We start from the raw sequence: 144,179 nt of genomic DNA, 5'->3' as shown, positions 1-144,179 counted from the left end.
TCTTGAGCAGAGCTTGATTACAGGCAATCTCTCCCTGCAAACTGCTTAACAGGTGCAGAGGGGAAAAGTCAGCTGAAGTGGAGACACCACGTTCCCCAGATCGACAAAGAGTGGACGGATGTCATGTGCTTCTGAGCAGGACACCCCGAGAATGACACACCATTGTGCTGTTTCAGGTGGGGGATATGTGAGGGTGCATCGGATATGTCCAATGAGGAAACATTCTCTAAAATACCTCATGTACGTACTCCAAAATGTCAGCGTTAGGTCAGGAAGTGTTCCAGGTGGAAGAGGATCAAAGACACATGAGGGACAGGTGTGACGTGCTGTCCCGGCATCATCTCGCTGGGGAGAGACAGGCTATAGAGAATCATTGAAGGAAAACTGGAATATGGGCTCTAGGTCATTTAACATAATAAATGCACGATAAATTTCCTGAGTTTGAAGACTGAATTATGGTTTCGTAAGAAAACGTCCTTGTTTTTTTTTTTTTAAGATTTTGTTTATTTATTCATAAGAGACACAGAGAGAGAGCAAGAGGGGCAGAGAGAGAAGCAGGCTTCATGCAAGGATCCTGACGTGGGACTCCATCCTAGGAGTCCAGGATCATGCCCCGGACTGAAGGTAGCCGCTAAACCACTGAGCCACCCAGGGATCCCCAGAAAACATCCTTGTTTTAGAAAATGCACACTGGAGTATCAATGAGTTAAAGGGGCATAAAGAACACAAATGCTCTTATGTGTTTCAAACAATTTTCACCTGCAAAGACAGATAGAATAATAAAGCCGATGTGGCAAAAATGCTAACAAATATTAACAAAAATGTGAACAAAAAGCCTGCATGAAGGGAACATAAGATTTCTTTGTATTTTTATTGCAGCTTTTTAGTGAGTTTGAAATAGGTTCAAAATTCAAAAAAAAAGTCAAAGAATTATTTACTTATGTAAACTTTCCTCGGAAATAAAAGCATAAAAGCCAGGAGTGGACAGGTGTCATTGCCTCGAGTGGACGTCCGCGCGCGCGTTGCCTGGCGAGTGGTTCTGGTTGGAGCCTTTGCTGGGTGGAGGACATGCACCACATATCACACTCTCTGGGGGGAGCGCCAGGAGGAGAGAACAGGTGCATGATCCCAACATGGGTGGAGGGGGAAACAGAGCCCAAACTGCTCCATCGATTCAAAGTAAGGCAAGACGGGACATGAAGGGAGACCGAACAGGTGGGACACGGGCTCAGAACCGGCCATGTCAGTAAACTCCGCGATTATGAGGAGGCTGGATGCTTCCAAGCAATTGCTTCTACAAATACAAGCCAACGGCAGGCTGTTTCTGTCCTTCTTGTAAGGCTGAAAATGAGAAGATGCATATATTCCTGTTGGCTGCTTGGAAATGGATGGTATGTTCAAATTCGGAGATTTTTCTTTTTTTAAAAAGGCAGCTTTGATAAATTGTTGGTGTGGCGAGTGCGTCACAAGCACTTGGCTTTTTACAGGACTGGATGATGATCGGATATCTGAAACACGTGACTGACCCCGTTGACGTAATAAAGGAGGCGTTCCATATTATCCTTTATTTTATTTTATTTTTTAAAAGATTTTATTTATTTATTCATGAGAGAGAAGCAGAGACATAGGCAGAGGGAGAAACAGGCTCCATGCAAGGAGCCCGACATGGGACTCGATCCCGGGACTCCAGGATCACGCCCTGAAGGCGGCGCTACAGCGCTGAGCCACCTGGGCTGCCCCCATATTATCCTTTAAATCAATGCGGAAGACACTTGATAAAAATTCCACAGCTGTTTATGAGAAAACCCTTAGAAACTGGGAACACAGGAAAGCTTTCTTTTTTTTTTGACAGAAGAAATAAAATGTTCCAGCTACCATCATGGCCCAGGGGCAAAACGGGTCTAGTTCCCTTCGGCTCAGCACGCTTTGGGGGGTCCCAGCTGCCCTACAGCGACTCAGAGAAGTAGCAGGTGCATGGGTCAGAGACAAGGACACCGAGCAATCTTTATTCTAAGGTGAACATGATTGTGGATACAGAAGATCTAGAAGAGTTTTCAGTGAAATTATCAGAGTAAGTGAATTTAGTAATATTATATGTCACTGGATAAAAGGTCAATATAGAAAAATCAGTTGTAATTCCATGTACCAGCAACAAAAAAATTAAACTTTATTTATTTATTTATTTATTCATTCATTCATTCATTCATTAAATTAAACTTTAGAAAATGAAAATAACATAACAGCATAAAAACACCACTTTCCCAGGATCCAGTCTAATGAGTAATAGACAGATGTATCCCTGCACAGCAAGCTCTAAAATAGGATAGTACTAAAATAGGATCTAAAACAGGATCCACTAATGCATCCTGAGTAATGCAGGGAGGCACTACAGTCGTGCACTGGGAAATTTCGGATTATTGGAATAGTTTGAAGTTATCCACAAATGGGTAGGCACAGTCAATGCTCCGGGAGGTCTCTTGGGGTGGAGGGGAGAGAACGGCCTTTAAAAAGTTCAATTCCTTGGTATCCCCGTGGAATGAAAAAATAAAAATAAATTAAAAAAATAAAACCCAGTCATTGGCCGCCTATCAAAGGGAGCCGTCACGGACCTACATGTCCTATAAATAATCTCGAGACGTTATTTTTGTGCCATGCCCTTTTTTTTCTTTTAATTTTTTTTATTCCATGCTCTTTAATTATTACATCAAGTTATACTCTGGCTTGTCAACATGTTTTACACAAAACACATTTAAAAATTTTCTTTTAGGACCAAAGCTGTCGACTAAAATATAAGTGGAAACACGAACGTGTAAGAACAGTGAATTTCCTCCAAACAGCTTGAAATGCTGTTGAGAGCGTGATCTCGTTTTACAGGTGACTGCATGGGATTTCTGGGACGGACTTCGCGGCTCTCTGAGACCTTTGGCCCGGACGCCCTAGCACAGGCACGGACACACCAGGAAGGTCGTGGCTAGGGACAGGGGACGGGGTTCCCCAGGCATCCTCCGGCGCAAGCCTGACCCCACCTCCCTCATCGCTTGTGCTCTGCTCGGAGGACTCCTTTTGGGGCAGATCCGGGAGGCTCGGGGCCCATGTGGCTGTGTTGAGCAGTGTGTGCTTTGTGCACCGCGACTGGGGCCCGGTGGCACCTGCCGGCTTATTCTGGCTTCCTGAGCTTGGCCGCCCTCCCTGGATGGGACACAGGTGACCCGGGTGACGGGATGATGACGAGGGTGGGGGGTGGCCTCCCCCGGGGGCCCTGGGACCTCACTCCTGGGCCAGAGAGCTCGTGGTCCCATAGGGAAGAGCCAACGTCATTTTGCCAGAATGTAGTAACTTCACTAGGAAACGCACGAATATGTTCTAGAACATGTTCCACAAGTGCCAGGAGGAAAGCATCCAGCTCGGCTCCTTCCGATCCCCGGCTGCGAAGTGTTTGTCCCTGAGCTCACGGGCAGGAAGGAGAACAAAAGCCAAGTTGGACGTGTTGTCACCGGCGGACTTCTCTGGGGGCAACTGCTTATTTATTTATTTTTACTTTTTTTTTTTAAAGATTTTATTTATTTATTCATAAGAGATGCAGAGCCCCAGGGCACGAGCGGAGGTGTTTCTGCTCCCCTGCGGCTTGTCCTCAGCCTGTTCCTGCCCCGGGCAGCTTGGGGGCACGGGGATCGCAGCCGCAGGCCTCGGACGAGGCTGTCTGGGGCACAAGACGCACATCCAGGGCTCTGAGGATTGTGCCTTGCGGTAGGTGACGTCTGGCAATGTCACCAGGGCTCTCACAGGAAGGGCATTCAAACATACTTGGTCTTAAACAAAAATCAAATCAAAACGTCTCTCTCGGGGCGCCTGGGGGGCTCAGCGGTGGAGCATCTGCCTTCGGCCCGGGGCGTGACCCCGGGGTCCTGGGTTCGAGTCCCACGTCGGGCTCCGTGCATGGAGCCTGCTTCACCCTCTGCCTGGGTCCCTGCCTCTCTCTGGGTCTCATGAATAAATAAATCCAATATCTAAAAAAACGAACCAAAAATCTGGCTTGCAAAGCTTCCTGCAGCAAGAAGCTAGCGTGGACCTACTGTGAGGTCCCCCAGAACCTGCCAGAAGCGGGCTCCTCTGGTCTGGCCCTGGCGGCTCCTGGCACCCTGGGAACGCAGCGTGGGCCTCAGGCCTGCACCCCGGCATGTGGCCCGTCACCGTGCAGGGCACGGGCGCCCCTCCTGACTCCCAGTGGCCTCTGGATAATGATACAAATGCACCAAATTGTGGGAGTTTCGGTTTGTTCACCATCGCTGCCCTTCTTATGGGCAGGCTGTTTCCTCTTGCCACGAGGGCCGCCCCTGAGGTGTCACTGGAGCCCGTGTTACTGGGCGCCCCTGGGGGTGGGGGCCACAAAGTCACTTTTCCTGCTCCTCACGTTTCTAGTAGGGGAAGGTTCTCAGCACCCAATCTCTGACCCCAATCCAGGCCTTCCTATAACCCTGCTCAGTCCAAGACGGGGTTTGAGGGTATACGGGGGAGGAGTCTGCACATCCTGAGGTCGGGGGGCAGCTTGCTGCACTGAGACCCGGCTTTGGTCTGGAATTCCCTCCTCTGGGAATTCGGTAGCTCCCGGGTAGGCCTGCTGGGACGGGTGGGGGCAGGACCCCGGGGTGCGGGGGGGTGACTGGGGCGCCCTTGTCCCTGTTTGCACCTTGTCGCCCACTCAGCACGGGCTCAGACCTTGTCGGGCTTTCAGGGTCCCCTGACGTGAAGGGGCGGACCCGAGCCAGCGAGTGAAGACGCTGGGTTTCCCGCTGGAAGTCGGGGCCGTTGGCTCCCAGAGAGAGAACCGGGCAGAGAGCAGACGCGGGCCTGGGCGTCCGGAGGAGCTCCTGCGGCTCGACGCCGGGCCGGGATCGGCCGGGCAGGCCGTGCACACGCATGCGTGCAGCCCGGCCCCGGGAGCCCCAAGGGCCCACCCGTGTGACTCGGGAGCCAGTTCGTGAGCGCCCAGCGGGCCGCCCAGCGCATGGTCGCACGTGTCTCTGGGACGTCGGGGGCTGGGGCTGGGCGATGCTTCGGGGTGACCAAGCCGAGCGAGACGGTGGGCCGTGGCGTGATGGATGCGCAGCGTCGGAGGTGCTAGTCTCCTTCATTCTTCTGTACTTCAGCGATGGGAGGGGCGGAGGAGGTCAGGCCGCGTCCACGCCGGTGCCGAGCCGTCAGGGCTGCCCCTGTGCCCCCGAGATCCTGTGCCCCGACACTGGTTTCCCTCAAGGGAGTGTGCTGGTGCACAGCAGGGACGCCCTGATTGTGAGTGTCTCACACCTGGGCTGGGAGCACCTCAGGCGTGCAGACGCCGTGCACCGAGGACTGCACACAACACACACGGCCGTGCACGGGTGCCCATGTACACACACAGGCTCTCTCACACTTGCACACACAGGCCCACGTACACCACGCACTCACATGCTCCCCCCCCACAGGCACACACCCGCATGCTCACACGCTCACACGTGCACACATGCACATCTATCAATATGCTCACATGCTCCCACTCATGTGTCAGATACACACCTGCATGCTCATATGCTCACACGTGCACACAGGCCCATGTACACTGTATGCTCACGTGCTCCCACTCACACGTCAGATACACACCCGCATGCTCACATGCGCACACAAGCACTCAATAACATGTATCAATATGCTCACATGCTCCCACTCACACATCAGATACACACCTGCAAACACACACACTCAATATACTCACACGCACAGATGTATGGAATGCACACGCACTCACACACACCACACTCACACAAACTTAAACTCACACCAACACACGCATGCACACGTCCTCACCTGCACTCACACTTGGTACTCTCATGCACACACGTGCACGCCCGCAGGCCCTCGGCGGCCAGGCTGGCTCCAGGTGCGGGTGGCCACCCTCGTGACTTTCTCAACAACGTGTGCCGCTTTGTGCCATCAGCCCAGGGCCGTTTGAGGTCATCGTCAAGTGACAGCTTTTATCACCTGTTCCCGTTTAGACCACTGCTATTTCCAGGGAGCCCCCTGTCACGTGGGCCCAGGACACGTGGCTGGGGTCGTGGGGACTGGGCCCCAGGGGAGGCGGGACAGCAGAGATGCAGCAGACGTCCTCCGCGGAACATGCTGCTGTGGGTCGGGGACGAAGGAGACGGCAAGCGGGGGCTGCAGGCCAAGAGAAAATCTCTGTTTACCGCTCTAGACGTGTCCTGCCCCACGTTCCACTTGTCCTCAGACACATGCTGAATTCCTGTTTCTGAAACTTTTAGTAAAACGGTGGTCAGTCCCCTGTGGAGAGATGCCTGGGGCACACGGCAGCTTCGAAGGCCCGAGCGCTGACCAGCCAGGATCCCCTGCTTCCGGGCCTGCCGTCCTGACTGTACTGTCTCCTCCCGCACCAGCCCGAGGAATCCACGAGACGCGGATGCAAAACGCCCTTTCCCAGTCCCCAGGGTCACGGGGTCTCCAGGGCCACTCTGGGGGGTGAGGGTCTCCTGGGGGACTCCTCCGGGGAGCGTGGATGACATCATGTGTCTGCAGCAGGACTTGGGGCTGCAATCTGTCACTGGGACCAATGGCAAACAGGTGAGTATTTTTATTGCAAATGTTCGGTTTCTGGTATTTGTCAAGTGCTAGGACGTCAGACGTTGCACAAACAGGAACAGCGCCATCGGGGGTGGCGGTTAGCCCGTGGGCTCCCGGTGAAGGTGGGAAGGAAGGCTGCAGCCCCCGGGCCCTTGCTGCACCCCCAGGGGTTGCCTGGTGAAAGTGCCCGAGCGCCGGGGCCGGGCCAGGCCGGGCACACACAACTCACCCCGGCTCATCCCGCGAGCTCATGCTGCATGGGAGAGGGTGGTGGGCGCCCAGAAGGGATCCACGCACAGCCGCGCTGAGCCACCGCCAATCGTCGCATCCTCCAGGCATCTCTTGTGGCTTCCCCTCGGCCATCCTCGGCCGGCCGCTCCCTCCTGGGGCGGGCTGCAGACCTCATGCGATTCCCCCTCATTCTTTTCATTCATGTATTGACAGAAGCCGAAGCAACGCTCAGTCTTCGCTGTGTTTCGTTTAAAAGGGAAAGAATCGTTCGTTGTTTGCATTCGTAGAAAAATACCTCTTCGGAGACGCCTCCTCTTTTGTGCATCTGGGGACTAGAGCTGCAGCCTCTCCTGTGCCCTGGATGGTGACACCTGAGCACGGGTCGAGCCTGGGTGGCGGGTGCTGGCTGCAGCGCGGCCCCTGGGGTGCTCACCCGCATGGTCTCCGACCCCAAAGTAAACCGGGAGGTGAGAGCTCCGTGCTTCGCATCTGTCTCAGCAGCCCGGGCCCGCTGCGTGGAAACTTAGCAGCGCCTCCTCCTGCAGAGGGACGCGGCCACGGCTGTCCCCGTGTTCAGATCCCACCCTCCTCTGGGGGCTTGGAGCGTGCTGTGCACTCGGGGGAGCCGCTCCAGCCACTTGGCAGCCATGTGGCTGTGGACGCGGGTGTCTGGGGGGACGCGGCCCTCCTCCCTGCAAGGCTCTGAGGAGCCGTGGCTTCGCCCCCCACCAGCCTCGCCAGAGCTGTCCCCGTTCCTGCCACCCCAGACACAAGCCGTCTGCCGCCGTTGGGCACCGCGTTGGCTCGGCTCCCGGATCCCCTCGGGCCTGCTTGCTCTGAGCTCCCCGGCTGCGCGCTCAGGGCCTGGGCTGTGGCCCCCGTCGGCGACCCGGGGGCCCCACTGAATGACCCCATGCCTCTGGATCAGTGGAGCCTGCTGTGCAGGGTCAACGTGCTGCTCATCCAGCCCAACCCCTTCCGAGGCCCACGGCCGCACATGTCTGGCGAGGGGTGTTGGTAAGGGGGGTTATTCGTGCCTTCGGGAAGGCCTGGGTGCAGCCAGAGGGACAGGCAGGGAGGGTCCCCCCTGAACATTGTGTTGGAGTGAACGGAGGGAAGGCGGCCGCCCTTTCCGGGGACCTGTGGGAAGGGGCAGGACTTGTGGGGCAGGAAGGACTTGTGGGCTCTCTCTGCTCTTCTGTGTTTCCCGCTGTTTCCTCTGCCTCATGGCACTCACGGCCCTCCCTCTCCCAAGTGAGAGCCCCTGAATCCCCGCCTCTGACTATTGTCCAGCCTCCCCCCACCCCCGAACACGAGGGCCAGAGCTGCTTCTCCTGGGGATGGTGGCTTTACTCCCTCGCTTTGGCCTGGGCTGAGGCCCTTGCTGCTGTCCCTTGGTGACAGCACGCAGCCTGCGTAGCGGGGCCAGGGGCCTGCATCTGTGCATGCTGAGGCAACATCTGCTCACCCTCCCAGGTCCACCTGCTGCTCTGGGACACTCTGCCCCATTTTACATACAATTTTGTTCTTAGATTTAGGAACAGTGGCTGTGACCCTGTGCTTCATAGGAACACAACTGGCAGGAAGCTGTGAAAGCCACACAGCGCATACCCCGTACCCCGGGGCTGTCCCAGAGGCGGGCGGAGCTCCCAGGGGAGTCGGGACGCCCTGGTAGGAGTCAGGATCTGGGACCAGGGTTGGAGGGTCAATCTATTATATATTTACTGTATCTGTAAAGTCATAAATCTGTAAATCTTATATATTTACCGTACCTGTGAAGTCGTAATATTTCCATTACTTTGTAATATCAGTTTCCCCAAATTAGGTAAACTTTAAATGGACCTGGAACTGTATTTGTTGTATTAATACTGTGTCTAATGCACTGAGCCCATTTCCTGTAAGGGCAACTCAGTAAGATAGCATGAATGGATTCACGAATGGATGGGGGAATAATGTGGGAAAAAAAAGCTATACTGGGAAAAGAGATGTAAAATCATCCTGTAAATGTGTAGTTTTAGGTGCCTCAGAAAAAGTCAACCATATATTTGATGAATTTAGGAGGGTGAATAAATTTGTAAGGTCAGAGTTCAAGTCTTTAAATTTATGGACGTAGATAACTGAGTGGAGGAGATGGAAGAAGGGAACATAGACAAGAGGGAAAAATAAATGGCGTTGGCAAAATTTTATTTTATTTTTTTATTATTTATTTATTTATTTATTTATTTATTTATTTTTTGCATTAGCAAAATTTTAAAGAGAAACTTTTGAAAATGTCAATGCCATAAAAATGTACAATATTGTGAGATTTAAGAAACATTCAGGTACGGTGTCACCACTCACCATTTCTACGGTAGACTGAATGAAGTAGTTGATTATTTTACTCCTCGATCCCATAAGACAATGAGAAGTATTCAAACACATCAACTCCTAAAAAAAAAAATAAATAAATAAACACATCAACTCCTTAAGAGCGCTGGGTGTTATGCTCTACGTTGGCAAATTAAACTCCAATAAAAATTAAATAAAAAATAAAAAATAAAATAAAATAAAAAAAGATGACACTTCCTCTCTTTGGCCTGGGATGACTGTGCCGTGGAGGTGGCCGACGGGAGCGCGTGCAACACCGTCCGCCGCTGTAGATACATGAGCGCTCCTCCGGGGAACGGGCTCGCCGTGTCCCCAGTGCCCAACGGACGCCACGTCACGTGCCACGGGCCTGGGTCCCAATCAGGCCACCCCAGACGGCGCCCAGAGAAGCGGGTTCCTTTAAAAGCGAAGCGGGTAACTGCAAGACATCGCTCGTACTGACGGCCGGATACGGGGAGAGGTTAGGCGGTCAGAGGCATGAAGGTCGCAGCAGCAAAGGGGCCAAAAGAGGGCCCGGGGTGGCTCGGTCCGTGTAGCTGCCGACTCCTGACTTTGGCTCAGGTCGGGATGTCAGGGTCTCAGCTCGAGCCCCGGGTCTGCACGGAGTCTCCTTGGGAATCTCTCTCTCCCCCCGCCTGCCATGTGTGTGCTCGTGCTCTCTTAAATAAATAAGTAAATAAATAAATAAATAAATAAATAAATAAATAAAATAAAAATAAGAAAATAAGAAATGGTAATGTATTTGTATACGTGCTGTTTTCTATATATGTAAAAACAGGCCCAAAGAGTTAAGTTTGGACCAGTGCCCCGGAGACACGGCGATGTCAGTGCTGCGGGCCTGGGGCTGCGGACCCGCTCCTGGCCAAGGACTGTGACAGTTGGTGGCCTTTTCTAACCCCCACCCCCCGCCCCGAGGGGCCCAAGCTAACAGTACTTTTATTTTTTATTTTTTTGACTTTGGATTTTCAGCAGTGAGCCCCGCCCCTACCGGGGGGCACTTTTCTTCGAGGCCCCATAAATCTCAGTCCCTTGGAAGGCGGGACGGAGGGCACATGCGCTGCACCACCGGACATTAAGGCGACTTTCGGAGAGGTTGGGGCGGACGCCCCCAGGGCGCATCTGGGGGGCTCCACCCGAGAGCTAGCACATCACGTGTCTGGATGGTTCCAAAACATTCCCCTGACAGGTCTGATAACCTCACTTGAACCCACATGTGACCTGCCAGGGATGCCTATCGTCATCACTTAAATTTTTGTGTATCTGCACGTGGCGCGGGAGGGGAGCCACGCAGAGACCATGTCCCACCTCCCTGCACGCGGGGGTCCCGTCCGCAGCCGAGGACGCTGCCCGGCCTGTGGACACGGAGGCTCCGGAGTCTGGGACAGTCTGCCGCCCGCTCGCTCGGCTGGGGCTTGGCTGACGGCTCCGGACCGCTGGCTCACGGATGTGTTTGCCGACTGTCTCCTAGGAGCCCAGAAATGCTTGGCTTGGCTCCAGCCTCTGGCTTTTACTCTCCAGTCCTGCTCTATCGTCGATCTTAAAAAGTACCGGCCTGTCGTGATGAGGAGGGCGGAGGTGCGCTCCGACCCTCACCGGGGCCAGCCTCGTCGGCCGGTGACTTCCTCGTGGGTAGACAGGAGGAGCACCCGGAGCCGCAGTGTGCAAAACCGTGACTCGGAGCCATTTATTTTAAAGATCTGATTTATTTATTCATGAGAGACACAGAGAGAGAGGCAGGGACACAGGCAGAGGGAGAAGCAGGCTCCACGCAGGGAGCCCGATGCGGCGGGACTCGAACCCAGGACCCCGGGGTCACCATCTGAGCCAAAGGCAGCTGCTCAACCGCTGACCCTTCCCCCCAGGGATCCCAAGCACATTTATAATTTTATAAGACGTCTCTCCAGCTGCATACGCCAGCCCCCCAGGGCCACACTCGGGACTGAAATCGCTGCACCACGGGAGGCACTTCCCTCCCATGTGCCCCGGGGGCAGGTACTTCCCTAAGTTCTCCCCCTTTTCATCATCAAAAAAGGGCTAGTGAGAGCCCTTGCAGAGATCTGCAGCTCCCGCAGGGGAGGAGAGGCTCGCCGGGGCCCAGTCCCAGCCCTGGCCTCGACCCTGCAGCCCTACAGTCCCACCCACCTGCTCCTGGGAGGCCTCTCTCTCTCTCCTGGCAAAGGTGTAACGCGGTTTTTAGAAGAGTGCTTTTTCTTCTCCTTTTCCTGCAATGAAACTTTCAGAAGCGGGGGCTTGCCTGTCCGCACACGTTTCCCACGGGCCCGGGGTGGGGGCCCCGCCCCAGTGTCCGGGTGGCACCCGGTGGTGGTGGGCACAGCCCTGGGTGGGAGGCTCGCAGTGTCGCTGGGCTTCAGAGCCCCGTGCACAGGAGCAGAGACCCTCACGGGGACGCAGGCTGGGGCCAGGCTGAGGGAGAGCTAGTTCCCTGAGCCGCTCCCCGCCTGACGGGCCTCACCCTGGCCCTCGTCCCCACCCCTGCCCCCTGCCCCCTGCCCCTGCCTCCACCGCTGTGTTCCCGGCCGCCCCCCACGGGGTCTTGATCCAGTCCCTCCGCCTCTGCCTGCGCTGGGCACGTGGGAGGACAGGGGTCGGGGTGAGCGCTGGTTCTATTGTCCTGAGAGCCCAGGCAGGAATGCCAGTGTTTGTAGGGCCGGGGCCAGTTGTGTTTGTGGGATCTGGTGGCGGCACGGTGGCATGGGCGGGGTGAGCTGGCAAGAAGCTGGCGCCCTGGGCTCCCCGACGTGGTCAGTGAGTCCGGGCCGCTCATTCCCGCGTGCTGGGGCTTCCCCGTGTCTGCCTGGATGAGACGCGGGCTGTGCTCAGTGAACCCAGCAGGAGGAAGCACCGGCTCGGGGCCCGGGGATGTTCCCGTGTGGGTTCACAGTAGTCCCTTCACCTGGCAGCGCACACACAGGGTCGCATGCGGCCCTCCCCTCCTGCCCCGCTCTGTCCCCTGCTGCGACGTGGCCCATCTTGGACACGAGGCACGTGAGGCTCCCCACCCTCCCGTGCGGGGCCCCACCGTGAGTTTCGGGTTGGACTTTAATGGTGCCGGGCTCTCAGGCTGAACGTTGCCCGTGGTTTCAGGCATCCCGTCCCTGGGCGCTTTGGGCCTGGGCCTCAAGACTCCCGGTCCGACTGGGAGGAGGCCGGGAAGCCGCGGAGGAAGAGGCTCCAGGCCCGGCCCCGCCCGCAGGTCCTCCGGCCTCCAGGTCGTCAGCTCCGGCTCCAGACCAAACAGATTTAGAAGATTACCAGCAAAGCCGTCAGGTGCGCCCCGAAGCCCGGGGGGTCAGGCGGCACCAGCCGGGCGTCAGCCGCTCCAGGGTTTAGTTAGTTTTACAGCCCTGGTGTTGGCTGCACAGCACACAGGCCCCCGGACTTTCCCGGCCTCTCCCCCACCCCAGCCACGCTCCCCGGCTCGGCTCTGCGATGAGCCGGGTGGCAGCTTCCCTCCAAAACACCCCTGGGGGCCGGCGTGACACAGACTCACCCCCCCCCCCCCGGAAGGCCAGCTCTCGGCAGGTGCGGTCCCGACGTTTCTCACTTGGATCAGCCACGGAGACTCACCTGACGCCACCGCCACGCATGTCACTGACTTGGGTTTCATGGCTGTCGTCTCATGGCAGCTGGACACGCCACGAGCTGGGGAGCGGGAACCCCAGCCTGCAAGCCACAGGCAGACGTGACACCTGTGGGCAGCAACGCTCCAACGAGCGGAGCGCAAAGAGCTAGAGGAGGGAGACAAGTGGAGGAGGAGGATTTGCTAGCTGAGGCGTTGCACATGCAAAGGCCCTGGGGTCTGAGGCAGACAGGAGCAGGTGAAGTCATGGAAGATCTGGCTCCTGGTGCATGTGGAGCACCAGGCGCATTAGGGATGACTCACTGCTGGGAAGCATCATAAAGTATTAAATATCACGCCAGAGAACTGTACATCTATCTGGAGGGTAGTGGGGGGTTGAGCCGTAAAAACTGCAGAATTCAGGGGGGCCTGGGGGTGCTCAGTGGGCGAAGCATCTGCCTTTAGCTCAGACCATGAGCTCAGGGCCCTGGGATCGAGCCCCATGTTGGGCTCCCTGCTCAGGGGGGCGTCTGCTTCTCCCTCTGCCTCTGTGATCTTTCCTGTGCTCACTCTCTATCAAGTAAATAAAAATATAATCTTAAAAAAAAAAAAAAAAACCTCTGCAGAACTTGAACAGGCCAGCCCTCTGAGGACGGGTGTTTTGCGGAGGAGAGCCATGCCACCTGCAGTGCAGGTGAAGAAACAGGGCATGCCTGGGCAGGGGGACGGCGGACAGAGGGCGGGCCAGGGCTGCCCGCCGGGGGACACGGGCAGCGTCAAGCCCACCAACCCGAGGGAAGGCTGAGAGGCCGGTGGGCCTCCTGCTCTGCTTGGTCTCCGTGGACGGTCTTGGAGAGCAAGCTCACAGCGGGGCTTGCAGTGGGACTGGATGCAGGGATCGGGATATCCCAGCGCAGGGGCAGATGGAGGGTGGGGAGCGGTGAGGGGAAGCGGAGAAGGTCTGGGCACAGGAGGGACGGAGGTGCATCTGGCAGGGAGACGAGTGGGTTTGCGCTTCGGGGTCTAGAATGGGAGATCGCCACAGCGAGCTGGTGTTTGGGGGCCACCCCGGGCCGCGGCTACAGAGTAAGGGCTGAGCACAAAGGCTGAGGGATAGCGGGTCGGTTCCTTATAAGACAACAGGTCCCCGGCTTCCCAAGCGCTTGTGGAATTTGATGCACTGTCTGGAGCAGCTCCGAGATTGGGACCGGGCTGGGGAGCGGAGGCAGATAGGGTGGAGGCCGTGTCATCCCACGGGAGGACGTCCGTCTGCACAGCTCCCTGGAGAAGACGCGGCAGATGCCGAGGCTTGGCGGCAGGTGAGGCAGAGGGCTCGTGCACGGCTCTTCCGCCGAGGACAGAGTCCGATGGCTGGACGCTGACACCGGTCCACGGGGGTCCGACATTCTCAAAAGGTGGTTATTTTGAATGTGTGCCTATTCTGAGGGGAGGCGCCCGATGTGAGCACATGGCCTTAGCAGGTGGGGGCCTACGGGGTCCGAGGCCGGGTGGGGTCCCCGTCCCAAGGATGGGGCCTGTGAGAGCAGCAGCCTGGCCAGATGGAGGACGTCCGGTTGTCTGAGTGGGGACGCACCGGGGGAGGAAGCCTCTACGTCCCCATTACCTGATATCCTCTCCGCTGTAATTTTACCGTAAGGTTCAGGTAATGCCCCCAAGATCGAAAAAATAATTAAATAATTAATTTTTAAAAAACGATCCCGTTTAGGAGGAAAAAAGCAAAACAAAATGCCCTATAACCTGACACACACCAGGAACAGATATAAATCGGGAGGTAGGTAGCAATGAGACGGTGGGTAGACCAGACCTGAGGGACGTCCTAGCAGGCGAGAGCCTACGGAGAATTAGCAGCATGTGAGCAATTCAGGGTTAGGGTAGAGAAAGCATGAGCAGAGAAGAAAGAATATATATATGCAAGGTGGGTTGTTGTTTGTTGGTTGGTTTTGCTTTGTTTTCGCTTACACTGCTGAGTGGCTACCTACCACTGTCCCTGGAAGCTTGCACTAAGATCTGGAATATTCACCTCTTCTGTGTGGATGGGCGGCTGAACGAGATCGGGGTGTGCAGAGGAGGAGCCCTAGTCCCTTGTGAGATGAAAATACAATAAAAGCCGAGTTAAAAAAAGGAGACTGGAGCTCACAGGGCGAGGCACCGGGAAGCGAGGACGCCCTGCAGGACGCAGGGGACTCATGCCCGTGCAGTGTGGACCTGGTGGGACAACGTGATGTCTTTGGCGTCTGTGTTTCTAAGACACGCACGGGAAGCGTTGGTGGATGTGCCCCCTTCAGCAGTTCCTACCTGGAGGGGGGGAGCAGGTGACCCCAAACACACCCCAGCCCTCAGCTGGGGGGCGGTGGTGTTTCTCGTCCCTAACACGGGACAGCTGGTCTACCACCTTCATAAGAGCATGCTAAGGAATGGACCAGCACCGTGCTTCACCCCTAAGCCTCGCTCAGAGACCCCTGACCATGCTCCTATTGACGTTAGGTTTGGGGCCTCCCGGGTGGCTCAGTCGTTGAGCATCCAAATTTTGGTTTTGGCTCAGTGGGTGATCTCAGGGTCATGGGATTGACCCCTGCATCAGCCTCCGAACTCAGCAGGGAGTCTGCTTGCCCCTCTCCCTCTGCTCCTCACGCTCACTCTCTCTGTTTATATCCGTCTCTGTCTCTAAAATCAAAAACAAAATCAAAACCCATCAAGCCTAGTCCTGGGGACATAGCCCGGGCATCATCCAGCATCCAGAGGAACGCCCGGCACGGAGCAGGGAAGACAGAGTGCGCCGAGAATGCGCCGAATGAGTGACTGCGGGTAGCTCCTGCCATATATAAATCCTCAGTATCTTTGTTGAGTGACTAACCTCTACCATTCTAAACGTATAAATGTCAAATTCTACAAACGTTCTTTAAAAATCATCAAATCTGCTTGAACAAAGAAGCCCAAACCCTCTGCAGATACAGTCATGAGGGATAGAGACGGAGAGGATGCGCCAGGTCTCGCGAGTGAGCTGCGGGGTTCGGTCCTCGAGCTGGTTCTTCCTGCGCTCCGCCCCCAGGTCCCGGGAATGGCCCCTTGGAGCCCGGTGCCGTTGGGAAGCCGCGTCTACTCGGGGGAGACGCTGTCCCTTGACCGCAGACAGGACAGCTGTCTTTGCTGAACGTCACCTGGGGTCTGGGGTCCTGCGCGGCAGCCCCCTAAGCGGGCTGGGGACCCCGGGGAAGTGGCTGGGGTGCAGGGCATGGGGAAGTGGCCTGACACAAACCAGGCCTTTGGCCTTTTGTTATTTAGAGGTTCTTTCCATGGTCCAAATATTTGCTCTTCCTTCGGATGCCTTCCAAGAGTTTATCTTAAGCCGGAGGCGGCGGGGGCTCCAAGTTGCACGAAGGTCGGGGTCACACAGAGCCGCCCCGAGCTTTTCTCCAAGGCCGATTTTCAAGGAGTAGCTGCCATGTGATTGCAAGTGGCCTGACCACAGGGGACGGGAAGGGTGTATGGGCGAGGGTGGCCGCGGCGACCCTTGCCCGCGCGGGGCCTCCAGCCGTCCGGGACCTCAGGGAGGGCAAACCCTGTGCAGGCCTGGCAGCCACGGGGAAGGCCTCAGCCCGGCCCCCAGAGCCCTCCTGCGAAGTGGCTTCCTACGGTGTCACAGCGAGGAGAGGATTTCACAGTCCGTGCCGGGTGGCGTGTGCAAATCAGAGGGTCACATGGACCCGGAGATTCGGAAGCCACACCCAGGGGGGAAACGATCACGGAGAAATGACCCCGTCCTCTCGGATGCCATGTTTGGTGGAAGTGAAATGACCCCAAAATGCACGAGCTTCCAGGCTGCATCCCTTGGTGAGAGGCTCGGGACAGTGTCAGGGACACAGCAGCCCGGCCTCCCCTGTCGGCAAGCGAACTAGACCCGTGCCTCCCGACCGTCCTACGGGGACGTGCCAGCGGTGCCTCAACCCCACCAGGTGCCAGGCATTAAAATGCACCTGTCAGGGCTGCTCATTTCTCGGGGCGCCGGAGTCGTGCGCTCGGTTCAGCTTCTGACTCTTGGCTTCAGCTCGGGTCACGATCACGGGGCCATGAGATGGAGCCCGTGCCGGGCTCTGCGCTTTGCACCGAGTCTGCTGGAGATGGTTTCCGTCTCCTTCTGCGCTCCCTGCGTGCCCTCGTGTGCGCTCTCTCTGCCTCTCTAAAACACATAGATCTTTTTTTGAAAAAAAGACTATTTCTTTAATAGACCAAAAATAGGGCAGCCCGGGGGTGCTCAGAGGTTTAGCACCGCCTCCGGCTCAGGGTGTGACCCCGGGGTCCCGGGATCGAGTCCCGTGTCGGGCTCCCTGCATGGAGCCTGCGTCTCCCTCTGCCTGTGTCTCTGCCCCTCTCTCTCTCTCTCTCATGAATAAATAAATAAAATCTTTAAAAAGAATAAAATAAAATAAAAGACCAGAAATAAAGAATAGGTTCAGCCCAAAGCTTAGTGTCCTCCGTTTCACAGGAGGCCGGTGGAAGAGACCACCTGCGGGTGAAGCCCTCACATGTGGCTCCGCTCAGCAGGAGGAAGCACCACGAGGATGCCTCGCTCTGATTCAGCGTCTGAGGTCTTGGAGGGCTTCCCAGAGGTGGCAGCAGTCGCCTCCTGGCCCCGGAACGAGGAGCTAGGATGCAGAGGGCCTGGCACAGCCCCGGCAGCCTCTGGGGTCCTGGCCCTGCTGGGGCCACCCCGCCCCCTGCTACTCTCCTGCCAGCACCCAGGCCCGGCGCCTCGAGGCAGCGCCCGGGGACGGGGAGCCGGCTCTCTCGGCCCTACAGGCCTGGCAGCCGGCTCTCCCACCAGAGACCCCGATCGTTCTCAGGACACGGAGGGACTGGGGGTCCCCAGCAGTCCCAGAATGGAAAAAAAAAGTGAAGTTTCCATTTGCCTGTAACAGAGGGGACAGATCCCGCCACCTCCCCGCCTTCCCCGGACCCCCCTTTAGCAGTGCTGGTGGTGGAAGTCGGGGTGCAGGCACCAGCAGGGCTGGGTGCTGGGAGGGCCTCTGTGGGGACTGGGTGCCGGCGCCCTGTCTCCTCTGTTCATCGCCTGTCCCGAGGCCTCTCGGGTCTCAGCTTTGTGTTTCTCCTCTGGGATCCTGTCCCCAGGGGAAGGCGGTTTCATGGCCTCCAGTCCCGTGTTCGGGTTTGCAGTCTCGCAAACCCGCTCGCTGGGCGGTGGTGTCCCCGGGGAGACACGAGCATCCTCCGGCCCCGCCCCCCTGCATCCCCAAGGACCACCCCAGGCCTTCCGCGCTGGGAGCAGCTGCTTTGGAACGGGCCCGATCCTCGAGTGAGGCAGAGGCCCGCTTGCTCCCACGCTTGGTTTCCGCATCTACTCCTGACCATCGGTGTTTTTTTTTTTTTTTTTTAAGATTTTATTTATTTATTCATGAGAGACACACACAAAGAGAGGCAGAGACACAGGCAGAGGGAGAAGCAGGGAGCCCAATTCGGGACTCAATCCCAGGACCCCGGGGTCACGCCCTGGGCGAAGGCGGATGCCCCACCGCTGAGTGCCCGGGGCCCCACCGGTGGGGATTTCAGTTGCTGCCCCGCGGGACCAGTTGCACGGCTCCCCTCTCCTCCAGGTCCGCGTTCACCATCCTGGGACCCCAGAGATCGGTTTGCATGGCAAATAAATGTGGTCTTCAAAAATTATCGTTTTTACATATTTTGGAAGGCTGTTTATGGTTTTGTTGTTATTTTTTTTATTTTTCTGATTTTTTTATTTTATTTTGTGTTATTTTATTTTATTTATTTTATTTATTTCATTTTTATTTATTTTATTTATTTTATTTTATTTTATTTTATTTTATTTTATTTTATTTTATTTTATTTATTTTTTATTGGTGTTCAATTTGCCAACATATAGAATAACACCCAGGGCTCATCCCATCAAGTGTTGTTTTTTTTTACTACATGAATGAATTGCCGGCCTGGCCGCTGTGCTGCCAGAGCTCCGGGAGCCGCGGCCCCTCCTGGAAGCCCGTCTTACCCTTGCTTTCTTGTTCTCAGGGCCTGGGGATCAGCCATCGGCCACATAGGACCCCGAGGTGCCCTGAGCCCCGGGACTCCAGGAGCACGCGGGGCGCCTGGGAGCGGGGTGGCTGGCTGCAGAGGAAGCAGCCGGAGGCTCCCCACGCGGCCCGGCTCCCATGGAAGCGCTTAGCCCTCGCAGAGCCCGCGCCCGAGTTCCCCGGCACCGAGCCGGGCCCGCGGCCACGTGAATTCCTGTTCCTTCCAGCTCGTGAAAGGAAACGGTTCAAAGAGCAGCACATTCCTGAGCGGCCTCAGCTTCCTCCCAGCCGCCGGCCCCATACGGCTTCTCCCACGCGGCCTGAGCGTGGCTCCCAGCGGCCGCCAGCCCCGTTCCCGTGTGAACCGGCTGCTTCGGGCTGGGCCTGCGTCCGTGCTGCACCTGCGCCGTCTCGGCCTGAACGCCCGGTGGCCCGAGTCCCAGCTCTGTGGCTGGGAACCCACGTCGTCCTGTGAAGTCGGGTGCTCTGCTGCAGCTTCTGCTGGATTTCTTGCTCCTCGCCAGGCAGCCCGCGGAGGCGGGGCAGAGCTTGGGGTCTGCCGTGGGGCGCAGCGCTTGCCCATACTGATCACACAAGCCCCAGGCTGGGGGGGCCCTGCTTCCAGTTCTATCACGCCGGGGACCGCGGGGGACGGAGAGCAGCGGGGTTCTAGGGAGACCCAAGGCCCCCACGCGGCTTGAGCGGCCTGTCCCGACCCCGCGGGGGATGAATGCTAACACACACTCATTTAAGACCCACGCTAGGGAACTTGTGTTTTCCCCTTCGTGGAGATACACCTGAGACACAGAGAGTCGCGGGGACTTAGGGCCTTAGTGTGCATGTTTCGACGAGTTTGGACACAAGGGAACCCCTGACACGCCCTCGCCCCAGAGCAGAAACCTACCCGTCGCCTCACGGGGTTGCTGCTGAGAGTGTCCAGCGGGAGATCTGCACCCCGACACCTTCCAGTCTATGGCACTGGCTCGCCAACGACGGGTGCTCTGGTGCACACCCATCGGGGGCCTGCAACTTGCTGGCCGTTCCCGCCACTCGGCTTTTGGCCTCTACGGGTTTGCCAACTCTTAGGTTCCTCCGAGCGGAGTGGAGTGGTGCCGGCGTAGCTCACGCAGCAGGTGGCCTCCAGGCTCATCCATGTCGCTGCAAACAGCAGGGCGTCCTCCTTGCTCACAGCCGAGTCATATTCCACTGCACGTGCGCACAGATGCCTCGACCCTTTTGTGTCTCGGCGGGCCCTTGGCTATTGGGAGCACTGCAGCAGTGAGCGTGGGGTGCAGGTATCTCCTCCAGGTCTGGGGGGCGGGCAAAGGCCCAGCAGGGGAGTCCCGGGAGCCCCGGTGCAAAGAAGTTGCAGCCACACGCTCTGGGATCTGGTGTCTTGAGCCACGGGACCATGGGAGGGCCTGTGAGGTCTTCGGGCGCCCGCTTGTTTGTGGGATGCTCCGCGGGTCTTCGCGCGGTGCCCGTGATGGATGAAAGGAGCCTGACTCGCGGCGGGCTTGTTAAAATCGTGTGGCACGAAGCTGTGGTAGGCTCCGTTGATGATTGTGCGTGGCGGGAAGTCTTCGCGAGGGGCCCCTGGGGCAGGGCGATGCGGGGGTGCCATCCCGGGCTGTCACTCTGCCCCCCATGCTGACCCCGCACGCTGACGGGCATGTATCGCCTCGCTCCCAGGGACCCCTGCCGCGGACCCCACACACGCTGGAGCGGGCCACCGGCCGCGGGGTCTGGCTGCTGCACGCACCCGCCCCGTGACACGCAGCTCAGTCCCTGGGAATGTGAGCCAGCGTCCTTAGGAGGCCAGCCATCGCCACGCTCACCCACCAAACAAAACAACGGTGGCCCGGCGGTTCGGGGGGTTTCACAAAGCATAATAGTCTTGTTTCTTTCCGAGGCAGTTCCTGTAATTCTTGAGCATTCAAGAACTTTATGGGCCACTTCTTGTTATTTTGTGAGTTGTGTCCTGGATACGGTTTACAGGCGCAGTGTAAACCCCATTGTGCCCGTGGGTGGTTGCCGCGCCGTCGCAGGCCCGTCGGGAACGCGTTCAGACGCGGCGTCTGTAGACGGGGGGCCGGGGGCGCCGGGGCCTCTGCTCGGCCGCTTGGCTCGACTTCCAGTTAGTTATGTCTGGAGAGAAGAATTGGGCCTACTTGGGTTTTCTTGTTCCACACTCCAAAGAGACATTTAGCACCTGTTTTTTTTTTTTTTTCAAGTGTCTGATTTTGCGGCCTTTCTGCTACCTTGATTTCTTTTGAGATTCATTTATTCTGCAGGGACAATTCAAAAAATTCAGGATATTTCGCTTCTGGGTGAGCGTCCTAATATTTGAGGACCATTTCTCTTGCTTAACCGATTCTCATTCATTGGCCCCACTCCGGCGGCCACTGGGGGAAGGAGGGGGACAGAGGAGCAGGAGGCGGGAACGGCCGCCGCTGGTGACCACAAGCCGCCCGTGCCCTCGCCCGCCCTGCTGGCCAAGTGATGGGGCGCCCTGGGGCCTGTCCTCTCGCACGGTCCTGCTCTCGGGGGACGGAGACCCTTCCATCGCCACCATGGCCTGGTGGCTGGGATCTGAGTCTCAGATCAGTCCACAGGCGCCTTGGGATTGGGGCTCCTCGCTCATCCTGCCTCAGTTTCCCTGTCTGTGCAAGGGGCCCATCAAGCACCTTCCTATGGTGGGCACCCTGACACTCAGACATCACAGCTCTGGACCCTCATGGCTGCCTGGGGTGCGGCCCCCACGCGCGGAGAGCTCCCTCCGGCCAGCCGAGCATGCAGGGTGAGTTTGGACCCTCAGAAGACCCCTGCCGGGGCCTCGGGCTTGGAATCTGCTGGAAGGTATCTCTCATTTTGCAGAAAACCCTACATTTTGCTAGAATTTAACTTCCAGCAACAAAGGATCTTGAAGCACAGAATGTGGCACTTGTCACTACGGTCCACACCCAGTGCTAAGTCCTGAGCACAAGCGGGTAATTAGGACACACTTGGAACCCAGGGTCGCTCCTAGGGTGGCAGAAGGACAGGCTGCGGCGCACTGCTCTCCCTGGGAATGCTCCAGGAAAGGGTGCGTCAGAAAGCACTTAAAATCCTCCAGGAACCTTATTTTCTGAATTTTTATGTTTAATACAAACCTGATTTCAGTTTTAGCCTGAGGTTTTGTTTTGTCTTTTCTTCTCCTCCTCCTTCTTCTTCTTTTTCTTCTTCTCCTCCTCCTCCTCCTCCTTCTTCTTCTCCTCCTCTTCCTCCTTCTTCTTCTTCTCTTCCTCCTCCTCCTCCTCCTTTTCTTCTTCTCCTTCTCTTCCTCCTCCTCTTCCTCCTCCTTCTCTTCCTCCTCCTTCTCCTTCTTCTCCTCCTCCTCCTTCTTTTCCTTCTCCTTCTTCATCTTCTTTTTAAAATGCATACAAAAAGTGAAACGTCAGAATCACTTTTCTTATGTGTTTTCCCCAAAATGATCTTAAGAGAAGCATAAACCTGTTGAGTTTTTTCCTGTTTCTTGTGAGGCTTTTGTCTTCAGTAGAAGCTGTTTTTTTGCTGAAAATAATGAGACACCAAAAGTTTAGATCTCATTGAAGATCCCAGAATTAAAAATTGATAGGAGGAATGGAATTTTGCAAAATGTGTGTTTTTTTCATCTTTATTCCAAAGTAAAGGGGGCACATTGAGGAATGAGGGTGTCTCTTTGGAGGGCAGTCCGCCTGACAAGTCTGCTTGTCTTCAGGAAACTCTGTTTTAGGGGCTCCTGTGTTTCCTCTAACACTTGCTTAAAGGATGCCTCACCTTTGATTCTTACCATACTACTATTTTTCTTGTGAAAACTGGCTTAAAAGTCCTTTCCATTTTATTTTGTGATAGTTTTTAAATGTTCCCATTATTTACAAATAAATGTAGTTTACACTGGAGTCCAAAGCAATCTTTGCAATTACTCCCTTTATTTGTGGGTATGTTTTTTTGAAGATTTTATTTTTAAAGTAGCCTCTACCCCCAACGCGGGGCTTGAACTCACGACCCCGAGATCCAGAGTCCACACTCCAGCCCAACGCCCCTATTTGTGGCTGTCTTATATTTATTTATTTTAATGTCTTTTCTCTGTGGGTGCATAGGATCATTTAGTTGCTTCCAACCTCTGCGGGGCATGAACCCTCCAATGACCTCTCTTGTGTCCAGTCTCCATCCCAGATTTGTCGTTAGATGTGCTGCTGAATGTGTCAGAGAGCTGACTGATTCTAAACATTTCACTGATTTTCAGACATTTCAGTGATTTTACCCATTTTTAATTTTCGGTGAAGACTGGTTCCCCTGGCGCATCCTGGCTCCGTGTCATCGCCGTGGTCTGTATTTGTGGCTCCCTGACCGACCTCCAGAACGTTCTCACCGACCATTAGCAACAGCTCCCAATTGAATCCACATGTTCAGGTCCCCTGATCTGCCACGGATCCTTGGGTGGACCTGGTGAAATGTCTTCCCTAGATCCCAGGGTCCCCTCCTGGCTGGGTTGAACTTTTTTCTTAAGATTTTATTTATTTGAGAGAGAGAGAGTGAGACAGAGAGAGCAAGAGAGAGCACAAGTGGGGAGCAGAGGGAGAAGCAGGCTCCCCTCTGAGCAGGGACCCCCAAGGAGGGGCTTGATCCTGGGACCCCGGGATCATGACCTGAGCTGAAGGCCGGCGCTTCACCGACTGAGCCCCCCAGGCGCCCTGGGTGCAACTTCTGCCAAATAAAAATCAAATCTCACCTTAGTCAGGGGAGCAGCTCCGGTCCGGAGCTGGGCTGATGGGAGGGAACCGTGAGCAGGGGTTGGATGGTGGCCTCCTGAGGGTGGGGGGCAATCCCGAGCAGGAGGAGGGGTGCTGAGGTTGGGCCTGGGGCAGGAGCCGAGTCTGAGCTGGGGTGGATCAAGGAGAGTTGGTGGGCATTCTGTCCAGGTTGACCAAAGGGGACACGGGTGGGGGGGAGCCTGGATCCCTGTGCCCTGGCACCCAGAGTCTTGGCCTGGCCTGTAGAGAAGGCAGGTGTGCGGAGGCCACGCGGTCCTGACCCTCCTCTCCCAGGGCGAGGCCCAGGTGGAGGCACGCCGCTGGGTCCCTTTCCTGTGGCTTTAACCTCGGCCTCTTGCACAATGGCCACTTTCCTGGGTTATTTCGTGTCTTCCCGTCCCCGTGCCACCCTCAGGACCCCGCGGAAGTGGACGTGAGGCTCGGCCTCTCTGTCCTCTACCTCACTGCCCGCTGCTGAAGCCGGGATACTGGGACACGAGTGGGTTCCAGTCTCGGTGCCCGCTCCACTCACTCCCCACTGTGGGCTCCGTGAGGCCGGTCCCTCCCCGACCCCTGACGTCACACCAGGGTCCCCCTTCCGTCCCCCAGGCCCTCACACCACGCGAGCGTGTTCTGCACGCAGGACCCAGGAGATCCCACTCCACCACAGGGGATTTTCCTCACGGTATTGATCCTGTGTAACTTCTCTTGCTTTCGGGCAGCGTTCAGCGCAACAGACTTCATCCTTGCACGAACGCAAGGCAGCTGGTCTTCATTTTTTTCGAAGACCTTGAGCCTCTGGCATTTGGAGTAACGTTAATATTACTATTGACTGTGTCTGAAATAGTAAATGATGCCTGGACGGGTCAAATCACAGCATCAAATCAAACATTCCCTACCCAGGATCAACGTCTCCTGCTAGATCCGCTTCAGCTGCCCGCCTGCAATCCACGCCACGGGCTTTGGGGCCTACGGGAACATTCACATAAGGTTCACGGTCATGCTCAGGAGACAGAGAACACCAAGCTTCAGGAAGAAGCTATGACTTGCCCTTCGTGGCGTGGCTGTCAGGTGGCAGAGCAGGGACCAGACCCCAGACCCAGACCCAGACCCAGACGTCACCTCCTCGGGGTGTTCCTTCCTTCCCGCCGCGTCGCCCTCCCTGAAGCCCCAGGAGGCGGAGACAGTGCCCTTGGGCTGCTCGAGGGCTGAACCTAGAATTCCTGCCCGCACCGTCCTACCCCTGCTCTACGGCAGCTTTTTTTTCTTAAGGTTTTATTTACTTATTCATGAGACACACACACACACACACACACACACACACACACACACAGAGGCAGAGACACAGGCAGGGGGAGAAGCAGGCTCCATGTGGGGAGCCCGACGCTGGCCTCGATCTCGGAACCCTGGGGTCACGCCCTGGGCCGCAGGCAGGTGCTCAACCGCTGAGCCCCCCGGGAGCTCCTACAGCAGCTTCTTAAACGGCTTTCTTTTCATAAGAATAGCAGCCATGTCTCATCACCTACATACATTTCGTACTTGCTCACCGGCCGCTTCCCCCCAGCGTGAGCTCTGGCTGGCTCGACAGCCTGGTGGCCGCCAGACCCACGGCCGGCGCACAGCGGGGCCTCAGAAGATCCGGGCTGAGAGGACGGCCCGGGAGGTCTTGTCGGCTAAACACAGGGTCAGGGTGGGGGGCCTGGCCACAGCGGCCAGCCTGGCCCGGAAGGCCTTGTTCCTGTCCCCTGGGATGGGAGGCAGTGACAGCAGCTCTCAGGGCTTCCTGGGTGCGATCCAGCTGGAGAGCCTTGTTCCCCACGTTAGAATCTCCCAGCGGCCCCGCCAGGAAGCCCGGCTGCCCCTGAGGGACCGAGGGAGCCTCACAGGAACCGGGTACAGGGCGCACACCTCCAGGGCGCCGGCAGGCTCTGACGGCTGGACCGTCAGGGGCCACGGCCTGCACGGCGAGCCGGGAGCTGCTCACGGATGCACACAGCACCACCGACCACCAACGTGGAAGATTCCCTCAGGACCCCGAGTCCCCCGATGTCGCAGACAAATGTGCAGGATACAACTGGGAACCTCTGGCCGCCCCTATAGCCAGGTGATCGTCAGCTGACGGGAAAAGGCAGGTGATGGATGCCGGGACCAAGGTGAACCCAAAGCAGGTGTCGGCTGACAAGGGCTTTCAAGCTGCTGTCACGAAAACGTCCCAATGATCAGTAAAGCATCCCCTGCAAGGTCAAAAAGTGGGACGGTCTCAGCAGAGAAATAGGAATGATCAAGCGTGACAGCACGGAGATTCTGGAAATTAGAAAAAAATCAATATTAGAAAGGCAAACAATAAACTTGCTAGATGGGCTCTGTAGACGAAGATGAGGGAGTGTGAGGACGAGGAGTCTCTACAGGCCACACGCATAGGGCTCCATTCATACCGACTCCGGAGTGACGGGTTTTTACAAATGAGAGTGCATTTCGGGGTGAGCGTGTTACGGGGTACCATGGCGAGGGTTTGGGGCGGAGGGGACGGTGCCAAAGAGCCTCTCTGTTCCTGCTGTGATGAAACCATCCTGTTCCTGAAGGCGCGGAGACCACGTCAATCTCTGCATGCGGTGGAGTCGTGTCGCACCCGCACTCGCACACGCACACGCACACGAGTACGAGGCAAAGGGGGGGACTTCTGACTCAGGCTGGGGATCATCACAACGTCCATCCCGCGCTGGCATTTTGCACAATCTTAGCTGTTGGAGAAACCAGGTAAAGTCCATCGAAGACCGCTCTGTATTCTTGCTTCTAGAACCTCCTGTAAATCCACAGTTATCTTAATGGAACTTGCTATTAACAATTTATTTTCAACAGTTTGTGTTAGGAAGGGTCCGAGCGTGCTGCGCTCTACATGTTGTACAGGGAGCGCCCGGCTGGCTCCGTCGGCGAGCACGCAACTCTTGACCTCAGGGTTGTGAGTTTGAGCCCCACATTGGCGATAGAGGTGACGAGAATACGGTCTACGAAGATGAAATGTTTTATAGAGGAAGTAACTATAGGAATCTGCAGTGGGTTTTTGTTGTTGTTGTCAACTGTTTTTGCCAGATATAAAGTACACATTTTATTGTGTTTATTTTTAAAGATTTTATTTATTTTTGACAATTTTATTTATTTTTAATGGTTTTATTTATTTTTAACGATTTTATTTTTTAACGATTTTATTTATTTTTAACGATTTTATTTATTTTTAACAATTTTATTTATTTTTAATGATTTTATTTATTTTTGTACACATTTTATTTTATTTATTTTTAACGATTTTATTTTTAATGATTTTATTTTTAACGATTTTATTTATTTTTAACGATTTTATTTATTTTTGTACACATTTTATTTCTTTTTAATGATTTTATTTCTTTTTGTGCAGATTTTATTTCTTTTTAATGATTTTATTTCTTTTTTACACATTTTGTTCCTTTTTAACGATTTTATTTCTTTTTAACGATTTTATTTCTTTTTAACAATTTTATTTCTTTTTAACGATTTTATTTATTTATTTTTAACAATTTTATTTCTTTTTAACGATTTTATTTCTTTGTACATATTTTATTTTATTTCTTTTTAAAGATTTTATTTCTTTTTAACGATTTTTTTTGTACACATTTATTTATTTTTAACGATTTTATTTATTTTTAATGATCTTATTTATTTTTAATGATTTTATTTATTTATTTGACAGAGAGAAAGAGAGAGAGAGCAGGAGCACAAGTAGGGGGAGGAGGAGAGGCAGAGAGAGAAGCAGACTCCCGGCCGAGTGGGGACCCTGTGCGGGGCTCCATCCCAGGACCCTGAGATCATGACCTGAGCTGAAGGCCAGTGTTTAATCCACCGAGCCACCCAGGGACCCCAGAAGGGCGCACTCTAAAGCATGAGCACTCTGCAAGGTGTGGTGAAGAGCAAGGGCTTGGAAGCCTGGCTTCTTGGGTTCCACTGTAGTCCGTGTGGCTCTGGGACCTTGGGGCCCCTTAACCTACCTGCGTTTCCTCACCTGCAACACCACAGCAGCCCCTACCCGACGAACTGTTAGAGAATGAGCAGAGTTAATACACAGAAATACTCAGGCTGGTGCCTGGCGTTTCGTGAGCATCAAGTACGCACCAGGGGCCAAGGGTGCCCGTCTGGCTCTGAGCCCGCCAGGGCATTTCCATCTGCGGGTGTTGGCTCGGGATGTGGGAAGAAGCTCTATTATCTGTTTATTCCTGTTCCTGTGTTGTTCACTCCAGTGGACGCTGACTTAAGAGGTGAGTGTGTCTGCCAGGTTGCGAAGCCTGCAGGTGGGGCTTGCTCCGGCTCGGGCTGCAGGCTGAAGTTCACACACACCCCGAGCTCCCCTCCCTCACGAAGTCTCCGCCAGCCCCTGGCCCCAAGGAACTCGCCACTCACGAATCCAGCTCTGCCCCGAGCACCCCTCGCGCTGCCGCCCGCCACGGGGCTGTCCCACCCCACACCCAAACCTCTGAATTAACTTCACACACGCTTGGGGTTAGGGGAGGTAAGTTCTCACTGTCGGGCCACCTTTGCATGATTTAAGGTGACGCTATCTTTTCTGTGACCAAGGGCCCAGTAGGGGGTCCTTCTGGAGCTATGGGGTAGCTCTCTGGGCCCTGAGGAACCTGGGGGTCGGGCTCACCGTCAGCAAGATGGTAAATGAGGTGTGCCCAGGGGGTCCAGCCCACCAGGAAGGCGCAGGGTTTGTCCTGTGGAGGGGACACATCTCACAGCACCCCACGATAAAGTGTCTAAACCTCTCTTGTCCTACATGGTGGATGGCATGGGCGCATCGTGCAGCAGGCCTCCGGGGGAACACATGATGCTCATGAGCCCAGAGGTGGAGGTGCGGCTGAGAGTCCGGGGACGATGCCAACAGGACGACCGCGAGGGCTCTGGGCATCAGGGGCAGGAGGAGGGGGGCTGGTGACCAGGAAGCACATGAAGCGTTGGGTGGATGTTCACCAATGCAGCATTGCCCTGTCTCCTGGGCCTGGCGCTTGAGCAAGGGTGACCCCTGAGGGGCCCCTCAACCTCTGAGAGCACGTGCGTTCCCTTCACGATGGCAGCCCCATGTCATGATGACGGCGGCCACATCAAGACAGCAGCCTTCGCCTCGTGGGCTCCGAGGCCCCCGTAGCGCTCGGGGATCCGTGGCCGGACACTGCGAGCTGCCGTTGTGGGGCTGGCCATCTCCGCCGGCCCTTCTCCCTTCATCCAGTGGGGTTCCGACCCCAGGAAGCTGTGATGGGGGTCATGTGCACGAGAAGGTCACCTTGCAAATCTCACTGCTTCGCCTGGAGACAGTCGGACATCATGGGCCGGTCAGGGGCACGGAGTGTCTGCCACTGAGAGGGAAACCGGCCTTCCGCGGGCCCCGGCGCCGAGCGCAGTCTGCCTCGGGGTCGAGAGCCCAGTCTTGCCTAAGTGGGCTGACCGCCTCACGATGCCTCGAGAAATCCTCACGTGCTCTGCCTCCCAGAGCATGCTGTGTGCATCCCGGGTTCTGCCCCCGCAGGGTCCCCGTGCGGGATGAGCATCCCATCCACCCGTGGCCAACGGCTCCTACCAGTTCAGCCTTCGCTGCGCCGAGAATCTGCGGCCCTCTGGATGGGTGCGGGGACCCCGTTCAGGGAGCGGCGGGCGTGGGCAGCCTTGCTCGTCCCTGAGCGCGTTTTGGAACCCTGTTGCGTGTGCAAATTGCTTCCCGGGAGAGCGGCCCGTCCTGGTATTTTTTTGTAAAAGGGGCGCCGAGCGTTTCTCCAGGACCAGCCCCGCCCCAGGCACGTGTGGATGAGGAGGCTGCTGGGGGGCTCGTGGTGGCCCAGGCCAAATGCTCTGGAGCTCTTGCCCCTTGGGCCAGCTGCCCGGTCTTCCACGGACAGCTGCTGACCCCCGTCCCCCCGAACTCTCAGGGTATGTCCGCGCTGTGCGCTTCTGGGGGATTGTGAGCCGCCTGACGTGTCGGGCGCCACGCCTGCGAGGGTCTGGCGGGCCGCACCAACTCTGAGCACCAGTCCCCCCTCGTTCCACAGCCAGGCAACGACCTCTGTCTGTGAGCCAGTGCAAGGACTCCGAGTCGTCCCGATGGACAGTCAGGCAGCCGCATGCTGTGGGGCGCCCGGCCCTCTGCACACACTGGCCCGTGCGGCTGGCTTTCTCACGACGCCCTGCACTGTGCAGCCCACGAGCAGAGGCCGGGGCTGGTGGGTTTGTCTCGCGTTTCCCCCGCCCCACTTTTGCCTCCACGCCTGCACCTGACATCATACCTGCCCGAAGATGCGTCGATGTGTTTCCTGATTCCGAGAGGCGCTTGGGCGTCTATCCTATGGGCTCACCCTATGCTGGCCGAGCATCGAGTCTGCATCCTTCCCAGGCAGCCACGGTGGTGCCGTAAGACGACAAGTCACCGCGGAGTGCTACGGGGGCAGGCATGTCCTCCAGGTTGCCGTGGTTGTCCCCGCACAGCGAGGGTGAGGGACACACCGGATGGCTCTGGGAACCCAGTGCAGAGGTGGCACCCCGGATCCAAGCCTGGGGTGGGACGTGGGGGCAGAGCCCAGGGTGCTGCACCTGCCGGGCCTCTGTGGTGGCCAATGCCGCTCAGAGCCCCCGACCGTCCTGTGGGCGCTTGGAGGCCCGGGCCCTGCACCCTGCAGAGCCGCATCGACGGGATCCCGGGGGATGGTAGTCTCGGTGCGCTTGCCAGGTGCCGGGAGGCCTGACTGAAGGTACACGGCTCGGGGTTCTTGCTCATGGAGATTGGAGGGAAGGAGCCAGAACTAAAGTGCTTTTAGGGATGAGAGCTGGGTGTTACGCTATATGTTGGCAAATTGAACTCCAATTAAAAAAATATGTAAAAAAAATTAAAATTAAATAAATGAATAAATAAAATGCTTTTAGGCAACAGGGCCTGCCTTCCTGTCGCCCCTCCCGGTGGCCTGGGGGAGCACAGAAGCCTGGGGAAATGGCCATGTTTATTTTCTCCTACGCTCCGCTCCGACCTTCAGTATTTGCCTCTGCCTCTGGGACCGGGGTCTGGTCAAGGGAGCCCCAGGTCCCATGTCAAAGGGCCGAGGCTTTGGGACGTGGGCCCGGTCACTAATTACACGCGGGCACCCTGCCCAGCTGCAGGCGTGTCGCCTCTTATTTTCTCAGGGAAATGGGGAGTTGGTGATAAAGCGGACTTCATGCTATCCTATGTTTTGTTCTAAATATTTATTTTGTATGGTGATATGTTATTCCAGAGGCTTTGTTTCTGTGATTGCTTATAAAAATAGCTGACAAGGGAGTTGACGCATAAATATCCCAAATATGCTGATTAATTAAATATGCATAATCGGGTTGTTGCTCAGAATCTTTGCCCCCTTCAAAATCGTGCGACTTTTCCCTCCCGGCCACGGGAGGCCCCAAGCTCAGATCACTTTCCTCAGTCATGCCCCTGTGTGTTTGGTGTTGTTTTCATGTTTTTATTTTTTTAAAAAATTTTTTTGTTTTTTTTGTTTTTGTTTGTTTTCATGTTTTTAATCTTAGACTTGTTCTGACAACAGGTTAGTTGAAAAGAACTGAAGGCAAACTATAGAATAAACCATACATGTGTGTGCATGGGTGTACATATGTGTGCACACACGTATGTGTGCATGTGTACATGTGTGCACGCACATTTGCATGCAAGCATATATATGTACGCACGCGTCCATATGTGCAGGCGCACACGTGTTTGTATGTGTGCAGCCACATGTAGGCATATATGGGTACTTGTGAACACGTGTGCCTATGTGCATATGGATGCATGGATGTGCATGCGTGTGCACGTGAGCACGTGCTTATATGTGAGCAGGCATGCGTGTGCACGTGTGCAGGCTTGTGTTTTGTGTGTCTCTGTATGTGTGTGTGCATGCATGGGTGTACGTTTGCATCTCTGTGTGCATGCGTGCATCTCTGTGTGCACAGATATGGACATATAATGTCACATGCATGGATGTGCTTGTCTGTGTTTGCCTGGATGATCCATGCTGTGAGTCCCCCCCCAGCTGCGTGCCCTCCACCCCCCTCGTCATCCCACATCTGTGTCTATGGCACATTCCGGGCAGATGCTCAGAGGTTGGTGCCCACCAGAGAGAAGGCCGTCTTATTTGGAGGCACTGTGGCATTTTGTAACTCATGTTTCCGCCACTGCTCATAAGAGATCCTGTATCCTCGGCTCTTTCTCCTCCTATTTGTAAAGGCCACCCCCATGCACCTCCGAGACGTTCATCTCTGCAGACCGGCTGGTGTTCAAGGGTTCAAGACCTTCCTGGCTCTCTGTGCACAAGGAAGGGGCACGAGACTGGCTGCCCAGCCGTGTGTCCGCTCCTTCTGTTGACAGGGACCCATGGGGACATCAGCGGCCGAGCACAGGACGGAGCAGGCCTGGCGGGGTGGGTTCAGGAGCGCCACGCACCCACGGACAGGGCACGCAGGCCTGCAGCTTAAACGTCCCAATTCTGGGAAGGCAAGTGGCTCCGGCGTCCCTCGCGAGTGTCCCTGCGGCAGCAGCAGCCCCTGTGCCCCCGCGTGCACGCCCTCCTGGGGGCCGCACAACCTCCCGGTCCTGCTGGTGCGCACGGACTTGATGTGCTTCCCGCGCCCCCAGGCCTGTCTCCGGGGGCGCTTTGGGAACTCTGGAGGCCGTGGTGTCACGAATTTGATAACGTCTGTAAACATGGTGCTCGGCAGGACCTTCCTGCTTTCTAGGGAATGTGTCATTGAGCCCAGCTGTGTTTGGGCAGTGGCGACACGGTGGCCAAGCACAGCAGCGACCGCAGCTTGCTCTGGGAAGAAGCAACTGGAAACAAGCATTTCGGTTATCAGTCCAGCCCTTCTTATCGGGCCACATTTCTCCTCTTGGGGAATTTGTGCTTTTCCTGGGGTGTCTGAGGTGACCCTGGACTCCTCCCCATTGCTGGCGTCCTCCCAGAGCCGCATCTGCTCCCCCACTGACTGGCTCCCCGTTGGAGAACTTCCTCTTTTTCTTTGGGATGATGCCTGTTCCCTTCTTGTCTGGCCAACAGGGGTGTCCCATTTGGGGGCCTGGGGCTGCTGGAGGCGCTTCTCACCAGGTGGCCCGTCAGCTCCATGCAGCTGTGGCTGTGTCCGTGGACCAGCTCCGGGGCCGCCCACTGCCCACTTCATCCGAACACTGCCCTGTCCTCATGCTGGGACCCGGCGGGGCTCGAGGCCCACCCGGCTCCGACCTGCATCTCCGGCCCCCCTCCCCACCCCCTTCCCCGCCCCCCTCAGCAGCAATCAGCTGCAACTTCTCTGTTTTTCCCTCCACATTCTCAGATGGCGACACGTGTCAAGGCGGGTCCTGTGGCTGCTGTCCTGCAGCCAGCTGCCCGATGTGTCTCCCATGGCCCCCCGCCCCGCTCCCAGAGCCGAGGCAGGAAGCCCCCTCAACTTCCCAGGGCCTCCCCGCCACTCCCAGGCTTACCCTGAATCCACAGGGCCCCTGCGGCAGAGCCCGCACCTCCACTGGGGTGTTCGGGTCCCTCCACCTCCTGGCTTCCCGCTGACCCCCAACCTGCTTGTTAGGCGCTGCTCCCCGAGAAAGTCTCTGCAGGCGGCTGCTCTCCCTGTCACACCCTCCGGTCTTTGGAAACCCAGCGTCAGAGTCTCGACTCTTCGGAGCCTTATTCCCTGATGCTGTGAACCTGCAGAGGCTGTGAAGCCTTTACTGGCGGGTGCAGGCTCTTCGCTGTGGCTCCTTGCACGAAGGATACGTGCACGGATCAGAGCGAGGTCTGCACGGGGCAGGGTGACGTGAGCCTTTCCTGGTTGCTTAGCTCTGCTGTGATCAGCCTCCAACCCTACTGGATGTACATTATTAGTAGTTTAAATATAAAAACGTATTTAACTGAAGGTTGTAGGGACACAGGGAAACAACGTAAATGTACTGGTGAGAATTATTATTTTTTTGTTTATTTATTTATTTATTTATTTTTTAATTTTATTATTATAATTTTTTACTGGTGGGAAGTATTAACCACATGATACCAGAAACAATAAAATAAGCAGCAAAGTGAGATCTCTTATGACATATCGTGAGTCCCCCCCAAGAATCCATGCTCCCCCATTCAACAGTTCGTGCCCCAGAGAGACGTCCACCAGGGAGAAACAAGAAGTCTTTGTGCAGAAGATGTCATTTTTGCACTCTTTATGCAAACACAGGAGAAGCACCTCCAACTGCAGCCGTAGGAAGAGCGTCGTCCAAATACCCACCATTTGCTTCAACTTGGAGGGACCTGGAGGAATGATGCTGAGTGAAATAAGTTAATCGGAGAAGGACAAACATTAGATGGTCTCATTCATTCGGGGAGTATAAAAAATAGTGAAAGGGAATAAAGGGGAAAGGAGAGAAAATGAGTGGGAAATATCAGGGAGGGAGACAGAACATGGAAGACTCCTAACTCTGGGAAACGAACTAGGGGTGGTGGAAGGGGAGGTGGGTGGAGGGTGGAGGTGACTGGGTGACAGGCACTGAGGGGGCATTTGACGGGATGAGCACTGGGTGTTATGCTATATGTGGGCAAATTGAACTCCAATAAAAAATAAATTAAAAAAAAAAAAAAAGGAAGAGCGTCGTCGCCAGCCTCTGACATGCCGTTCGGTGCCGTGGTTTGCTGCGACGGGTGTTACGGTGATAACGGAGCAGCGCTGTAAGGGACAAAGTGATACTTGTGATGCTTCTGCTGCGATATCAGGCTTGTGAAAGCAGATTGGCCGACACAGGTCCAAGTGCTTCTGTACGTGTCTCCAGATATCGAGTCATCTACATCATGCACGGTTGTGTGGGGGGCACATACATCACACCGAGCACACACGCATGTGCAGGGCACCCGGGGGCTCAGCGGCTGAGCGTCTGTCTGCCTTTGGCCCAGGGCGTGACCCTGGGATCCCGGGATCGAGTCCCGTGTCAGGCTCCCTGCATGGAGCCTGCTTCTCCCTCTGCCTGTGTCCCTGCCTCTCTCTGTGTCTCTCATGAATAAATAAATAAAATCTTAAAAAATATATATATATGCATGTGCACATCCCCAGTTACATATCTTCAGGCACATTTCTAATGCATGTGTGGCTGTACGTCCAATCTGCCCATGTACGTATCTGCCTACAAGCCTGGATTTTAAAAACTCACCAAAACGTACAAAGGGGTCATGTTCAGGAAAAGGCCTCCGTAGGATTCATTTTTTCTTTTACCCTTTTGGTCTCCAAAATCTGCTCTTACACACACCGGTAACTCTTTAAGGTCAAAACGATGTCTTTTCCTTTTTTTCCAAGAGTGCTTTACCCACCGCTTCACATTCCCAGCCTTCAAGGTTTTTGCTAAAAGTTGGGCAGTGGTTTAAATGAAAACAGCCAGAGTGGGGACAATGGGCATTTCCCCCTCCGGCAGCGCACAATAAGGGCGCGTTTGACACGCAGCCCAGAACATTCCGAGTGAGCTAACAGCAGGAAACACACTCAGGCTGAGATCATTTCAATGTCCTTGACGACAGTTTGTCCTAAGTTCCGAAAGCCAGCACAGCAAGTAGGGTTTGACCCCATGGAGAGAATATTAAAAATCCCTGCGGCCTAGCGCTTCCTCGCCGTTGTCTGCACGAGGCCCGAGCGTCGGTCCTGCGGGCCACGGCCTACAGGGCGGTGCCTCCCGCTACAGGAAGCCCGCAGCCCCTGCCTCAGCGCCCCACGCGGGATTTTTACACAGCATTTCTCAGTGCAGCAATCCTCCCGCCACATGGGTGTTTTTTTTTTTTATCATTTCTCTTTATATATATATATATATTTTTTTTTTTTTTTTTTTTACTGCAGTTCAATTTGCAAACACACAGCATAGCCCCCAGTGCTCCTCCCATAGTGTGTCCCCCAGCGCCCGTCCCCCCCTTCCCCTGTCACCCTGCCCACCTCCCCATCCACCGCCCCCTGTTCCCAGAGTTAGGGCTCACTCGGGGTCTGTCGCCCCCTCTGATATCTCCCACCCGGTCCCCTCTTCTCCCCCGTGATCCCTTCCCCTACTCCTAGGCCCCAAATGAGTGAGACCATGTGATGTGATGACTGCCCTTGGGCGTTTTTCTTTTATAGATGAAAAACCGGAGGCAGGTGTGTAAAGTAAGCCCCAGAGGTTTGCGGTGACGGATGAAAGGTGACGCAGGTCAAGGGCCCCGCTCGGTGCCTGGCGCTGGGAGCAGCTCGGGAAGGTTGCCTGGTGCGGGTCACAATGCCCCTCCTGCTGTGTCTGGCCTGGAAGGGACTTTCCGAGGTGGTGGTGAGACCCAAAGGCCACCTCTGTGGCCGGAGATCCCCGAGCCCACGCACTGATCCCCTGGGACCAGCGGCCACGTGACTCGGGACGGGCTTGTACCTGCTTGTCCTGCGGTCCGTCGAAGGGAAGGACCCGAGAGAACCCTTGACAGAGGGGTAGACGCCGCACCAGGGGAGGAGCGGCTGTAGGCAGAGGGCGGAAGCCGTCCTCACCCGGAGCCAGAAGAGCAGAGGCGGCCGTGGAAGGAGGAGGGTCCGGGCTGCAGACCCCATGGGGCAGCTGCTCCCTCCGGGGGCCTCATGCCCGCTGCTGGGCCCCCATGAGGTCCGGCGCCTCCGCCCCTGCTCCTGCTTCATCTCCACTGCCTCCTGGGCTCACCCACGTCTCAGCCACTCTGCGGTCAGTGTAGGAAAGAATTAGAAGAGACTCCGACAGTCTCGTGGAATCCATGTCTGTCGTTAATGTTCTTTCCAGAATGTTCCCCATTGTGATCCAACTGTAAATCGTAATGAATAGGTGGCGTATGTCCATCTTCCTCAACTCTTGACCTGGATTTTGGAGAAAAGCACCCCAGGGATTCTTGCCGCCTGCCGGAGGCCCCCCAGCTCCTCCGCACTTCTTCCTTGAGTGAATTATAAAAAAATATAATTACTTCCCTCTGGCAAGCACGTAACTGCAAACAAATGGTGCCTCTTCCTCAAGGCAGACCCAGCCCGGCCCTGGCAGGCAAGCTTGGATTCAGCTCGTACTCTCCTCTTTGGCTGGGCACTTGGTACTGTAACAGTGCACAACCTGTACAACTATACACGTTGACCCTAGATGATGGAGACTTAATTTATGGAGGAAGCGGGATGAATTTAGAATGGTATTTTTGAAAGGAGGGGAGGGAAGGCATACCTGGATATATCAGGGCACGTGGGACACAGTGTGCCTTTTGTAGCTCAACATGTTGCCGAGCAAGAAACATACCTTGAGGGGTATGGACCTCTCGTTAATTCATCTACCCCTCAACATTTATTGGGTGCCTACTCCCAGCCAGGTGGTGCTGGTGCTGAGGATTCAGGATTCACGTGGCCACGGCCGTCCTTGTGTAGCACCAGTTTTACTATGGTCCGTGGACCTGGTGTGCAAGAGTCGAGGAACATGCACATGCGTGTGTGCATTTTCTGAGAGGGGCAGATTTCTCGAGGTTTTAAAGGGTTTCAGGCAAGAAGAGATTTCGAGGCAGGTCAGTTAGACGTGGTCTGAGCACAGTGTCCAGGTCAGCCCTGGAGCGGGGAGAGAACAGGTGGAAACAAGTGAGCACACAACATTTTCTGTCCACTCCACCTGTGGCACTTCGCTTTCCTTCCAGGGTAGAAGGAAGATAGAGAAAGAGACAGAAGAAGCAGAAATGTTGATAAAGCCGTCTGTAGTAGGGGAAAGGCAGGTCCCTGGAGACTTGGAAAAGCACAAAGGCAGGGTGGGAGAAATTTCATGCAGGAAAAGGCATTTGGCACATCCTTCTTGCTTAGTGCACACACTCACCTGCAGGGAAGGTTCCGTAGTCATAGATTTAGGAGAGCTGGTTATACGGGGGAATAGGTTCATTTTAGTTAAATATATTGATTAGTGAACATATGTCCTCACGATGCTCTTTCTCTGGTCCTTTACATGTTGAAACAAAGTACTGTGTTCTAACAGAAAGACCGAATATGCTGTTTCTCGAGTTTTTGACCACGAGACAGATTTTCTTTAAAAAATTTTAGAACATCTCATGAGACTAGTATTTTGCAGGAGACTTTTGAGGGCAGTGGGCTACACATGATGAGACCAACTGGCTGTGTAGATTCAAAGGAATGTCATGCTTGTGCCGTAGCATGGTCAGCCTGCCTTCAACCGTCCTCGTCATGCCTGGAGGGGCAGACGCCGGATTCTCAGGGGTCTGGGGGCAAAGTGTTGAGAAGAGGTGAGGAGAAGTGGATATGACAAGACAGAAGTGTGCAGGTGATGTGTGTGGATGACGGTGATGACGATGGTGATGACGGTGATGCTGGTGACCACGGTGGTGATGGTGGTGATGGTGATGACAGTGATGCTGGTGATGATGCTGGTGATGATGGTGAGTGTGATGATGATGATGGTGATGATGGTGACCATGGTGGTAATGTTGATGACAGTGATGCTGGTGATGAGGATGGTGATGATGGTGATGATGATGACCATGGTGGTGATGGTGGTGACAGTGGTGACGGTGATGCTGGTGATGAGGATGGTGATGACGGTGAGTGTGATGATGATGATGGTGATGATGGTGACCACGGTGGTAACGGTGATGACAGTGATGCTGGTGATGAGGATGGTGATGATGGTGACCATGGTGACCATGGTGGTGATGGTGATGATGGTGTCTGTGATAATGATTATGTGATGATGGTGAAGATGGTGATGATAATGGTGATGATGGTGATGATGGTGACCATGGTGGTGATGGTGGTGATAATGATGATGATGGTGACTGTGATGGTGATGATGGTTGACTATGGTGGTGATGGTGATGACGGTGATGCTGGTGATGATGATGATGATGATGATGATGATGATGATGATGGTGATCATGGTGATGATGGTGATACTGGTGATGATGATGATACTGGTGATGATGATGACCATGGTGGTGATGGTGGTGATGGTGATGACGGTGATGCTGGTGATGAGGATGGTGATGATGGTGAGTGTGATGATGATGATGGTGATGATGGTGACCATGGTGACCATGGTGGTGATGGTGATGATGGTGACTGTGATAACGATGATGTGATGATGGTGAAGACGGTGATGATGATGGTGAAGATGGTGATGATGATGGTGACCATGGTGGTGATGACATTGGTGATGATGATGATGGGGATGATGCAGATGTGATGACAATGACAATGACGACAGCAGCAATTAGTGCCTCCAAGAGTTAACATTACCGAGCACAGACCAGGAGAATGCGGACTGAGCTATTGCATAGAGGATGACCTATATGAAGAAGGACTGTGGGCCGTGCAGCTTCCACTCACGTGTCTCCTGAGTGCGAAGGGTCTGGTACACACGGATGTAGTGGTCCCAGTGTACAGTCCTGAGATAAGGGTGACCATCTCCCATCTCCCTTTTATTTAATACGTGTGGAACCTGAAGCTCAGAGGGTTTAACAGCCACACGGACAGTTTGAACGACTGTGCTCTGCCCTCAGAGGCTAAGTGCTTGGTCACTTATGTCTGGAGCCGTTGCTTTATGTGACACTGTGCTGGGTGGTCATAAACATCAATTCTCACCACAGCCCTTGGAGAAGCCTCTGGCTTTTCCTAGTTTGCAGGGGAGAAGCCGAGGTCGATATCGTCAAGCCCGATCTCATCTAGCTGCTAAGAGGGAGAGCCCCACAGGGTCACAGCTGCCCTGCTCGTGAAGAGGGCCATGCCTGCATCTGTATGTTTGATCCAAGCTCGGAGGCATTTCTTTTGTTTAAAAGATTTAATTAATTAATTAATTAATTTATTTATTCATTTGTTTATTTATTTATTTAGAGGTGGTGGGGAGGGGTAGAAGGAGAGAGAGAGAGAATCCCAAGCAGACTCTGTGCTGAACTTGGAGTCCACTGCAGCACTCAATCCCACGGCCCTGAGGTCTTGACCCGAGCTGAAGCCAAGAGTCAGGTGCTAACCGGCTGAGCCACCCAGGTGTGTGAGGCACGTTGTTAAGTCAGAGCCCGGCAGGGACCCATGGGACAGCAGACCAGGGGGCTGGACAGGTGCTCTCGTGGTCTGCACGGGGAAGCCGGAAGCCAAACCAACCCTCTGTGAGCTGGATCTCTGAGAGCCTGACCTCTGAATCATTCCCTTTTGCCTTTAATTATTTCCTGTGCAATGTGAGGGGAGGACAATCCAGGTCCAGGAAAGAGTGTGTGCAAAGACTCGGGGTGAAGGGTTAATCGGGGCTTAGGGACGGATAGGAGATTGGACCCAAGGGCTGCGTGGCCAGGAGAAAAGCAGGGCCCATGAGTGGTGGGACTGGGCCCCATGTTCCAGCTGGGGAACGACCAGCCCCCCCTGCACCCCAAACCACACAGCAGCCGTCAGAGGTTCTGCTTGTCAGGGGATGTGGTTTGGTTTGTGTCAGGCTCGGGAGGGGCTTGGTCTGGCTTGTTTCCTAGGAAGGCATTCCTGGAGGTGTGCAGGAGGGACGTTTCCTGGGCTATCAGCGGGAGTGGAGGACATTCGAGATGCAGGAGACACAAAAAGACGGGGACCCATGAAACACGAAGGGTGGGCTGTCTCCATGGCCCCTGCCAGCTTCGGCGAATCCAGAGCTCTGGGGACAGGGTCGAGGTCGTGGCAGATTTTCCAACAGGAAATTGCCAGTTTCCTCTGATCCAGAGAATGGACATTTTGTAATGACTTGGCTATAAAACGCAACAGGAAACACACCTTTCAAAAGCCTCCGTTGTGCCACCTCATATCGTAGGTAGGGTATGGCGGCCAGTCGTGGCCTCTTCAGCAAGAGGAGATGTGGGAGCTTGTTTCGTTCCTGTTTTCCCTGGGAGTGGAGATGCTAGAACAACGTCGCCCAGGTGCTTCCACCAGCACAACGCATGGAGCGCGGCCGGTCGCGGCCTGGGCTGGACCGCACCGAGGCGCACACACCTGTGTGAGGCCTCCGTCCCCTGGGAACTCGTGCATCTCGGCAAGGCAAGTCCTTGAGTGAGAAAAGGACATTCACTTCCCCAAAGCACCATGGAGGAGGCCAGCTGTCCAGATGCACCCCTCTTAGATGGCTGCAAGGTGACAGGTGAAGTCCTAGATTAGAATGATCTGGAACCAGACTTGGATTCTCCAGCTAAGTAGCTCTGGGACCTTGAGCTTTTTCCTTAGTTTCTCTGAGGCTCTCATTTGCTCTCCTATAAAAATGGAGGGAAAAAAGGAATACTCTGGCTAACAAAGCTGTTCTGAGCTTAAATGAATTTAGCAGATGTGCCTCCTTGGCACAAAAGGGCTGCTGAATCAACGCGGATTGAACGCACCCAGTGGCCACTTTACTTGAGGCCCTTCCACAAGGGGCATCCTACATGCTCTTCCGAAGTTTTGTGTTTTGTGTGCGACTTTGGGGCCTGGCAGGTGGTTTGCATACACAAGTGTGGGAATTCTCTTGTAGGAGCCGCACTTGCTGGGGATCAACAGGAAACACCTGAACCCTGCTAGTGTGGCATTCGCATGAGCGCCGGGTGACGTCAGGGCAGAGCGGGGTTGGGGACTGTGGCCTCCAGGCCGGGACACATGGGGCTGTCGCGGGACGTGCCTGGGGGCTGGTGTGCTGGTGGCAGCGGGGAAAGCAGGGCGACACTGCCCAGAGCTGCCGGCAGCGCGTGGGAGCGGCCAAGCCCTGGGACTCTCTCCGGCCGCTGGGTTTCCTCATCCGAGAAGAGGATCTGCTGTTTGCCCACCTCTCAGGCGGTGACAAGGTCACGCTCAACACACACACTAAGCATCTTGTGCCTTGTGATGCTCAGGAGACGCTGCTGCCGGGAAGGCCCGTGGCCCATCCACATAGGTTCCTTTCTTTGCTCTCAGTGGCGTCGTTCTGTGTTTTCTATGAAGGAACCGACCCCCTTCAGTGGCTTATTGGAGCACCTTCTCCAAGTTAGCTTCCATTTTGCTAGCCTTCCAGATAATTCTTTATAAATAGCGAAATCTAGCAAGGACCAAACGTAGAAGATACACCGTGCCCCCCTCAGTGCCCGTCACCCAGTCACCCCCACCCCCCGCCCACCTCCCTTCCCACCACCCCTTGTTCATTTCCCCGGCACTTGTTGGGATGAGCACTGGGTGTTGGGCTAAATGTTGGCAAATTGAACTCCAATAAAAAAAATAATAAAAAAGATGATATACTGTGCTTGCTGCTCTTCTGGTGAGCGTTTCCCTCTCCTACGTAAGGAAACTGCACGAACAGGTCTCAGGACAGAAGCGCAGGACATTTCTGGGTTAGAGGACACCTGACCTAACTCATCCAGCAGGTGTTTCCTGGGGGCCGCACCTGGTGTGTCTGGCTCCACTGACGCCTTGTTTTTAAAGGGGGAAGACACTTCTCAACTTTGTTTTCAAAGACTTTTTTTTTTTCCTGGCAGGAACACAGAACTTTTAGTTTATGCTAATTTTCTTTTTTTATATATAAATTTATTTTTTATTGGCGTTCAATTTGCCAACATATAGAATAACCCCCAGTGCTCATCCCATCAAGTGCCCCCCTCAGTGCCCGTCACCCAGTCACCCCCACCCCCCGCCCACCTGTTTTTAAAGATTTTAAATATCACAATTATCTTAAGATCAATCTTTAGTAGAAGAATAAGGGGTCAGACAAAAAAAAATCAGAGGGAAAAGTGTGTGGAACATATCTGGGCATTTTCCAAAGTCCACCTTTAAACAATGGACTGGAATGGTTTTCCAATTTGTCATCCATGGCAAAACCCAAAAATGCCTGGATATTTCAAAACTTTGGCACAGCACGTTAATTATCAGATTTCTCTTCTGCAAACTCTCTTCTGGTTGAACGTTGCAAAATCTTTTGGGGAACAAATAAAGAACTCCACATCGTATGCCAAATGGATCTCCAAGAAGTTGAATAAAAAGACCTCATTATTTTAGTGTTTATGTCTACTTAAATATTTTTTATATTAAAAAAAGAAAGGTCCAACTGGATTCAAACAAGGATTGGCTGTTAGGAAGTACAGATCAGGGATTATTATTTTTGGTTGCAAACTTCCTTTTGGTTGGTTCGTCTTCCTTTGAAAAGGAGACCAGGAAGTATGGGTGTGCTCAGATTTTCACGCCCCACTTCGACGCTACACCTGTTCCTGTGTCTCGAGGGGGGAAACACTTTTGCTTAGACCATTCCCTCCCCTCGGTTCTTGACATATTTGGGAGGTGTTTTTGGTTAGCTTTCTGTGGCCTATTTCAGGACTTTGTTGCAGTGATGCGTACTCATGCCCAGCCTCTTCCCTGGTGTTCCTCGCCTCCGACACCGGGTCCCCGGGGGCCTCGTGGTGCCCCCGCATTTGCAAACATCCCCAGGGTCCAGGGAACGGCGCGTCCCACGGGTCACGTAGGAGAGCTCCAGTGCTAACTGTTCTCCTCCAGGTTGAACCCAGGAACACCCACACAACAGAGGAAAGACAACAGCTGGAAATCTTCGAAACGAAATCCCAGTCTGCAACGAGGCAGAGGTCCAGGTGGCTGTTGAGAAACAGGTTCTCCTGGGGAGGCTGGTGGGGTTGGGGCCTGGCTCAGCCGTGTTTCCCGACCCGCATTGTCCCTTGTCTGTAATGGGGGCTGGAGGGCGGGCGAGCAGGCTGTGGTGGACGATGCTGTCGGGGGGCGTGGCCTGCACCCATGCAGCCTAGGTGGGTCCTGGGAGCGTGTGTCTGGTCCCCTTACCGCTCCCCCTGCACACAGAGATTCTATTGCCATGACGTGTGCCTTCTTAGGTTGTCGTGTGTGATACTTTACTGTTTTGATGTGAACAAGTCTTTAGAAGCGCTTTGGGAATGGTTCCCATGCGTTCCCTTCCGAAAAGATCCACTGCCCTCCACGGGGTCACCCCTTGGCGGTGGGCTTAGCGGGTTCTTCTATGACGCTGCATTCCGGAAAGGTCCCAGGAGGGTGACTCGTGCCACCGCACATCCTACAAACGTGGTCCTTCTCCCTCCAAACCTGAACATTAGCGTCAAAGCGCGTTCACTCAGGTGTTTGATGCCAGCGTTCCAGCCTCACGTGAACCACCACGACGTCTGCGTGTTGTGTCTTCCCATTTGGGGGAAATTTTTTAAAAAAGGGCTTCACAAACATGGTGATGCCAATATTGTGCCAGTGGTGGGCTCCCGGGTGGCACAGGTCAGCTCACTCTGGACGGACGTGGGCTCTCCCGGCGGCGAGGGCCACGTGCTCCCTGCAAGCTGCCGCGCTGCTTGTGTTCTGTCCCTACATGTCTGGGAGCCCTGTCGTCCTTCATGGGCGAGTCCAGCGTTGCAGCGGACTATGGGCTATTCTGCTCGGATGCAGCTCGCCTGTGCTGTGTCTGGGGTCAGGATCTTTGTCAATATTTTTATTTTTTTATTTTTTTTATTTTTTTTAAAGATTTTATTTATCCATTCATGATAGACATAGAGAGAGAGAGGCAGAGACCCAGGGAGAAGCAGGCTCCATGCAGGGAGCCCGACGCGGGACCCGATCCTGGGTCTCCAGGATCATGCCCTGGGCCAAAGGCAGGTGCTAAACTGCTGAGCCCCCCGGGCTCCCCTAAGGCTGACAAGTTTGTTGCTTACGGACAGCTGTAGGTGTCTCGGGTCTTGTAGATGTTCACACGGATGGCAACTGAATTTATCTACATAGAGTTTAACTGGTTTTACTGTGATCTAATTACTATATACATATCCCTCAGCCATCAGAGGGGATGACATCTTGCATTTGCAATGCCGTGGATAGAGCTAGAGGCTATTGTGCTAAGTGAACCAAGCTGGTCAGAGAAAGACAAATGCCACATGATTTCACTCATATGTGGAATTTAAGAAGCAAAACAAATGAGCATAGAGAGAAAACGAGAGAGAGAGGCAATCCAAGAAACAGAGTCTTCACTCTAGAGAACACACCGCTGGTCACCAGAGGGGAGGTGGGGGGGGAGGAGACAGGTGATGGGGATGGAGATGAAGGAGTGCACCTGTTTGACGGGCACCGGGCGATGTGCGCCATGCTGAATCACTATATTGTACACCTAAAACTAATACTACACTGTAAGTGAACTATATTGGAATTAAAATTCAAAAAAAATCATAAAACCATACACCAAAAAGAAAGAACGTTACTGTATGGAAATCATACTTCGGTAAACAAAAGTCAACTGAAAAAAAGGCAAAAAAAGGTAGTCAACACTTGGTTCCTGCCAGGAGACATCTAATGTTAAGGTTGCTAGATTTTGCAAATAGAATCATGGGATGATGCCCAGCTCCGATGAAATTTCGGATGAACGACGGATAATTTCTCCATACATCTGGATTGTGTGCCCAGCCTGGGGTGTTCTGACTCTCAGGGCATATCCTGCATCACGGGCCCCATCAGGGCTCCCTGAGATTCCAGTTCAACTAAGCATCCTGCATTTGGTCTGGCAGGAGAAGGGATGAGGGGACCAGGTGGCCCCGGCTTGCACCACGCATTGTGTTGATCTTGCACGCTACTCCTGTGCAGCTCATCCCCCAACCCTGCTCAGTCACACGGGAAGGCCCGCGTGTCTCAGAGCCCCCTGCCCCGAGGACTGAGGGACAAGGGGCGCCTGCACCCCGCATGACAGAGATGCCAAGTGAGAGGAGCAGCTCTGCTCCTGCGGAGAGATCCTCGGGGACCCTCAGGCCCCCTCCTGTCTCTCCGAGACCGCTCTGTCCCTCCGGCAAGTTGCGGGATCTCGGGAGCCATGACCACTCTGTAGACATTATTTTCTGGATCTATTCCCCTCCATCTCCTGAAGGGAGTAAAAAAGTATAAATTAGAAACAGGCTGTTGACCTCTTGCCATGAGCTGGGCAGCGTTTCACCAACAGAAGATTTAAGGCCGTTTAGAGATGGCTCTGGATTCTGGTGGGAATTAAGTTTTTATTAAACTCTGGTTTGGTCTCATTTCATTGCTTCAGCTTCAAGAGCAAAAAGGACAATAAGGGATTTAAACTTAAGTGATTTTCTGCAATTAAAGTCTTCTGGAATTTTAAAAAGCCCAGTTGTACTGGCATTTGCCAAATATAAATGCATTTTCCACTGGGTCGGCCAAGAGGAGCTGGATTGGCCGTCAGATCCTCCAGGGGCTGCTGGTGCCTGCATTCGCCTGCTGGGGAATCGGGCTCCTGGGTCAGGCCCTCCTGATGCCTGCTGTCTCCCGGGGCCTGCGTGCACACTGGTCCTCCGGCCCTGCTGTGTCATGCATGCTGGGCCACGGGGAACTCAAAGGGACAGAGGGGAAGTGCAGCTCTGTGACGGCAGGAGCAACGCTTTTCCCGGGTGCGACTCTCTGGACTCGTGCCTGCGCCCTGGCGAGGTGGGGTGACGTCCACTTCCGGCTGCACACCAGCGGGGGGGTCAAGGCGGGTCTGCAAAGGGGCAGATTCAGGATCGGAGACCCGTGCTAGCCCCACTGGCATTTCATTTTCTCCAGGTGTAGAGGAACTTTGCAACCCAAAGTGACCGCTTAAGGCCGACGATAATACTGACGGCAGCAGCACGAAGGCTGGTAACAACAGCAGGGGTGACCGTGCACCCTGGCTCTCGCCTGCCCGCGTGCGGGGAAGATGCAGAGCCCCCGCTGTGCTGCGGGACGTGTGTGAGGCCACGCAGTCAGCGCCTGGTGGGCTGGCACCCACGGGCTCCCGCGCATCAGCTGATGCAGCATCACCTCCGTTAGGATGAGTCACAAAGGGAAGGGGGCCAAGCCCAGTTCCCCCAGCAGCCCCCTGGGAGTCCCCAGAAAAGCCTAAATTGTGGAATCATAAAACTTGGTTTGAGAATTATCCCATAAATGTAAAATTTGGACGTCCTACAGGGTACAGGATCCTGTTCTAATCCCAGGTGTTCCTACTCCAAAAAACCCATGCTCCTAAACTGGATGGCCAGCAAATGAGGCCCAGGTAACAGGCCTGCGTTCTCCCCAAAGGGCGACGTCTCCTTGCAAGATCCAGCCTCGCCTTTGCCTCTAATCCTGGGGGAATGTGGGCGGTCATCACGGTCATCCCATCAATCAGCTGAAGTAGACCCAATAAGGAGAGTGAAACCTGGAGCTTGCATGCAGGCAGGGGAGCAGCAGGGGTGGGGGCTGTCATCTGCACTCCAACAGCTAAGCGACCTCTCTGTGCCCCGTTTTCAATGCATGAAATGAGGGTGACGGGGTGGCTATTCTGTGAGCCCTTGTGGGGATGCATAAAGCACGTGGGACACTATCTGGCCCAGGTGAATGGCTGCAGACCCGTTAGTGACCACTGCGTTATGTGACCTCAGATAGGTTAGGGCTGCAGGACAGCGACCAGCATTCAGGAAAGCACGCTAGGGTTTATTGCGGGAGACGTGCTGAGTCATTTCACTTCCTTGGGGTGAAAGGAAAGCTCCAGAGCATTGACATGCTCCCCTCTCGGCCCCCGGTCCCATCTGGGTGACTAACCAAGTTTGGACGCGTCATTCATTGGCTGGAAAATAAGTCATAGGTTTTTATATCCGGGAGGGATCTCACATGTTCCCTCTCTGGCACTGCCTTTGCCTTTAGGAGCAAAAGGAAATGATCCTTCCGCAAGGTTTTTATGACAGCTTTTCGGATTAAGCTCTTCACTTTTGCACATGCGTGACCTGAAGTTAAGAGATATGATTCCAGAGACCAGTGGTGGGCCCGTGGTGAGGAGCTGCCTGGGGATGAACACTGGCGTGCCTGGAAGCAGATTTTAAAAGCAATTTCTCTTTCCAACACCTTTCCCCAGAGCTCCGGACAAGCATCATCATACCATAGTAGTGCCACGGACGCACTCGCAGAGGGCCACCCGGAGTTGCGTCTTTCCAATCCAAAGAGGAGGAAACCTAAACATTATTCAGGAGGGGAATGGATAAATTATGATTGGGTCTTTATGTCCTGTTTTTTATAAATCCACGTTACCCTCCTCTTCCAGATGACTGTCGTTACACAGTAGAGCTTGCTTTGACATCCAATGAATGGCAGGACAATAGAGTGAGGTCAGCCTTCGGTGGATGATCCCCATGAACCCACAAGACCTATTCCCAGGACAGATCCCATGCGTAAGAAGGAAGAAACATATGACCAAGTGCTGGAAGAAGCAGCAGCCTGCAACAGAGTGGTGAACACCCCGTGCAAAAACCTAGGAAAATGGTCTTTCCCGGTGCACAGGATCACAGCTGTGATTAGACACTGGGGTTCAGGGGAAATGTCATCCCTTTGCTGTCTGAGAACATGCAACCTGCTGTAGACACTAATCTGTTACACGGCGAAGTGATAATAAGTGTCTTTCCATATGTCAAAAAACTAGATCTAAAATTTGAGCTAGTAAGTGGCAAAGCTGAGATCTGAAACCCATCTGGAAGGTTCCAAAGGGCTCTTCATGTGCAGGATTCATTCTGCCTCCCTCTTTCATGGGCTGAGACTTAGGAGAGGTGTGAACTCACCTTCGCTGGTGTGAGCTCATGCCTGTAGGTGTGAACTTGGTGTCGACTTCCCAGGTGCCTGGGGGGCTTGCACAGACACGCACAGAGTGGGCACAGGTAGAAAGGCCCCTTTCTCTCCAATACCTCCCAAAGCCCATTTGAAATTAAGTTATCTTAAGTTCTAAAGTTGACATAAGAGTCTTCATTAACCTCACCAGAGTCAACATCTTTTTCTTTTTTCAGAGTCAATATCTTGAACCATAGTTTTTATAAAATTTTGATTTCTGTTGCACATCAACAATGACGACCGCAGGCACGCATGGCCTCCAAACGAAGTATGGATGTTGTCCGCCACAGCCCTGTGACCGTTCTGTATCGGAGCGCTCTAAGAATTACAAATTGATTAGTCATGTAGTTCTAATCATTAAGAAAGTTTCGGGCTGGAACCAAGTGCCTTCTGCTACTAAAACCAAGTCCGTGAACAGTGTAGCCTGTTTATATTTGTATGTAAACTCATATTCTTAGATGTGCTGTGGGATTTCTGGCAGCACGTGCTTTCACAGCGACAGTGAATGGCAAGGAAATGCTTTAATGTTATTTTGTTTTTTGAAGGAAATGCTTTTAAATGGAATATGGTGAAGGGATGTCAGTTGAAAATTAAGATCCTCGCCATTGTGCATTGCATCATACCTCCGTAACACAGCACTGGGCTGGTTCTGGCCATCGGGGACTGGCGGCAGGAAGTGGTGCCTGAATCTGATGCCAGAAGCGGGCATGTGCAACCCATTTTTAGGCGTTAGTGCCTCCATAATCAGACACAGCTTCTATTAGGAGAGTTGGTATAGGTTTCTCATTTTTCTTGTGGTGCTTAGTCAATTGCTAAGGAATAAAAATGGAAACCAGCAATCCCTAGGGAGTCACAAGTTTTCATTTATCCTGTAAGCTGCTGAGCATCAAAGCCCAATGGGATCTTTGAGCTGTTTCTAAATGTGGAAGTTAGTTCCTGAATCTCTTTGTTGAAGATGGTCTATGAAAATACTGGGGATTATTGTTCAGCTGAAGCATACATTTTTCTTCTATAAATAAATACAGAGAAATGGCCTTGATTCAATGAAGTGGGTGTACACAGCTAGGAGACAAAAACAGTATCTAGACACGTGTTAAAGTAATTAAAAGGAAGAAAGTGGGGTTTTTTGGTATTGGCTAAAATATAATCGGCTTGTATTTGAGAACAGAATAACCTTGTAAAAACAATCAAGAAAGACAAGATGCCAAAAATATTCAAGAAAACATTAGCGAAACAAATAAACACAAAGAACACAAAACATAACCAAATTGAGGTCATCCTAGGAACTAAGGCTGGATTTACCATTCGAAAATTAATCAACACAATTGACACATTAAGAGAAAAAAGACAAAAAAAATATGATCATCTCATAAAAGGAAGAGAGGGCATTGTTAGTCATCAACATCCAGTAATGTGTTAAGGGAAAAAAAATGTAGCCAACTAAAAATTAAATAAACAAACGAAATATCCGTTTTAACTTGAAAAGATTGTCCACAAAGATCCTAAGCTAACATCAAACTTAAAGGTGAGATTTACATAAACTTTCCTGCAGAATTAGGAAACCAAACCTGATATGAGAAAATCCTCCCGCTATCAAATTTTGTGTGGGGCCTCACCAGGGGGGTGAATGGCATTTTCCATGTAACACTTGGCTTTTCAGGGTAGTGATGCCATGCTGCACCCCCACAAACACGGTAAGGGAGCCCCCATCGTGCTGAGTCCTTGCACACTTTGGAACTAGTCTGTCTTCACACCATTCATGGTGGTTTAGGGCTGCATCTCACTAAAATTTGAATTTGCATTTCCTGATACTAATGCACTTGGGTAGCAGTTGGCAGGTTTCATTCCGATCTGATCTGAGCATCTCCTTCATGCGGCCCACGGTTCAAGTCTGTTGCCCATGCTCCTTCTGCACTTTTTCTTATGGGTTTTTAAGAGTTTGTTTTATACATTAGACATTAGTTTTGTGAGTCATACTCTTTAACAAAACATTCTCCCAGTCTGGCTTGATTTTTCATTCTCCGTTCGGTGAACAGAAGTTCTTAATTTATTATGGTCAACTTTATTGTTCTTTTCCTATTATTGCTCTTTATGCCTTGTTTAAAAAATGTTTTCACTTCACCAAGCTCATGAAGATAGTCTTCCCTGGTCTTATCCACAAGTAATATTTCTTCTTTTTGTATTTACATCTACAATCCTTCTGTGTGTACGTGTGTGTCTGTGTGTATGCGCCATATGGATATTCATTTGACCAATCTTCATACTGCACATTCCTCTTGAATCTCTGTACCAAAAGCAGAAGCAACAGAAGCAGAACTTGACAAGCAGGACCGCATGAAACAAAAAAGCTTTTGTACAGCAAAGGAAACCGTCAACAAAACAAAAAGGCAACCTATGGAATGGGAGAAGATAAATATTTGAAAATCGTATATCTCATAAGTAGCTAATATTCAAAATATAGAGAGAAGTCATACAACTCAGGAGCAATCAATCGATCTGCCCAAGAAATGGGCAGAGGATCTGAGCAGACATTTCTCCAAAGAAGACATGCAAATGGCCAATGGGTACGTGAAAAAATGCTCAACATCACTAGTCGTTAGGAAGAGCAAATCAAAGCCACGATGATCTACTGATGCCTTCTTTTAGGCACAAGTTGATTAACCAAATCCTTGGGCCACCTTCCAGGTGTTCAAACGTTGTGAGAAAACCGTCTGCAGAGGAGAAATCCTAGCTGAGGAACTGGTGCGAGCCAACGCGGGTTCTGAACGGAGCTTGGACCTCCCACCAGAGGTGTTACTGTAACACTGAGCCTTGTCTAACCTCCTCTGTCTTCATGGAACCTTCTCCTGCTAACTCCGTGTCAGGATGAGCAGAGTGCCCTTCCCCTTTCACAAGACAAATGGCTTATTTCAAGCCCCATGATGCTTCATATTGGGATCCCATTTCCAACTGACACTATTATAATCGTGCTCCAGGAAGTTGCCTGCTTTGTGCCAGGATCTCAGGAGATGCCTGCTGTGTTGGGCAAGGAGCTCCCGCTCTCGTGCTTGCCCCTGGGTCGCTTCCACACTGTGCTCTGGGACGGGAAGGTCAGGCTCACTGGGAAGAGGAGCATATATCTGCGGTTTGAAGGCTTTTCTCTTATTTTGCAAAGTAAAAGGAGAGTCACATCCCTCGTAAAGTCATAGGCAGTGTCGTATTGTGCTTATTCTGTCCTTAAGCGCTGCGGTACTTCATTACAGGGCCACTGTCCACCTGCCTTAATGTGTTTTTTTTCCACCGGATTTTTAAGATGATAACTCACTTTTGAATGCCCAGTCTCTTTATAGGGTATTGGATATGTTTGTGGCAACCCAAGACAGCATGTGTTGGGGGAAAGACCGGCCTGGACGTTCTTGAGCTGAGCCTGGAAGATTCCTGATGCCTGGCTAACTTCCGTTCTTATGCCCAGAATCCTTCAGTGCCAGTCACTTTATGCACACTAAACATCAGCACTTCTTCAGGTTCATACTTCTATTTGCAGATTCAGAGTTGAACCAACCAAGGGATACTTGGCTGGTTATGGGAACGAGGGAGGGGCTGGATCCATTGACGCATTACAGGGAAGGTCACCCTAAACAGAATCACCGTCTTTTCAAACTTTTGTAGGAGATGGTTCCCTTCATGTCTATTTGCACAGTGAAGTCAAGGCTGGGCAGCTAAACAGAAGAAAGAATCCTGAAAACATGGGAGAAGAAGAATTAGGGATACGTAGGGTTTTAATTTTATCGTAGTTCCCTATTTTGTTGTGTTACCTCAGACAGCTTTGGGCTTCATTTCATCATATTGACCGATTTTGACTCTGGCTTCTATGGGTCAAACTAGAGTGAGATCCTGCTGAATTTAAAGAAGAGGAGTAGAATAGTCTTCTCTAGAGGATCTACAGTTTGGCCTCCTGTGCAAGCGTCACACTGCCATCAGAATGTCCCCCGATTTGCTTATTTTTAATTAAAAAAAAAAGATATTTATTTATTTATTTGAGAGAGACACAATGAGAGAGAGAGAATGAGCACAGTAGGAAGAGGGCCAGAGGCAGAGGGAGAAGCAGACCCCCTACTGAGCAGGGAGCCCGACGTGGGACTTGATCCCAGGACCCCGAGATCACGACCTGAGCCGAAGGGAGACGCTTAATCAACTGGTCCACCAAGGTGCCCCCAAGGTCGCCCAATTAAATACAAATTTTATTATTGTCCATTTCTTGTTACAAGCTCCTCTGGATCCCAAATTCGTTTATTTCGTTTTTTTCCTAAGCACAACTGCTTTCTTTTCAGGTATTCATTTTCAGTTTTTCTATTAAAAAATGTATATCCAGTTTTCCAACATGCACTGATTTCTACTCTGTCGTAAACTTATTTCAGTCCTTGTAAATTATTGGATGGGGCCTCTTGTCTTTGTTCTAGATCTTTGTAAGCAGATACTTGGAGGTAGTAAATAGGTCTTTTGTATATTGATTTTCCCTCTGGTGGTTAAAAACGTGGGCTTGAGTCTTTCAGAAAGACCTGTGTGCGAATCCTTGGTATAAGCCTTTTGGCTCTTCCTCCTGGAGTGTCACTTAAGATCTCTGCTTCAGCTCATCCTTTGTAACATGGGCCATGGTGCTCATCTGGGTGACTGTTGCTGGGAAGATGAAACCACTAATGTTCATCAAAGGGCATAGCTCAGCACCCAAGGGCCATACCTCACGCCCAATAGGTGTGTGTTGAATGATTGTTTGAGTGATGATGGAAAAATGGAGATTTTGATTGCAGCTTCAAAAAAAATCCCATGCCTCTTGGTTACTTTCAGCCACTATAAACTTCAGGCATCAAAGGGATGCCTTGGACCCCCAGCTCTGGTCAACGTGAAACCTTCTCGGACCCGAGAGCTACTGATTTGGGCTGATTACAGCTCTATTGTCAACAAATGACACTCACGTCTTTGGCCCCTTATTCAAAAAATTTGAAGCAAGTTATGCTTTAGAATCATTAATTTTTGAAAGCTTGGCAAGACTTACATAATACATACAGACTCTACAGCCTGAAGGGAGACTATACATATCCTATCATTAGTTCGGTTCACGTTTTGAAGCCAAGTGAATTCAAGTCACATTAGGTTCTAACATCAAATGAAGAACGAAAGTCTTTTGGTTTAAGTGTAACATGTATTAATTTAATTGAGATCTTTCTAGATTTACGTGAGGCTATAAAAATTAATGCAGAGAGATCCATTGTCCAGCTAGCCCCAGTGGTAACGTTTTGCAGAACTAGAGTATCACAACCGGGATATTAGCATTGATACGATCCACTGATCGTAAGATTCCCCTGGTTTTGCTGGATACACATTTGTGTGGATGTGCATGGGTGTGAAGCTCTGTGCATCCGATTGCTCGTGTGCGTTCCTGTATCCACTGTACCTGCCGAAGCACGAACGCCTCCATCATCACAAAGACCCTTCTGCTCCTCTTTCATAGCCACAGCCCCTTTCCTGCCCCTGCTCCTGCCTTTCCCACCCCCAGGCCTGGCAACCTCAAATTTTGTTATCTTGGAAATGTCATATAAAGGAAATCATCAAAAGATTTTTTTTTTTTTTTTTGGATTGGCTTTTCTCCTACTTTTCCCTGTAATCCCTGGAAGGTTATTCAAGTTGTTGCTTATTTCAATAATTTGTCCCTTTTTAGACAGAAAATAAGAGACTCCTAACTCTGGGAAACGAACTAGGGGTGGTGGAAGGGGAGGAGGGCGGGGGTGGGGGTGAATGGGTGACGGGCACTGAGGGGGGCACTTGACGGGATGAGCACTGGGTGTTATTCTGTATGTTGGCAAATTGAACACCAATAAAAAATAAATTTATTAAAAAAATTTGTTCCTTTTTAACGGTATTATTCCCCGTGTGTAATACTGTGTTTACCTGTGGAAGGACGTCTTCCCTGATTCTGGTTTCTGGCCGTGGCAAACAAAGCTGCAATGAACATTCAAGCCCAGACTTTTGTGGGAACATCATTTTTCCTGGGATAAGTGCCGAAGAGCATAGTTGTTGGTTAGTGTGCCAGTTGCATGTTTAGTTTCTTAGAAAATTGCCAGACAGTTTTCAAGAGCAACTGAAACATTTCTCATCCCCACCAGCAGTGGAGAGATGATCCAATTTCTCCACATCCTCACCAGCATTTGGTGTTATCATTTTTATTTCATTTTTTTAAAAAGCTGCTCAGATAAGTTTTGGCAATATCCGGTTGTGGCTTTAAATCATATGCTCTAGGGATCCCTGGGTGGCGCAGCGGTTTGGCGCCTGCCTTTGGCCCAGGGCGCGATCCTGGAGACCCGGGATCGAATCCCACGTCAGGCTCCCGGTACATGGAGCCTGCTTCTCCCTCTGCCTGTGTCTCTCCCTCTCTCTCTCTCTCTCTCTCTCTCTCTCTGTGTGTGTGACTATCATAAAAAAAAAATCATATGCTCTAACGGCTAATGAGGCTACACATCTCCCCATGTGCTCATTTCCCACCTGTGCATCCTTTTTAATGAAATGGGTTTTTTTTTTTCCTTAAAAGGAGGACTGTGGCAGGATCCTCCTGCCTGGCCCCATAACTACTTCAGCATCTGAGTGAGGGACAGCATTGGGCTGCATGGGCCGAGCACCTTCCCTGACCAGGACCCTTTCTGGGATTGAGTACCGTCTCCAACTCTACCCAGGCATCTCATGTTTCTGGAAGGACAAGGAAAATCTCAGCCTGCAGGGTGATGAGACTTTCTGGAACAGGGCACTTAATGTATTTGCATCTTTCTTTCCACCGAAGCTCCCTGGTGTCCTTGGGCAGGAGAGTCACAGGGACAAAGAGGCTTCCTAGACCGGACCATCTATTGAGGCTGTTTCCACCCAGCTTGGGGAGGAACAAAAGGTCTCAAGACCTCTATGCCATCTCGTCCTGGGTAGAAGCTTCAGACTCCAACATAATTTTAATAATACAACAGTGTTGCAACACTATTCTGTACAGAATGACCTTGATTTCTCAGCCAAATAACCAGGGGATTCTGGTCTGAAGGAAGAAATTTTATTTTCTGAGATGTTTATTGACTTACACGAAAAATGATATAAAAATGTGTGCTTGCTTATCCGCTCCATGCATGACATTAAAGAATAAAATTGAAAATGTTTCAGCAATGCTAGTCACAAACCTGCATTTCATATATATGGAACGCGTAATGGAAAATTTTGGAAATTTCTTTGCGAAGTTTAACTTACATTTGCACTTACCATAAGCAATATTGAGGTTAAAATAAACTTGGCAAGAGATGATAAACATGCTGAATGCCGATGATTGTTGCGTCTTTAAATGCACAGATTTTCCATAGTTTAGGCACAAAATTTTTCCTTTGTGTGTCATGTAATTTTGAGTAAAAGCACAGTGAAGTAAAGATGTTGCAGGTGTTCTATAGAGCTTAGCACTTGGGGAGAAAAAGTATTTCTTTCCTGTATGTCAGTGCTCATGATTTATCCATGGGTTTTTGCCAAAAACACCCCCCAAAAATCCAGCATTACGGCAGGCGCTCAGAAGTTGGCTACAAATGCATTTTTTCATTACTCCCATGGTTCTCCTCGGTCTTTTGATTGGTCTGATGCCATGATTGGTAGTTTCCAATAGAACAGTTTTGTTTCTTGTACTCAAGTCTTGGGTCTGGTTTGAGTTAGTTTCCGTGTATCATGTGAGGTAGGGTCCAGTTTTCTAAACACCACGTATCAAAGAGACTGTCCTTCCCCACCGTCTAGTCTTACTTGCTTTGCTGTAAACTAATTGACACTCCACGCGTGGGTTTATCTCTGGGCTACTCTCTCCCGTTGATATTTACGTCTATTTTGATTTCTACTCTACTGTGTATAATTTCTTACTTATGCGTTTAGTTTTCTCTTCTTACGTCTAGTTTCTTATATTGAAAATTTAGGTTATTAACTTTAGATCTTCTCCCTTTTTAGCGTGTGCCTTTAACGCTATAAATTTCCCTCCAGTCACCGCTTTTACTGCATTGCACAAATTTTAAGAAATCGTATTTTCGTTTTTAATGTTTCAGAATATTTTAAAATTTGTCTTGATGTTTCTTCTTCATCCCAGGTGTCCCTTAAGAGTGTGGTGTTTAAGCTCCAAGTCTTTGGGAGACTCTCCTGCTATCTTTCTGTTGCTAATTTCTAGTACTAAAGCTTATTATGCATGATTTCTGTTCTTCTAAATTTGTTAAGGTCTGTTTGATGGCTCAGAATGTCCTGGTTAATGTTCTGCATGGGTTTCAGAAGAAAGTGTGAATTCTGCAGACGTCCCCTAAACCAACCTGCCTGGTGGGGGTGTTGAGTTAGGCTACACCCTGGCCACCTAAGTGCTGTGTTCCTCCATCACCGTGGACAGAGTCATTGGAGTCCTCTCTTTCTCCCTGCAGGTCCATCACTTTTTGCCTTATGTGACACACTGGCACATACTCATTGAGGATTGTTACGTCCTTTTGGAGGATCGACCTCTTTATCCTTAGGGGGCACCCTTCTTTATCCTTGAGACATGTCCTTGCTCCGATGTCTGCTCTCTTAGATCCATGTTGCCAGGGGGTATCTTCTCCATCTCTTTACTGCTCATTAGTTTGGGTCTTTGTATTTCGAGTTTGTTTCTTGTAGATAGTACATAGTTGAGTTTGCTGGTTTTGTTCTGACATTATCTCCCTTTCAATTGGTGTAGTAAAGCCCATCAGCATTTAAAATGATTATCCCTTATTATCATAAAGGGAGACAGAACATGAGAGACTCCTAACTCTGGGAAACGAACTAGGGGTGGTGGAAAAGGAGGAGGGCGGGGGGTGGGGGTGACTGGGTGGCAGGCACTGAGGGGGGCACTTGGCGGGATGAGCACTGGGTGTTATGCTCTATGTTGGCAAATTGAACACCAATAAAAAATATGTAAAAAAAATGAAATAAAAGTAGACTTTATATATATGTATACATATATATACATTCATATATAAAGGATATATGCAAAAAATGCTTGAAAGAAAAAAAATAAAATTATTATTATCAGAGTTGAGCCAATATTTACCACATTTGATACTCTTCTGTATTTGCCATCCTTGTTACTACTTCCTTTCTGTCTTCTCTTTCTGCCATCTGTGGATTTAATGGAACATTTTCTAGAATTCCACTTTCTCTCTCTCTTTTTTAAACACATCATTATATCTCTTTTTCTCTTATGTTTTTAGTGTTGTTCCTGCATTTGTAATACAATGCAAGTCTGCTTCCAAATAACCCTCTACCACTTCTCGGGCACCTCATATAAAATCTGAATTCCTGTATCCTTGCTGTCGATAATTTTACTCAACCGTAAGCTTCAATCATTGAATTCATTGTTGCCACCAGTATTTTGAATACACCATTAACTGTAAGATTAGGTAAGAATAATAAAACAGTGATTTTTAAATTTATCCTTCACCTGTTCCTTTTCTAGTTCTCCTCCTTTCTTTACACAGATCCTACTTTCTGACTCAAATAATTGTCCTCTCTTTGAATAAGCCCTTTTAGTATTTACTGCAAGGCAAACCTACTGGCAATGGGTGCCTTCCATGTTTGCACGTCTGGGAAAGTCTTTATTTCTCCCTCACTTCTGAAGGATAGTTTCAGTGACTACAGAATTCTGGATTGGTGATTTTTTTCTCTCAACACGTTAGACATGTGGTCCCTGCTCCTCTCACTTGCGTGGTTTCCAAGGCGGGGCCCACTGTAGTTCTCGCTCCTACTCTTGCATAGCTATGATGTTGTTCCTCTGACTTATTTCAATACATTTCCTTCATCTTCGTTTTTTGCAGTTTGAATGAGATATGTCTAGGTGTAGACATTGGGAGAATTTGTCCTCCTAGGTGTTTTCTAGAAAGATCTGAGATTCAACAGAATTTAAGATCCGTAAAGTAAATGACAACTATGGAGCCAGTCAACAGAAATGTAATGTGGACTGCATATAATTTTATTTTATTACTATTTTTTTTTAGAGAGAGAGATGGGAGGAGGTCCAGAGGGAGAAGGAGAGAGAATCTCCAGCAGACTCCCTGCTGAGTGCAGACCCGACACAGGGCTTGATCCAGAACCCTGATATCATGACCTGAGCCAAAACCAAGAGTTGATGCTTAACCAACTGAGCCATCCAGGTGCCCCTGGACCAGATGTGCTAACCTTACCACATTTGGAGATTTTAGAAATCACTTAGAAAAATACTGATAATCTAAAAGTAAGCGATGAACACAGAATATCAACCCAAGTTTACAAAGGAATGAAGAAGAGACACAAAGAGCTTATATGCACCCGAAAAGATACACAGCCTTATTTGTAATTAAATACATACAAATAAAAATAAATTAAATACCTTCTCACCTGCCAGGCAGACTTTGTTAGGATGACAGTGGAGATGTTATAGCCAGAAACACTCCTGCAAAGTGGTTGGTTGTGAAATTGGCACCATCCCTTTGAGAGTGATTTACAGTCGTTTATCAAAAGTTGTTGAATGATTTACATAGTGATACAGCAGATCCACAAAAAGTTCTGCTTGTAGTCCTTGAACAGATCCACTTAGAGTACAGGAGCCATTCCTGGAGTGAGGCAGCCTGGACCCCTCCATAAGTAACTGATTACTCTGAACCCAAAAGCGAAAGCTATCGGGATTAAGGATTCCTCCTCCATCCTTGTGACAGCTCTGTCACAAGGATTAATTCAATTGATGGGATGCACTCCTCTTGTTCTCTTCACCCGACTTCGGGCTCTCCAATATTCCTGCCCCCAGAAGGTGCACGGATGGAGCTGGAGCTGCTGGTGCAGGGTCCGGAGGAGGGCTGGGGAAGTGCTGTGCAGTCTCAGACTGAGCCTTGGTTAGAACAGGACGGTGACAGGGTTGGGGCTGGGAAGTATGCCCTTCTCTCACCTGGGATAATGCTCTGGTCATTTTTTTGTTTACATTTTTAAACTGATTTATTTTAGAAAATTTATCTTAGAGAGTCGTCATTGCCATGGAGAGTGTTCTGTGTTATTTTACAGGCTTTTTTTTTTTTTTCCCCACAATTACTTTACTTTTTTTTTTTTTTTTCACTTCCTCCTGTAAGAGCCATGAGGGGAACTTCCTTGGATCATTGTCATGAGAACCTGATGGGGAGCTAGGACATGAGATCCAAAAAAAGTTTGGAGGACCCTCAGCCTCCAGCAGTTTGGATGAGTTATTACTGAAAAGTCCCTACGATGTTCACGGCTCCACGGGCTTCAGCTCCAGACCCCAGTGAGCACACCTGAGCTGTTCCTCCTGATTTTGTGGTGACACTGCCCTGAACACTCACCTCCTGGGGGTTCCAAGAAAAGCCACTGGAATGTAATATGTTGGCTTTTTCTTATTGTGGGGATGAAGGTGATGGACTCCAAGCTCTCCATATCCAGGAACCAGAACTGACATTTCATCAGGAAATGTCTACATCACCAGTGCATTTGGATTTACATTAATACAAGGAAAGAGAAGATGACACAGTGTTTTTCCTATAATAATTGAAAAAACAGATTTATTCCATACCTGAACACAAGCAAGCAGAAGAACCCGTCACAGAATGGAGTTGGTGATGTCTTTCACTTGCAAAAATGTGTTACAAGTCCAGGGAGTGCATTTCCAGATTCTGTAGACACAAAATATTGAACTCGATGCCCTCAATTCTTCCTATATATTCTTCTGCTGTAATATCTTCATCAGTAAGTGCAAGTATTTCCTCTAGTTTCTAAAATTTCTCATTAAAGCTTGCCTCATTTTCTAAGTTTGTGATTTTAAATTTGGGCAATTCAAACCTTTTGAAATACCTCTATAAAAGTATTTATCAGGGACGCCTGGGTGGCTCGGTGGTTGAGCATCTACCTTGGGCTCAGGGCGTGATCCTGGAGTCCTGGGATCGAGTCCTATATCGGGCTCCCTGCAGGATCCCCGGTTCTCCCTCTGCCTGTGTCTCTGTCTCTCTGTGTGTCTCTCATGAATAAATAAATTAAATATTTAAAAAAATATTTAACAAAATTGGTCAGAAAATGAATATTTGTACGTCCTGATCGTCAAACAAATATCCTCAATTTTTCCAAAACAAACAAACAAAGAAATCATCTTGGAGTAAAAACTGAAGATGGAAAATTTCAACCAAACAGGAATTATCCATAAAAATCAAGCATCCTCAAATTAAAGCTTATAGTGGAAACTGTTTCACAATTGTAATTACATTGGTCATTCTCCCCCGTGTTTATAATGGGTTACAATACCTCAACTCGATGAGAAAAGCCAAGTACAAAATGTCAGGACTAAAGCCACATGAAGGCTCTTAATATTTGTGCTAATTTCTACCCCTCCGGCGTGCATTGTGAAACATCGGCTTCTTCTCAAGCCACCGGCACACCCATCCCCTGAGTCTCCAGTGGGCTGTAGAGAAGAAGCTTCAAGAGTTAAAGAATCATTCTTCTCTTCAATAACTAAAATAATGGAAACCACCATTTCTTTTCATGAAAACTGGGTAAAATGAATGCCTTTTTATTTTGGGAGTGCATCAGAGCGCGGTCACAGATCGAATATAGCTGTTTCTGGCCACTGTCTGTAGTGAGGTCTGTAATCAGGGAAGAGAGTGGGGGGGTGGTCTGCTTTCCTCACTCTCTGCCGCGCCCAACCTTTCCCCCGGTCACCGTTCCATAGAAATTAGAGCCCAGATCTCACTTCCGAAGCTGTGGTCTGAGGGTGCGTTGGGTTTGCAAACAGAAAGGGGCAATGGATTGAGGACTCGTAGACCTTCATCAGCACCCGCAACACACCCCACACCAGCCTCGTTTTCTCTCTGCCTTTATTCTTAGCATAATTCAAGGGCAGAAATATTGTCCTTCCTCCTTTAAAGGCTGTCTGTTGACCAGTGACTTCTGGGGGTTGCTCTTGGCTGATGGAACGTCTCTTCCTTAGGAGCAGAGATGCTAGGAAAACGCAGGTGTGTGGGCTGTGCAGAGCAAAGGGCCAGGCCCAGAGGACCGAGCACCGCCTCCGAGGTCACCTGCTGCAGAGAGCGTCACTCTGATGTGGCAGCCCAGGGTTGGTGGCTCAACAGCTTAGTCTGCTTTCCCCAAGCTGATGGCACTAGATGGATTTACAGACAGTTGGTCCTCTCCTACGTCCTCCTTGGAGGACGTTGACACACCTCCAACCTCCGCCTGCAAGCATGAGGCTGCTGCCCTCACCCATCATCCCGACGGCCCTGTGCAGAGCTGGGTTCCTCCCCGTCGTCTCTAGACCGTGTGAAAATGTCGTCTGGGAGCACATCAACTAGGAGCAGAGAGACGGGAAGGTGTGTGTCGGTTATCTGGTGCAATAAATCAAGAAACACAAAATGGGCCGCCCCGGTGTTCCTTTATTTGGGAGAATGTCCACTTTTACCGCCATTGTTTCAAGCAGGGGTTACGCCATTGGTCCCGAGGTGATACAGGAAGCTTTGCTCAACACATGGAGCTACACGATCTGGACCAGAGGACATTAGGGCACAAAAAGATAATCAAGTCAAAATAAGAATAACAAAACTGCACATGATACGGGATAAACGTTCTCTATAAGTGATTCTAAGACTGACTTTATTTATTTATTTATTTATTTATTTATTTATTTATTTATTTATTATTCTAAGACTTGGCTTCAAGCTTCATGGAAATGAAGGCAAGCGGCACATCTTCCTACATGTCTATGTCTAATGATGTGGAAAGAAGAAGTATGTCACCTCTTCCAGGGAGACCAAAATGTTATCCTTTTATTTTCCAAATAAAAGTTCTCAAACAATTTATAAAACGATTTAAAAAAAATAAAAAACATTGGATGGTGCCTGAGGATATCAGTAAAAACAATGTGAGTAAATGCGTTTCCATCAGTGGGATTTTCTGGTCCTTGGGTTTACTGGGGGATGAAATTTGGACAACCATTGGTGTAAATCCTTCTCCAGGCCTGGGAAGAAGATTGGGTGAAATGGAAAGAGCCCGGGGCTGGAAACCAGAACCCTGGCTTGAACTCCAGCTCTCTGAGGAGCGGGACACGCGACCTTCATGAAGTCACCTTCTCTGTCTCCTTATTTGTCTCCTGTGTGCGTGACGCCTGCTCCGCATCAGCTTGGCTCCCTCCCATATCTCTAGCACCTAGAAAATCGCCGGGCACTGTAAACATTTACGCTGTCAATGTCTTTGTTGAATGAACAGATGAACCGAGTAACAGGGCACCAGATTTACAGGGTAGAAATATTCTCGCTGAATAGAGAATATCTTATAGATTGTTGACCGGGGGGGCCAGGTCCAAGCCCGGAATCGTTGTCATACTCCTAGGTGTCTTCATCTACTGGGGCTGCCATAGCAAATGCCATCAACTGGGTGGCCTGGACAGTGGACATTTATGCCTCCCAGGCCTGGAGGTTGGATGTTCGAGATCCAGGCATGGGCAGGCCTGGTCCATCTCCTCCCTGGGTCCTCACAGCATCCTCCCTCTGTGTGTCTGCCCTGGCGTCTTCTTCTGAAAAGGACACCAGTTGTAATGGAGCAGAGCCCACCCTAGCGAGCCCAGTTTGCCTTAATTACCTCTTTAGAGGCCCTTTGTCCAAACACAGTCCCATCGAGGGTTAGTGCTCCAACATACAGATTTGGGGGAGGATATAGTTCCTTCTATAGCACAGGTAACCGCATGGAGAGCTAATTCCATGGCGCTCCAGTAGCTCAGCAAGTAGGAAAACAAGCAGTCCAGTGTCATGGGGCTGTAAAATGAGGCAGGATAAGGAATAATCCCATGGAATTCCAGAAGATATTCAGAAACTGAATTGTAACTATTAAACCCCAAAATGCACATTCCTGGCCACAGTTCTTTCTAATGCAGGTGGTATGCGCGGAGGTTAGAGTCGAGGCAGAGTTTTCTCACCATAATAACACATCTATAAGAGTGGAAACATAATTCTAGCTTTATTTCCTCATTGCTCAATGCTCACATCCTTCAATGCTTAGGATATTTTGAAATTCAGAAAATGTCCTAAGACTAAATGAAAACCCATAAGTCAACGCAAGAAGAGCTACCAGCACCAAGCTGAAATAATTAGAAGTCAAGAAAAGCCTTAGAAATGATGAAAAACGACCCTTATTCTTTTGCCAATTTGTGTAATTTCCCCAAAGTCGGTGAACATCCTACGATCTACTAAAATCCATGGGTCAGTTCTACTCCTTACCCCCTCAGCACGCCTCAGCTCGCTCCTCCGGCGGGCGTCCCCGAGAGCAGGAACGGACGCCCAGCCGTTGACGCCCAAACCATCAACTTCACACCGGCTCTTCCCGGTGAGCAAGGTCCTGACCCAAGTGTCGCATCTGCCATCCGTCACAGGGACCTGGGCCACTGTTCCCGCTCGGGGACCCGGCTCCGGCTGCCCTCCCTCCACTCACACGAGGGGTCCCGGGGTCCCCTGATGAGTGGGGATGCAGGACAGAGTAAGGAGAGGGGCCGAGGCTTCCTCTAGGTCACGAGCCCCTGTCCTGGAGCAGAGCGCGGCTTCCCGTCCCCCAGGTGCCAGGTCCGTGTCTTCTGAGCCACGAAGGGGACACGGGCCCGCGCTGCAGGGCTTTTTCACGTGCTTTTGCAGACAGCGACTTTGAGAGGACACACACTTCCCTGCACCCTTCCTCCTCCCAAAGGCCGGGGTGGGGCCCGGAGAGGCTCCCGTCATTTGGAGCAGTTCCCTCAGACCCTCTGCCTCTGGGCTCATGTGGAGCTGGGCAGCAAGAGCCCCGGGGACAACGGGCCGCCCTCACCTGTGGGGTCCCCTCATCACTCACCTGCCACTGTCCTCCACCCACTCGTGAAGCCCGGCACCTCGACCACGGTGTTCGCAGGGCCAGCAAGGGAAGGACCCTACCCAGCGGCCGGCCCGGGTGGAGGGTGACACGTGGGCACGGGGAGCACACCTGTGGGTCGCCCAGCTGGCCCTGCCGGGCCGTGTGCGGTGACCGCGCCCCCTTTGCCACCGGAGCGGGACGGTGTCCACCTGCGTCAAGGGAGGCGCTGTGGGCAGGGGTCCACCTGCAATGGTCACCGCTGTGCTGCCTCCACTTCCTGCACAGGTGGGCGGGCTCCGTCTGGACCCCAAGCCCCGCATCGGGGCTCCTCGGTTCCCAGGGAGGCCTCGGCCTGCAGCCCTGCAGGGACAGGGCCTCCCCTGCTTCTCTCGTGCGTGGGGGGCTTTCTGCTGCCCAGCACCTCACGGCCCCGGAGTCCAGCTCCTGCCTGAGCAGGGGGGCCCCAAGCCCCGGTGGGCGCACCTGCAGGCGGGATGCTCAGTGAAGAGGGGGTGGCCAACTGGAAGGAGGCAGAGACCACGGCCTGGCCCCGCTCCCCCCGGGAGCCCTGCAGAGGCCTGCAGGCCTGGTCAGGTGCCCCCGCAGGGCAGGGGTGCAGGCAGCTCTGCAAGGAGCTGTCGGGGGCCGGGCCGGGTTGTCTGCCCCAGGGGCTGGGGTCCCCTCTGCCAAGCAAGGAGAGCATTTGAGGCAAGTCAGTCCAAGATGCTCACGTTGGAAGGACTTCCCCACCATCCTGAGCCTGTGCCCTTACATCCCAGGAGAAGGGACCCGGACTCTAGTCTCAGAGAACGTTCCAGAAGGTGAACCGGGCTGGGCTCGCCCCCCCCCCCCCGGATGGTTTGCCCTGGCCCCCCCGGCCTGCAGGGTGGTCCTCAGGCCTGCTGCGGTCCTATATATTCACTTCGCATATTCCGACATGTAGCATTTTCATTTTTATCACTTATACAAAGCTTGTATTTCCCCTTTCACACAGGGTTGGTTAATGAGGCTTTCTTTCTTTTTCTTTCTTTCTTTCTTTCTTTCTTTCTTTCTTTCTTTCTTTCTTCTTCTTTCTTTCTTTTTTCTTTCTTTCTTCTTTCTTTCTTTCTTCTTTCTTTCTTTCTTTCTTTCTTTCTTTCTTTCTTTCTTCTTTCTTTCTTTCTTTCTTTCTTTCTTTCTTTCTTTCTTTCTTTCTTTCTTCTTTCTTTCTTTCTTTCTTTCTTTCTTTCTTTTTCTTCTTCTTTCTTTCTTTCTTTCTTTCTTTCTTTCTTTCTTTCTTTCTTCTTCTTTCTTTCTTTCTTTCTTTCTTTCTTTCTTTCTTTCTTCTTTCTTTCTTCTTTCTTTCTTTCCTTTTTTTAATTTTATTTATTTACTCATGAGAGACCCAGAGAGAGAGGCAGAGACAAAGGCAGAGGGAGAAGCAGGCTCCACTCAGGGAGCCCGATGGGGGACTCAATCCCGGGTCTCCAGGGTCACACCTGGAGGGGTCACACCAGGGTCTCCACCCACCCGGGTGCCCCTAATGGGGGTTTCCTAATTTTCAGATAAGAGTCACTATGTCCTTGGCTTTTTGTTTAGTAAATTCTAGCTTCATCACTTTGTGATCTCAGGATGTGTTCGTCAAGCGTCTCCTTTCTGCAAGTTGGCATTTTCTGCGTCACCAGTTTTTGTGAATGTGCACCCGAGGGGAGCGTGTGTCTCCAGCATCGAGCCACGGGGCCACGTGTGGACTCAGGGTTCACTCCCTGGTTGTATGGTCAGAGCTTCCAGCACCTTTTCCCCTGTGCACTGATCTCGGTCGTGTCCTCATCTGTCATTCGTGTGCTTCTAGGTCTCCCTCCGTGCATCTCTAGCGACATCGTCTCCGTAAGGCTGCGGGCTCACCCGACGCACAAATATTCATAAATGCCTTGTCGCCCTCATGGGTGGCAGCCGCTGGCATGAGAAACACCCCTCACGGTCACCTTTAGTGACACAGTAGCAATGGGGAAGCCCAGGCAGTCTGGAGTCCTGCTTTCTGCCTTTCCATCCTTGGTCGGCCCCCACTTTTCCTCATTTTCCTCATTCTCTTGGAGACGCTGCAGAGCTGGGATCCGTTTTGTGAATCAAATCGCACCTATTTCTACTTCCGTAGGTGAATGAAGCCCGGCCCCATTTATGGTTACGATTTGCTTGATCTCAACCCTGTCATGATATTTGAGATTTATCCCATTATATTTATCACCGTATTTTACAATTGTGTACATTTTGTCTTGTTTGTTCCTCTAGGGAAAAAAAAAAACTGTTTTTTGTGGGGGGGTACATCGAGAGGACTTTTACTGCAAAATAGTGAGAAGACGTACAGGTAGAGTTGCAGTTTGAGTGTTTTCCCTTGTGCATTCTAGTATGCTGAGCTCCCTGTTTGCTGTTGACATATCAGTAACCACCTGCTGTCCTCGGGCCGCCTCCAACACCACCCGCCGCCACAGGCCCAGAGCTGCCGGGATTTTACTCCTCCTCCTCCTCCTTCTTTCCCCATTTTTAGCTGCCTTGTTGCTACTTTTTTACAATCTGTGATTCTGTACGTGGACCGTGGACCAGCCATCCTCACCTCCTTGGGCCAGTCATCATGCACATTTGAATATTCGAACCGCCCCCCCAGGCTGATGCTGATGCTCCCCTGGTGCCCAGGTATTCCATGGGCGGACCACGGGCAGCCTCCCGTGAAGCCCTGAGACCCTAGGGGTGCAAAACCGTTTCAAGGGGTCTTGATTTCTGGAGATAAAATCTCCGCCTCACGTCTGCTTTCCACTAGGCTGTTTCGTCTGTTTTTTTTTTTCCCCCAATGTGGCTCCATTGCAACCTTGCTTTGCATGTGAGTGTGGAGAAGTCCGATGCTTTACATTTTTCTTTTGTGAATTATTAATTCTTTTTGCCTTCAAGACTTGAGGAATTTTTGTTTGTTTATATTTACAGCTATTAGTTGTATTTGGATAGATCTTGTTTGTCCTTCTGGATTAATTTCTCTAGATATCTGGTCAACACTTTCAATGTGTAGATTTAGGTATTTCTCTCTACTATAGGCTTCCCTTGACTATAATTTTAAATATTATTCTTATTCCAAATGTTTTCTTTTTATTTTTTCTTTTTCTTTTTTAAAAAAATTTTAAAGGTTTTATTTATTTATTCATTAGAGACACACAGAGAGAGACAGAGACACAGGCAGAGGGAGAAGCAGGCTCCATGCAGGGAGCCCGAAGTGGGACTCAATCCCAGGACTCCAGGATCAGGCCCTGGGCTGAAGGCGGCACTAAACCGCTGAGCCACCTGGGCTGCCCCTCTTTTTCCTTTTTAGAGACTCGATGTGAACATCATTCTCTCTCTCTGAGAACTTTTACTTTTTTCTTGGTGTTATTTTCCTTGTTTTCCTGTCTTTCTTCAGTGCTTTTTATTAAAATTTCATTTTATTTATTTATTTATTTATTTATTTATTTATTTATTTATTTGTTATTTATTTATTTATTTAAATTTCATTTTAGTTTGTTCTCTTTTAAAACAGCATGCACTTTATTTCTGAGATCAGCTTGTCCTTTTCTTGACTTTCTGAACTGAATCAACTTGAAAAGCAATTTCTCTGCTTTTGTCTGTTTCTTTTTACTATTATTTGAAATCTTTGCCTTTTTTGATTCAAGGTGGGTTTTCACACCTGTGTGCTTGCTGAAAATATGCACTTACGTCTGGAGTGCTGTGCTAGGCAGGCTGCTGGGGCCGCTCCCCAGAGCCCCAGTTCTACAAGGTGTGCTCTCCTTGGTGTGAGCGGGGTCTGGGAACATGACGGCACACCATTCCTATGATTATATTATGTTATATGGAAATAGGGATCTCACAGATGTGATTGAGGTCCTTAATTATTTGGCTCCGAGTTAATCAAAGAGACTTTATCTTGGGTGGACCTGAGCCAATGTCCTTAGAATAGACAGGAAAAACAGCAGGAGCTCCCCTGCTGTCCTGGAAGGAAGCAAAGAGAAGAGAACACTTTACATTTGGGATTTTATTTATTCTGTGCAGCAATATTCTTAGGTGAACACTCATCTTTTGAGGCTTAGAAAAATGCTATACAATATGTCGTGAATCAAGATGGAATTTTGTTGAGAATTGTATAGAAACTTTACTGGGAAGGGGTCTTTTCTCCTCCTACTGAGTATTTTCATTGTCTGATGAATATGCATTGAGAGCTTACTCTCAATCTGGACCAGGCAGGGTGCAAAGCACTTCGCCTATGTGATCACGTTGGCCACGTGCGATATTGTGGTTTGTAATAAGAAACATATAATTTAAAATATGTAATAATGTTGGTCTTGGTCCTCATTCCTGGCACAGAGCTCTTCAAACCCCTTGGAATTCCCTAAGTGGTGAGAGCATGAAGGTGTCTGTTGTTATGTTAATGGAGCGATGCTTGGAAAGCACCTAAGGATGGGGACTGGTTGCCAGGGGAACTGACCAGATTTAGAGGATTGGACTTCTTAATCTCCTCCACTGACCTCTGTCCTAGGAAAGGGGAATCAATCACCAATGGTCAGCGATTTAGTCTGTCATGCCTGTGTAATGAAACCTGCATGGAAACCCCAAAGGACAGGGTTCAGAGGGATTCCAGGTCAGCGAGCACGTGGAGATGCAGAGAGAGGAGACTAGTGTGTTCTGATAGGGGCACGGAAGCTTCCCCAGACCTTGCCCTAGGTTTCTCTTCCGTCTGGCGGCTCCTGAGTTCTATCCTTTTGTAATAAACTGGTGAGTAAAGTGAGTTCTGCGAGCTGCTCTAGCAAATTAATCAAACCCAAGGAGAGTCGTTGGAATCTTGGATCTACAGAAGCACAGATGATCGTCTGCCCTTGACATTGACGCCTGAAATAGGGGAAAGGGAGTCTTGCATGGAGCCCTTAACCTGCGGGGTCTGATGCCAAATCCAGGCAGCTGGTGTCAGAATAGAGAACATTTGTAGGATGCCCAGCTGGCATCAGAGAATTGGTGGTGGCATAGAAAACCGTCATACGCTGGGTTTGGTGTGAAGACCCTTTCCCATACAGAGTCAATGGCATTAATACTCCACTTTTATGGTTAAAAAAATACACATCTATTATGTGGGGAACCCATGGTTTGAGGACAGATGTCTAGGTCTTTCCGAGCATATTTTTAATCACCCCCAAATCCTGTGTTTATGGCTCTTCTTGTCAGTGTCACCTTTTCTTGACCATGTGATTCATTACAGGTGACTTACTCAAGGTTGGACAGCCAGTAGATGGCAAGGCTGGATGTGAACTCAGGTCACTGACGGCAGCAGCTCTTTTCCCTCCACCAGTTATAACTATTCCCATTGGAAGAAGAAGATTATGCAAACGGGTTTCTGCAGCTGTTTTATACAAAGTGGGAAGCCCTAATGATCCTTGACGTTCCTCATTTCTTGTCTCATGACTTACAGATATTCTGTTGGATTGACTGGGGCCATGGTAGATTACTTATCAGCTTGATGGGCCTCTTGGGTCTGGGAAGACCAAATTATATTCAACTTTGGATTAGAGCAGTGTTTGATTGGGATGCGTTTAGCATTTCCCCTTTCTGAGTACATTCCACTCCTGCATTGCTATTACCAGAAAAGCTTTCTAAGCAGCTCACTGCTCTGGGCCGGACCATTTCCATGGCCCCACACCTGGGCCATGACTCACATTTACCAAGATGCCAGAGCCAGTTTTAAAAAAAGGATCTTTGCTATTGCCCTGACCTCCAAAAAGCCTGAGCAAGACCAAATTGTGTTTTCAAGAGCATTACTTTTTATCTTCCCCCAGAGATTGATGGTGCACAAGCACTATTTTTGCTTTCTCTTTCCATGCGAGTGTTGCTCTCTTGTCTCTTTTAGGAAGACATTCCCATATTGCCACTCCACAAAGGTAAACCTAAAAACATGGATGCAGAGGTGCTGACTTAGCAGCTGGGGCCTCACGTGGAGCCTCGCTGTGAATTCTGACCCTGCTCCAAACTAGGCTGCTGCAGCCTTGTCCAGAGCCCCTGCGTCTGTGTTATGGTCCCAGTGTCTCCTGGTTACACTCAGGGACGCGGCTTCTTCCTCGGCTGCGCTCAGCTCGCTGGTAAAAGATGCCAAAGTGAGCAAACTAACTTCTGTGTGGCACTGAAATGAGATTTTAATCCTAAGTGAATAGTTATAAGGTTCAATAACTTAATAACCCTACAGCAATGTTATCAACTTGCCTCTCAGCCTTTGGAAACAACCCATGTTTCTTATGCCACTTTCTCCAAAAATTTACCAATAGCTCCTACAAACATAAAGCAATCCAGAAACAATTGGATGAACTTCAGTCCTGATATTTGTTTTTCTTTCAAATTTTGCTATAGAACTTTTGAGATCAAGAGATGTATGACCGGCTTTGTAAGGAACACAGTTATAATCTCAGATTCAGATTAACGCAAGCGGAACTCTTGGAAGTAATTCTAGAGGTTTCATATCAGAGATAAAACAATCTTATGCTTAATATTAAATATTGTTATTCAGGTAAGTAACCTAAAAATCTAGGAGTAGTGACACATACTATGAACTTTTCAAACTATCTTTGTTACTTTGTGTGAAAGACAGGGATGGATTTTATTTTATTTTATTATTATTTTTTTTTAATTTAAATTTTTATTTATTTATGATAGTCACACAGAGAGAGAGAGAGAGAGAGAGAGAGAGAGGCAGAGACACAGGCAGAGGGAGAAGCAGGCTCCATGCACCAGGAGCCCGACGTGGGATTCGATCCCGGGTCTCCAGGATCGCGCCCTGGGCCAAAGGCAGGCGCCAAACCGCTGCGCCACCCAGGGTTCCCCAGGGATGGATTTTATTAATGAAAAAGAAGAAAAAAAAGCAGCAGAATCTGGAATTACAAGGCTTGCAGATTAAATGTAGTGATGCAGCATCCAAGTTGTGCGAGAAGTGTTTTATTCAACAGATAACGTGTAGCAGCTGATCGGCGCCCATTCCTGGGCTCATTTCCAAGGGAAATGGGAACGCACATACTTTCTGGCCTCCACGTGTCATTTCCTCAGACCCACACTGTGATTAGTGAACAAACACAGCTTGGTGAGAAGGTCAGTCAACTAAGTCCATTCTGAGATCGACGAATGTTCACAAAACGTCATCCAGGACCACCAGTCCTGACCCAGAGCTCCATGTGGCCCCGCAGTAACCTGTGGATTTCCTCCTTCAATGCTCAAGACGAACCCCCACTGGGGACAAATGCGTAGGCGCCTCCGGAAGACCAGCCTCTGCTTTTACAATCTCTTACGGTTTTAGGAGGAAACGTGATCGAATTTCCTCTTTAATTCATACACGTTATGAATTAAAAGCTTTCAACTGAAAACATTTGCCTTGGTGACTCCAATAAGAAACATGTCCAGCAATATATGTCAAACCTTAAGTCTGCTCACTTGAGAACGTATTTTCTAACATCACGGAAGAAGCCTCAAACACCCCGACGTCACCTGTGAGAAGTTAGTTGTCTGGTAGCCCTCCCGCTGAGGTAGCCTTTGGGAATGTGGTGTCCAACACTGGGGTGACTTGAAGACTTTGTTCATGTGCCTTGGGAAGCCTTGGAACCACCTTCCCTTCTGTAGGTTCATGGGGCAAGAAGTTGACCCGAGTTGAGTGTACCAGGGAAAGGTAATGAGTGTCGCTGACTGGGGCCTTTGGGCTGGGAATGCAAAACTGCACCACGGCAAGAGGGGACAGGAGGCAGGCTGTCTGAAATGCATGAGTGATGGAGTAGCTTGGAAGGCATTCTTTCAAAAAAAAAAAAAAAGGAAGGCATTCTTTCCATAGTTCAACAATTCTCCCCTGATATGAGACCACAGTCCACAGGGAGGGGTTGCATCTATGCTCAGTAAAGGCAAGCATGCACCAAAGCCTTCAACATTCCCTCCTTCCAGGTTCTTTGTCTCACCGGCTTTGGCGGCGCCTGTCTCCTCTCTCCAGCCCAAACCTGGTGAAGTGGCTGCCCGCCTCCACTAGTCTCTAAGAGCATCCTCAAAAAAAAAAAAAAAAAAAAAAGAGAGAGACAGAGAGAGAAAAAAAAAAAAAGAAAAAAAAGAGCAAAAAGAGCATCCTCAGACCTCCACCGTGCCCACACCTCAACGGGTAGCAAATCATCCTCACTCAAACCCTTGGTGATCAGGTCTCTCTAGCTCTGAAGACTAAGGGAACACCAGCTGTAACTACTGAGCTAGAGAACATTTGAGAGAAAATCTGAGTTAGAGATGAAATAATGAGTTTCTCTTTGGACATGCTGAATGCTACGGAATGTCAGGACCCCTAAGTGTGCTCATTCAGCAACAATTTATGTATAGGATTCTAAAGGTCGGGAGAGAGAGGAGCATGAGGAATTTGTCATCCCAAAGAAGGTGGGTGCAATAAAGCTGATTGTTGAGATCATCCAAGAAAGGGTAAACAGCAAGAAAAGCAATGGGCCAAGGAGAACAGCCAGAGTTGGGATTAGTAGTTCCCACAAGGAAAGAGGGGCTGAAAGAGGCAGGTTGGGAAGAGAGGTGGAGTGTCACGTGGCTGGATAACTCCTCATCGTGTCCACACTGCAGAGTTCGGGAGGAAATCCGCACCTGGCGATCACAGGCTCAGTGCAGGAGCAGGAGCAGGTGGCAGGGGTTAGTGCCCTGGGCGGTGAGGGGGGCAGATGGCTCCATGGATTCCTGCACGTAGACCACTTCACATCGACTCCCCTTTCCCACCTCTCTTCATGCAATGTATGGGGTAAGCTCTTCAGGACTCTACTTGCTCCCTTCGAGTTTGGATTGACTCCAGTGTGTGTGTGACAATGGTCAGAGGGACTGGGAAGAGTGCTACGAATGGGGAATGGATGTTTATGGAAAACCTACCAGGCCCTGGCCACTAAAGGTGGATGCTTTACCAGAGCCACCCAATTCAGTTCTTGTGGCATAAAAGGTTGATTCTGTTCACTTCCATTTTATGATCAGGGGGCAATTATTATTTTTTTAATAAATTTATTTTTTATTGGTGTTCCATTTGCCAACATATAGCATAACACCCAGTGCTCATCCCATCAAGTGCCCACCTCAGTGCCCGTCACCCAGTCACCCCCACCCCCGCCCTCCTCCCCTTCCACCCCCCCTAGTTCGTTTCCCAGAGTTAGGGGTCTCTCATGTTCTGTCTCCCTTTCTGATATTTCCTACTCATTTTTTCTCCTTTCCCCTTTATTCTCAGGGGGCAATTATTAAACAGAGGAGCCAGGATGGGGACTCAGCTCCAATTCCAGAATTCATTCTCTTCCCATCACATCACACCACGGGCTTGACGACAAGGCTCACAAATGGCTTTGGCTTTGTAGGTGATGGATGGAGCGTGTGGTGTAAGACATGGCGGCTGGGCTGGGACTCTGGCTCTTTCTGCTCGACCACACGGACTGTTTGCCGAGAGCTGACCCGGCATCGTGCTGAGTATCACGAAGTATGACCCTTCTCCTTAAGGTCGGTGTGGTCTAAATGGGACACAGAAAACAGACTATAGTTGTCACTTAGCAAGTGTGTGGGTAACTTACTGAAAGGCTCATATTTGAGCGGGGCCTCGGAAAATGGGTTCATTTTTGTGCAGGTAGAGATGGCCTCTGGTAGGACTGGTCTGAAGACGAGCAGTGAACTTATAATGTTGAAAACGTGCAGAGCCTACTAAGTCTCCTGCTTTGCAATCATCACAAGCAAAGTAAGTTATGGAGTGGCCTTACGTTCTTAGTCATAGGAACACACGGGCTTTTAAATACATAAATCGGGAGGGCACTAGATGGCATTTTTTTTTTTTTTTTTTTTTACTGGATGGCATTTTTATGACTTAATGTAGAAAGTACTGGTACCTACCATACTCTAGGCTACGTTCCCGGGAACGAGTGCAAATACATGATGGTCCACATTCAAGAAGGTTGACTGCAATCTGATAAGAGGTCAGTCAATCTCTTGTTCCCGTTTGGTTAATGTTGAGATACTGGGTTAAAATATGATCAACTAAAAAATAAATAAATAAAATAATAAATAAATACATAAATAAATAAATAAAATATTTTCCTAATATTTCCTAAGAATAATTTTCCTAAGTTAAAAACGTAGCTCTCATAAAGAAGGGACAGTTGTCAAGACTGCATTCAGCTAATTAATGAGGGAATGACTAATGACAAAACTTGTCACTGAACAATTTTAGGAAGTGGGAATGTACCAGCATTCTGAAATATACAAACATACATACATACATACATATATTACATATACAGATATATATAATATATATAATCTTATTCAGATATATATATATATATATCTGAATAAGATTGATAGGTTAAACTCAGAATTTCTTAATGTCCTACAGGGTAGGAAAACTTTAAGCATTAGTTCTACTCTGTCCTGGTCAAGAAATCTACAAATTTGCTAACTTCTGGGTTCCAACAGCAAATAGCAAAATCTGGGCAGACGGCCCCTCTCTGATTTCCAAGTTTTGGATACGCCTCTCAAAGCCAAATCCTGAGAATATCAAGTGAACTGGTTAATACCGTTGGGTATCACTACAGAGCTGAGCCTAATAAAATCAAGTTTTATGAATGCAGCGAGCATGGCACTACGAAGGCCAAAATGATGTGTTAAAGTTCTGTACATGTTAAAAATACTCACTTTTTATTTCAAAATTGTTTTCTATTTCCTCAGGTCTTTGGACTTCTGTTAAATTAGACATATATTTTGAAATTGGCTGTAGGTAATATTGCCAGCTTTAAGCAAAATATTTTTCCAATGGAAACCTACTCTGATATTTTTGCACATATGGAAATAAAGGCCGTAACAGTAATATCGTCCCTCTGTTCTTGTTTCTGCAACTGAGTATCTTAAACTGGACCATATGTGCTACTGACAAGTTTCTGAATATTTACTTACCTATAATGCGTGACTGAACGTATTTTCACATACATGTATGCATGTGTACATGAGATATAACTTTCAATGAAAAAAAAATTATGGAAGATTTTCAAAACATTACTGTCATGTCCAGAATAACACTGAGAGACAAAAAACAAAAACAAAAACAAAAAACAAACAAAAAACCAAAACAAACAAACAAACAAACACCCAAACCAAACCAAAACAAAACAAAAACAAACAAACAAACAAACAAAAAACCTAAAATTGCTGAAGGTAACAGAGGGATCAAAGAAACCCCAGTGTCCTCTCATGTCCCTCTCATGTCCCACGGCCCCTGCTACCAGCACCGGCTTCTCTAATAAACCTTCCCGGTTTCACGCCTGCGGTTTTCTGCACTAAGTCAGCCCGACTCCCATGCTGGGTGGCCCCTGACACGTCAGTGTTTTCTTGCCTCTGATATTCCAGATTTGCACTCCCTGGGTCTGTGCAGCTGGCAGGACCGCCTGGGCCGGGCTGTAGGACGCGTGCCCGGTGGCGGAGCCTGGCTGGTACCCCGAGCAGAGCTCCTGGCCCCCGGCTCTGGCTTGGACCCTCACCCAGGGTGGCCCCCCGCCCTGCCTCGGGGGAGATGTTCATCTGGTTGACCCTGCCTGGCGTCTTCATGTGAACATGCTACTTCTTGGTGATGACGGCCAAGCAGTTTGCTCCCCACAGAACAGAAGCTCCATGAGATGCAGCCTGAAGCTGAGCTGTGGCCTGTGCAAGGAATGGGCCCACGCCCGTGCCCCTCTCATGCACCTGGGACAATGCAGGGAAGGCCTCGACTCCACTTTGAAGCCCCTTTCGTGTTAACTGGACCTGATAAATCAGGGTGATCTCCGAGGAGCTGATGGGACTTCCCTCTATGGTGGCGTCTGCAGGGGGAGGTGTCCAGGACAGCAGCCCCTGGCCACATGGGGCTATTGAGATTCGAATTAATTAAGAGCAAATAAAGCAAAAAGTTGAAGTCCTCCGTCACGCTAAGCACATTGCAAAGTGTCAGTGTCCAAGGCACATTGGGCGGGCGGACACGGCGCACTTTCCTCACTACAGAAAGCTCTCCGGGGCAGCGCTCCTGGGCGCTGGGTGGTCCTCAGGGAAGGTCCCCGGGGAGGGACGTGCAGTCGGCAAACAACGCGGCGTGGGAGCTTCACGGGCAGGCCTGTTCGAACGTTTCTCACCGAAAACCTGCCATTTCATGATCAGAGGTGTCCTTAGCGGATCCCACAACTGGAGATTGGGATGGACAGTGTTTTCTGAAGCTGCTCCGGGCACTGGGGGTTCAACAGAAACCCCAATCAGTCGAGTTATGTTGGAATTTAGTATGTGTCTAATCTTACAAAACTCAAACAAAAGTCAACTGAACTGGGAAGACTAGTGAAGACTTCACCAGGGAATTCTGGAATCTCTTTGTTGGGGAGGAGACACCATCTGGGGCCATGGTCCCTCCCACCTGCTTGTCCCTGTGGGTCAACTGTGGCCGATGCCATGTGTCTGCTGTCATCCGGGCGAGGCGCCTGCACGAGCGTCCGCGGGGCAGGTGGCAGCTGGGCCTCCTTCGGTGACCACTGTGGTCACACTAACTGGATCTGGTGGGTCCCCTAGACATGATCGCACGTTTTCTCTAATGGCCTATGGTCACTGTTTTGAAGACCACGTCTCTTTGCAATTTACCCATTCACTACGTAACCGAGCGTCTACAGGTGTGCTCGTCACACACATGCTCCTGCCAGATCTTCCTAATAACTCTGGGAACACGAGATGCCCGGACTGAGAGACAAGTCACTGGCCGAGCTTGAAGATACAACCACGAGCGTGTGTGCGTTGGCCTCGATATCAAGGCTTGGTGAAATCCAAGGAGATACTCGGATTCTGTATCATTCTCATCGTAACAGGGCATTTTCTGTTGTGGTGGAAGCCGGCTGCTTCCAGCACGCAACGCTCCCTTGTGTTGAGGGCTTACATTTTTTATTGTAGAACTCATGTAAAGGGTCCTGACCTTTGGGGGCGCGCTGCATCTTCAGGCTACTGAGAAAGCTCCTGGAAGCACGCCCACACGCACAGAGAAATCACACATACTTTTAGGAGGTTTGGGGTCCTGTAGAGACATGGAGGGGGTCCGCGGGCCCCAGAATAGGAAGTCCTGAAATAAGCCTCAAGACTCAACATACCTGGGATGCCTGGGGGGGCTCAGCGGTTGAGCATCTGCCTTTGGCTTAGGGTCTGATCCTGGGGTCCTGGGATTGAGTCCCACGTCGGGCTCCCCGTATGGAGCCTGCTTCTCCCTCTGCCTCTGTGTGTGTGCGTGTGCATCTCATGAATAAATTAAAAAAAAAAAAAGACTCAACATACCTTCATCCCAAGCCATGCACTTCTCTGATATAGTGAACCTAATATCCACACGATGGCGGCAAAGTCATAAGGTACCTCTCCACCACGGTACATGTTCCCGGACTAACCCGCTCTGACAAGCAGAGGTAACCGTAACTCACAGACTGACTATCCACTAGTAAGTAAAAAGCAGCCGTACAGAGCGAAGCCAAAGTTCAACACAATTGACTTCTGCGTCTGTATTTTGCTTCGTTCTGAAACCAAATTATTGATTTATTTCCCTTAATTAGCCAGAACCTGAATGTTTTTCGCCGAGCCGGGTTTTATATTTTAGCAATCAACATAATACGGATAAGGATCGACACCTATGTTAAATTGTGGATTAAATATGTCTATACATTTGGCCTTGTGCATCATTACATGATAGAGACATAGATACAGATATAGAAATCAAAAATGCATAAAATTTAGCTTTTTTTTTTTCTTTTGAGAATGTCAGGTTGGCACAACAGCCTTTGCCTTTTTTTTTTTTTTGCTCAAAGTTGTTTTGTACTTAGAATATTTATTTATTTATTTATTTATTTATTTATTTATTTAGTGCTTAGAATATTTAGATGTTTACAAATGTTTTAGTACGTGAGTTTTCTTGAACGTCAGCAAGAGCTCTGTTAGAACTTTCTGGATGTTGAACATTGTAGGGCACTTTTCAGGCTTATTTTTTCCTGTCTATATCTTGAATGATCTCACCAAGAGTTTGAGATGACTCAATTAATTATGATTTTTTGAGTTTATTTTTCAGAACACCAGTCCCTTAAAATGCTCCAAGAATAGTTTTCCACAGTCTAAATAAGTCGAGAAAATTCTGCATGCTGTCTCTGTGTTTTCAAGATAATCTCCTTATCTCAAAGGCTCTGAGAAGTCCCAGAGAAACAAACTCCTTTAGCTTTATTACAGAGTCGTCCAAAAACTTGGGATAATGGAACATGGAATAATAGCATAATAGCAGTTATAATAACCTGCAGAAATACTGTTCCTTGAAATTTATTCTAACTTGCACAGACTTATCGATTTGATTTCTTTCTGCCCTCTTCTTTCGTTATTCAGATTGTGTGATTTTGGTGAAAATAACACTGAACTAAGTAGAAACTGAATTATGGTTTTGTTCTATTGCTAACAAGCAGCATGACTTTATTTTTTAATCTTTTAAAAAGATTTTATGTATTTGAGAGACAGAGAGAGAGAGAGGCAGAGACACAGGCAGAGGGAGAAGCAGGCTCCATGCAGGGAGCCCGATGCGGGACTCCATCCCGGGTCTCCGGGGTCACGCCCTGGGCCAAAGGCAGGTGCCCAACCGCTGAGCCCCCTGCAGGCACCCCAGTAGCATGATTTTAAATAAGTTGTCTAATGCCTGTGATTCTCAGTGGATTCATTCATAAAACAAACATATGATGGTATCATATCCATATAATAACACAGCATCCAGTCCCTGATGTTTGGTTTTTCTGCAATGTCTAGGTGGCCTGCTCTTCAAATGTCCCTGAGTCCCCCTAAATGCAATGTAGACAGACACAAAAGATCCCTAAAATAATGTGGAAGAAATAAAAAATCGGGTTCAGGTTTTGCTCCGCGGCCTGGGACAGAGCACCTAAATGGTTGTCCTGTCACCAGCGGGTCCAGATTGTTTTCTGCTCCCGGGAGAAGCAGGATGGAGATGACGGCTCGCCCAGGCCTGAACCCCAGGCCACGTTCCCACAGCTCCCTTGGCCTGTCCCTGGCGTCGTGGGGGAGCTGCGCACCGCAGGGGCAGCCAGAGGGGCCACCCTTGCGACAAGAGGGAAGAAAGCAGCGATGCCCCTGTTGTGCCTAGCAGGCTCGCTGTGCAACCATCCCTGCAGAGCCTGGTGAGAGCACCCGGCACAGGGTGCGAGTTTGGAAACACTGGTCGGGGGTAAATAGGTCTGGGAGGCCAGAGGCCTCCCGGGCGGCGATACTAGACACTCCCAGGTGGAGAATGTGGACCCCCCCCCTTAATCTAGGCCCCGGGTGAACAAACTCCTGGTCCCTACAGGAGAAGGGAGCCCAGGGGGTAAGAGTGTCTGCTACAGGCCGTGGTTCTGTCCGAGGGCTGGGGTAAGAAAAACTGCTTTTTTTTTTTGAGCAAACAGAGAAAAATCTGCCGTGGGAGCGGGCCAGGGACACTGACTCAGCCTCCGCATCTGGGCAGAGTGGAAAGTTTTCATCGTCTTGCAAAAGTATCAGTGTCCCTCGTGAAGTGCCAAATCTCCTTGCTTCCCCTCAGAGTCCTAGGCGACTGCACGACGTTAATAAGACTTCAGGCTTCCCTGGGGCGACAGGGTGAAAACCACGGCCTGTACGTTTTTTTTTTTTTTTTCCAAATTTATAAGGAGAATGTGAATGGAAAATATCAAATGGACCTAACTAACAGCACCATGGAACCGGTGGAATTGCATTATGACCATTGGCAGCAGGCCCCCCCCCACGGTAACTGGAGATAGTAGGGCCAAGGGAGGTGCGCGCGGCTGCGGCCTAGCATGCTGGGGGCCCCCAGAGCTTAGCATCGCTCCAACGAGCAAGTGAGCAAATCACGGCCGCTGTCACGGCGGAAGGGCAGCGCTCAGCGAGTGGACTGCCTTCCACGGGACACCCAGCCAAGGACTTTCCCGTGCGCGTCGAGCATCTCGGCATATTTAGTGTTTCCAACTGCTCGTGTCCAAGTGGCTGCATTTTGCACCTCTTAGGCAGACGCCGGAGGGATGGGACCGCGTGCCCACGGCTGCATGTCCTCCAATGTCACCGCCATCTCTGCGATTTAAAAATAGGCAGAGCAAAAAAAAAAAAAAAAAAAAAAAAGAAAAAAAAAAAAGAAAAAATTGGCAGAGCGTGATACGGTAAGATCCCTGGCCCTTCTCAGCCCCAACCTCACGCTGAAACACGGCTCCCTGGTCCTGTCCGAGGATCCGGGGAGCTTGGTTCTCGTCGCACAGGCCCGAAGCACGAATCTCACGGACGACAGGGAGCCAGCGAAGCGATGGGTTTATCAAGCAGAGAAACAGAGAAAGCTCTCAGCAGCGAGAAGGGGCCCGACAGGGTTGCCCCTGAGGGCTTGTAGGGTCCACCTTTTATAGGAACCTGACCAGGGACCTCGGGAACTTTCCAACCAGCATCAGGGTGGATATTCAGAGCAGACAAGTCGGACGTGAAACCATCCTGATAGCGGACAAGGTGTTTCTGTAAATACATCACGAGCCCAAACAAGGTGTGGCCCTCTCTCTGGTTAATACCTCCTCCGTGACATCTCCTACTTCTGGGGTTTCTGGGATTCCTTAGTAACCCTTAAAAGGGGGATTTTGGAGCCAGGGAGCCAGGTTTATTTTTTTGTTTTTACTGTCTTGACTGTTTTCTTGGGACGGGTAGGAGCTTGACTGTGGGGCCTTTCCCTTATCTCTCCCTGCCTTGCCCCGTCTGCCCCCAAGTCCCTCCTGCATCACAAGGACTAAGCCCTGCTCTTTGCTCAGGTTTTCCCAATGCCGTGGTCTCTGGCCTGGGGTCCAGCATCGACCAGGCCTAGACCTGCCAGCGGGGTGAGCCAGCGAGGTTGGTTCCCCGGGTCCCTCTGTACGGGATCCCTCTACCAGCTGCTGGTCCTTCCTGCCCTGGGTCAGAACGTCCCCTTAGGGACTTCTTCCTCTTTCTCCCTCGGCTGATAATTTTGATTTCTCAGCCCGCCCGCTGCCCGTGTTATCTGCAGGACGGGCGCCCTCGGTGCACCCTGAAAGACGCCCAGCAGGAGTGGGCAGGGCTGGCGGTGCAGTAGGGTCACCCCAAAGAGCCTCTATGCCTGATTTTAGAGCTTAAGACTTGCCACCGTCTTGTGGCTGCCCTTCAAAGAAAACCAGCCGAGTGTGCCGTGAAGCCGCACCCGACACCAGCCATTTCCCATCGGGTGGCATCAGGCGCAGTTGGCTCCAGTGAGGCCTTGCCCACCCTTGGTGCCCAGACACTGAGATGGGAGGAGGCTCTACGGGCAGGACGGGGCCTCTTCTTTCCAGAGCAGCCGCGAGGCTTCCCTGGAACCAGGCCTTCTCTCCCTCCGTGCTGGGAGCTGCTGTTTCTCGTGGGTCCCGAAGGTCCCTGCTGGTGGGAGTTGGCTTTTCCAGACAGCTGTGACTAGGGGATGCCCAAATGCCGGTGCATATGGTGCCACGCGGCCCTGTAACACGCCCAGCACCGAGCTGGCCACCTAAGCTTCTCCCAGAGGTGGGGGACGGCAGGAGAGGTCAGCCAGATGTCCCTGCATCCAGAAGCATCCTCAGAAGGCCAGGAGGGGTCAGCCTCCCGTCCAAGAAGCTGTTGCACCTCCTATTCTTCTAGGACCCCGCGCACATCACAAGCTATTAGAATTACAAGTTCACTCGTGAGCATCACATGCGTGATGCCTCCCACTTCATTCCTTCCCCCCCACCCCCCACCCCCAAGATTTCTTTGGCTGTTCAGGGCCTTTTGTAATCTCATACACAGTTTAGAATTTTTTTCTATCTCTACGAAAAATGCCATTGGGGTTTTGAGAGGGGTTACACGGGATCTGAGGGTCTCTTTGGGGAGTATGGACATTTTATCCATATTACATCTTCCAATCCATCAGCATGGGATGTCTTTCCATTTACTTGTGTCATCTTCAATTTCTTTTTTTTTTCTTTTTCCCTTTTTTTTTTTTTTTTTCAATTTCTTTCATCAGTGTCTTTCACCTCTTTGGTTAAATTTGTTCCTAGGTATTTTATTTTTTTTTTTGTGATACTGCTATAAATGGGATTGTGTTCTTAATTTCTCTTTTGGTCCTTCGTTGTTTATGTCTAGAGATCCAACTCCTCTGCTGGGTAGGCTCTGAAGTTCTCCACATTGATGAATCTGTAACTTATTTCTTAACTATTTATGGGTATAATTTGTCATGCTATTTTGATGTGATGGAGTCATATTTTTTCAGGGTTTTTTTTTTACTCCTTTTGTGGTTTCATTTAAGAAATTAGGAAGATATTCTTTTATATATTCTTTCAAGAATTTAAACTTTTTTTTTTCAAAATTAGTCTTTTATAACACATCTTGAACTTATTTTGAGGTATGGTGCTATTGATGTAATTTTATTGTTTCTGTTTGGAAAACTAGTTGTCCCAATACTATTTAATAAATGAATTCCTCTCTTTGCATGATTTGTAATGTCTTTTTTATTGTGTGCCAAGAACCCATTCTTTTATGGGTCTATTCTATTGGTATATTTCTCTAGCCCTACACCGTTCTTCATATTGTCTTAATTAATACAGTTTGTAATTAACAAATTTAATATAGCTTCTAAATGAGACTTTATGTGTGCTAAGTCAAGTCATCTTGTTTCTCTCTCTGAATTTTTACTGGCTCTTCGAGATGAATACTTTTTTGATCAATGTATGCATTTTAAAAATCAAGGTTAAATTCCCATTAAGTTTCACCATTTAACCATTTCGAAGGGTGCCACTTAGCGACCTTTGCTATATTCAAGATGTTGTGCAACTGTCCCCACTGCTTAGTTCCAGGACATTTTCATCACTTCGAAGAGAAACCATGCACCCGTTAAGCAATCACGCCTCTTTTCCCTCTTCCTTGGTCCAAGACAAGGGCTAATGGGCTTTCTGTCCATGGGTTCGCCTTCTCTGGACATCTTACATAAATGGAATCACAATATTTGCTGTTTTGTATCTGGGTTTTGTTTTTTCAATTTGGCATGAAATTGTCAATTTTGCTTGTGATGTCGTGTGTCAGTACATCATTGCTCTCTGTGACTGCATGATACGCCATTGCATGGCTCTGCTGCGTCCTATTCGTTCATCAGCTGGTGGCCATTTGGTTGTTTCCACTGTGTGGTTACTGTGAATGATGCTGCTGTGAACATGTGTGCACATGTTTTCACGTGATCATGTGTGTTCAGGCCTAGAGGTCGAGTCCCTGCCTCTGTGTGTAGCTTTCTGTGGAACCACCAGAGCGCCGTTCTCAGTTGGCTGTACCATTGTGCATTCCCACCAGCAGTGTGTATGGGCTCCAATTTCTCCAAATTCACACCAACATTTATTATCGTCCATTTTTTTCTACCTATACTATATATATATATACTATATATAGTATTTCATTGTGATTTTTTTAAAGATTTATTTATTTATTTATTTATTTATTTATTTATTTATTTATTTTAGACAGAGAGAGAGAGAGAGAGAGAGAGAGAGGCAGAGACACAGGCGGAGGGAGCAGCAGGCTCCATACAGGGAGCCCGACTTGGGACTCGATCCCAGGACCCCGGGGTCACACCCTGGGCCAAAGGCAGGCGCTAAACTGCTGAGCCACCCAGGGATCCCCCAAAGTTTTTAATTTTAATGCAATTTGGCTTTTCTTTTCTTTTTTTTTTTTTTTTTTTCCTTTTCTTGCTTGTTTTTTTGGTGTCCCATTTAGGAAACCATTGCTTAATCCAAGGTTACAAAAGTTTAGGCCTATGGGTATGTATCCTCCAATTTCGTTCTTCTTTCTCAGGATTGTTTTGTCTATTTGCAATCCTGTACATATTTTAGAATCATCTAGTCCATTTATTTATAAAAGACAGTTGGAATTTTGATAGGAGATAAGTTTGAGGGATTTGCCATCTTGACAATATCAAGCCTTCTGATTCATGAATGTAGACGTCTTTACATTTGGTTATGTCCTACTCAACCTCTTTCAACACTGTCTTGTAAGTTTTCAGTACACTAGCCTTTTATCTCTTTTTAAAAATTTTTAAATCATTTTTTCATCATATTTGATTTAAAATCAAGTTTTTAAATAAAAAAATTTTAAATTTTAATCATAAATATTTTATTCTTTTCGATGCTATTGTAAATGGAAGTTTTCATTTTTTTTTTTTTTTTGTTTGTTTTTGACTTGCTCGTTGCTAGTATATAGCAATAGAAGTTTTCCATGTGGCTCTTGTGACTTGCAAGTATGTTAAACTGAGCTCATGGAGTGAGTTTGGAATGCTGCCTCCTTTTCTATTTTTCAGAAGAGTTTGAGAATGATTAGTGTTAATTCTTCTTTAAATGTTTGTTAGAATTCACTTGTAAAGCCATCTGGTCCTGAGCTTTTCTTTGTTGGATTTTTTTTTTTTTTTTGATTGCTGATTTGATTACTTGTTACAGATAACAATCTCCTCTTTCTTCTTGACTCCGTTTTGGTAGTTTGTGCATTTTTTAGGAATGTCTTCATTTCATTTTAAATTATTTGTTTTTTTGGCATGTAATTGTTCATAATATTCTCCTATAATCTCTTTTATTTCTGTGTTTGTATTAATGTCATCACTTTCCTTCTTGATTTAGTAATTTGAGTCTTCACTCTCTTTTTCTCAGCCAGTCCCATTAAGGTTTTATCAATTTTGTTAATCTTTATAGAGAACTGGCTTTGGGTTTTATTTTTTCTGTTGATTTTGAATTTCATGTTTTGTTTGTCTCAGCTCTAATATTTATTATTTCCTTCCTTTTTCTTGATTTCAGTTTAGTTTGTTATTCTTTTCCTGCTTTCTTAGGGTGAAAGGTTAGAGTTCTGATTTGAGATAATTCTTCCTTTTTCATGCAGGCAGCAGCAGCTGTGAGTTTCCTTCTGACAACTGCTTTCACTACATACTATAAGTTTCTTGTGAGTCCTTCTTTGGCTCCCTGGTTATTTAGGAATGTGTGGCCTTATTTTTCGTATTTTTCAATATTGTGAATTGCCTTTTGTTATTAATTTTTAATTTCCTTTTATTGTGGTCAGAAAAGACACTTTGTGTGATTCAATCTTTTAAAATTTATTGACATCTCTGTTGTCGCCCCATGTGTGATTTATCCCAGAGAATGTTCCATGCACATTGGCATGTGTATTGTGCTGGGTTTCATGTTCTAGGACTCTGTGTTCATCCAGTTGGTTTATAGTGTTGTTCAAATGCTCTGTATTCCTCTGCCTGGACGTTCTATCCAGTATTGAAAGTTGCGCAGTGAAGCCTCCAACTGTCATTGAAAAACTATCTATTTCTCCCTTCGAGTCTGTCCGTTTTGGCTATGGGTCTAGTAAGGCTTTGTTAACTGGGTACTGTTTGTAATCGTTGATCTCCTGATGAGTTAATCCTCTTATCATTCTAAATTGTCCTAGTCTCTCTGGCAAATGTGTGTTTTAAAGTCTTTCTTGTCTGATAGTGGTATAGCTACCCCAACCCCATGTGGGAGCTGCTTAACCTATTTGTGTCTTTGAATTGAGAGTGTCTCTTTGATCTTGGTTTTACTTGCTGTTGCCTGACCCTTGTCAGGGCTCCTTCTGTGGCTTTGGGTCAATGTCTAGCATCCTTTCAATCCATCCTGAAGGACTTCCTTGACCATTACCTGTGATGCAGATTTGCTACCAATGGACTCTACCTTGTTTCGTTAATCTGGAAATGTCTTAATTTCTCCTTCATTTTTAAAGGAAAACATTTTTTCAGTTGTACAACGCTTGCTTGAAGGTTTTTTTTCCCCCACACCTTAAAACTGTCATTCTACCGCCTTTTGGTCTCCATAGTTTCTGATGAGACATTTGCTGTTAATTTTACTGGAGATTTCTTGTATGTGATGAGTCACTTTTGTCTGATTATTGTCAACTTGAGTATGTGTTTTGGTGTGGATGTGTTTCATTTATCCTATTTGCAGTTTATTGAACTTCTTGGATGTATAGATTAGTAAATTTCACCAAATTGGGGAGGTCTGTGGCTGGTGTTTCTGTTAAGTATTCTTTCTGGCCATTTCTATCCCTCCTCTGACTCTGGGACTTGCATTATACATACGTTGGAATGCTAGATGGTGCCCTACATGTCTCTTAGGCTCTTCCTTTTTTTTTTTTTTCTCATTCTTTTTTCTGTCCCTCAAACTAGACAATCTCAGTGGACTGATCCCAAGTTTGCTAATTCTTTCTCCTGTCTTCCCTCATCTACTATTAAGCTCCCCTCATGATATTTTCATTTATTACTTTTGATGCTAGGTTTGGATTTGTTCCCTTTTGCAATATCTATCTCTTTATATCTATAAAGATATAGACATTTTAATGATATATCTCTATATTGATATAATTTCTCTATTGGTAAGACACTATTCTTTAGTTCTGCAGACCTGCTTTCCTTTTCAGTTCTTAAAACATATTTAAAATAGCTGTTTTAGCATCTTTGTCTAGTAAGCCCACTGTTTGGACCTCCTCAGGGATAGTTTCTATTAATTGCCTTTTTCTTATGCATGTTCCTTATTTCTTCGCTCACTTTCTATATATCTTGTTGAACACTGGATATTTTGAATATTATGATGTAGTGACTTTGGGAATCAGATTCTCCTTTCTCTTTTTCAAGGGTTTGCTGATGCCTCTTGCTGTAGTTCTTATTTCTTGTATTTTTATGACTTTTCTGAATAAATTCTATATAGTCTGTTTTCTTGTTGTGTGTGACCAGTGATGTCTCTGTTCCATTCACTTAGTGGTTGGCTAGTGATGACGTGTGTATGTGGGGCACCTCTTCCTTGCTCAGTCAATGGGGTCACAACTCTGCTTTAGCTCTCACTTACTGCTGGCACAGCCTCAAGGTCATCAGATGAGAGGCTAGGGTCTTCTCTACTCATCATCAGCATGTACATGGCCTTCTGGATTCTCAGAAAAGTGCTAAAGCCCTTCAAAGCCTTTATTTCTCAAAGCAATTTACTCTCTAGGCTTTTGTCCCCAAATTCTAGTGAATCTATTCTTTCTCTCACTTTTGTGCACTACCTGCAGCAGGAGTGACTAAACATCTGCCTATAAGTACTATTGATGAATATCCAACGGGCAGGAGCTTCCACTCTAGGTGAGTTCTGAGACAAACAAGGTAAAGACAAGCCCTACAGGCTAGTTTTGAAGGAAGCCACCAGACAGGTCACAACCAGTCATTATAGTTCTTCATGAATGAAGCCCTTTCTGCTGGTGCTGGCATGGGTCTAGTAAGGCGGGCCATCATTTTCCAGGCTGCTGGTAAGCTAGGGGAAGAGTCTGAAAGTGGAGGGTGAATTAATTCTCCAAAACTCAGTGTTCTTGCAAAGATTTAGAAGTTTTTCTTGAATAAATGTTGCCCTAGTTGAGAGAGTAAGCAAGATGGAAGCACAGTCTTCTAGTAGTCAGATCTCAGAATGCCATCTCTTTCACTATTATGCTTCCCAGAGGCAAGTCACTCTACTCAGCCCACCAAAAGGGATGTGATCACACAAAGCTTTGTATCTCTGAGGCATTACTAGGACGCATTTTAGAGACTGACTCCCATGCAAGATTAGACCTTTAATTAAGTCTCATCTTTGTTTTATATTCATTTCTGTACTTACATTTTTCTCTCTGTTCAGAATGGATATTTTCTACTGGATATTTTCTGATTGGGTTCCAATAAGAAATAATCCCACTTCACCTGTGATCCTCTCTTGTTAAATCTTATAAGTTATTTATTTTAGACATTGCATTCCCCCCTAGAATTATCATTTGATTATTTTTATAGATTATATTTCTCAGTTGAAATTTTTCACTTTTTACTATTTTTTCCCATCATTTTTCCTTATTTTCTTGAATGCTTAATTATAAATAATTTAAAGTCTTTTCTGGTTAACTTGAAAATCTAGGTAGCCTGTAGATCAGATTGTGCTATTTGCTTTTCCTCAACAATAGCTTATGTACTCCTGTGTTCCAAAGTAAATAGTAATTTTTTTAGAATGACCTTTATTATGTATTTAAACATTATAATATGTTCTTGGAAGGAAGGTTTACCTTTCCCTTCATTGGAGAGGTGGTGAATGGTCATTTAGTTCAACTGGAGACTATGTTCAGTGGAGACGGGGCTGTGCTGCTTGTAAGGTTCAGTCACCATTGGTCTGCCAGGCTTCAAACAGAGAGTGTGAATTCCAGAGGGTCACTACCCCGGCCACCTGAATCATAACCTTTGTTTTGCCAACTGCCAAAATTCTCTTTTACCTTGTGTCTGTATCGAGAGGGTTTCTGTTTGGTTTTTAGGTTTATACCTCACATTGCACAGAGTTTTATGCCCTCAGTGGGAAGAGGAAATGTTACAAAGAAACTGAGTGGAGTCGGAGGAAGGGCTGCAGTGACAGGTATGGCAACTGAATGGTCAAACTGTTTCTTTTAAAATATAAGTTGGACCATGTGACCCTGTAATAAGCACTCTCCAAGGGCATAGAGAGAAACCCAACACGCTGACCATGTTCTACAGAGTTTTCCATGAGCTGTCCCTGTATGAATACAGAGGTTCAGTCCTGCCCTCATTCACAGGGCCTTAGTTCACTGGCTGCTTGCTCTTCCTCAAATAGCCTGCCTGCAGTTCACCTGACAAGCTCTGCCTTTGCTCCTCCCTCCTCCTAGAACAATTTTCTTTTGATGTTGCCTCCAGTTTCTGCTTAAATATCACTTCATGGGGTCCCGTCACGGCTCCCTGAGTACCACCTGGCCCACTATGCATAGGAGCTGATGTTATACATGTGTTTCTTGTTGGTTTGTGTGTTGACCATCGCTCCAGTATAATCGCCATCGGACTGGGAAGCTGCCTTGTCTCATCGCCTTCTCCCTGGGCTTAGAGTGGTGCCCGGTACATAGCAGGCAAGCAATAGAAGGATGTTTATAATGACTACTTGTAGAATGAGATGAAAAGTCCAGATTGCTACTATAAGACCACAGCTGCCTTGTAAGCTTGGAAGACCCCCAATTCTGTCTGAGGAAATTAGGGAAGATTTCCAACAGGAGGTAAAAATTGGGCTATCCAAAGCTGGCTTATGGAGGGCAAGAAGAGGACAGAGTATTCCAGGCAAAGGGAAGAAACTAAAGAAAGACACAGATACAGGGAAGAGCCCAGGATTTTTATCATGATTCCTACAAAGCCTGTTCGAATGCTTAGAACAAAGTGATGTGCGTGAATTTGTGAACTACTGAAGAACTTAAAATTGTAAATCAAGGCAAAGTATTAAAAAGATCATCTCTTGTAAGTCTATATATGATTGATGATTTAAAAATCCCTCTTAGCATTTTATTTTCAGTCTTTAAGAGGGATTTTTTGTTGTTTTGTGTTGTTTTTTAAAATTTGTGGATAGTCTTAAATTATAAGATTATTGAGCCACCAATGATTTGCTGACAGTCACATAAATTAAAGGACCCAAAAGAATTGGGAAGACACATGATATAAAATCGCCCGGACACATTTCAGTTTAGGATGGTTCTCTACGTCCACCAAGGGGAATGATAAGAGAGGAGAGTGCGGCGCCCTGGCTCCTTCAGAGCATGCTGAGCAGCAAGCCCGTCTGCACCCACAGTATCAAGAGGACATTTGTGGGGATTCAAAGTTTAATGCGTGCTCAAGTAAAAATTTAGCAACATTAACAATAGCCTGTGCGATGAAAATGAGAGGCACCTGCCCCTTGCTCATGAAAACATCACCAAAGATTGCCAGACCACACAGCACTTTTCCTGTTGTACATGCAGGTTACAGCATGTTGCAATGACTCACAATAAATTTATTTAATGATGTTTATTCCTGCAATGTGCCAAGAAAGACCGATTTTGAACTGTTTGCTTTCCAATTCTTATCAGAGATTTGGTTTAAGGAAGTTTCATATTTGAGAAAAATAAGGACATAAGCAGGCCAACCATCTACCCCTCAATGTTCTGTAGGGCTTATTATTATTTTTTTTATCACTTTTGAATTTCATTTGCTTAGCCTTTCCATCCCCCTTATGTGAACTGCACACTTGCATCATTTTTGTGAGTTTTTATGATACTTGTAATTTCAGCTTTTTAGGAAGTTTAATGCAGAGAAAAGTCGCATCTCTGCACTTTTGCAGAATTGCTATCAAAGACCTTGGTCACAGGCTGGTTCGTGTGTTGGCATGAGGTCCCAATGTTAAATTGAATTAGGAATTCATTGCAAGAGTGATGGAGTGAGGTAGATTTTAGGATGATGAATCTATGTTTGAGTCTTTGTCCTGGCATTGGGCAGATGTGTAATTTCAAGCAATTATAGTTACTACCAGTTACCCTCCGTATTTTCATCTGTAAAATGGCAATACTGTGATATCTGTCAGGGTCCTGTCAGTATTAATGAGAGGTTATCTCTAGATTTTGAAAGCTCTATTGTTTCTTATCACTTGATGCCTCTTATTTATAGCACCCGTCAGAACATTCTGACCATTGTTCAGACATTTGCCTGCCAAATTTTATCAGACAATGAAGTTTAGCCGTGTTTTGCCTTTGCTTCTAGATTACCCAGGCCTGAATTTAATGATTGTTATGGGCACTGTCAACTACCATATGTAACTAGTTCATGTAAGTTTTAGTTTTATATTTGACTTAAATGCCTGTCCAGTAGTTGTGTACATTCCCTAATCCTTTCAAATGTGTTAAGAATATACTTCATGAAAGACAAAAACATTTTTATTAAGAAATTCAGGTGGTGAATGTTATGTATCCAGTAAATAAAATATGTTAACAGTTAACAGTGACCATTAGCACCCATTCAATTGGCATATCCTGGAAACGGAAGTTCTGCGGTGAATTTACTAGTGAATTCTGGCTTTAAATAACAAGACTATCAGGCTGGATTGGTTTCCAGCTGGAGACAACAGAGCTAAAAGGAAACTGAAATGACTGAGTGAATTCAGTGGTTTTGCAGAGGGGAAAGAGTGCATGAAGTAACATGATGTACAGTTAGCAGAAGGGCTTCCTCGACAAGACCTTGCGTCCCAGAGACTTGCTGTTGTCCCTATTCCTGTCCCCACTGGGACCTCCTCCAGCTCCAGTGAACGGGTGCCTGCAAGTCTTCAGCATAGGAAATACCTCCAAAACATAGTGGTGCCAGGCAACACCCTTTTAATTAGAATCTTAGATTCCCTAGGTCAGGAATTTGGTATGTTTGGCATCTCCTTACCCATGACACTTGGGACCTCAGCTGAGAAGACCCAGCAGTTAGGGTCATCCACTAGTGTCCAGACCTAGAATCACCTAAAGGATTCTTTCCTCCATTGCCTGGTATCAGGGGTGGGATCACTCCAATGCTTGAACTGGAGTATCTCCATGTGGCTTCTCCATGTGTCTTTGGCTTCAGAATGATCACCGTGGGGTGATCAAGCTCCTTGTGTGGTTGTTCAGGACTCTGAGGGCAAGATTTTCAGTGATTTAAGGACAGAGACTCCACATCTTGATAGGAGGAGTATCACGTAATAAAATTGCCAGAAAGTTATTTACTGAGAGCATTTTATATGTCAGACAGCAGGATCTTCTTGGAGGGATGGAGAGGGATGAGGCACATTCTCCATCTTCAAAGAGCTCTCAATCTATAAAGAAACAAACGCAGATACTACTCAAACTGATCTATTATGACACCATAACAATTAATATTCTGACTTTGCAACAGGGATAGTGAATAAATTAATGAACCAGAGTACAGAGTACAGACTATAGAAACAGACTGAAGACTATGGGATTTTGATAAATGGTGGTAGTGTCATGAGAGGTCTTATTTCAAAGATGAAACTAAATAATATATGGAACTAAGAAAATGTATTTCTACATGGAATTTGTGAAGTAGAAGTCTACCTCCCACCATAGAAAAATTAAGTCCAGATGGATTAGGGACTTATATCCAAAAGCAAAGCTTTGAAACTGGTAGAAGCAACAGAGATGAAAATCATTCTGACCTTGGTGTTGACAAGAGTTTATTAAGCAATACACAAAAAATACTAATCACAAAAAGAAATGATTGATGAAGTCTACCCAGTTGAAATGAAAAACATCTGCTTATCAGAAACATTCTTATAAAAAGCAAAAAAAAAAAGCTAAAAATGGGATAACATACTTATTATATATATATATATATATATATATATATATATATATATATATAGCTGATTGTGAACCCCTATCTCTCCATCCATCCATCCATTTATCTTTCGTGTACCAATGAATGAGAAAAAGACAAACCTACCCAATAAAAATGGACAAAAGACACAACTAGCAATTCACTGAGGAACAAGACAGGAAGAGTGATCAAAAATGAAGACTTTCTTCACTCATTAGCAAGGATGAACATGTCGATCAAACTGCCAAGATGCAGCTTCATACGTATTTGATTAGCAAGAATTAATGGGCCGGGCTATACCAGTGTGGATCTAAGAAACTTGTCCTGAGTGTCTCAATTGATGCCACAGCTTTGGAAAATGACGTGACATTTTATTGAAGGTCCTGGGCTCTAGCCCTGAGTGTGCTCCTTCTCCAGACCTTCATCTGTATGCACCAAGTTTCAGCCTCCACTCAATAGTGACTGAGACGCCAGAAATGATGCTGCAGAAGGAAATGTCTTTACTCATCAAAGGATTTGTCAAAGAGAATTTGGGATAGGCCACGAAAATCAGGCCCCTTGCCCTCTCAAAATTAAATCCTCCTTTTTGTTTCTTAAAGCAAGTCAGCAAAGTAGTGGCGACATCTTCTGTAGCTTCTCATTTGACCTCTATGGACTATGACAGGGTTTGCAGGGATGGTTGGGGGAAAGAGGTGGACATCTGTCCTGTGTTCCTTGGGAACTTCGGTGTCAGGGTCAGTAAATGGGGGCTTCTATGGACACTGGAGCCACCAGACAACTGTTTTAATTAGCCTTGAGGAAGTGAGCTCAACCGAAGGAAGCACAGAATTCAAACTTTGCCTGCAGATAATGTCGACCTCGGGGAAAAGTGAGCATGCCCTGTCGCTCTGTCCCTCATTATCTTTATCATGCCGAGTGCGCCAGCACTGCAGTTCTCTCTAGAACAAGTTTACATAAAATGCTTCAGCATAACTTTTATCTCTTTGAGCTTCATCCATGCCTCGGTTGAAACCAGTATTTGGCACACACCAATGTTTGGATGATTTGCCTCTTGGTCTCAGAAGGCTAAGAGGGCTGTGCTTGTCAAGGGTCCAGTTTGACCTTCCCCTTGGAAAAGCAAATGTGACCCTTCTGGGCTAACGCCAGTCAGCCCCCAGTTCATCAGAGGCACAATGGTGATGAAGGGCGGGGAGGACTCCAAAGGCTGTCAACCGCCAGCTGCACTGGCCACACAGTGTCCCTGGGGAGCCTGTGCTGAGCCCGGCACTGCCTCAGTCAGGGATGGAGGGGTGGCGGGTGGGGCCATTCAAGGATGGCCCTAGGCTTCCACAAATAGTCCTGCCTCAAGTGAGCTTGGGGACTGACTTGTGGCTGAGAGGAGACACATGTCTTCTTGCCCTTTGTGGAGGAAACTAATGACAAATGTGCTCACTCCCTGGCCATCCCTTTGTCTCCGTCTCTCTCAGTCGCACACGCACACACAGATGGACACACACACTGAAAACACCAGGTCACAGTAAGTGCTGTGCAGAGAATGTGAGGAGGCGATGTGATAGGTAGTGCTGTGGGGATTCTTCTGGTGCGTGGTCAAGAGGGATGTCCCCAGTTGTGAAGTCCAATCAGGAAGTGTGACAGGGTGGACAAGCAAACAGTGACAAGACTCAGAAGCGAGTCTGAGGCATGTGAATTGTCAAGAGCACAGCTCCCCATAGTGGGCATAGACCCTGGGAAGAGTGAGGGCTATAGGAAAACCAGAAGGGACGAGGCAGAGAGTGCCTGGGAGGTGAGGGGGTTTGGCCTTGCAGGCAGGCAAGGTTTAGAAGGGGGCATTGCAAGGCAAAATGGGAATTTTCAGTTTTATTCTAAATGGTCTGGGGAAACATTGGAGGGTAAAAGATGGAAAAAGTAGGACCTGATGTTGTTTTACAAGGATTCCTGTGTTGTCTACCAATGGGAAGAATGTGGTCTCCGCGTGGGGTGGGGGGGTCTGAAGGTGGAAGCAGGGGGTTAATGAAGGCTGTGTGCTGGTCTCAGGGAGAGTGACAGGGGTCTCAGGGAGAGGGATAGTGGTGTCAGGGACAGTGATCGGGGTCTCAGGGACAGTGATGGTGGTTTCAGGGACAATGACAGTGGTCTCAAGGAGAATGACAGTGGTGTCAGGCTGTTTGGGAATGGGGCTTTTAGAGAGGTGATTAGGGTCATATAAGACCATAAGGATGAGTCCCTAGCACAATAGGACTGGTGCCTTACAAGAAGAGAAAGAGACACCAGAGACACATTCTCTCTCCACCACATGAGGACCCGGTGAGAAAGTGCCATCTGTAAGGCAGGAACAGTGATCTTTCCAGAAGAGCCTACCAGTCCCAGCCATACCAGCCCCTTGACCTAGAATTTGCAACTTCAAGAACTGTGGGAAAGTGAGTTTCTGTTGTACAGACCACCCATCCTGTGGTGCTTGGTTATGGCGCCCTCACAGACCAACACGGATGGCTCCACTGTGGTTCAGATGGTGTCCATTGTTTTTTGGGAGTTATGACTTTGAAGATATAACTGTAGAAAATACAATAGATAAGATGAGCTAACGTCTTAGCATTTTTACTACTAAGAACATTTTGTAATTTTTATTCTCAAGATGCTTAATTGACTTATCCGACTGCCTCTGAAAGTAAATGAAATGAAATCTAAGAAATATGTGCAAGGTAGAACTACATAGTTTTCAAGAAAATTTGGGGTCTTGACTTTGATTTCCCCCAATCTTTCTGCAGGTTTCTGCCTGCATCCTGTGGGGTCCTACACGGCCGTGAAGATATGGTTGACATTCAGTTACCTGGAAAATGTGTGATTTTTCAAAGACAGTAAAATACCCACAACAGGCACACACAGGCAGGTACACCCCAGTCCCACTAGTTGATGGAGCCAACAAGATAACCTGTGCTCCCAGTTTAACTAATTGTTGTTCATACTTTGAATACAATTTCTTCTGCAATATCCTCACATACCCTTGAACTTGTGAACATGCTTACAAGATCAGGAAGGATGGGGTGCTGCACAGATTTTATGTCATCCATCCATCCATTGTCCATCAATCCATCAGTCCATCCATCCATCCATCCATCCATCCATCCATCCATATCATCCTTCCATCCATTCTTCCATCCATCCATACATCCATCCACCCATCCATCCATCCATCCATCCATCCATCCACCCATCCATCCATCCATCCATCCATCCATCCACCCATCCATCCATCCATCCATCCATCCATCCATCCATCCACCCATCCACCCATCCATCGATCCATCTATCCATATCATCCTTCCATCCACCCATCCATCCATCCATCCATCCATCCATCCATCCATCCAACTATCCATCCTTCCATCCATCCATCCAAACAACCATCCATCCATCCATCCATCCAACCATCCATCCATCCATCCATCCATTTAACCATCTGTCCATCCATTATCTATCTAAGACTTTCAGCCTATGCAAGTTTAGCATGTGTAAACTTTATAGACATTGTGTGACCACAGCAAGAAATGCAATTCTAGTGCTAATCTTTGTCCTGGCCTAATAGCAAATTACATTTTTTTTTCATTTTTAAAGAACAAGTTCTTGAATGTTACATGTTAATTTGTCTGTCAGTGTGTTGTAGGTGGTCTCTGAATCAAGTGTGGACCAAAGGCTTCTCGTGTGGCATGTATTTATTATCAATCTTTCTCAGAGGAGAGAAACTATCAGTGACAACAGGAATGCTCTAAAGTGTACAGCATCTCTTGGTGCAACATCTTTAAAGTGTGATTTGGTAATGTTACTTTTTTTTTAATCTAGCAATGTCTTTTTTGTAATCTATGCTATCGTTATCCTTACATATATTTGCATAGGTAGTCAGAAAAATGTTCCTGGGAGCACTGTTGGCAATAATGGAAAACTAGCAAGAAGAAAAGGGGCCATCTAGGACTACAGGTAAATTAGGAGATGTCCATATAAATCAGCCCTGTAAAAACAGACTGTCATCTGTTACAGATAGTACATGAGTGCAGTGTGACCGGAACAAGACACACGTTCGCACGTTCCCAGAGAAATTGGAATGGTGTCCGTTGTAACATTAGAGGAGCGAGTCTGAAACACTTTTCATGCCCAAGTGCATTGGCTACTTTTGCTAAAGGGCATGCCACCCACACGCACACACACACACGTGTGTTACTACTTGTATGCTGGAAAAAAGACACTGCAGTGGCCATATTCAAGCATAACATGGTTGAATTAGATTATGTGCTTTTGCTAACATTAATTATCTAAAAAAATATAATTTAGCAAAACAAGATCATAAATTTTGTTCATTTTCAACTGTGGGAAGGGTGTCAGCAAGAAAATCCAATCTTCCCCAAGGGCACCAAATGGAGGCCAAGCACAGTTATGTTTTGAAACTATGCTTCATTATCTGTGAGATTTTAAAACATTAATGTGACTTTGTTTTGCTGTCACAAGTCACATTAGAAATTCCTTTCTCCAAGTTGGGAAGGGTGAACTGGCAAGGTATCTTGTTCATGGGGTCCTTCTAAATTTAACGTCTCGGAGATAAGTAAGTGAGGGGTTGCTAGATATTTCTAACAATTCCACTTTGGTGAGTTTTACTACAATTCTTCCATGGTTTAACATCCTTAGTTAAAACTAGACTAAGAATGCAATTTAAATACTTCGTAAAATGTTACCACTTACAACTAGTCGCTAGTGAAATCACGAGCGTCTTCGTGCTGTGCAACCCAAGCGGAGAAACATCGGGGTCGTCGCTCCCAGAGACACCACTGCATCCCTGACACCACACGGACACGGTGCTCACAAATAACCCCACGCCCCGCTCCGTAATTAGCAAACATGCAGCTGTCGAGTCATAGCATCAACTTCCACGAACAAATACTTAATTTTCTCTGCTTAGCATATTAGGCTTCCAATCAAAATTCTGTTCTTAAAAGAAATCAATGAACAACAGGAATCTGGCAACCCAGCCTTGTCCTCTCCATTTCTGTACCCCCAGGCCCTCCCCTCCTACATGCACGTGCCTGCACGTCATCTCTCATGGACACAAGGCGCGTGCACGCACAGATGCACACACACACTCCTCACGCACACACGCGGATGCACATGCACAGCCTTTCTGACCTCCTCAAACCCAGGGACGGGCTGCGGGGGCCTCCGGTCAGGGCTGGTGGCTCAGAACCTGGGTGACAGCCTGGACTGTTGGGGAGTGCTGGGGACCCACCTGGGCCTGCCGTCCACAGGGTAGACGGGGTCGGGGCGAGTCACAAGAGGGCCACTGGTGCCAGGGAATTGTTTGGTGTGGGGAGAACCCCAAGAGTCGGAGCCAGTGTACAAATCACGGTCTCCTGAGGAGGTTGGGACCTGCTGCCCCCTCTTCCCCGGGATTGGGCAGACAGGACGGAGAGGAGAGACTGGGTGAGGGGGCCAGTCTGGGGCAGGGAGTGTCCGGCCCCGCTGGCTGGCCTTCCTCCAGATGTTGGGGAAACAGCCCTCCCATTTTCCGTGGGGCCCCCACCTGCCTGCACCGCCTGCCTAGTGGCCCCTGCTGCAGCAGCCCGGGGCTCCTCGGCCCAGGGACGCGTGGGAGTCAGAGGCCTCCCCTGGGCACGGCTTGGCCTGGCCTCTTTCTATTAGCCCCCAGGGGGCAGCTAGCCGTCCTGGGCCGCGCGCTCAGGGCCGACCCCGTGGGCTCGCAGCGGTCCCCAGTGCGCCGCGGCTCCTGGCCTTGGCTTGTCTCCACCCTCTTCCTGCAGGGAATGGGAACAGTGTGCCTGCATTGTCACCCAGCGGGGTTGCGCTCGCTGTCCCGGAGCAGCCCCGAGGACACCTAAGGCCGTGTCACAGTCAGAAAGGGTCCGCGTGGCCCTGGTCTCACCTCCCGAGTCCAGCGGCGCAGAGAGCCATCACTGCTTGCCCGCGTGTGCACCAGATCCAGCGCGGCCACCTCGTGATGAGATGCCAGGGCCACAGGCCCCTTGGGGTGCTCGGGTGCTCGGGCCCTACAGAGGTGTTCCCGACAGCCCTTTGAAGTGCGGGCCATTAGGGCATCCTTGCTACTTAGAGGGATCACAGGCCGAAACCACATCTGCCAGAGTTTCTGAGGTGCTAAGGACGCTGCAGAACCACGCAGAGTGAGCATCACGTGCAAAGTCTGGTCTCCCGCAACCAGCACGTCTTCCCCACATCTCATCCTTCACAGTTGCTGCCATTCTTTAATATCTGAATATGCAAAGTGTACCCAGTTTTACCTCTGGCTTAAGAGAGATGATGGTGAATCGTGGAGAGTTGCATGCGTGATTCTGGAGGGTGTGGAGATGCACAATTGTGTCCATGCGAACCTGTACAGCGACCGTCTTCAGAAAAGACTTGAAGGCATGTATGCATTTGAGTTCAAATAGGAATCATCTCTGGATGTTCAGGAAAATTCACGAAGTTCCCTCACCTATCACATTTTGCGATTTTTTTCCTCATTACTGACGCGCTGCCCGAGAATATGTGCTACGGAACAATTTGCACAGATTAGAACATTGCGGTCACTTTGATACTACAACTTTAATATTTCAATTTTAGTATATAAGATGGGTAAAGCCTTCCGAGAAATAGAAAGCTGCAGGAAGTCGCGTTTTTCTAAGGGTAGAAATGGCATTGGCAACTGGCCTCGCCGCTGGAGCCGAAAAGACCTGAATATTGGAAGCAGGTTGTTGGTGGGGACAGTGTTGGGGGTGGGTGACCCTGCCTGCAGACCCTGCAGGCCGCTCGGCATGGCCCGTGGCAGCCGAGAAGCAGGTGCACGGCCTGCAGGAGCAAGCGACACTTGGCCAGGAGACTTGGTGCCGTCCGCGGGAACCACGAGCACAGAGTACCCCCAGCTACTGTGCCCAGCTCTGCGGGGCCTGAGGCGTCTTTCCCAGGAGGGAGGCAGCGCCCAGGGGGGCCTGGTGCCCCCAAGCTCGGCAGCGCCGAGCACGGAAGGAGAAGTCTCTTGCGGTCAGCCTAGGGTGCAAACTTCAGGGTGAAAAGGACTTGGTCAGAAAGCAGCGTGGACCTGATGAGGAGCACGAGTCGCCCTGGGCTTGGTGGCCGCGTCTGCGGCGTCCCGGTTGGTCCCTCTGGAGAGCAGAACTTGCCCTTGTGTTGAAGGCCGACGCGTGGAGCAGGAGAGAGGTGCCCGGTGGGGCTGACAAAGCCGTCCCGCTGGCCTACCCTGATGTTTTAATTTGAATTTGCTTCCAAAATTCTAAAAGTCATGCCATGGCACAGTCTGCATCTGCACGTCCCTGAGGGCTCCTGAGACGGGCCAGCCTCCCGTGGGGGCCTGCGGAGCGCCCCTCCTGCAGGCCGCCTGGCCTCCGCCGAGCCCTGCACTGCAGCTCCCACCCATGCCCCTGCTCTGCCCGCAGCCCGCCGCCCAGCCCTGCGTCTGGGTGCCTGCCAGGGGCCCACAGAGGGCACGGGGCTCCAGACCCCACCTCGGCACGCACAGGCCTGCACGCAGGCTGGCAGGGCAGCCCAGCGGGCAGCAGGTGCCCCAGCTCTCCGCTGGCACAGGCCGATGCTCAGGGTGCGAGACCATGCTGTGCACCCCTGCTGACCCCACACCCGCTCTCCACCGGACCCCAGATCCCTCGGGCCCCTCCAGACACTCCAGGACCTCAGGGGCCACTTTACACCTTTCCCCCAGGGCCCCTCGCCCGCCTCCGCGCTCACTCCCTGTGTGTCCTCTCTGGCCTGCGAGCCCGAGGCCCCGGGGACATGGAGCCTCCTCCGGTCTCCCTGCCTCACCCCCTCCACCCGCAGGTGCTTGGGGGACAGGGCACCGCCAGTGAGCACCGCTGCGGAGGCTGGGGGCCCGGGCCGTCTCCCCCTGGTTTCCTTGGCGCTGCAGGGAACACACCTGCTCCCCGTCGGCCGCGTCAAGAGCCCTGCAGCGTCTAATACTTCCCCTTAGGGATCCGCGCTTGCTGGCTTCAATTTTTTCAAAGAGAAAAACACTTTTCCTCCGTTGCAAGTGGTCCTTGGTCGTTGTTGTCCCCTCTGTGCTATAAGCAAAGCTGACTGATGCTCGAGTTGGGGCTTAATCGGGGCCCCCCAGATTTTGAAACCTGAACTCCCAGCACCTCAGCATATAGCTGTGTTTGGAGATGGGGCCACAGATGAAGGGAGATCATGAATAGGATCCCGTTGACTGCGTCCTCATCAGAAGGGGACATCAGGACACAGCCCCTCACGGAGGGATGACCCCGGGAGGGCCCGGGGAGGACCGGCCCCCCCCACCGGGCCTGGATCTGGGACTTCGGGCCTCTGGGATGGGGGGAGTGCACTCGCTCGCGGTGGAAGGAAGCGCCCCTGAGCGTGTCCCTAGGACAGGGCGCCCTCTGCTCCTGGACAGGGCCCAGGAGGCCTCGAGGGCCCCAGTCCAGGCTGCCGGGCCACAGCAGCAGGCTGTCGGGTTCACACGGGGGGACCTGGGGACCCTCCCCGCCTGGGGACCCTCCCGCACCCCGTGCAGCCTGGACACTGGGACTCGCTACGGAGGACGGACGGAAATCTATTCTGAGTTCAGCTACAAGGAAGCATCACATACACACATGCATATTATATAATTTTTTTCTTAAAGTGGATTTTGGTGAGAGAAGGACACAGACACAGAGAGCTCTGAGCGCTGGCCAGGGGCCCTGATGTGCGACCCTAAAGTTGCGTCTCTGAGACCCTTACGGCTCTTGTGCTCAATCCACAGAGAGCAAACGAAGGGGGCAGGAGGGGCTGACCCGAGCTGCGGGCTGCGTGGCCAAGGCCCAGACAGCCCGCGTGCGGGGAGGGGCGGCAACGAGATAAGGCACAAATGAAAACAAGCCCTGGGTGTTATTCTGTATGTTGGCAAATTGAACACCAATAAAAAATAAATTTATATATAAAAAAAGAAAATACTCACTTTTCTAATGACTCTTGGCTGTGCCCCGGTCCCCAGCCCACTGGGGTCTCCCACGGCGGATCTGCCTGCAGTTGCCCCCCAGCACCTGCAGGTGCGGCCGTTGGCCGAGGCAGCGCTCGGGAACGGCCGTCTGGAGATCCCGACCCCAGGGTCTCCTTCTTTCCTTCCAGTCCCTGGGGGAGCCACAGGGCTGCTGGGGGGCGGAGGGTGGGGTGTCCTCAGGGCGCCCCGGGGCCCACAGTCAGGGCCACCCTGGCGGCTGCCAAGTGAGGACAGGACGTTCGGGACAGACAGTTCGGGACAGACAGGACGGGACAGACAGGGACAGACAGGGCAGACAGTTCGGGACAGACAGGACGGGACAGACAGGACGTTCGGGACAGACAGCAAGGGCGGCCCCGGGTCCCCTCCTGATGGCTTTGGGTCCCCTCCTGGTGGCGCTGGGTCCCTCCTGGTGGCCCCGGGTGTCCTCCTGATGGTCCCGGATGTCCTCCTGGTGGCGCTAGGTCCCCTCCTGGTGGCCTCAGGTCCCTCCTGGTGGCCCCACGTCCCCTCCTGGTGGTCCCGGGTCTCCTCCTGGTGGTCCTGGGTCCGTCCCTCCTGGTGGTGTTAGGTCCCCGCCTGGTGGCCTCGGGTCCCTCCTGGTGGCCCCGGGTCCCCTCCTGGCGGCCCTGGGTCCCCTCCCGGCGGCCCTGGGTCCCTCCTGGCAGCCCCTGGGGGCCAGGGCTGGCCCAGCCCAGCAGCCTTGCCAAGCCTGTGTTGGAGGCCTGCTGGGGGAGGGCCCGAGCCCTGTCCGGTCGCCCCTTCCCGCGAGGCCTCCCGCTCAGCCGTTTACCCCCAGCGCCTCTGGAAGCGCCTTCTTTATGTAAAGCGTGTATTTGTTCCCTTGAGAGAGCGAGCAGGGAGTGAGCAGGGCAGGGCAGGCCGAGGGGGAGCCCCACAGGGACTCGATCCCGGTACCCCAGGGTCGGGAGCTGAGCCGGTGACACATGCCGGGCTGCCCAAGCCGCCCAGCCAGAGTCGGGGAGCACCCAAGGGCCTGCAGAGCGGGGGGCTCCCCTCGCTGACCTCTGACTGCTCCCCACGGGGCTGCTCGGAGGCCGCCTGGGTCCCTGGGCCACCCCGCGGGCAGGGGCTGAGGAGCTTGGGGCGGGTTCAGGGCCCCGTAGTCAGTCCCCGGCGCCCTGAGCCCCGTGCTGTGTGACTCAGGTGAGCTTTCCCTGTGCCCCCCTCCCCTGCACACCACCCTGCGGAGGAGCAGTGCACACCCAGGACATGGGAGGGGGGGCCCGGGGCGCTTCCCCACGGCTCCTGCTGCAGCCCTGGGCCCTGGGGTTCCCTTCAGCGTGAGGAACACCTGCGCTCTGGGGCTGAGTGGGCTTCTCAGCCTGGTTCTGGCCAGCTCCAAAGGGGCCTGTGGACTCGGCCCTACAGTTTCTGTAGGTCAGAGGTGGGACGCTCCGAGGCCCAGGGCCGCCCCTGCCGGGCGAGCTCCCCATTGGGACCAGGGGCCCCTCATGGGCATGCTCACTGCCACCAGAGGTCATTTCCACGGACTCAGGAGTCAAGTCCCCGTCGCCCGGGACCTCTTGGCTCCTGGAGGCCCCTGCACGCACCCCCCCAAGCTGGGTGTCCCCACGGCAGGCTCTGTGCAGGCCGCAGGGCACACCCGCAGGTCCCCTCTGCGCCCAGCTGCGGACCCAGCGCCCGGGTGATCCCCCACTTAGGGTGGGCTGATAGGGCACCTTGGCCACACTTGCAAAACCCCTTCGCTCGCTGCTGGTAGGAAGCTCGAGGCAGGTGCGTGTTTGCCAGGAGCCTGCATCCAGGGAACCCTTGGGAGCCCCCCCTTTGCCCCGAGGCATTTAGGGGTCTCGGCCTTCCTCCCAAGGTCCCTTACCTCTGCTGGTGTGTTACAACAGGACAAAGCTACAGACCCTGCGGCCCTCCTGTGAGTTTGGGGCATGTTGGCCCCCAGCCTGTCTGCCCACCCCCTCCCCCCAGCCATCTCTGGGCACTCAGCATCGCAGCCTCCCTGCAGCCCAGCCTCCCCGCCCCCTCCCTCCACGCCGGCCTCCCACCTGCGCTGCAAACCACATTTCACCCAGCTCGGTTACTTCTTACATTTCTTGTTTTATTTTATTATTCATTTCCCTTCATTTATTTCCCTAAATCAAATGTATACCAAGTTTACTTGGCTATTTGGGCGAACTGTTGAGTTGGTTGGTTTTTTTTTTTTTTTTTTTTGTCCTTTTCCACGTTAATAGTAATGTTTATAAATACAGATTCTTTCTTCACTGAAGCTTATTTTTAGCAAAGCTATATAACACCATCTCGGGTCTCTCTATTGAGGTATGTTTATGTTTCTATCAGGATACTATTAACCTATTATTACGTAACATTTCCGCAAAGTTGTCTTTCGTTTTGTTGGTTGAGGGTTGTTTTTTTTTTTTTTTTCTGCTTCATCTTCTTGTTTTTTGCTAGTTTTTTTTTTTAATTAATTTATTATTTTTTTTACATTTCTCTTTTTATTTGGATCCAGGAAATTAGATTGAGGAGATCCTTCAAGTGAACTTCTGTAGAACGATAGGAAGAGCGGATCGTGCATGCGGGCAATCCCCATCTCTGAAAACAAGATTGCTGCTTCTGGCCTGGGGAGTGGGCATGACTTCCAGGGTGATGCCGAGATCACAAAGCCGGCGTGTTTTCTTGAGATTTCCTGGGTAACGTGTCCTCTGGTTATCAAGGCCCCCACGCCTCTCTGCGAGATGATCTCTGGCATCAAAAGCGTTCAATGCCACCCCTGGGATTCATGCATCCAAAGAGGGGCGTCAGGTGGGACAGATCTCTGGACGCGTCACCTGGTCTCCTACCAGACACGTCCTCAAATCCCCACTCCTGTTTCCTCTGATTTGGCCGGTCCCGAAACATCACAGGGCCGAACACGGGAACCGTCATGCAAGACAAGTCTTTCAACAAAATACAAAAGAAACGCAAAAGCTGTGGTCCATTTCCTCCCCTGCATGGAAGCCCACGCTACGTGGACAGCTTCACTCCTTTGTCTTTCCTCTGGGCGCCCCTGTCGTCCACGCATTGCCTGGCAGGCAAACTCACTAAGTCTGGGTTGAACGAATGAATGAGCATAAGAATGAATAAGCGCAGCAGTGGGGCTCTTGAGCCAGATGTGTCAGTACTCAACACGCCCCTTAGTCGACAGTGATGGGAACTCATCGTGTCATGGGAACGCTAATTGCTGACATCCGACAATTGGATTCCTTCTCATTTTAATTAATAGAAAATATAAGAATTAGCAGAGTTTTAACATGACGTCCTGAGTCTCTCCTCAACATTTCTGAGCATCCTCATAAATGCCTCTGTCCTAGAGTAGACTGGGGTCCCTCCCCTCTTAGCTGCCGTCACCGTCTGCAGACCCGGCCCTGGATGTCTGTGCTCAGGCCTGGGGCGTGCGGTGTGGGCTGCATTGCGCCTTTAGTCTAATTAGAATGAGCCGGTCTCTACAGCCCTAGACCGGAAAGTTATTTTCCTTCTATACAACGTTCACAAGAACCTTCACCAGCTGCTGAGTACCCATGACTGGCCTCCCATCTCTTCTCCTTTGGTCCATCAGTGTGAGTAGACTCCTCACTCTGAAAGAGTAACACCCCGGTGGACCCCAAGTCCGGTTTCCCTACCCTGAACGGCGAGTTCCGTTGGCATTGCCTTTTGCTCACCCTGCAAGACATACCCAGCGGTGTGCCTCAAGAGCCCAGCATTTCTGTCATTTAATCCACGTCACGTTGGCCAGCTTGAGCAACGCAAGTCCTGCCCAGAGATCTGGGGCGGATAAAAGGGAGGATGCTTTAGATTCCGCTGGCGTGGAATTCACTGGAAAGGGAGAGAGTACATGGAGGCAAGAGGGCACTCAGGGGACTTCACTGGGTGTCATCTGGGCTGCGAACGGTGGCCCGGGGATGGTCACGTGGGCCCTGCAGAGTCACCGCGGTAGGGCAAAGTGACAGTTTATGAAACATTTGCAGCGAGGTTGGTGATTCAAAAGCCTCGTCCCAGAAATGAAGTGGGGATCCGCCAGAGGTCACTGCTCCCCAGGCTGTGCCCGAGACCGTGAGCACGAGCACTGGGGCCATCCGTTGGCATCTCTGCAAGCTCCTCAAGTGTCTTCACAAATCCCTTCGTCTGTCGATGTTGCTTTTATGATAGAGGACCCTTGTGCTATTGTCATCTCTCTGTAGGTACGTTTTCTACAGAAGTTGCCCATGTCCATCCTATAAAGGTGTTGCCCTGGATTGGACGCTCAGCCCAGCATCTTATAATTCAGAAGCTGTCTCATCCTTTAGACCGTGAAGGAGACGGCTTTGACATGATCCCATCGTAGAGGCAAGTCAAACCAAGCCGTATTGACATAATTAAAAACAATTAGTTTGAGTTCTCCTCCCTATAATTGGTCACTGTTGTGTAAGTAACAACAGGGAACTTTTATTCTGACTCGTTATGCTCATGTAAAATTTATGCTCAGGAACACAAGGAGGGATGGTGGCAGGGAGTTGGCCGCGTGTTGCAATGGTCTGTTTCCTTCCAGTGTCCTTATCTCTGAACCTGTCATTTTATTGGCTCCGTGGTTATAAATGTTTTCAGGAAGTGCTTTCTGTAACAATAAATATCTCTCTGCTCCATTATCAAAAAATTCCCTGCATTTCATGCCTACATTTTATTTTGGCGACTCTCCGGGGCGGGGAGAAAAAAAAAAAAAAAAGAAAGGAGGCTTTGTTGACCAGGCTTCTACACTAAAACCTGAAATCTGGAAACTGAAACAATGAAGGCTAATCTGATAACTTTCTTTTCATGAACATTTAGGAATGCTGTTTTCTGGAAGGGTAAAAGATGTTGATCGATTTAAGAAAGAATAGCAATGCCCTTATCATGCATAATGTGCTTCTAACACTTGGCCTCACGTGTCCACCATGAATGGGTGTTTGTGGCCTCGTTTTGCAGAGTTCAGGAGAGGCCAGGTGACTTGTACCAGGGATCAGCCACGAAAAAGGACAAGTGACCGAACCAAGACCCTCTCGCTGCTCTCCAACCGAGAGACCACTTTGCAGCTTGAAAACAAAGCAAACAGAAACCAAATAAACAAAAACAAAACAAAACAAAACAACAACAACAAAAAAACCTTCTTTTCTATCTCTGGATTCAGATGACAGTTGCATTTTGCCCAAAAATATTGAGCAATCTCAAATGGCTTCTTTTCCCTCCACACTGGAGATGAACCACAAGTTCTTACAACAAAACTGGTCATTGCCCCCGCCAAAGTGTTTCATCAACTCCTGGCGTCTCGTTATATCTTGATATGCTTATCCAGCATGACTGATGGCTGCGTTCTTAATAAATAGGCTATTTAAACAGAGAATTAATGACAGAAGGTTTTTCTTTGGCTCCAGGGCTTGACATGCACAGACAGGACCCTGCATGAATTCCCCCAGCACGTGACGATAAGATGCTTCTCGTCTGCCAGCATCCAGCAACTGCATTAATTAAAAACACATTGTGTGTTATCACAAAAAAGATTGATTTTTCTAGGAAGAATTACCCTTTGGCATTTATGATGAGTATTTAGAAAAACAGATAATAAGATTACAGACATAGCTTTCCTTAATTTAGGACAGCAAATATTTAAGATTAGGATTAAGACTTCGGGCGAGAGAGCCATCATGATCATTCTGCAAAGAAAATATTTAGGACTGTTGTTTTCACTTAGTTTAGGCTGACTCTGGAAGGCAAACATTTACCCAACCACACCGGGTATCTGTGATTTCACATGATATGGCCCCAAAGTCAAAAAAATGCAGTTGAGTGCTTGACCCTTATGTGCTTAAAACAAACACAAAATGCAAGATAATAAATGGACTATTAAGTTTATAAAGCTGACTAATGCCGAAGATAATCTAGCAAAATCAAGCCATCCCTTTGAAGGAGATGATTGGTGTTTCCAGCAAGAAGAGGAGGCTTGGGAGGCTGTTGGGGGTCTAAGACAATGGGCGGGTAAGGTGACCGGCTTTATGGCCCCAAGCCAGAGCTAAGGCCTACGTGCAGCGGGGCTGCAAACCCACCCCAGAGGCCATCGCCACCTCAGTGTGGAAAACCCCAGTGTGTGGCCAGCGCTCCTGAGACCCTGCTCCAGTCCTACCCGCACCCCATTCTTTTACAAAGTCTGTGTTGAGAGCGGAAGCGTTCCCATTGACAGAACACGCTGTGCGTTGACTCCCTGCTGTGGCACCCTCAAGCCCCTTCTCGGGAGGGCGGCTCCCACCTCCCACCCAGCCTTGTCTCCTTCATGCCAGGCCCTTGCTGATGCATTGTCTAAAGTGTTTCCCAGACCCCCTCAGCATCCAGAGTCTCCTCTCCCCACCTGTGGAGGACCCCACGCCAGCGCATCAAGCACGGCTGGCAGGACAGAGCATCCCATCCTTGGGTATTTATCACACACTTATGTTCAGTTCAACCTGCCGAAGCTCAGTTCGGATGTTTATCCAGAGCTTTCCGGGTATTTCCATTTCTGAGATAACGTCGTGACCCTGTGGCCCCCCAACCTCCTCCCTGAACCACCATTTGCATGGGGCCCAGTGGTCCCCGGAGACCCCAAGGCAGGCATCATGCTTCACCCTCTGAAGTGCCCAGTGCTTTCTCCCTTCTTCCAGCCACTAGAATCTTTGCAAATCTGACTTTATAGTATTTTGCATCATTGCATGGCCTGGCTGTAAGGCCTGTGTTAACTGCCCTTTATGTCCTGATGTAGACGGTGGGCGACAATGTCCCAGCGGCCCCTTGACTCTACACTTACGGGGTATATGAGGCTCCGGTTAAAAGGTTAGGACAGCAAATGGAATGAGCACCCAACCACTGAATCACTGACCTCTCCATCTGCAACTAATGATACATGATATGTTAATTAATCAAATTTAAAGAAAATAAGATCAAAAAAGAACAAAAGAAAAAAGTTATGACACTAAGATGGAATATGTAGGTACATCAAACACGAAGATCTTTATGTTTTTCCCCTCCTTGTCCATATAAATAATCTGGGTGTCCTGTGATGTCAAATGACTGTAGATTACAGAAAGAGAACCCGAACACGGAGATTCAGGGAAGATTTCAGTGTCACTGGATTGTTGACGTCACATTTCAATAAAAGTAGGAGGTTATCGTGTTGAAGTGCGCTTGTTCTGGCACCACATAAAGCCCAGTGAGGTGGGGACTGCGGAGGGGACAGGTGACTGATGGCCTAGGAAGGCCGGGCCGTGACAGGGCGCTGCTCTCGGGCCAACGTCGCGGATGGAGTTCCTTCTCACGTGGCAGGTAAACCAATCACACAGCCTTCCATCCTGGCTCTGGTGTCACTTCCGTGCAGCCTCCACATCCAAGCTGCTCCTCCAAGATACAAGGCATGGCCTCAGTTTCCAGTTTGTGCTGATGCATTTTCCTGTGTTTCCATGTGTAAAATTTCGCTTGCACTTCCACATATGACGAACATCAAATCCTTGGGCCCAGGCCAGTTGTGTGCATAACTACCAGGCTCGCTATCATGTGCGTTCCCAAGGGGTGGAGTTTACGCTGGATTTCTTTACAATTTTCTCTCTAGCGTGTAGCCATGTGCCTGATTCAGCACTGAATTGACTCGACTCGACTCCTCTCTGGGCTTGTGGGGTTGGCGTATCCTGGGACTGTCCCCACCCTGGGCTTGGTAACAGGGGAAACAGAGTTGGGTACATACCTTGTTTGCAAAGAAGACCCAGCTGAGTTCAAATATGGATCATTTCCCCTTACTGATTTTCTTTTAGATAGAGCTTTATAAAGACTAATGTTAATGCATTTCCTTGCTTTGCATTTGCTCTTCGAAGTGAACTTTGAGTTTTCTAAAGTAAGAAAGTCTCTCTTATTGGGGTCATACCCTCTATGTGTCCTCACCTGAGGACACTGAGGGGGTCTGTGCCACTGGAGGGGACCACCCCGGGTACCCGAGTGAGGTGCTAAGGTAACACATGTTGTTTCCTGGTCAGCAAAATGATACTAAGCTCATGTGTTTATCACAAGGGCTAAGTGAGTTAGCGTTTGGAAGTGCTTGAGAGTGTATGTAATATGCATTATACAAAAGTCAGTTAAATAAATTCCATTTTTTCCCTGTGGATGAGGAAATATTTTTGTGAATTCAGAAAGTTCTTTATCTTTATTCTGGTCATCCCAAGCTTATTTCCACAAATCTACATCCTACCCAACCTTCAAGAGGGAACATCGCTTGGAGTGGGTGGTAGAATGGTAAAAAGACAAAAAGATTTGTATTTATTTTTATTTATTTATTTTTTATTCCTGTTCAATTTGCCAACGTATAGAATAACACCCAGTGCTCATCCCGTCAAGTGCCCCCCTCAGTGCCCGTCACCCAGTCACCCCCACTCCCTGCCCTCCTCCCCTTCCACCACCCCTAGTTCGTTTCCCAGAGCTAAGAGACTTTCATGTTCTGTCTCCCTTTCTGATATTTCCCACTCATTTTTCCTCCTTTCCCCTTTATTCCCTTTCACTATTTTTAATATATTTAATATAAATATAAAAATTTGTATTTATAATCAGTCTGATTCCATCATTTACCAACTGTGTGTCCCTGCGCCAGTCACCCATTGGATTTTAGCTCATTAACATGTGGGTAGGATGATCTACTTTCTATGATTTTTGGAAAAAATAAATAACCACAACTTACCTTTTAGACCTTTTTAGATCCAAAATATATTTATTGAGAGCCTACCACGTCGTGTCCTGGGGCATCATGACCGACGATGACCCTCCTCTTGCACAAACTGCCTTCCAGTGGGGACGATAGACAATAAATAATAGTAAAGTAAACAACCACCAAACAAATGAAATGGTACAATGTACGGTAGGGTAGAAGTTCCATATAGCGTGTCAGGGAAGACCTTCCTGAAGAGGCAGGTGCCACTCACACAGAGCCCAGAAGTTCTGGTGATGATCGAGGGAAGAACACGCCTGGGAAGGGACAGCAGTGCAAAGACCTCAGGCCCAATAGAGGCCCCCCACCAGAACTGAGAGTCTGGGAACCGGACAGATGGTGGGACAGGGTGGACGGGGTGCCAGAGCCAGGCCTGTGAGCCCCACCCACCTTGGCGAAGACACCAGATTGTATTCCTGGTGTGGTGGGAAAGTTTAGAAAAGTCTGACATTTGTACGCGGTTACTATGGCATGTGGGTGCAGCACAGAACGCAGGAGGGCAGGGAGAGGAGCAGGGATGCTCACAGTGAGGACCTGGGGCAGTTGTCCAGTTGTCCTCAGATGATGGACAGCGAGGTGCAGGTGCTCCAAATGGGCAAATCAGGCATATGTGTTGAAAGCTGTCTTCATGGCTTGAATACCTCAGGGAGAGTGGTACCAAGTAACTCTAAAGTCTCATCCCATCCCCCCCCCCCAAATAAAAAGTCTCATCCCAAGCAAATGGTGAGATGATAATGAAATTATTGACAATAATAATAATAATTATAATAATAGCAAAATACGGTGTGATTCTTAGCACAGACAAGGAACTATTTAAAGTGACTTATGCATATTAATTTGCTTACTCCTTTCAAAATGTCTGTGAGTTTTGTGCTGTCATCAATCCCTCCATTTTGCAGACAGAGAGACGCAGAGGAGTTGAGTATAATGGCCCCAAGTCTACTCAGTGACATACAAGATTTGAACCCAGAACCTCGCTTCTAAGTCGGTGAGTCTAATCACTGTGGCCCAGTGTCCTGTGTTTCAGGTAGGATCAACATGGCAGGTTGGTTGACCTTGTGGGGGAGAATGTCTACCTCTAAGCAAATTTCTAGCTTTGAGACTCATAGGAGGGATTAGAGAATGTGGAGGAACTTAGCTAGAGGTGGCACGTCAAGCAAGGAGGTAAGTGAAGCCAATCAGGAAGGGCAGATTGAAGAGCAAGGGGCCGAGAGTCTGAGACCAGAGAATCCCAGTCTTCAGAGGTGGAGGAGGAGAGGGAGCCAGTTTGGACTGAAAAGGAGTGACCTGGGGAAGGAAAATAGGAACGTGGCATCCTGGGATCCAAGTGCAAAAGTGTCTCAGAAAGAGCAAAGTGGCCAAGGGTGGGACCGAGCAGGACTATGAATTGAATATATCATATGAGTTGTAAGGACCTAGAACAACCCATGCTAACTGGTTGAAGGAATTAGAATCTGTCTTCATCTTTTTAAGTATTTATTCCTACTTTTTAATATTTTTGCCTTGATTTTTGAATTGTTGTGAAGTTTACGGGTGGCTATACCAATTAATTTTCTGAATATTGTTAAACTTTCGAAGTATGTAAAAATATTTATATGTATTAAATTTGCACCAAGGAAATATTCTTTAATCTAAGTCACTTAACTTTATCAAGTGTTTTCATAGCCCATGAAATTTTATTCCTGGTCTTCTGATTCTCTTCATTGGAGACTTGGCAATTTGGACCAGCCCTCCCACTGTGACCACTGGCAAAGGCGAATGACAATGACCAGGGAAAATCTCAATGTCTTGGAGAGTCTGCTGAGGCAGAGATGGATTATGTGGCCAGATGCTGGGGGAAGCCAGAGGCCCCACAGTACTTGGAGTATTGGCTGGTTCTGAAAGGATCTGAGAGACCAAGAAACGGAGGAGAGCATGGGAAAGACTCCGGAGGCCATGGAGACAAAATCAGGATTTCAGGATCTACGTCCAACCCAGCAGCCTTGGGAGGATACCCCAGAGGACTGAACCTGATGTGTGAGGGCCAGTGAGCTGTGGCTGAGTCTCATAAGGAACAAAGCCCAGTTTCAAATACTCTCAATCCTTGGAAATGGTTTTAAGGTGATTCAACACTGTTTCTATCCCTCTCCATGTGCCAGATGCAGATATCAACTTTCTCTAAATGAATAAACCATTATCCTAGAATCCAAATTATTTTTATAGCTTTTTATATTCAATAATGATTTGGGCAATAAAAATGGCAAGATAAATGAGGAGACACAAGACTATCAATCAATAACTAGCAGGAAAAAACAAAACCAGAGCCAAAGAAGTTCTAGAGACTGGAGTTATAGGCCATATGACCTAGGACCTATGTCATAAGGTTGTAGAATCATATATTATCCCAATATATTTATCAGTTTTGATAGAAATGGAAAATTATTAAAGAAACACAACTTAGCAAAGCTGATCCAAGAAAAATAGAAAATTGGAATAATCTTTTAGGTTTGAAGGAAAGAGACTTTATAGTAGAAATCATCTTGGCCAAAAAAAAAAAAAAAAAAAAAAAATCCAGTAGAAATGTTTTTAAATACTTGAGGAATAAATATGTTGAATTCTACTTAAATTTTTCAAGAAAATAGATAAGAAGGGAATAATTCCCAGTTCTTTCTTTTATCTTTTGAGCTTTATCCTTGATATAAAAATCTGACTACTCCAACAAAAGATAGGAAAATCATGACTACCTCACTTTGATGCAAAAACTACAAAGAAAAACCCTTGACAAGGCAATCTTACAATAAGTAAAAAAGGATAATATATCAAATGAAGTTGATTTAATTCTATTAGTAAGCTTTATCACATTTTTGTAATAGCAGAGAAAATGTCTTCGTTTGCACCTACTATGTGAGAATGTCTACTGTTCATATGAAAATGTGTAAAATGTGTATAGGTGAGAAAACCTACTTTAGTGTTGCCATAATGTTGCCACATTTAGTGTTGCCATTCATCACCATTCATCCTTCAGGCAAAGATACTGTTATTCTGAGGAATAAGCCAAATTCCCGCTCTGAGAAGGATTATTTTATAGCATTGATTATAACATTCCTATATACTACACATGCAGAAATCTCCAAATTTCTTTTAGGGAAGAGTACAAGTCTCTTTAACTGATTCTTCTGGATTTGTGTTATAAGTGCTTATTACAAAGTGGAGACATAACACGCTAGAACTTATGAGATGAAGCAAAATCAATTCTAAGAGGGAAACTTATAGCAATAAACACCTACATGAAGAAAAAAAGAAAGATCTCAAATAAACAATCTCACTTTCCACCTCAATGAACTAGAAAAAGAACAAACTGAGTCCAAAGTTAGCAGAAAGAAGCAATGACAAAGATCAAAGGAATGAATGAACAGAAAAAAATAGAAAAAGATCAATGAAACAGAGGTTTGTTTGTTTTTTTAAACCGACAAATCTTTAACTAGACTAGGAAAACAGGAAAGACTCAAATAAAATCAGAAATGAAGAGGACACCAATAAAAAATAATTTATTATAAAAAAAAGAAAAAAATAAAAGACTTTTCAACAAAAAAATAAAAATAAAATAAAATGAAGAGGAGATACTACAACTGATGAGAAGAAATACTAAGGATCATAAGAAACTACTATGAACAATTAATTATATGCTGGCAAATGATTTAACCCAGAAGTCACGGATAAATTCCTCGAAGCAGAACCTGCCAAGACTGAATCATAGAAACACAGAGGAAGGTGGTTGCCAGGGCCGGTGTGGGGCGCTGGGGGTAGGTGGGCACACACGCAGTGATAAGAGAAGTAAGGTATTAGCATGTAGCTGTGTCTATACACTGTATTGTACATTTAAAATTTGCTAGGAGAGTAGAATTTAAGTGTTCTTACCAAAAAAGAGAAAAGGGAAAAGCCGGTGAAATGATCAATGTATTCCCTTGATGCCAGGAATCCTTTTGCAACGCATATACATATGAAATTATCATGTACACATTATATTATAATTTTATTTGTCAATTACACTACATCAAAGCCGAAAAAAAGTCTTAAAAACAGTGAAAGAGAAAACAAACATGCCAACAGAGGAACAACTACACCGATTGCAAAATTAGTAGTAGCCGTATGGTAGATGCATCTCTATCATTCCAAGTTTCTACTTTCTACTTTAAATATTGTTGAGAAACTAGGAGATGATAACTGGTAATCTCCAATTTTCTCCCCAGAAAGATTAAATTTTAAAACCATGGCAACTTTTCAAATACATCATAGCATTTATCACCAACAGGTCCTCAGTAAATCAACATCTAAAGGATACACTTCCTAAAGAGCCAGAAATTAGAGCCAGAAGAGAGGACTGACATACAGGAAGGAACGTTATCCCATGACTTGAGGTTACCCCATAAGACCATAAATATTCCCTTTATGGATACAGGCAAACCTCCAGGACTCTCTAACAACTCCTCTGACATGTGAACGGGCTATTGTACACCTGCAGCCAGAAGCTCCGAGGCCTCCTTGAGTAAGACCATCAAGGACAGCTTTTGGGTAAATGCAACATGATCACTTGAAGCGACAAAAAAGATTTGTTACTTACTATTAGAGCAGCAATACTGCTAACAGCAACACTCTGGCTGTGTGTGTTTTCTTGGAAGATCGGCAATGTCCTAAGGCCATGGGGTAGGAGGGATTAGCCCTCAAAGAAGGAACAGAATTTAGCACACTTGGGTTCTAAGAACAGTTATTTTGGATGGTACAACTTGAATAATATTTTTAAATTTTCCACAATTGTAATCTTAATAAGTGAGAGAAAAAGAAAATAAATTCTCTTCTCCCTTAAGTGGATATTTTTAAAGAAGCACCACATTTACATGTAGCACTGTTCTCCACCTCTGAACACAAATCACTTTACGTTTCTAAGACGGTTTTATATAACCCAAGCCTTTTTTATTTCTCCATTTCATTTTGTATTTAGAGAAATGCAAAATAATAAAACTGGTCAGTAGAAAATTGATAAAAATAACTTCTGTTTCTAAATGCTCACTGTGTTTCAAATGATATGTCTTATTCCCTGTTGTCGTGGACAATTATTTTTACGTTTTCACAGTAAATTTGCGTTTGTGATAAAATTGAGCATTCGATTTTAAATTTAAGACGTTTGAAAAATAAAACATAAGATAAAAAGTAAATACCACAATTCTTCTAAGTGTACATAATTATGAAACCCAGCATGTGAACAATCTCTCTTGTCATCTCCAACCCTCAACCCTCAGATTAACTGCTGCTTGTAGTTTGGGGTACATCCTCCAAACCACACACACAGTTTGCATGGTTTGCATATATCTGCTGACACGTGCAAACATGCAGAAAGTAAACTTGTTCCTCCCTATGCTATTGTTCTTAATAACGTGATCATATTATAGATACGTCGCTCTTCAACGTGCATTTTGCAAGTAAAAATTTATAAGGAAAATCATTTTTGCGTTTGTGAGTATACACGTATGTAGCAAATTCCATTGAACGGCTTCATGTCTATTATATGGGTCAACCACAATTTTTAAAATTTGCCAAATATTTCAAACTTGTTTGTAGAAGAAAATACTGTTTGTTTATTGTATTTCTATCCATTACACTAAATTCCATGATGAGCAACTGCAGTAGTGAGTCTCTTAGGATTCTGGCCTCTGGATTCATAATGAAAGCCACCAAGTAATTTCCTTCCACTCACCCCTCTCCTCCTCCTCCCCTTCCCTCCTTCCCCTCCTCCCCCTCCTCTCCCCCTCCCACACTCCCCTCTCTCTTATCCTGCTCCGTGGTCATGAAGCCGGCTTTGTCCCACTTTGTAAAACAAGCCTGGAGTTTTTCAAACATCCTCCATGCCAGGGAACTTTATGAATAACACAAGAATGCTAGATTACTAAAACACACTCGTAAAATATCTGGTCCTGGGCATTTTTAATGACAAAGTTTTGTCCGTTTTATTCATTTATTCAAATGTTCTCTTTTTTTCTCTTGCTCAATGTTAATTGTATATGATATTCCTTTCTATTTTTTACTGTATCTTGAATTTTTCATGAACTTTTAAAATGACAATTATAAAAATAAAATAAAATAAAATAAAATGACAATTATATACACAGATCTTTTCTCCTATTTTTCGTAATTAGGTTTTGCATGAGTTTTAATATATTTTGTGTGACAGAACTACATTTTTGTTTCATGAATAGAATCTTTATCTGAGATGGTTTTAATTTATTGTAACAATTTTTTAAGTATTTCATACTGCATTCCTTTGTTTTACTTATTTGCCAATTTTCTTATTTCTTAAGAAAAATGCTTGGTTTATTCAATCTCAATAGCTCCTAGTTGATACATAATTAGCTAAAAGTTTACATGGGCTTGGACACATGTAATGGATTTTGGTCCATCCAACTTTTTAAATTGTTTTTATTTTTAAATAATTTTTAATTTCAGATTTGTGATCCTCATTGATTCCAAAACTTGCAATATTTTTTCTTATTATTTACATGTGCATAGGTTTATTTTTGGTAGTGATACTGTATTTTGGGTTTCTAGTTAACTACATCATAGGCAAAGGACATGACCTACATTTGAGCAACTTTCTGGTTTTTATTCAAGTGCTTTTTGAACAAAATGCAGGGAAAAAATTATGAATGTTTCACCAAAATAAAAGTAAGCTTATACACTCTCATTTTGTAAGGTACCAAGTGCCCCCTCCCCCCCACGGTAACATTATTCTTGAAACTTGGCACTGAGTTATGAGCCTCTTGGCCACTCATCAAACATATTGAGCACTTTTGGTATAGAAGATACTGTGCTAGGCACCAGCTGTGACTACTTTTGAAATTTCTTCTTGATAATGGGTACTATTTGTTATCAGATAATTTATGAAAGAGTTTTCTGACAGTTTTCCTGTGTTGTGGATAGTGCTGTCATGGCCATCATCATGCAGTGAACAAGCTTTTTGCTCCTGTAGTATTGCTCCCGGGGTCAGACTAATCAGTGACTTGATTCCACACTGTTTTCCACTCTGTTTCCCTGGATGGCCATACTGTCAGGTTGCTCCCAGCTGGAAGAGCACACACATTTCCTGGCCCCCAGGCATCTCTTCTCATTTTCCTTTAGGGCCTCACCGAAAACAGCAGCTAAAGTCTGCCAAAGCAGAGTAAATTAAAATCAGAGATGACAGAAAAATAGAGGAAAAGAAGAAACAAAGAAAACAGCTTCCAATACTGCGGATATTATCTGAATATCAGTAATTGCCTTAAATGTAAATGGTCTGAATGTACCAAGTAAAAAGACAGAGATGGCCAGTGTAAGAAAAACAAGGTTCAATTGTATGTTGTCTATAGGCAATGTATTTTATTTTTTTAAAAGATTTGAGAGAGAGAGAGACAGAGAGCAAACATGGGGGGGTAGGGTCAGAGGGAGAGAGAGAAGCAGACTCCCCACTGAGCAGGGAGCTCAACTCGGGACTCAATTCCAGGATCCTGGACCATGACCTGGGAGAAGGCAGATGCTTAACCATCTGAGCCACCCAGGTCCCCCCCAGAAATGCATTTTAAATATAAAAATCTCAGATAGATTAAAAGAAAGGGGAGTGGGAAAAGATACAGCACACTAACTCCAACCAAAAGAAGTTATAGGCTGGTAGCTATATAGATTTCAAACAACCAAAAAATTTTTTTCAAATATTTATTTATTTATCCATGAGAGATACACAGAAAAAGAGAGGCAGAGACACAGACAGAGAGAGAAGCAGGCTCCATGCAGGAGCCCAATGTGGGACTCAATCCTGGACCTTGGGATCACAACCTGAGCCAAAGGCAGCCGCCCAATCGCTGAGCAACCCAGGTGTCTCAAACAAAGAAGACTTAGAACAGGAAAAATTAACAAGGAACACAAGGTGTATGTAATGGTAAAGGGGATCAATTCTCCCCAAAAGACATGGTGGTCTTAAATTTGTACACATCAAAATGGTGTCAAAGCATGTGAGGGGAAAAAAAAAAGTACATGAGTCAAAATCCAATATTTCTCAAGGAGAAATAGACAAAACCACTATTTATACAAGTACTTTTAACTAAATGAAAATACAACTAATGAAAATGTGTGAGATGCAGAGAGACAGTGCTTAGAGGGATTTCGTAGCATTGAATGCATGCTTTACAGAAAAAAAAAAGTCTGATAACTTTGGAAACTCAAAGAGAAAAATAATTTAAATGCAAATTAAGCAGAAAAAGAGGAATAATACAAATGAGAGCAGAAGTTAATGGAACTGAAAACGAGAAAATAATAGACATGACTAGCAGAATCAAACACTAGTTCATTGCAGAGATCAGTAACACTGGCATTCCTCTGTCCAGGCTAACCTGACCTCAGAGAGGAGACAAAACAGCCAACTATATACTATATATACTAATATATCCCACATATGTTAAAAGGATAACATAGGAATACTTTGAGTAACGTTGTGTCCACAGATTTGACAACTTAGATGAAACAGATTAATTCCTTAAAATATACAAACTACCAAAATCATATAAGAAGAAATAAATAGGGATCCCTGGGTGGCGCAGCAGTTTAGTGCCTGCCTTTGGCCCAGGGCGTGATCCTGGAGACCCGGGATCGAATCCCACGTCGGGCTCCCGGTGCATGGAGCCTGCTTCTCCCTCTGCCTGTGTCTCTGCCTCTCTCTCTCTCTCTCTCTCTGTGACTATCATAAATAAATTAATTAATTAATTAAAATAAAAGAAGAAATAAATAATATGAACAAGCCTATGTTCATCAAAGAAACTGAATCAATAATTACTAATGCCCCTTCAAGAGTCCCTGGAACCCCAAAACAGCCCCACAGGGCTTAAAGGGCCTGTATCCACAACACTCAAAAGGCGCTTAAAATTCAGCAATAAGAAAAAAAATCAACGTAATCAAAAGACCTTAACAGGCACCTCACCAAAGAGGATGGAAGGATGGCAAAGAGCATAGGAAATGACGTTCAACATTAGTTGTCTTTTGAGAATTGAAATTTAAAATAAAAGTAAGATACCATTGCACACCCATTACAATGTCCAAAATCCAGAACGCTGACAACACCAAGGGTCCACAAGGATGGGGCAACAGGAGCTCTTGTTCACTGCCTGTGAGAATGCAAAATAGTGCAGCTGCTTTGCGAGATGGCCTGGAAGTTTCTTACAAGGCTAACTGTACTCTTCTCATATGTGCCAACGGCCATGCTCCTTGGGATCTACCCAAGTGAACTGAATCTGCACCTGGAAGTTTATAACAGATTTATTCAAAATGGCCAAAACCAAGATAATCTTTTAATAGGTGAATGCGTAAATGCACTATGGTCCACCCAAATAATGGAATATTATCCAGTGCTAAAGAGAAATGAGCTATAAGCTATGAAAAGCAATTGCACTGCTGGAGATTTACCCCAAAGATACAGATGCAGTGAAACGCCGGGACACCTGCACCCCAATGTTTCTAACAGCAATGTCCACAAGAGCCACACTGTGGAAGGAGCCTCGGTGTCCATCGAAAGACGATGGATAAAGATGTGGTCTATGTATACAATGGAATATTCCTCAGCCATTAGAAACGACAAATACCCACCATTTGCCTCCACGTGGATGGAACTGGAGGGTATTATGCTGAGTGAAGTAAGTCAATCGGAGAAGGACAAACATTATATGGTCTCATTCATTTGGGGAATATAAATAATAGTGAAAGGGAATAAAGGGGAAAGGAGGAAAAATGAGTGGGAAATATCAGAAAGGGAGACAGAACATGAGAGACTCTAAACTCTGGGAAACAACCTAGGGGTGGTGGAAGGGGAGGAGGGTGGGGGGTGGGGGTGACTGGGTGACGGGCACTGAGGGGGCACTTGACGGGATGAGCACTGGGTGTTATTCTGTATGTTGGCAAATTGAACACCAATAAAAAATAAATTCATAAAAAAAGTAACATAAAATTATATATAAGCTATGAAAAGACACAGAAGAATCTTAAATGCATATTTCTAAGTGAAAGCTGCCAGTTTGAAAATTCACTCTGTAAGATGCCAATAGTGTGACTTTCTGGGTAGTGCAAAGCATTAGTAGTGGTGAGAAAGTCTGTGCTTCCTAGGGATTTGGTTGGGGGCAGGGGGTTGGCGAGGCACAGTAAGGAAGTCAAATTGGTGAAGGAAAGTAGATCCTCCAGGGTGGTGACAAGACTCTCTACGACACTGTCATGGTGGGGTCTGTGAGTACATTGATCATTCCAGCCCAAATACTAAGCACTGAAGTATGCAAGTGTAAGGAAACCACTGGAGATGAGGCAATGGAATGCAGACTGTGACAACACGGCCCAATTCTACTAAAGCGAAATAACGTCGCTTGAAGAGGAGAGGGCGAGGTGGTGACCTAACTTTGGAAATAGAGTCTGTAAGACGAAAGGTGGAGAGAGTGTGTTTAAGTAAGCACCACACCGTGATTGATAACGTTGTCCCCTGGGGGGAAGGTTAACCATGGACACCCCTATCCATGTGCGCTGGACTGGAAGGAAATGGGCAGATTTCTTATGGTTAAAGAGAAATTACAGAGAAGCAAGTGGAGCAGGCTGGATGGCCTCCTGGGGAGGGATCCATTCGGATCAGAGATGCAGTATGAGCTTGTTTCAGCCTGATGTGGATAGAGATGGAAACACAGACTTATGTACACACGGGGGTTAGTACACATTCAACTCCTTCCTCGTGGTTTCAGCTGAAAGGATACGTCATTACCAGCGAGCACACCCACTGCTGAGATCTTGGTCTCTAACACCCGTCTCCAACGCAGGGATTCAGGGCTTCTTGGAGAAGTGGCCTGTTGTAGGACCAGTGCAGGAAATGTGCAACACGAGCCTGCTGCACCTTTCTTGTAGTGCCAGAAAGTACGGAAGCGCTGAAAACAAACCCACAACCGAAAACACACGAAGGACCCCGTAATGATGGATGTCAAGGGGACAGAGAAGCTGACGGAGAAAATCTGCCATGGCCCAAGTCTGAGCCACAAAATAAAAAATAGAGCAGCACAGGACCGTAGCGTATGGTATATGTTCCGTGTGTCCGTAGTGATATTTGATGCACACACGCATATGCTTATGCAAACATAACTGGGGAGGAAGGACAGATCTCCCCGGCAGAAAAATCCTAAGCAACTTCATGTAGATGCTGTGCTTTCGAGGAGGGAGAGAACTCCTCTACTCCTAAGTGCATTCTAGGCACAGGGATTTCCTTCCAAAGAGCACGGCCTGGAGAGGGAGGAGAAAGAGCATCTTCCAGTGCGGTGACCAAGGTCAGTGTCAACTGTGACGGGTCATGATAGCACTTTACGTCTGTGGTCTTCCTCCAAAATACCCGTCACCGCAGTCTATCGGTGAGGGAAACACCAGACAAGTTCCAGTAGAGGAGCATCCTCCAAAATCGTGCAAACTGTCAAGGTCATCACAAACAAGGGACGTCTGAGAGACTGTCAGAGCCAAGGAGCCCAAGGAGACACAACACCTAAGGGGTCAGGGTGCCCCGAATGGGATCTGAGTTGAGAGAATAGGGTGCAGGAGGGGGAGCTGGTGGTGGCGGGGCAGCTGCCTCCAGGGACAGCACTGGGGCCCTAGGGCCCACACAGGCAGGGGGTGGGGCGGGCTGGCCCAGGGTAGAGGGGACAGGGGGCCCCATGGCAGGAGGCTGAGGACCTCGACCTCCAGGGGCAAGGCCGGGGGCAGAGTTCCAGGGCCGCACACTCCGCTCTGGAGACGTGACCCGGGCGCCGCCGAGACCCATCGGGGGCCAACGTCTCCTTCTTTTCCCTTCGTGCGCTGTCCCTCATCCCTGCCATCGGGGGACCGACTGTGATGCCCCTTGGGTGGCAAGGTCACCCCTTGGTTCCAACCCCACCCCACCTTTTGTGCTTGAGACCCCGAAACCCGAGAGTGGAAGCCACACAGGAATCAGGAGGAGGTCGCAGCCTCCTTGCTTCTCCCGGGCTCTTGCCCCGTCGTGCGCCCCGGGGACCGTCTCCCGAGCCTGGGCCAGCGCTCCGGGCCCTCCCTGCCTCGGCCACTCCCTGCCGCTGGCACCACCACCACGGCCACCACCGCCGTGCTGGCCCCCGGGTCCCACCTTTCTCAGGGTGCCCAAAGCCACACACTCCCAGGGGCAGGCGGGGGGTGGGGGGCAGGCAGGAGCTGAGGCACCGGGACTGATAAGGAGAGAATTGCCCCCAGGGAGGCCCGTCTTGGAATTTGCATGCGAAACGAAGGGATTTGGCGGGAGGACTGCTGTCTCAGGTGACCAGGGCGACTGTAACTGGAGAAGGAGCTCAGGAGCTCAGGGGAGGACTTAGTCACCCTGCCTCCTCCCTCGCCGGCCTCCCCCGCACCGAGCTCCACTCCACCTGCGACATGATGGCCTAGAGCACCAGGCTGCCATGCACGAGGGAGGGGGCCGTTCACCTTCACAGTGAACCTGCAGGTGTGCAAGGCCTTGCACCACGCGGCCTCCGACGACGGCCGCGCTGCTGTGAACATCGCACTACTGCAGCAGCCTGCTATCTGCAGGTGACTCTGGCTCCTCTCCTTCTGGTCCGTCCCTGGGGCTCCAACGAGCTCAAGTGTCATTATTGACCTCCCGTCCTGTGGACTCTGCCCTGGACCCCCCACCTCGCCGCTGACCCCCCAGTCCTCTGCTGGCACCGCCAGGTGTGCAGCAGCCACTGAGCTCCCCGCACCCAGTGCTGCTCACCTGAGCCCTTCAAGGCATCCAGGGCTCCCCTCCGCCCACTCCCATCCTCCGCCCTGCTTCCTGCTGCTCCTCAAGCATCAGGGCCTGTCTGGGGCGGCTCTCCCTCCACCCCCCTGAGGTCTGGGGTTTGGTGGGGGGACGCGGCCTCCTGGTTCTCAGCCGACTGCATATCAGACCGGGGTCACGTGCACGATGCAGTGATGCTCCACTGTCCCTGCGGGAGCGGGCCCGTCTGTCAGCACACAATGTCCGAGGTCACTGTTGCCGGCTTTGCCTCCTAGGCCCCACCTGCTTCCCCTTCCCCACCCATCCCCCACTCACCTTGCCAATTTTCAGCAAATCGTGGTTCTCCTTTTTTTTTAAGATTGTATTATTTATATATATAGGGAGACAGCACAAGCGGGGCGGGGGGGTGCAGAGGCAGAGGGAGCAGCAGATTGTCCAGTGAGCAGGGAGCCCGACGTGGGGCTCGACCCCAGGACCCCCAGGATCATGACCTGAGCGGAAAGCAGACGCTTCACCAGCTGAGCCCCCCAGGTGCCCCCTTCTTTTATTTTTAAAGATTTTACTTACCTGTTTGACAAAGAGAGAGAGAGAGATGCGCTTCTCCTGGTACACCTGCTGCTTGAAATCCACTGAGTTTCTTGGGTCAGTGACTTTGCCACTTTCATCAAACTTGGAAACATCTGGCCCTCATTTATTGAAAAATTTTTTTTGTCCCTTCGTGCTTAAAGATTCACGTATTACACCCGTCAGGCCGCCTCATGCTGTCCCGCAGCACACGGACTCTCGGCTCCTTTTTAAAAAAATCATTTTAAAATTTTGGATGTTTTCTATTTCCTGTAAGCTCACTAGTCTGTTTCCCCTTAAATACACCATTAATTCGACCACTGCATTTTTCATCCTAGATGTGTTCATTTTCACCTTTCGAAGTTTGATGACTAAGATACCTTCCATTCTTCTACTTGCTCCGTAATTCCTGTACTTTCTGAAAATATAAACTGTGTCATGATAACTGGTTTTATATCCTTGTCTGATAATCCTCACAACTGTGACACTTCTGAGTCGGTTTGCGTTGATTGATTTCTGTTCTCAAAATGGGTCAGATTTGTCTATTTTTCCCCCTCCCCTGTTTGTTTGCTGGAAATAGTTGACTGGATACCACCCACGGTGAATTTTCCTTTTCTGGGGCTGGGTATTTTTGTATTTCTTTAAATATCCTTGAGCCTTGTTCTGGAATTCATTAGGTCGCTTGAAAGAGTCTGAGGCTCGACTGGGACTGACCTTTTGTATTTATCAGGCAAAAGTTGGAATATCCGGGGCATTGGCTACAGCGTCGATGACTCCCGGGTGCTGAGGCTACAGCCCCCCGAGTTCCCAGCACGGCTCCCCTCCCCCCGCGGAGCACGACGCTTCTGCTTCCACACGGGCCCCACCCAGCAGGTGCAGCTCCGGGGGCTGCATCCCCTTCGCCCCCGCCCCACTGTTTCCCTGGCCCTGGGCGTCTCCTGCAGGGTGAGCCCATGGTCTCCGGGCCCAGATGGGGTGGAGTGTGGGGAGGGAACCCCCTCCCGCCCCCCCAGGGTGCACGCCCTCCCCCGCAGAGCCTTCCCAGAGGCTCCAGCCTCCGTGTCTCCTGCCCGTGAGCCCCCCCCATTAGCTCCTGCCCTGGTCCGAGCCAGTCCTTGAGGCCCTCTAGCTGAAGCACCTGCAGGCTCACCCCCTGGGGCTCCTGGGATCTGCATCTCACTGGGACCCCGTGTCTGCAAAGCTGTTGCTTCAACTCTTTCTTTGTCCTTTTCTTTTTTTCAGTTGTTTCCAGCAGAAAGATAAATCCAGTCTCGGCCACCGACCTGGGCTTCGAGGGCGGGCTCTTCTGGCCTGCACTTCAGCACAGGCTAAGCCTTTGGGAAAAGAGAAGATTATAAATCCCATATTCACAAATTCCTTCTTAATATTTCTGCAGGTCAAAAGCCCCCCCCCCACCCCCCCACCCCCCCCCCAAACCCACCCCCACCCCCCCCACTCCCGGGCAGCAGAGGGCAAGGAGAAGGGGTAGAAGGAGCTTCCAGCTGACGGACATGCGTTTTCTGAGAGAGACCTGGTGGCCTGGTCCCCTGGTCCCCTGCTCGCTTCCGCTGGCCTCCCCGCCAGCAAGCTCCAGGGTGCGCCTGCCTCTTCCAGTCCACGTGCCTCTACTCAGTTTCAATGTTTTAGCTTTTTTTAAAAAAGAATTTTCATCTATTTATTTACAGAGTCGGGAGGGACAGGCGCAGAGTCCGCACTGAGCAGGACGCTTGACGCGGGGTTCCATCCAGGGCCCTGAGGTCACGAACGCGAGTCGGATGCTCACCTGCCTGAGCCACCAGGAGCCCCCAGTTTCAGGTTTTCAAATCCAGAAATAGGGTGGAAGGTGTTCATTGGTGAATCACGAAGCACATGTGTACCTTGGCTGGCCGGCTAGGCAGGGACAGAAAGTCGAGGACAAGAGGGGGGTCCGTTGTCCGGGTTGATGGTTTCGGGCGTCCTCTGCCTCCACCCCGTCCCCGTCTCTGTGGCGCCCTGTGTGTGTGCAGGGTCTGCAGGCCTGAGGCCTGCACGAGGGAGGAAGGAGACTCAGTGACTTCCTCAGAGCCCGGGTCACAGCAGCCGTGTCCGCCGCAGGGACCCTTGGGGGGGGGGACGCATGCTGTCCCTGCTCTCCGGCGCACCGACCTGCAGTGTCTCTCACACCTGTGCTGTTTGTCGCCCTCCTAACAAATGGCACTAAGCCCGCCCGTGCTCCACCCGCCTCTGCCAGGCACGTCCAGGCCTGTGCACCCCGCTCCCCCGAGGCCCCAGGCAAAACCGCCTTGAGGCCACTACAGCCCCCACTGGCGTGAAGGCCCCGCTGCACGCTCCTGGGGCGCACAGACCCCACACCGCTGGGGGTAGACGGGCCGCGTGACCTGGGCAACAGCGAGGTCAGGCTCGGGGCTGAGGCGGGGGGAACGGGGGCCCAGGGCAGGGGGGCGGTTCGCGCTGCTGCCCCTCGTCAGACGGACCGGGCTGTGAGGTCGCTGGCTCCCGCGGCAAAAGCAGATCTTTCCGGGGTGCCCTCCCTTGTCGCATGGCCTTGGGCAGGTCACATCGCCGCCCTGCGATTCCTCTGCCCTTCCCGGGGGGCCTGGGAGAATGGCAAGCTGCTGGGTGCAGGGAGGTGACCTGCGACCCGGCCGGTTGCCTGCCACGGGGACTGCATCAGCCCCACCAGAGTGGAGAGGAGGAGCCCAGCACGAAGAGCTGGCACTGGTCACTAACTGCCCCTCCTACCTCTTCATCCTTCAGTTTTCTCAGCTGCAGTACAGACCTTCCCGGGAAGGCCCGGGACGGACCGAAGCAAGTCAGGTGGCAGCAGCGCCGCCGTCTGCTGGGAGCACATCTGGGACACAGCTGCATTGTGCCGCCTTATGGTGAATCCACGATGAGGCTGTGCAGGCAAGGGTGTGGGGACGGAGTAGCTGGTCCCCACCCCCCCCCGCCGTGGCTGGTGAATGGCAGCGTGGACACGCACGTGGGCAGCGGAAGCAGCCGCACTCCTGGCGTGGTCCCTGTTGTCTAGGGAGGGAGCCCGCAGGTGTCCCCATCTTGCCTTCCCTGCAGGGGGGGGCGGGCGGTGGGGGGACCTCCCACAGCCATGGTCCTTGCACATACAGCAGACGCAGACGCAGGCCACGGTGCAGCCGTGCACGTGCTCGATGTGGAGCCGAGTGAACATCCCGGTGCGTGTCGCTCTCTGGCTGCTGTGGCCAATGCCTCGGACGCAGCGGCTCGGAACCGTGTGGTGGGCCAGCCCTGGTGTGCGGGCCGGTGGCGCTGCTGCCCTGGGGCTCCAGCCGGGGTCGCCTTCCAGGCTCGCCGGTGTTGGCGGGAATGCAGTCGTCTCTCCCCCGCTGGCTGTCAGCTGCGCTCGGCCTCCACCTGCCTGCGTGGGGGCTTGAGGGCAAAGTCCGAGGTGCAGGGTGCGCAGGGGTCTTCTCTCACGTCCAACCCTGACTCCCCCCTTCTCCAGGGAGCTGGACACGGTGCTCTGTTGCAAGGGCTATGGGATGAGGTGAGGCGCGCACGGGAGATCCAGGATCACCTGCCGATGTTAAGGCCCCTAACCTTAATTATACCCGCAAAGCCCCCCTGCGTGTAGCACAGCACACCTGCAGCCTTGGGGGATCAGGGCCTGGGCTTCTGGGGGGGCTTTGTTCTGTCTGCGAAGGGAGAGGAGGTGATGACACCTCCAGTCTTGGAGGATCAAACAGGGCCTTTGGGGTAGGGAAGGCCGTAGGCTTAACCAGGAATGTCCATTCGACGACATACCACTTAGGGACCCTGGGCCCCCATCGTCTCAGACACGCTTGATGCCTCCATCCCCCCTCCTGGCTAATGAATCCTTGCATACCCACTGAGACGGGCATAAAATGCTGACCCCTGTAGACCCAAGAGGAGATGATCCCATTACGCATCGGCTCTGAGACACAGAACAAAGACATTCGGAATGATGGATGCTCCTGAAGGGGTCCTGGGTTCTGGCCACCCACCCCCACTTAGAAAGGTGTGCGGGGAAGCGGTTCCCTGAGCTGATCTCACGTCATGTGGCATTTCCCAGCGTTCAGCCCGTCTGTGACCCCACGGGCTTGTCCCTGCTGAGGAGGGCGCGGCGTCACAGGGGTCTGCAGCTTACCACCGAGCGCTGGGCACAGAGCTCAACCTGCCTGACAGTGCCTCCCTTCCTTCCTTCCTTCCTTCCTTCCTTCCTTCCTTCCTTCCTTCCTTCCTTCCTTCCTTCCTTCTTTCCTTTTTTTCCTTTCCTTTCCTTCCTTCCTTTTTTTTTTTCCAGCTGGAAAAAAGGGAGTTTTCCATCTAGAAGATTATTATTATATATATATATTCCTTATAAATGAAGGCCATAAATTATTGACGAATGGCTTAAGCTTTTCATGTTTTCCCAACTTTTCTCCTGGTTGGGTTCAGACTGTCGGGCAGCGGGAGAGCTGTTAGGCTAGCACCCAGTGCATATGCTCAAGCACTTACCGTGAGGAACCTGCAGAGACTCCGCAGTGAGTGGCCTCAAGCAGGGAGGACAGGAGGTTCTGCGGAGTCCAGCCCGGAGAAGAGAAGGCCCGGGAGCCAGAACAGTCAGAAACTGGAGAAATTCCACCATTGTCACCTGCACAGATTACAGTGTTGTAAGATTCAACATGGTACTTGAAAACCTTCTCGGTCAGTCCCACGTGTGTGATGGGAACTATAAACTCAGTCCACCCGGGAACAAAACAGAGTCCCACCAGTAACATCGGAGGAGACGTCCTGCACCACACGGCAGTTCAACCCTCCAATACCAGTGCTTACTGTGGGAAGCAGCACCAGGAGGATCAGGCTGTTATAATTTAATTATGGGATCTTAATAACAATAAAACATTTTAGCAGCTCTATCCTAGGTCATGTCTCATGTTACTTCCACTGAGTCTACAATGAAAAAGCTCACTTCTCTTGTTCTTGCTTGAATTGGCTGCTGTGTCTATGACCATTTCTTCCTCTCCCTTTATAGGTAGAGTACACCACAAAGTAGATACCTGTAATTTAAAGAGTTGGGGGTACCTGGCTGGCTCAGTTGGAGGAGCAGGTGACTAGATCTCATGGTCAGGACTTCAAGCCCCACCTTGGACATAAAATCTACTTTAAAAATTAAAACACAAAATGCATTACAAAGCATACCTTATTTCTCTTTAAAAAAATAAAAATTAAAAAAGGTTGTAACAAATGGTCAGATGACATCCTGTCTCTTTGTCCTGCAATGGTCAGTTTAATACTGATGACTAACAACCCATCGCACTGATTCAGTCTGACTTAGGCTCCTCCTGACTGTGAGGACATGCCCAGAGCCACAAAAACTCTACAGCAAACATGGTGGCAATTAAGGAAAAAAGTGAAGTTTTTTTTGCTGTTGCAAATCTGTGGACTCTATCAATCCCAAGGAAGAGTCTAGAGTATATTTTTCCACCAAACATTTAAACATTTAAAATTTGACAGCCATAGCATTTATTTTCAATTCACTTTTTTACAGTAAATACTTTAGTCGGTCTCCATAATTACTGCAACATCCATATAATATTCTATTTTTTCAACTTACTAAAATTTTAAAGCCTGATGTAACAAAACTATGCTTCCTGCTAATATAAATAACAGTATAGTTAATGTCATTAGACACATGGCTCTTCCCTCTTAGGAAATTATCCTAGGGTAAGTTAATTATGGAGATGATTCAGTTTGTTAAAAGTATTCATCAACATGGAACACAGTGGCTGGTAAGGGGGTTACCACGAAAGTAAGGAAGTAACCACAGATGTAAGCTCTTAAAACTCTTTCAGAAGATTTATGCTGTTATAATCCTCCCACCTGTTTCAAGTTAAAATTTTTTCCCTACTATCAATAATGGCTATAAAAGTAGGCTTGACCCTTCTCTGTTAGCACCTGGTTCCTCACTGTTAAGAATTAAACTTTGTGAAATGTTTATTATAGAGGTTTCTTTCTGTACTAATTGTCGTAGTGATTTATAGAAGCCCATTGAGGCTCATCCCACAGCAGACTGACTATGTGTGAACACCTTCTAATCTTGGATACATCCATTATAAAAACAAATCACTTATGCTGGCTTAAACTTGAGGTATTTCCATCCATATTGTGATACCTAATGTGGAAATCCAAGAACAAACATTACCAGAGAGATACTGTTTTAATAAATCCTCTAATACACTTTCAAATGTGTCATCAAAGATAAATTTGGGGAAAAAAATCCAGGGTGCTATGGGCAGGGATTTATGGAAAAGTTACAGAAATTACAGTGTGAGCTGAGAGAGAACACAAGGGAATCAGGGGCAAAGTGATCAAAGAAACGTTGGGGTTAATAGTTTAAAGAGTAAAGTCATAGGTAGAAGCAAACAGACAACAAAAAGAAGGTTCAAAGGATACAGAATGGGGTGGAAGTGCTCAGAGATTCAAAGGTATGATTTTTACCTGAGTGAACCTGAAAGGGAAGCATCCCCCTCTCATATTCTATCCCACTATCAAGAAACGATGAGCAGACTCAAGGAGGCAGATTCAGCAATGGCCATTAAGTAACCACGTTTGTCAGTTTTTCCACCAGTTTTTATCCCGAGGAACATGGATACCTAAGATATGTGAAGGAGGGGAAAGAGGTTCCAGAGTTTTTATAGATTTTTGAGATGAACTATATCCAAAAGAAGAAGGTGGAGAGGACAGAAATTAGTGTGGCAATTCCACAAAGAAGGGGAGTTTTAATCAAGAAGTTCATCATAGAACATCAGGATTGTGATATCCTAGAAAAAGAAGGACCCACAGACTTCCTCTGGTTCTCCGTCTCTGTCAGCTTCCTGCTAGTGCAGGACCCAGGAGGCTCCTGGCTCACATACAGACCCAAGAACCACCTGCTGAAGCACTGCCTCAGGCTCTGCTCCCACCAGTGTACCCAGTGTGCCAATAATTGCTTAATTTCATGGATTCGTCTCAAGGCTGAACATATCCGTCTTCAGTGTCATCTGGCAGTGTGACCCAGTGCCCTGTTTTAAATGCTCTGTTCTTGTCTTCCTTACTCTGCTTCTATGGCACAGTCCTTTGTCCACTTACTTCTAGTTTTTCCTTAAAAGGAGTTTACATAACTGATCTTTCCTCACTTCATATTTTATTCTCTTAATATATATGTATATATACACACACATATATATAGACATTGTCATGATAATGTCATGATATGTCATGACAGTATATATATATATATATATATATATATATATATATAGTCATGATAATGTTTACAGGCACTTATTTCCCAAAGTAAAGCAAGAGACAAACTCACTACCATGCAAGAATAAACTATATATATATATATATATATATATGTGTATATATATATATATATAGTAATTATGGAGACCGAGTATATAATAAATATAAATAAATTTATATATATATATAAATATATATAATAAACTATATATATATAAAACTTTATTTATATTTATTATTTATATATATTTTTTATTATGGCAGTTAGAGCCTTTTCCTTGTCCCATTTTTTCTCTTCTAGCTTCCCTTTGGTTTAAATTCTCATACATTGTTGATTCTTTCACTTTTATCAACTAATTATAACTTGTCAGACTGTTAATGCTCCTTAACACAAGTATAAGGGAAACTTTGAAGGGATTCACAAAATTCAGCAGGTGACATGCAGTTCACATCTGCAAGTATGTATATTATGTTGTGTTACACAAAAATGCCGATATTAAATCAGTTTTGAATTTCAGAAGCAGCAAATTCATATGGTTCAACTGATATCATTCTGTTTTATGGTGAGTGCTATGAAAGTTAGCACAAGAGCCACCTGGGTGGCTCAGTGGTTGAGCATCTGCCTTTGGTGCAGGGCGTGAGCCCGTTCTGCATCGGGCTCCCCACAGGGAGCCTGCTTCTCCCTCTGCTTGTGTCTCTGCCTCTCTTTCTCTCTGTGTCTCTCATGAATAAATAGATAAAATCCTTTAAAAATTAAAGGTAACACAATGTTTTAGGGTTACTATCAGTTCCCTGGCAAGGAGGTGTCGGTATAATATCAAAAAACACATCTGTCTTCTGCACGTTACTAAATGTAAGAATACATAGTAAATGGTACAGAATACCCATTCATAAAAACAAAACTATATGTTGAAATATATCTAAAGCTCTTATCTTGTGCTGAGGGGATGGTGGGATTATGGCTTGTGGGAATAGCTCTGAGGGCCAACCCAATAAATTAAATGTTTGCACCAGCCTATAATGTCTTGGGCAGGATTCTTACTCGCAAGCATCAGAAGATGATTTCTTGAGCACTTCCAGAGTAACAGAATAAGGACCTCTACAAATTTGCTCCTCTATCAAGGCAACAAGGACACTGGAAAAAATTATCAAATTAAGCTTTTTCAGAACTCTGGAAATTAACCAAACTTTGTATTATTCCACGGAATGTATATTCAAATTGTCTGAATTTCAGCACAAACAGTGGGGTCTGTGGATTTTAACTTGCCCTATTACTGTGCACTCCCTCCCAGGCAACTCCTGTGAGAACAAGTAAAATCAACAGATTCATAATCACAACAGCTATAAAAAGTAGAAAAAAAATAGATTTTGTGCTCCCTTAAGCCTCATTCTAAGAGAATTACAATATATGATCTGTGGCGCTATTCCCTGGAAACTTCTAGCCCGAGCTTATTTGTATTTAACCTGCCTCAGAGTTCACTCTCTGTGAACAACCTTTTCCCCTGGGCATTTGCAGAAAACAATCAGTGACAATTGTTTAATGTTGCATCAGCCTGAGGGACCATTACAGTGGGGTAAAAACTTGGGGAATGACAGGTACACAGGGTGCAAGCAAAGCCTGAGCATGTTCCTGAGAATTAAGAGAAGCACATCCATGGACTGAGTCCATGCTGAGGAAAGAGCTGCAAAGCCCTTAGGTTCTCACCTCTGGCTGACTTTGAAGCTCTGGGCAAGCAGAAGGTTTAAGTTAAGTCATATAAACCATCTGCCAGAGATGAAAGACATGATACAGCACACACAGAACCCCTCTGCAAAGGCTGAGAGACTTATTAGTTCACGCTTTTTAAACAAATCTCTGTCCAATTATGACATTACTGCTAAGGTAAGTGGGCGAGACCTCAGTGATCACACACAACAAAGAATATAGTTTATAGAGTTAATTCAGAAGAGTCATTAAATGAAACAGCAAGAGTAACCAGAAACTCCACCACCACCACCACTGCCACCTCCAGCACCACCACCACACCTGGGAGTGGCGAGTTACCACGTTATATTATTTAAAGTTTCCAGTTTTAAAATAAAGAAGGAAGCATGGAAAGAGTGAAAAAGAAAAATACAAAAAACTCACCCCAAATCCAGAAAAGCATGGCACGTAAACAGAAAAAAAAAAGATGCAGTCAATAAGAACTCTCCTTGTGAAGCCCAGATGTTGGATGTACTAGACAAAGACTTACCTTCTGTGAAGATATGTTCAAAGAACTGAAAGAAACCACATCCGAGCAATGAGTGGAGAGTATGAGACAAGGTCTTGCCAAATATAGGTTATCAATGCAAAGAGAGATAATTAAAAAGAACTAAATAGAAATTCTGGACTTGAAACATACAGTAAATGAACATTCACTTGAAGAGCTCAAAGGTGGATTCGAGCTGGCAGAGAGAAAAGTCTGTGAAAACAACGCTAGTTCAGTTGAGGAGGTTCAGTTTGAGGAACAGAAAGAAAACAGAATGAAACAAAAGGAAAGGCGTGGGGAGGGACTGCTTATGGATAGGGGATTTCTGTTCGGGTGATGAAAATATTCTGGAATCAGATAGACACGATGGTTACACAATTGGATGAATATACCCAAACTACCAATCTGTTCGTTTTAAAAGGTGAATGTTAAGCTATGTGAACTAGATTGCATTAAAAACTAATTAATCTTCAAAAAAATTAAGTGACTTTGTACAAATGGAACAAGGAACAAATACTGGATGTATCAGGTTGAGAGAGCTCACACTGTGGCCTGGAAGTCTTTACAGTCCTTGAGCCCAAGCTTTATCTGTTTGGAGCAGTGAAATCATTGAGGCAGCAGCCATGTCCCAGAAGAATGGCCACTGCCATTCTTCTAGATCCTTCCCTCTGGTCTTCCATGTGCTCAATTCCCTAATGGCTGCCTCACTGACTCTAGATCACTGACCAGCCAGAGCACCTGGGAAGGAGACACCTCCCTGTTTTTATTATTTAAGTGGCAAACCAACTTCTCTGTTCATCAAGGAGCCTGACAAGTGTCAGGCACACAACGGCCAAAAAGCCAAAGGAAGAAAATAAATGTCTGCTACACTATGATGTCCGGTTCCCTGCTGGCTGGTCAGCCCGGTACAAACAGACTGGAGGTGTGTGCAGTCCAAGGTGGGCGCTTGTAAAGGCCCAGTGGGACTCTGAACACGTGGCATTGCCGTGATATCAAAACAAGGAGCCGAAAACAAATCTAATGGATGGTTGCTTAAAGTTCCCGACTTCAAACGATGTGCTTTCAGAGAAGCACAAAGCAATACCTTGTTTGACACACGAAGCACGCGTTACATACAAAGTTTAATCGGTTCTTGAAAACAACGCTTCCAAGTCGTGCCCCGTCATTCCCACGAACAGGCAATGAGTCAGCTCAGAGAGGTTGTGATTTGAGGAGGAACACACAGCTTCCCAAGGAGGCTGCAGGTACTGGGGTTTTGTCATCTGACTCCGGTTGTTATGCTCTTTTTGTCCCTTCGGCCACGTGATCCTTGATACAGCAGATGAGCGGTTCTTCACATCGCAGATGTTTATATCATGCATAGTTATGATCCGATTTCAGGAAGAGGGAGTTTTATGGAATTAAGTGAATGTCCACTGACCTGATCCACCTCCTATGCTGTCATCTACGCCTGTTCCAACGCACAGAGCTTAGAGCATCGCAGCAGAGGGAATAGTGGCTGCTCATTAACCTTTAAACCTCATCTTTGAATAACCCGTAGCAACTAATAAACACAAGACCCAAACAGGAAAATCCATCCAAAACCACTCTTGAAACTAAAATTAACGCTGTAGAAGCAGAGAGAGAGCACAAAGCAATCATAGCAAATAAATAAATAAATAAATAAATAAATAAATAAATAAATAAATGTAATACGTGCTTCTTAAGTTAGAAAATGAATTTTCAGATTTGTTCTGGGAAACTGATCCATGGGCCTCCTACTTTCCATTATGGACCTGACAACGAGGCTGAGCTGTTAGCCCTTGTTTGATCGGGTTTATCTCTAACATACGGTAGCACTTTAAATAAAGGTAGGGTGGGATCCTTGATCGCACTAATAAAACAGGGCTGACTTTTCTCAGACTCCGTGGCACCACGTCTCTACAGCGTTTAAATCTTGTGACTGGGACAGGAACTTTTATTGGCGCCTACCAGAACAATCTGTGTTTGAATCAATTTCCTGGCTTGCATTATAAAGTTTGTGGATTTCTGCACAAGCAATTTGGGAAAAGCAAGCACTCATTAAATCACTTGACCCAAGATTTTCTGCAGGTTCAAAGGGAAATGGTCCTTCGTCCATGAAAGTCTCCAGCTCTGTTGTGACCCCTTAGCCGAGAAGTCTTCACGTTTGGTGTAGAAGGCAGGTACGCAGTACCTGGGTGACCTGCCCCTCAGTATGGTAAGCGATTTGGGTGTATTTCCCGCCCTTGGATTTCGTCAAAAACATTCCGTATGGTGAGTAGTATAGTTACTCATGGACAAAATAAAATGTACTCAACCACTGCCTTATCACACCTGTTGATGTTTATTTTCTCTTTCTACCAACATGTGAATAATTGCAAACAAAGGTTCAAAGCTCTACGGCATCAGAGCAGACGGGACATTTTATCTTCCTAGCCTGTGATGCTGGAAAGGCTATAAATGCGCTTCATCGGGTTCCTAGACTTCATTACAGAATATATAAGATTTTCCATTGCTTTTGTTGTGTTTAGACAATGCTAAATTAAGCTTCTGTTTCTTTGATTTAGGCTTTTAAGAAAAATTTCCAGGCATAGGCTTATAGAGGCAGATCTGGATGTCTAGGAAGTATGGAGGATTTTAATTTTTATTTTATGTCTTCTGAAACAGTGACCCAGTTAAACTGCCATCAGAAACAGAAGTGTACATGAGTGTCACCACATCTGGCCAGCGTTTACTCTCTCATGAATAATCCTTTTCCGTAATTGATCTTACAAAGTTTACAAAATTAAAAAATGAAAAAAAATGACTAACTTGAAATTATATTATTAGGGAGAATAAACACTTCCAAATAACTTTTTTTTTAAGATTTTATTTTTAAGTGATCTCTACACCCAATATGGTGCTTGAACTCGCGACCACAAGATCGAGAGTCGCATGTTCCACTGACAGAGCCAGCCAGGCGCCCCGTTAGTTCCAAATAATTTAAAATTGTTTAAAGTTCTGCCAATCTGTCTAATTATGTGTTCAAGTTTTTATACATTTCATGGGACCATTTAAATTCAGTAACTGTTAGTATTCTGTTATATTTGATGTAAATATTTATACTTAGTCATGTTTTTATGCATTTTAGCCTATTTTTCTACTGATTTCTTTCTTTCTTTCTTTCTTTCTTTCTTTCTTTCTTTCTTTCTTTCTTTCTTTCTTTCTTTCTTTCTTTCTTTCTTTCTTCCTTCCTTCCTTCCTTCCTTCCTTCCTTCCTTCCTTCCTTCCTTCCTTTCTTTCTTTCTTTCTTTCTTTCTTTCTTTCTTTCTTTCTTTCTTTCTTTTTCTTCTTCTTTTCTTCTTCCTACTGATCTTTAAGCAGGAAATACTCAAAGCTGAACTGTAAAGGCTATATTTTCTGGTTCTGCAACATTTTTTTTAAGAACAAGAATTATAAAGAAAAAGATCTTGCAAAATATTGAAAAAATGATCAATGTTTCCAAATGTTCACAGACCAACTGAGCTCTGCAATCCCTTCACTTCCAAGGCCCAGCAGGGCGGCAGAGGCAGCTTTTTGCAGCTTTTCCTGGTGAGGGACTCTTGGATTGGGTTTATCATTGCTTTATGGGTTCGTTCTGTGTGCCAGTTTCACTAGCTGCCACAACTCTGCTTGACTATAACTTTGAATCACGAAAAAAAAAAAAAAACAACTGCTGTTCTGTTAGATGTATAATAAACATAATTTATTTTGACTAAAAAAAATTCCACTGCATAAATTGCTCACAAATAACTAGGAATTCAAAGATTTGCCAATGGGCAAACTCTCACAAAAGGCCTAAGTGTTAGAGAAGAAGTATCAAACTGCTGCACAAATAAGTTATTTTGATACAGAAAAGGGATTTTCTATTCTAAATGGATGCTCTTTTTTTTTTTAATATTGATTTATTTAAGAGAGAGAGAGCATGAGTGGGGGGAGAGGCAGAGGGGAAGAGACTCTCCAGCAGGCTCTCCACTGAGCTGAGAGCTCGACATGGGACTCAGTTCCTCCACCAGGAGCAGGAGGGAGGGGCAGAGGGAGAGAGAGAAGCAGGCTCCCCAGTGAGTGGGGAGCCCAACACGGGGCTCGGTCCCGGGACCTTGGGATCATGACCTGAGCAGAAGACAGATGCTTAACTGACTGAGCCCCGCAAGTGTATCTTCAGGGGAGGGTGCCCCCATTTGATGTCGCGGTCCTCTCGATCTCCGTGAGGTGGCTGGGGATGTCCACAATGAGCATGTCCAGATGTCTTCAGCACAGCCAAGAAACCAATGGTAGCATAACCAGCCCTTTCCCTCATTCCTCCCCAGTCCACCCTGGGTCCCATCCTCTGTGTAGGATACTGAGGCAAGGCCCTTGCAAGCACACCCTTGCAAGCAGGAGGGTGGGTGGAGAGGAGCGAGTCAGCTGCCTCTGGCTGCTTTCACTGCTTCCCTGGGACTCTGCCCCCTTCTCCCCCTGCCCAAGTGTCTCAGCAGTGTGCGGGTTCTGCAGAATCAGGTCCCGAGTGTCCCCAGCGCCAGCAGCTGGTGCCCTTTTGCAGACTTCTGGGTTCCCATCCAAGGCCTGTCCAGCTGCCTGCTTCTGAGTCCCAACACCTACCACCTCTTCCCTTTGCCTCCCTGTGCCGGGCACTGCCCGTTGCCTGCAGTGGTGGCCTCCAGGGCTTGTCGGAGCATTCCTGCTGCATATCTGCCTCCCTACTCAGCTGCTCTGATGGTTCTTTGTACTGTAATCTCCTCTCTTCGCATCACTGGTGTGGTTTCTGTTTTCTGATGGGACCTGACACAGCACCCGATGACTTGCCCTTCTGTTCAGATGCTTTGATAGCTTGTTTGGTATTTGGCCTTGATCTCATATTAAATCTGATTTATCCTCCTCTTACTCACCGGAGTGCACTTACTCAACTTGTGCACACGGTACCGTCAGCATTGCGCAGGAGAACCCAGTGCAATGATGATGCGGGGCGTCTACACAGGAACGGCCCTCTGCTAGCCGGCGTCCGTAATGGGGATTTCATGTGCTCTGTCCACAATTGGTAAATCAGCCTTATGCGAATATTGGCTCTGGTTTCATCAGACAAGGTCCTTCTCATTAACAGCAGCCAAAGTGACCCTTTAACAACCAAAAATACAGATCAGAAGAATGATTTAGGAATGACTCAAGGCCTAGGTTAACAGCTACTGAAGGCCTCGACTCATCTATGGAGCCAACAATGTAGAGGCTGAGTATGGAGAGACCTGGAGAGCCATGTGGACAGACATACAGCCTTATCTTGGAGTATACGGTACGGCCATCTGTGCAACGTACTGAATCATACATTCTGAAAGGATGAATTTTATGGTATGTGTATTAAATCTCAGTAAAGCTATTCTATTAAAACAAAAGCTAAAATATAGGATCAATGTGATTTACTATGTAGCAGAATAAAGAAATAGGAATTATATGATTATCTCAGTAGATGCAGAAAATACTTTCAATGCAATTAAAAACATTGAAATGTCACTTCATATGAAAAGATTTTCAACTTAGTGATAAAAAAAAACCGATAGTCTTCAATTTAATTAAAACTGGCTAAAAAGACACTACAGCAAGTGTCATACTCAGCAGTTGAAACTTTGAAGTACTTACCTTGGAATTGAGAACAACACAGAGATACCTTGTGACCCCAGCTTCTTTCCTTCACTACACTGAACCAGTATAATACACAAAGAAAAATAAATACAAGATATAAGGATTTAAAGGAAGAAATACAATGATCATAATCTAGGAGGGCATGACTACATGTGTAAAACATGCAAAAGAAACAATGAATAACTTACAGGTTTATTAAATTAGTTGAGCAATGTCACTGGATGCACAAGAAATAATAAAGTATAATCAATTATTTCTTATATACTAGTGACAAAAAATAGAAAATAAAATTTTAAAAATTATACAACTTATGTCTACAGTAAGTCAAATTCCTAAGAATAAATGAAAAGAAAGGTGTGCAAAACAAGCCTAAAAAAATAAATGGGTAGAGGGGTGTCTCATGTTTATAAGACAGAAGACTCGACACTAATCCTCCTAAAGTGACTGATGGATTCAGTGATCCCACAGCGTGCAGGATCCCACAGTGAGCGCTGATAGCTCAGCAAAGGAATTTCGAAGCACACGTGTGGAAATACCAATGAAGATGAAGTGTATCTTGAAGTATCAAGCTGGAGAATTTAACAAGACTTCAGAACATGCTATAAAACTATGGTAGTTGAGCCAGTGTGGCATCGGCACGAGGACGATAGGATGGGTGGTGAAACTACAAGGAGACCCCAGAAACAGACCTTCCCCTAAATCAGAGCCGCGGCGAGAGTCCCTGGCACACCCGCCAGGGTGGCTAAGACTGCAAGCAGAGCAGGGAAAGGTGGGTCTAAACTGTTGGCAAAGTCATGGGCCAAGAGAAACATCCATGAACGATGGGCGTCACGGCCAATTTGGAGAGCCGGTCAGTAAGCAATTACTAATCAGAGCATCCATTTCCCCTCTATTCCACAATCGTACTCTGGGTTAAAAACCATCACAAATGAAAAAAAAATTGAGCAAGAGTAGGAACAAGGGGGTCGGTGTGAGAATGTCCACAGCAGCCTTCCTTGTAAAGGCCCGGAACGGGAAACAGACTGGGCACGTGAACTGTGGTGTTTATTCTATGGAATAACATTATGAGGGTTTTTTTAAAATTTAAATTCAGTTTGCCAACATACGGTGGAACACCCAGTGCTCATGCCGTCAAGAGCCCCCCTCAGTGCCCGTCACCCAGTGCCCCTGTCCCCCCGCCCTCCTCCCCTTCCTATGGGATATACACAGAAAGGAAAAGAAGCTCTTGCCACCTGCAGCGTCCAGTGAGACTCAGCCACTCAAATGCCAACAGAGTGAATCAGACACAGGCGGAGCTGTGCGCCTGCACGTCCCTGCTGAAGCCCCGGCCCAGGGGTGCTCAGTGCTGATGGCACCCATTCCAGGCCTCTCCTCTGGGGGACTAGTGGCTGGGGTGGAACGTGTAGAAGGTCTCTGGGATACAGGGTGGTGGGAGTGGTCACTTCACAAAAACTGCTTGGGCTCCACAGGAATTAATTGTGCATTTTTATGGGTATTTTATCCTTGAGTAAAACATTTACAAATGCACATAAATTTCATCCCTGGATATTATCTTCACGGACTCAGAGACTTTTCTGAATCCAGAGTTTTCCCCTTTCTGCAAACGCCCTTTTTAGGTTGCAGTCATAAGACACATGCCTGGCTTGGATCAAATAATGTGTCTTTCAAAACAAGTCAAACGAAAGAAGTAAAAACTATGCTTTTAGCAGAGAATTCTAAAGGGTCACGTTATTTCTTCCTATGATAAGGTCCACTTACTGGCCCTGGTTAACTTTGCTCATCAAAATGAAAATGTTAGTTATTATCTCAGTGCTTTTTTGTAAAAAAAAACCGAGACGCTGGCGTGACATGCCAGCCAGTTGTGACAAACGTTAACCTCGACCACGATGCTGATGTACAATCATGTCATTGGTGTTTTAGTTTTTATTTTCTGTTTCATTTTGTCTGAAAGTCTACAGTTGTATGTAACATGTAGAAATAATAATAATAAAAAAGATGATCTGACTCATTAAGTGTTTACTGAGTACCCGTCAGCAGGATGCTGGATCCTAGCTAGTAAGGGCGGGCACAGAGGTCGAAGTACCTACTGTAGGGGAGGGAGGAATTCATGCCCAGAGACCTTGCGTGGCCCGCCTGGAAGCACACGGCCGCTGACAGCTGAGCCCCATCTACTGAGGCCCAAGTGTTTCTCTACCTGGATTATGCTTCCCCCTTATTTCTGGGACCAACTCCTTTTCCTCCTTCTGAATGCAAAGTCAACCCCACCAAGTATAACGAAGGAAGGCATCATGGCTGCCCCCAACCCCCCCCCCCCCACACACACCCTGGGCTTGCAGGCTCCCCCGGGGAGGGAGTGTGGGGGACCTCAGCCAGGGTTAGAGTTATTCCCAGATGCATGGCCCTCAGGCCACTGGCTCCCACAAGTTCCAGCTCTTTCTCTCTTAGCCCCAGTCTGAGGGGGCCTGGGCATCTGGTCGATGTGGTTGGGTGCAGAGACTGGAAGTCTGGAAGGGGGCTCTACTGGGGAGCAGAGACTCAGTCCAGGCTCTGGCGTGCCCGGGCTGCCTTGGCACATCGTGCAGTGAAGGCCCTGCCTCAGTTCCAGACCCTCATCCTGTAGTTGAGCGGGAGTGGAGAAGGCGGACTTGAGGGCACGGCTCCCAGCAGCCTCTGGGACAAGGCTTCCAGCCCACGCGCCATTCTTCTGCGGTGGCGCGAATTGTGTTCACCAGATTTATTTGTGTGCGAGTCCCTGCTGGAGGTGAAGCCCTGGGGGCCACGGCCACGCCTGGTGCATCTTGTCTTCTCAAGGTCAACCACAAGGGCGCATGACACACACTCAGCAAAGGCCAGTGATTGAAATGAGGATATGTTTTCTTAAATTCACAGATTGCTCTGGTTTCCCACTGGCAGTGAAAAAGCATGGCTCGTTGTCACATATTCAAAGTTCTATTTTTTTCCCCAAGTTCAGGCTGTGTTTGTTGGTCTCTGCTTGTGCTTCGAGACAGAGCTGGTCCTGGCTTACTGGTTCGTCTGAAGTGGCTAACACTGTGTGATCAGAATGTGTGGAATTATGAGTTATTTGCAAACCCAGTGAGGCTCAATTGTTCCTTTCTCTAGTTTTGTGTCTCCTTTATTTTGGCAGAGTTTTGGTACATGCTGTTTACCAGTTTTCAGGGTTTTTTTTTTTTTCTCTTTCTTGTGGAAGATTAATATTTGGGGTGGTCTGTTCCTTCGCTTCTAGATAGTCCTCTGGGATAGTATAGAGCAGAAATATGTAAAAACAACAGCACATTTGGATTAAGAGTTGTGAAATGTAGGAATCCTCAGAATAGCTAAAGTTTTAGAACATTCTGTATTCCTGAAAATAAGGTCAAGAAAGCTTTTGCCTCTACTACTGTAAAATTACTGGGAAAATCAGTGAACTACTTGAGGAAGTAGAAAGATGTACATTCACCAGATGAGACCCTCTAATCCTTACGCTGGAATGATGCTTGTTTTGACCCAAGGCTAAGGGGGAAGTGAAGGTAGATCTGTTCCTTATCAGCTGGATGACAGGAAGCAATTTAGGTCCTTTCTCTGAGTCTCAGTTCCTGTTTCCATCTACAAAATGGAAATCATACCCCCATGAGACTGTCTCCAGAGTCAGCACCGCCATATTGAAGGAGCAGAACAAAGTTGGAGAACCCACGATGCCCGGTTGGAGGACTTGCAAAGCAACGGTGATCAAGGCCCGTGGCATCGATGAAAGAGCAGAAGACAGACTCATGGAGCAGCACAGAGGACCCAGATGTAGACCCCCACAGATGCAGTCAGTTCATCTTTGACGAAGAGGCAATGGTGGCATCGTGAGCAAAGGTCATCTTTTCAACAAATGGCACTGGGGCAACTGGACATTCACGAGCAAACCATGAATTCAAATATGGACCTGAGGGGTGGGGAGGGGTGAACAGGTGGAGCTCCAAGCCTGTTCAGAGAGGTGCAAATACTTCTTAAGAGAGCACGGTGGTGAAAGCCCAGTGGTATATACATGGTATGACGCCAAGAGTGAACCGTGATGTAAGCCCGTGGGTGATAAGGAGGTGTGAGGTAGGGTCGTCCGTCCTAACAGGTGTACGGCGGCTTAGTGGGAGATGGTCATGGTGGGGAAGACCGTGTGTGTGTGTGAGCCGGGGCCTCTGGAGAATCTCTATCCTCCCTCAACATAGCTGTGAACCTAAAACTGTTCTAAAAAATAAAGTCTATTAAAAAATTAGGAAACTGAGAGGTTGTCCGAAGCATTAAAGGAACAAGAGCCACCATACAGTGACCATGAAGCCTGCGGCAAATGAATGGTGTGGTCATTCTAGTCGTTACTGCCACACAGGCGCTGTGGTCCTCACCTTCTCCTCCCACCAGGTGGCCTGGGCAAGGCTCGATCCACTCACCATCTATCTCACCATCTCATCTCTACCATGGGCGTAACACAAATCCACAACTCGCATTTGTAAATAAGCAAAGTCCATGAAATCTGCCCTGCACAGCCATAAAACACCAGTAGGTTTTAGTATTCCTACTTTTATAGTTAAATTCGTTGCTTTGAAGAAAACTGGTACTTATAGCTACCATTTGGAGTATTTCTTTTTAAGATAATAAAAGACAGTGCTTTATAATCCAAAGAACTCTCCTACATCAGAAAATAATGATTTTCTTGCAGGTTATACAGAAAGTACATAAACTGCCATTTAGATTTTTAGAAACAGCATGAACACTTTCTTTTTTTTTTTTTTTTGGTGTGATTTTCCTTTTCTGATGTGACGGGTAAAACACTCAAAGAGAATATGCAAAAATAACTGGGCAATTTAGTCGATTACTAGCAAGTGAGTCCACCATCCCGACTGCCTTGGTGTCACCTGTCTGAACTGTAAACAGAAGGCGCTTGGGGAACAGGACACACCAGGGACCAAGGAGAGTCCCCCTCTCCATCCCAGCAGGTGGTCAGGGCGCCCTCCTGCTGCGCGTGGGCCTGGCTCCCTCTGGTGCATGCAGCTCCCAGTGGGGTCTTCTCTGGGGTTGCGTTAGAGCTGCACATGCTGCGGGGCCGCTTCCTCTCTTCTCTCTACCGAGTCCTTTAAACCATGTAGCTGATCTATGCCTCCATTTAGGTAGATCCTTCTAAACTTTTATCACTGAATTGTTTTCCTCTTTTTTGATGTACATTTTACACTTCTCATTTATCCCTAGGGATTTGTTATTCTGATGCTCTGATGGAAATTCCAAATAAAGGAGTTTTGTTCACTCTCTCCTTTTATTTTTTTCAAAAGAAAAAACCTCTGAGGACAAATTTTTGCATTTTTCAAAAGTTTTTCAAGAATATTTAAAATCCATCTGAAGTGTGGCGGGGCTGGACTTTGGGGGGGGTTCCCCATGTCGGATGGTTTTGAAGCATGTCACATACTTATACCACATGCGTGATGACAACATTCGGGACAACAGTGAGTGAAGAGGTCCTGATGCAGATAGTTTTCTGGAAACCCAAAGCACTTGAAGGGAGCAAGGGTCAGATGGCGGTGGAAAGGTTCTCTGCAGAGTGTAGGG

General features: G+C 48.6%; 1 long non-coding RNA gene across 1 annotated transcript; it reads right to left on the bottom strand.

The window, feature by feature from the left end:
• Positions 1–33,595: 33,595 nt before the first annotated feature.
• On the bottom strand, positions 33,596–36,619 carry LOC140605343 (uncharacterized). The gene is made up of 2 exons (XR_012008075.1): positions 36,058–36,619; positions 33,596–33,943 (listed from the first exon to the last, which is right to left on the bottom strand). It is a non-coding gene; the product is annotated as an uncharacterized lncRNA (long non-coding RNA).
• Positions 36,620–144,179: the final 107,560 nt, after the last annotated feature.

The sequence above is a fragment of the Canis lupus genome, chromosome 15, assembly GCF_048164855.1.
Source record: "Canis lupus baileyi chromosome 15, mCanLup2.hap1, whole genome shotgun sequence".
Taxonomy (NCBI): domain Eukaryota; kingdom Metazoa; phylum Chordata; class Mammalia; order Carnivora; family Canidae; genus Canis; species Canis lupus.
Note: the sequence above shows the minus strand (reverse complement) of the source record. Positions and strands in the feature narration are given on the sequence as shown.